We start from the raw sequence: 141,987 nt of genomic DNA, 5'->3' as shown, positions 1-141,987 counted from the left end.
TAACATGGAATGCAGCGGGAGAAGCTATAAGGACACTTCTGACGTGTAAAACGACTAACCAAAATCTAAAACTGACATTTACGCAAACCTAAATTTAACCAATTCTGATTTTTTTCATTAAGAAACTTGATACAGCCCCAAAATGTTTTCCATGTCAGCAGTCAAGTTTTCAAGATATTGGACATTCAAGAAGCAAAGTGTCACAAAATGCATCATGATGGATGTGGCAAGTGACACTTTGCTTCTTGACAGACCACACAATATTTTTCGGAAATATATATATTTTTTTAAATCAAAATGACAAGTAGTGCACTGGGCCTTTACTAGTCCTGATATAGCCATCAGTAGTGCAGGCAAAAAAAATAATACAGCATTGCTGGAGAATACTGAAGGAGAGCAGCTGCCGGTGAGACTGCTGAAGGAGAGCAGCCTGGTGTATGACCTGCTGGAGCTCAGCATGCAACACATACCCCTGCCCACCGGGGGGAAGCCTACACACAAACATCTCACACACATGCACCCTTACCTCACAAAGCTGAGGTGTAGAAAGAACAGGAGACTGCATCCAAAATGTCGGACCGTTGTTTTCAAGGTAATCTAATCACGTTCGCATATGCTGATTCATAGACCGTCTATATCTGGGTTGCATCCGGTTTATACGGACCAACGTTACATGCGCACTAGCACTCAGTGTGCACAGGGTGCAGCGCGAGCAGCGACGACGTCATCGCGCCATCCAAAAACATTGCAGACATTGGATGAATATAAAATGTTGATATGTTAGGCTGTTAATATCTTTGAGTGATGAATAAACATTTGCCTCAGCTTCAATTATTTTAATAATTCAATTGATGTTTTGTGCACAAAGGTGATGACTAAAGTGTCTTATTAGGAATTTTCCAATCTGACTTCTCTATGTGGCCATCTATGGAAATTGTCTTTCTGGGCCGGACGTCAGTTAAACTGCAGTACCGAAGCAAAACTGTAGGATCAGTCGAAACCGTGATTCTAGACCGGAACCCTGGCCCCTTGCAGCCTCACACACGCCAACGACCTGCCCCAGCCACATACACACACAAACCCAAGATAAGGTAAGAGGGTCTAGGCAAGATGCCGGGGTTACACACACAAACAATGACAATAAAACACGTTTTTAAAATCGGTAATAAAGTATATATGAACAATATTGAAACTCTCTGTCAATCCTGATGCATTTGTTTTATTATGGGGCACCTTTATCATATATTTTCATAAGCTTGATGACATGGTGGTGGTATTTGAAACGAGTTACTAATATTGCACTTTAGTAACCAACGGATGTATCGTAAAGATCCAAGATGGCGTAGCAGTGTGGTCATGTATTCTGTTGTGTCCTCGTGTAAAAGCCTGTTTTTTTGTTTTTTGTCTTTTTTTCATATATATTTCTCTATCTCACTTCCCATCCTTTAACCAAATATACTTTCCTGCAACCCGCCTCACCCAATGTGGAACGGATATTACTATTTCTTTATTTTGATCAAAAACCTACGGCTGAAACTAGCCAGCTAGCCAGCTAACTAGCTACTTGCTATTAGCCACCGTTAGCGGTCTTCACCACTATCCGTGGCCTGCACTACCTACCAGCCAGCTCTAGCCTGGACAATTATCGGTCTGCACAGCGTGCTATCGACCTAGAGCATATCGGATTTTCTGCCGGAATCACTGAATCACTGGACCTTAACACTAGATCATCGCAACTAGCTAGCTGCAACCGAATGGCTGTTGTTGGCTATTTCACCACTGTCCCGATGCACCAGTTAGCCTTGAGCTAGCCTCGAGCCAGGCCCATCTCCCGGCTATCTACCTCTCTGTCAACCGGACGGGACCTCCTAGTGTCGACACGGAGCCCCGCCGATCCATCACGACTGGTCTGCCGACGTAATCGTCTGAAGTGGTTTCAACAGGCTTCCCATTGCGACGACCACGAAGATCCATCAGCTAGCCCCGGCCCGCTAGCACACGCAATCAACAGCCGTTCCTCCTGCTCGCCTGTGCTGTAGCAGCCTACAAACTGCTCCCGGACTTAGCTATTGCTGTTCACTGGACCTTATGATCACTCAGCTACACAGCCGATGCCTGCTGGTCTGTTCCTTTACACGGTACCCTATCCTGTTTATCTGTTTAATGGTCACCATAGCAACACCCACCCGTAGTATGCGCTCCAGCAGGTATATCTCACTGGTCATCCCCAAAGCCAACACCTCCTTTGGCCGCCATTCCTTCCAGTTCTCTGCTGCAAATGAATGGAACGAACTGCAAAAATCTCTGAAGCTGGAGACGCTTATCTCCCTCATTATTAAGCATCCGTTGTCAGAGCAGCTTACCGATCACTGCACCTGTACACAGCCCATCTGTAATTAGCCCACCCAACTACCTCATCCCCATATTGTTATTTACATTGTTATTTATTTTGCTCATTTGCACCCCAGTATCTCTATTTGCACATCATCTTCTGCACATCTATCACTCCAGTGTTAATACTAAATTGTAATTATTTTGCACTATGGCCTATTTATTGCCTTACCTCCATAACTTACTACATTTGCACACACTGTATATAGATGTTCTATTGTGTTATTGACTGTACGTTTTGTTTATTCCATATGTAACTCTGTTGTTTTTATCGCACTGCTTTGCTTTATCTTGGCCAGGTCGCAGTTGTAAATGAGAACTTGTTCTCAACTGGCTTACCTGGTTAAATAAAGGTTAAATATTTGTTTAAAAAAAAAGAACAGTTGAGTTTGTTTATCTGTTTAGCCTCAGCCCAATCTTTCGTCGCCATTACCAGTTGTTGTCTTAGCCCTCTCGAATAACACTGGTCATTGCATTATGCCTCTCTCCCATGTCAATATGCCTAGCCTATTGCTGTTTGGGCTAGTTCTTATTGTACTATTTCACTGTAGAACCTCCAGTCCCGCTCAACCAGCCTCAGAGAGCTCCTTTGTCCCACCCCCCATACAAGCAGAGACCGGCTCAATCGGTACCTCCAGTGATGCTACCTCTTTCATCGTTACCCAATGCTTAGGTGTACCTCCATTGTACTCATATCCTTCCATATCCTTGTCTGTACATAATGCCCTGAATCTATTCTACAACGCCCGGAAATCTGCCCCTTTTATTCTCTGTACAGAACGCACTAGAAGACCAGTTCTTAAAGCCCTTAGCCGTATACTTATTCTATTCCTCCTCTGTTCCTCTGGTGATGTAGAGGTTAACCCAGGCCCTGTAGCCCCCTATCATTTGTTGACTTCTGTAACCGTAAAAGCCTTGGATTCTTGCATGTCAACATCAGAAGCCTCCTCCCCAAGTTTGAGTTATTCACTGCGTTAGCACACTCTGCCAACCCTGATGTTCTAGCAGTGTCTGAATCCTGGCTTAGGAAGGCCACCAAAAATTCAGAATTACAACATTTTCCGTCTAGATAGAACTGCCAAAGGGGGCGGAGTTGCAATCTACTGTAGAGATAGCCTGCAGAGCTCTATCATACTATCCAGGTCTGTGCCCAAACAGTTTGAGCTTCTACTTCTAAAAATCCACCTTTCCAGAAATAAGTCTCTCACTGTTGCCGCTTGCTACAGACCGCCCTCAGCCCCCAGTTGTGCCCTGGACACCATATAGAATTGCTTTCTAAAATTAGCCGCCAAAATTGTCGCAACCCCTATTACTAGCCTGTTCAACCTCTCTTTCGTATTGTCTGAGATCCCCAGAGATTGGAAAGCTGCCGCGGTCATCCCCCTCTTCAAAGGGGGTGACACTCTAGATCCAAACTGTTACAGACCTATATCCATCCTGCCCTGCCTTTCGAAAGTATTTGAAAGCCAAGTTAACAAACAGATCACCGACCATTTCGAATCCCACCGTATCTTCTCCGCTATGCAATCTGGTTTCCGAGCTGGTCATGAGTGCACCTCAGCCACGCTCAAGGTCCTAAACGATATAATAACCGCGATCGATAAAAGAGAGTACTGTGCAGCCGTCTTCATGGACCTGGCCAAGGCTTTCGACTCTGTCAATCACCGCATTCTTATTGGCAGACTAAATAGCCTTGGTTTCTCAAATGACTGCCTCGCCTGGTTCACCAACTACTTCTCAGATAGAGTTCAATGTGTCAAATCGGAGGGCCTGTTGTCTGGACCTCTGGCAGTCTCTATGGGGGTGCCACAGGGTTCAATTCTCGGGCCGACTCTATTCTCTGTGTATATCAATGATGTCGCTCTTGCTGCTGGTGACTCTCAGATCCACCTCTACGCAGACGACACCATTTTGTATACATCTGGCCCTTCATTGGACACTGTGTTAACAAACCTCCAAACGAGCTTCAATGCCATACAACACTCCTTCCGTGGCCAACAACTGCTCTTAAACGCTAGTAAAACTAAATGCATGCTCTTCAATCGAACACTGCTTGCACTCGCCCGCCTGACTAGAATCACTACTCTCGGCGGGTCTGACTTAGAATATGTGGACAACTACAAATACCTAGGTGTCTGGTTAGACCGTAAACTCTCCAAACCAGACTCACATTAAGCATCTCCAAACCAAAGTTAAATCTAGAATCGGCTTCCTATTTTGCAACAAAGCCTCCTTCACTCATGCTGCTAAACATGCCCTCGTAAAACTGACTATCCTACCGATCCTTGACTTCAGCGATGTCATTTACACAATAGCTTCCAACACTCTACTCAGCAAACTGGATGTAGTCTATCACAGTGCCATCCGTTCTGTCACCTCTGCCTCCCGAGTGGCGCAGTGGTCTAAGGCACTGCATTGCAGTGCTAGCTGTGCCACTAGAGATCCTGGTTCGAATCCAGGCTCTGTCGTAGCCGGCCGCGACCGGGAGATCCATGGGGCGGCGCACAATTGGCCCAGGGTAGGGGAGGGAATGGCTGGCGGGGATGTAGCTCAGTTGGTAGAGCATGGCGTTTGCAACGCCAGGTTTGTGGGTTCGTTTCCCACGGGGCGTATGAAAAATATATAAAATAATGTATGCACTCACTAACTGTAAGTCGCTCTGGATAAGAGCGTCTGCTAAATGACGTAAATGTAAATATACTACCCACCATTGTGACCTGTACGCTCTTGTTGGCTGGCCCTCACTACATATTTGTCGCCAAACCCACTGGCTCCAGGTCATCTATAAATCTCTTCTAGGCAAATCCCCGCCTTATCTTAGCTCATTGGTCACCATAGCAACACCCACCCGTAGTATGCGCTCCAGCAGGTATATCTCACTGGTCATCCCCAAAGCCAACACCTCCTTTGGCCGCCATTCCTTCCAGTTCTCTGCTGCAAATGAATGGAACGAACTGCAAAAATCTCTGAAGTTGGAGACGCTTATCTCCCTCATTATTAAGCATCCGTTGTCAGAGCAGCTTACCGATCACTGCACCTGTACACAGCCCATCTGTAATTAGCCCACCCAACTACCTCATCCCCATATTGTTATTTACATTGTTATTTATTTTGCTCATTTGCACCCCAGTATCTCTATTTGCACATCATCTTCTGCACATCTATCACTCCAGTGTTAATACTAAATTGTAATTATTTTGCACTATGGCCTATTTATTGCCTTACCTCCATAACTTACTACATTTGCACACACTGTATATAGATGTTCTATTGTGTTATTGACTGTGCGTTTTGTTTATTCCATATGTAACTCTGTTGTTTTTATCACACTGCTTTGCTTTATCTTGGCCAGGTCGCAGTTGTAAATGAGAACTTGTTCTCAACTGGCTTACCTGGTTAAATAAAGGTTAAATATTTGTTTAAAAAAAAAGAACAGTTGAATTTGGGAAACCCAGCCCAGATGTCTGCATTCAGAATCACACAGTAGTTATCTAACAGTCCACAGGACTAAAGTTCAAAGCAGAGCACCAAGTGTCACATCAAATAAAATCACATACAATCCCGCTTCTAAAAAACTATTATTATTTTAATCTCAATTGAGTAGTACATCTTCCTCTCTCCCTCTGTCCAATTTGATATAAAGCTATATTGGCATTATGAAATATGCAAATATCGATATTGCATAAGAGTCCCTGTAGCCAATAGACTAGTGTGGTTTGTATCTGATACACATTAGGAAAAACATGGAGAAATAGGAGAATTGATTATAGAACAAATTACAACTGATTACCTCTCTCCCTCTCTTCCCCTCTCTCCATCTCTCGTTCCTTCACAGACCAAATTACCACACTCCCCTTCAGCCACACTGGGATGGTAGTCATGGCAACAGAGAGGCTAATCTCCAGTGGACACAGAAAGAGAGAGGGAGAGAATGAAAGGGTGAAGAGGCTGGTTTGTGCTTTATCCCTCCCTCATCCCCCTCTTCTTAAATCCTTATATGTGCCCCTCCCCTACCCCCTCACTATCTCTCCCATCGCCCACCCCCTCTTCCTTCCTCTCTCCCTCTCTTTCTCTCTCTCTCGCCATCTCTTCTCCCCTCTCCTTCCTCTGGCAGGGCTCACACACACACACACATATGTTCTGGGTGATTAGGCTGGCTGAGCTGTTGGCCAGAAGTCTGCTGAGGGAGAGAAGAGAGGGGGGTTGGGAGAGTGTGTGTACAGATGTTCAAATGTTGTGTCTAGTCTTGCCGCTAGGAGGCGGAGTGTGTGTGAGTGTGTTCTGACCTGAGCTGAGCAGCGCAGAGGGCTCAAGCAGTGAGGTGGAGCGGACGGCTGTGGTGTGTGTGTGACAGGTTGAGAGACAGGCTGGGGAAGGCTGAAACGCTACCACAGCTCCACATGGATGAGGATTAGTTCACTGGCTTTTCACACACTCATGTCTCAACACACACACACACACGTCTCTTAGCCGGGAGATGCTGCATTACGTCATAACAAGCCACTGTCTCCCTAGATGACTGTGGTGAGCACAGCCATGTAGGAAATGCAGAGGGAGAGAGAGCATGGGGGATGAAGAGAGGCTGGAGGAGGAGAGGAATAGGATTCAACCGCTGCCACTGGTCGCAAGGAGCGCCTGGTAGGAGAGGGGATAGAGTGTTTCCTAGAGAGGAGGAAGGGAGAGGAGGAGGAGGGAGAGGGGCAGCCGCCGTCGTGCGGTGTCCGGCTCTGATGGCTCCTCGCTCCCCGGGAGAGTCAGAGACAGAAACACCGCTGCTGGGGGGGGGACAGGAGGTATTTGGGAAGTGACGTGGGATCAGAGGAGGGTGTGTTTTGGTTCGGGACGAGAGGAGCGGGAGGAACATGGCCGCGCAGTCTGATGGAAAGGGAGGGGGAGAAACGGGGGAGGGTGTGGGGGAGGGGGGGGTTGATGGAGACACAGAGGAAGAATGTCAGCCTCTGGACTCTGCAGCCATCCACATCTGTCTCTGCTGCCACTCTGCTGTCTGCTACTGGGGCTGTCGCTCCAACTGCCTGGGAAACCTGCTGGGGGAGGACACTACTGGGTAAGTGTGTGTGTGTGTGTGTGTGTGTAGTATGATAATTGTCTCTGCTATTCTCATTTTAACCCTTTTACCATTATTATTATGCTCATTATTATAGAAGGATTGGGGGTACCAGAGTTGGCGGTGGTCGGGGTTTGAGGGAGACTCGCTGCCCGCCAGAGGAGGGTCTGTGGCTGGACTGTCTCTGGCTGATCCTGGCTCTCCTCGTCTTCTTCTGGGACGTGGGAACAGACCTACTTCTCGCTGCGGACTACTATGCCAGACAGGACTATCTGTGGTTTGGCCTGACGCTCTTCCTGGTGCTGGTGCCGTCGATAGTAGTTCAGATCCTGAGCTTCCGCTGGTTCGTCCAGGACTACAGCGGAGAGTGTCTGACCACCTGGCTGGGGACGGTGGACTGCAGCAGGGGAGGAGAGAGAGAAAAGCTGACCAGGCGAGGGCCAGCTGGCCACAGAGGGGTTTATCCTGGGACAGACCGGGTCAGAGTGGCCTCAGTATGGCTGTGGCAGATCACCATACACATTCTACAGCTGGGACAGGTCTGGAGGTAAGGACAGCGCATGCCCCCCTGTTCTCTCCTCTCTTTTCAATCAATCAAATTTCAATCAAATGTATTTTATAAAGCACTTTTTACATCAGCAGTTGTCACAAAATGCTTATACAATAGGCGAAATGTGCCACCCAATATGTCCTACCCAATATTCAGAATAGGTTGATTCATTCCCCCCAATAATTTCTTTAAAATACAAATATTTGTTTTTAAATTGGGTCGTGGGCCCCCCAGATAGCATATGAACATGGCAAAAAGCAATGGCAAAATGTGTAGAATTCCTCTATGAGGAAATAGCAAGTATTTTTGAAAAGGTCTGTTTGAGATACAAGTGTGAGATGGTTTTTTCAAAGTTTCTTTCTCCAATTTATGCTTTGGCCACAAATACGAGTATAGGATGAGTCAACAACATTATTTGGGTATGAGTTAACAGAATATTAACTTTTAAAAGTGGACAGTTACTTTAAAACTGCAAAAATATATATCTACCTCATGGCAAAATGTGAAGAATAGCATGAGATGAGCTATAAAACAGCACATTTTTCTCTCTGCCCCATGGAAAAATTTGTAGAATTGCAGGAAATTAACTTTCAAACTGCTACATTTTCTCTCATCCTAATGGCAAAATGTGAAGAATACCATGAAATGAGCTATAAAACAGCACATTTTTATCTCTGCCCCATGGATAAAATTGTAGAATTGCAGGAAATTAGCTTTAAAACTGCTAAATGTTCTCAGACTCATGAGAAAATGTGTAGAATAGCATTATAAAACTGCACATTTTTCTCTCTGCCCCATGGCAAAAGGTGTTGAAATGCAGGAAGTCATTTTTATTTCACCTTTATTTTAACTAGGCAAGTGAGTTAAGAACAAATTCTTATTTACAATGACGGCCTACCCCGGCCAAACCAGGACGACGCTGGGCCAAACCCTTTTACAATTATGTTAGCACAGCTGAAAACTGTTGTGCTGATTAAAGAAGCAATAAAACTGAAGATCTCGTACAACGCTGTGTACTACTCCCTTCACAGAACAGCGCAAACTGACTCTAACCAGAATAGAAAGAGGAGTGGGATGCCCCGGTGCACAACTGAGCAAGAGGACAAATACATTAGAGTGTCTAGTTTGAGAAACAGACGCCTCACAGGTCCTCAACTGGCAGCTTCATTAAATAGTACCCGCAAAACACCAGTCTCAACGTCAACAGTGAAGAGGCGACTCCGGGATGCTGACCTTCTAGGCAGAGTTGCAAAGAAAAACCCATATCTCAGACTGGCCAATAAAAATAAAAGATTAAGATGGGCAAAAGAACACAGACACTGGATAGAGGAAGATTGGAAAAAAGTGTTATGGACAGACAAATCGAAGTTTGAGGTGTTCGGATCACAAAGAAGAACATTTGTGAGACGCAGACCAAATGAAAAGATGCTGGAGGAGTGCTTGATGCAATCTGTCAAGCATGGTGGAGGCAATGTGATGGTCTGGGGGTGCTTTGGTGGTGGTAAAGTGGGAGATTTGTACAGGGTAAAAGGGATCTTGAAGAAGGAAGGCTATCACTCCATTTTGCAACGCCATGCCATACCCTGTGGACGGCGCTTGATTGGAGCCAATTTCCTCCTACAACAGGACAATGACCCAAAGCACAGCTCCAAACTATGCAATAACTATTTAGGGAAGAAGCAATCAGCTGGTATTCTGTCTATAATGGAGTGGCCGGCACAGTCACCGGATCTCAACCCTATTGAGCTGTTGTGGGAGCAGCTTGACCGTATGGTATGTAAGAAGTGCCCATCAAGCCAATCCAACTTGTGGGAGGTGCTTCAGGAAGCATGGGTGAAATCTCTTCAGATTACCTCAACAAATTAACAGCTAGAATGCCAAATGTCTGCAAGGTTGTAATTGCTGCAAATGGAGGATTCTTTGACAAAAGCAAAGTTTGAAGGACACCATTTTTTTTCTATTAAAAATCATTATTTCTAACCTTGTCAATGACTACATTTCCTATTCATTTTGCTATATTTCCTATTCAAACTCATTTAATATATGTTTTCATGGAAAACAATGACATTTCTAAGTGACCCCAAACATTTGAATGGTAGTGTGTATATTTTATGTTTGGGGGGGTTGGGTGGCCTTCCACTTATCCTTCCACTTATGCTGTGTTTTCAAAATACCCCTCCATCCACTGTATGGGGAAATTATTTTACACTTGCTGACAGACAAATCAATTGGGAGACAGTATGGAAAAATATATTTGGATCATCTAGAAACCCCAATCACCAATTAATTAATTAAAACATTTGCCATAGAACATATCTAACACCTCAAAAAAGATATCACATGGGTATTAGTCCATCCCCATTATGTAAGTTCTGCACCACAGGGGACCTTGGTACTTTTCAGCATGTGCTGTGGAAATGCCCGGGAGTGGTTGAATTCTGGGGGAAAGTCAACTGTCATCTCTGTACTTATAGATAAAATACTGCCATTAGATCCAATAGTGATGTTGCTTTGTGATGACGCCATGGAGAGTGTGGTTGGCAGGAACCACAGCTGCTAAGAAAATGATTGTACAAAGGTGGATTCAACCTCATCAGTTACCATTGCAAAAATGGCTGCTCCCATTTAAGGAAATTGTACTTATGGAGCTCTCCACGGCCAGAATCCACAGGGCCAAGGTGTCCACTCTGGACACATGGAATAAAGCAGCAGCGGACATTTTTGAACTCTTAACCAACGGGCCTTTACATCCATGAATGTGTATCAATAATTTGTCACTATTTCTGAGACTATATGATGTATTGTTCAGCAGATTTACTATGTAATATTAATTAATTTGTTTTTATCTTATGATTTATTTTACATGCTATCAGATTGCCGGTGGGGGGGGGTGAAAAAAAGATATCTATAAATGTATTGTATGAATCCTATGAATTGAAATAATAAAAACTTGATGTAAAAAATTAACATACCCCTCCATATTCCCCTCAAAATACCACTCAAGAGAGGCATAATAAGTCATGTCAAACTGTGTAGAATTGCAGGAAATGTGTTTTAAAATGTCAAAAAGAAAATCCGGGGGTGGACCACCAGGGCCACCCGTCTACTGTTCATCCCCCAATATCTACACCACAATTTCGCCCTTGGCTTATACAGATACCCAGCCTAAAACTCCAAAGAGCAAGCAATGCAGAAGCACAGCGGCTAGGAAAAACTCCCTAGAAAGGCAGGAACCTAGGAAGAAACCTAGAGAGGAACCAGGCTGCGAGGGGTGGCCAGTCCTCTTCTGGTTGTGCCTGGTGGAGATTATAGGAGTACATGGCCATTTAGGCCATTCTCCTCACCTCTCCTCTTCTCTCCTCCCTTCACCTCTCCTCTTCTCTCCTCCCTTCACCTCTCCTCTTCTCTCCTCCCTTCACCTCTCCTCTTCTCTCCTCCCTTCACCTCTCCTCTTCTCTCCTCCCTTCACCTCTCCTCTTCTCTCCTCCCTTCACCTCTCCTCTTCTCTCCTCCCTTCACCTCTCCTCTTCTCTCCTCCCTTCACCTCTCCCATTCTCTACTATCTAATGAGGTCCATGTACTAGATCACATGTTAACCTCGCTGTGTGTGTACAGGTGGAGAACAAAAAGAAGAAAGAGCATCTGCCGCTGACACAAACACACACACAAAAACGCATGCACGCACACACTGGAAGTCAGTGAAGGAGGTGATATTTGGGATGTGAAATGTGATTGGCTGGCCTGGAACTAAGAGAGTTGGTGTGACCGACTGGATACTGAACACTGAATGTAGTTACAAAAACAAACATTTGTAGTTTAGCTACAGTAAGTATTAGCTAGGCTACCCAAACCATAGATTCAAACCATACACTAAATGGCTTATGTAATTAGCAACGAAGGGCACATTTGCAGAACATGGGCAGAACCTGCACTGACCTGAATAAAGCTTATTTTTTTTCTCCATTCAGTTAAAACAGTTTGAACCTATTTGGGCTCAATCGATTTCTCTTGTGTTTTCTCTACACTCCCACTGTCTGACACAGCTAGCTAATTAGCTGGATAGCTATCGTGATAGCTAACTAGCTAGCAGAGCTGATAGTCACAAGGCTAGTTAGCCATCAGTCTAGAAAAACACTACATCAAAAAATCCTGACTGAACACCAAAGGTCAAAGGTATGCCACTCCACTCGGATATCCTGTGTGTATCCCCCCTCTCTTTCTCTCTCTCCTTCTCTCCCTCTCTCTGTCAGATTAATCTTTAATGGCCTAGGTGCCTGAGGGAGATGTTGAGTGGGTTTAAGAGCTGGTGTGTGTGTGTGTGTGTGTGATGGGGATTGGGAGGCAGTGATCTGTGAATGAGAGTCTCGAACACTGAACTGAGGAGCGTTTGGACCGTCCAGAAACGTTAGACCAAAAATGCACTGAGCGGTCAAATACAAGTTGGGCTGGGGGCTCTGACTGTAAGACTCCTGTATGACTACTGTATGCCTGTTTCACACACACACACACACCAGTGTGTGGTTTCTTGCATGTTTTTTTATAAAGGCCCACAGTGAAAACAACAACCCTGCCCCTCCCCCATGGTGTGTGTCTGCATGTGTGCGCACGTTTGTAACAATCTCCCTAATAGAGTCTTTCCCAGAGTGGTGTGTGTGTGGAATGGTTCAGTCTGATCACTGTGAGATGGAGGGAGGGAGTAGAATGGACAGAAAAAAGAGCTTGAACACGCATAACAGAAGTGAAGGGGGGAGGGGAAGGAGGGAGTGATGGAGAGTGAAAAGATGGATAGCGACATACAGATTCAACTCAAATAAATAGTTTCTCTCTCTTCTTCCTCTGTTGTGATGCGGCATCTTGCAGGTTTATCTGGTGAAATGTGTGTGTGTGTGCCTGCATGCATGTGTTTCTATGTGGCCAGTGAATTATTGATGTCGTATGAAATTAGCTCATTTGATGCAGCCCAGATGGTTGTATGAGCATGTCAACGCACATGCTCACACACACACAAACACACGAGAGAAACACAGACACACACTCACACGCACAGCCTGGGGCACTCAGTATTTGATCTAATTCATTCTACACAAACAGGCTCTATCGCTCTCTCTCTCTCTCTCTCTCTGGGCCATGATGAGATATTACTCTGGCCATAATTATTGACGTCTAACCTCTGACCCCCAGGTATATCCGTACATTATACCTGGGTATCCAGTCCCACCGTATGAAGGAGCATAAGGAGGCTCAGAGGAGGTTCTACTGGGCCATGATGTTTGAGTACGCAGACGTCAACATGCTGAGGCTACTGGAGACCTTCCTGGAGTCAGCTCCTCAACTAGTACTACAGCTCTGCATTATGATACAACAGAACCGTGCTGAGACTCTACAGTGTACGTATACACACACAGTTCACACACAGCACACACACACTCACTGGTCAACTAGTATTACAGCTATCAAGATGAGTCACTCCCTCTCTCTCTCCCTAGGTATATCTAGTCTAGGCTCACTTCTGTCTCTATCCTGGGTGTTGGCCTCGTACCACAAGCTCCTACGTGACTCCAGGGACGACCAGCGCAGTCTGAGTTATCGCGGTGCCCTCCTCCACCTTCTCTGGCGCCTCCTCACCATCTCCTCCCGCGTTCTCTCTCTCGCCCTCTTTGCATCCCTCTTCCACCTGTACTTTGGCATCTTCGTGGTGCTCCACTGGTGTGGCATGGCGCTGTGGGTGGTGCATGGAGGAACAGACTTCTGTATGTCTCGCTGGGAGGAGGTGCTGTTTAACATGGTGGTGGGCATCGTCTACATCTTCTGTTGGTTCAACGTCAAGGAAGGACACACCAGGGGACGCATGGTGGCTTACTACTCTGTGGTACTGGCTGAGAATACACTGCTCACCGGACTGTGGTATGTATAGGGACAGACAGACAGACAGACACACACCTACAGTATGCGTTTTATCTTCGAATAGGTGTATCTCTCATGATTGTACAGAGACAAATGTGTGTGCGTGTATATCATAACAGTTGTGTGTGTATGTGTGTTACAGGTATGTGTATCGTGACCATGCAGAGACAGACAGCTACGCGGTACCAGCGTTGTGTGGTGTCTATCTGTCCTTTGCAGGTGGAGTACTGGTGATGCTTCTGTACTATGGTCTTCTTCACCCCTCACGCACACACCCCACCCCGGCCTCGACCTGGTGTGATGAGCTGCTGTGGAGTAACCCCCTGCCCCCCTCAGCCCCGCCCACCCCAGGTTACCTGGCTGCCCCGTCCCACAGTGATGATGTCATTGCAGAAGGCTGTCTGCCGGTGTTCCAGGTGCGTTTGGAGCCCCCCACCTCAAGGCGTTTCGAGGGTCCTCTGATAAAGATTGACATGCCCAGAAAACGTTACCCGGCCTGGGACGCTCACTACGTGGACAGACGGCTGCGAAGGACCATCAACCTACTGCAGTACCTGACGCCTGCAGCCGCAGGCATACGATACAGGGACAGACCTCTGCTCTATGAACTACTGCAGTACGAGTCTTCTTTCTGACACACATACACACACATAGACAAACACACATATTTACATGTGCGCACATGTAACCGATGTGAAATGGCTAGCTATTTAGTGGTGCTCGCTAATAGTGTTTAATCGGTGACCTCACCCGCTCTGACCTAGAAGTAGTTGTTTCCCTTGCTATGCAAGGACCACAGCTTTTGTGGAGTGACAGGTAACGATGCTTCGAGGGTGACGGTTGTTCATCTGTTCAGAGGGTCCCTGGTTCGAGCCCAGGTTGGGGCAAGCAGAGGGACGGAAGCGACACTGTTACACACAAATGGGACTCTTCTCTCTGTTTTTATCTCATCTGTGTTTTGTATTCCTTTTTTTTCTTCCTCACTCTGCTGAGAAGACTGGATAGTGACAGAAGACAGCATGTCATGTTATTTTCAGGTCTTCATGAATAATACTAAAAGATAATATGAAACTAGAAAAAGATTGAATGTAATACAAACAGCTGCCTGAAAGCTGTCTCCTAGCTGTGAGTTTATATTTTCTTTAGTTTGGTAACTGTGATTATATATTTCCTTTAGTTTGGCTAACTGTAAGTATATATTTCCTTTCGTTTGGCTAACTGGGTGTGTATTCGCTTTAGTTTTTAACTGGATGTGTATATATTTATATGTACAGAGATGTGTGTGTACTGTGTGTGTTGTGACTGAGCTGTGAGTCTGGTAGTCAATTATGTTTGCTTGTTTGTCTGCTCAGGAAGGCACAACATTACAGAACGTTAAGATAGATATGTATTGTGTAGAACAGATAAGATTTTCTGTCATGTAGAATATGGATATGTCATGCTCTTTCTGATGACCTCATCCCTGAGGTTGTCATGTTGACAGAGACCTTTACCTGACTACATCTGACCATCCCTCCACCAATCAACACTAACCCTCCACCGATCAACTTTATATGGTGCAAATATATATGAATATATATATGTGAACTTTATCTGTTAACTTCATTTGGTGCAAATATATATGAACATAATATGAACTTATTTTTTTGGCAAATATATATGAACATATATGAACTTCATATGGTGCAAATATATATGAACATATATGAACTTCATATGGTGCAAATGTATATGAACATATATGAACTTCATATGGTGCAAATGTATATGAACATATATGAACTTCATATGGTGCAAATATATATGAACATATATGAACTTCATATGGTGCAAATATATATGAACATATATGAACTTCATATGGTGCAAATATGTATGAACATAATATGAACTTATTTTTTGGGCAAATATATATGAACATATATGAACTTCATATGGTGCAAATATATATGAACTTCATATGGTGCAAATATATATGAACATATATGAACTTCATATGATGCAAATATGTATGAACATAATATGAACTTATTTTTTGGGCAAATATATATGAACATATATTAACTTCATATGGTGCAAATATATATGAACATATATGAACTTCATATGGTGCAAATATATATCAACATATATGAACTTCATAAGGTGCAAATATATATGAACTTTATTTATAAAAGCAATAATACACTTGAGCGTATGCATTTGGAGTGGACTCAGCGTTCTACATTTGACCTTAACCTCTCTCTGTTTCTGTTCTGGGTGAAAAGTAACAGCAGGTAAAGGCTCTGAACTTTGTGGCCAAAGTTTGAGATGCAATCAGTTCAGAGATTAGGCTGTATTGATCCAGGTTCATATCAGAATCTAGTTTTATAAAACATTTAAAGTCAGTCAGTGAGTCATTCTGACTGGTGGTCAGGACTTCAGTCTGTCAGGCTGAGCTTGAGCCAGCTCTTATAAGCACAGAGCAGGTTAAAGGTACACTGCAATATGACATCATCATACGGGTCAACTTCCTGCTTACAGAAATCAACAGTAAAATTAATTTCTGCCAAGACTTCCACTATAGGCTCTGTCTAATGGGGACACGTCTCAAGGGAAGGTACCCATTGAGAAGAAACATATTTGGAAATCACACTGCTGTGTAGGGATGAATATACGGGATAATTCATATTTATCCCGAGAGTCCCAGGAAATACCCCAAAAATCTGAAGTGCCCTTTTAAAGTGTTTCAAACCAAGATATGGTCACTATGCCAGGGTTATCCCCAAATAAGAGGGGTGCTGTGCCACCTTGTCGGCTTGGCTGTGCCACTACATAAAGATTACAGAGAAAATGAAACTGATATTTAGTAATGATAGAGTAACTATCTTTGATCACCAATGACATTGTTGTGAATTGCGAAACAGGCCGTTCATAAATTATCAATTCAGAGTATTTCAGCAATAGGCCATCTCGACACAAAGCGTGCTCAGGACGCACAGAGCGCACCCCGAGTATAGCGTTGTCCAATCATACAAACTTTGTAACGGCAATCAAACAAAAGTCAAATGACCAAAGTTGCTAAACTTGCTAGATATCTCCTATATTTAGCAAAATCGAGTTGATGATTATACAGACAGCTCATGAATAACGGGCAGATGACAAGTGGAAATAATTTAATTATCAAGGTATCTTAACATGGGCCTACTCTGCTTTGAAAATATCCATATCTACTCTCATACCGTTTGTTGATCACACACTCTCTACCGAAGCTCTCATATGGGCAGCAAGTACAAGATAGCACAGAGAAGCGGGGGAAATGTTATAGGGGTATTTTGACATGCATAGGCGAGAGATGTGCTTTGATAATGCAACTTATGGTTCAGAATAAAGTTAGGAATTTTCACGTGAGACAGGAGTCAGGATTTTGGGTTTCAGTGGGATTGGGAATGGATAGGAAAACAGCCTAGGCTCTAGGACAGGAGAAGATAGCATTTTCCCTCACGCCTCTCTGACTTCATGTCTGTGACAGAGATTCCCATGTAGTGAATTGTGCATAAGCCTATCAAATGTGACTGTCTGAAGAGTCACAATGACAGCTCAAAGAGGCAGATGTTATTTTATAGCCTATACTGTAGGGCTTTCCTGTAGGGTTTATTAACTGCATTCAGGTCACGTGCAGTCCGGCAGTGTCAGTTATGCGTGTACTTTGAATTTATAGCAACTTTGTGTGAAGTAAATACACAAGGCTTCCATGAAACAACCTGTTTGGATAATGTGCTATCATTTATTTTTGTATAATCTGCTGCCGCGCATGTTGTGCATTTTGTGGAATTGCATTAGTGTGACATTGGGGAAAAATGTTTTAATTTCTCGGGTCTTGTCATTTTATCTTTTCGGCACAGTCCCGGGATCCCGGTTACCCATGTAAATTCCTACCACTGTGTATTATGATGATGTCATATTGTTGAGTCTACCTTTAACCAAACTTAACATGGATGTATTGTACAGGTATGATATAGAAGTTATGACATGATAAGTCATTATTTCCTTTGAACTCACGAGACCCCCTTGAAAACTAATTAGTTGGGTTCATCTCAAGGAGTTTAAAACTTCTTAAGGATCGGACCCTTTTTTTCAATTTTCGCCTAAAATGACATACCCAAATCTAACTGCCTGTAGCTCAGGACCTGAAGCAAGGATATGCATATTCTTGATATAATTTGAAAGGAAACACTTTGAAGTTTGTGGAAATTTGAAATTAACGTAGGAGAATATAACACATTAGATCTGGTAAAAGATAATACAAACAAATAAACATGCAAGAGAAAGGCCAGACAGTGATGAAGGATTCTAGATGTAATTTAGATGTTGTCCACCAGATGGCAGCAGTGTGTGTGCAAAGTTTCAGACTGATCCAGTGAAGAATTTCCTCACTACACAATATTTTGTATCAAGTCTGCCAGGAGTTTTCCCAAATGTTTTCAAGTACATAACTATAGAGAACATACAAAAACGCTATGGTAATACAAAATGTAAGTTTGCACACTTCCAGGAATGTCATAAATGATGGATCATTAGCTTCCCTACAGAAAATACACTAACCTTCACACATTTAATTTAGATGGCTGGGCGGGGTGGGTGTGGAGTCAGAGGTCAAACTGTAGAATCCAGTTCCTACATTTGAATATAAAAATAGATTTTTCAAACAAAACTACACTACATTTTATCTCTGGGACCCTCAGGATGACAAATCAGAGCAAGATTACTGAATGTAAGTACATGATTTACCTTCAGAGGTGAATGTACCAAACCAGTTGCCGTGATAAAAGTGTTTTGTTGTTGTGCACTATCCTCAAACAATAGCATGGTCTTTTTTAGCTGTAATAGCTACTGTAAATTGGACACTGCAGTTAGATTAACAGGAATTTAAGCTTTCTGTCCATATAAGACATGTCTATGTCCCGGAAAGTTGGCTGTTGTTTACAACACCATTCTAGTCACATATCGCATATTGAGCAACAACCGTCCCGTGTAAGGGACACCGATCCTGTAGAGGTTAATAAATAAATACATTTAAGTGTTTTTATTTGGTGAGGGTTTATGTTTTTTCTAATGTTGATGTGTCAATGTCCCTAAGCTTGGACATTTCTTTAGGGTACTCTCGTTGCCCCTACCAATATTGATTCTAGCTACGTACTGCTGATTTATGTTCTTCCATTTAGAATGTCCAAACTGAATGAGAATGATGAAAACAGTGTTTAATAGGACTTTGATATTGTGTTGTTTTCCTGAGTCTGCTGTATCTGGGACTGTTCAGAGGGGTATACTACAACATATAATCATTGAATTAGCCAGCTAAAGCCTTTTTGGTTCATTAAGAAAGCTAAACATAGATATGTCTTTTTGATTGTTCAGTCCATTAGACCATGCCCATTTCAAGCTTAAAAAAAAAAAAAAGTATTTCAAAATATTCAGGCAAGTTAGCTGGCTAACTCCTTGATCCAGCTTTGTAGTATACCCCTCTGGAGGGTTCAACATTTGGCGGGCTAACTTATTGATCTTGCTTGGTGACGTACCCCACTGATGCTAATGTTTGGAGATTGTCGCACTAAACGTGATGTTGTGAGATGGATTATTACTGCTACATTACCTCCTGAAAAGACTATTAACCTGTGACAATTCAGACATACTATGAGATACCACAGAGATACTAGTAGTATCTATAACGATATTGGTATTAAGAGATAACCCATATTTTAAAACATGTAGTTTCATCAGAAAAAATATACAAATATTACATGAGTCAGTATCTATTTTAATTTTATATCTTTGCATTTTAATACATTATAATGTGACTGAAATTAAGAATATATAAACGATTCATTTCCCAACGTGTGTGGTTGTGTTCTTTTTTTGTTGTTTCCTGGTGGTCCCAATGACACATACTCTTGCCCCTTCTTTCTTGCTCTCTCACACACTCTCTCTCTCACACACGCACAAGCACACACACGTCAATTACAGTGGCTTGCGAAAGTATTCACCCCCCTTGGCATTTTTCCTATTTTGTTGCCTTACAACCTGGAATTAAAATGGATTTTTGGGGGGTTTGTATCATTTGATTTACACAACATGCCTACCACTTTGAAGATGCAAAATATTTTTTGTTTTGAAACAAACAAGAAATAAGACAAAAAAACAGAAAACTTGAGCGTGCATAACTATTCACTCCCCAAAGTAAATACTTTGTAGAGCCACCTTTTGCAGCGATTACAGCTGCAAGTCTCTTGGGGTATGTCTCTATAAGCTTGGCACATCTAGCCACTGGGATTTTTGCCCATTCTTCAAGGCAAAACTGCTCCAGCTCCTTCAAGTTGGATGGATTCTGCTGGTGTACAGCAATCTTTAAGTCATACCACAGATTCTCAATTGGATTGAGGTCTGGGCTTCGACTAGGCCCTTCCAATACATTTAAATGTTTCCCCTTAAACCACTCAAGTGTTGCTTTAGCAGTATGCTTAGGGTCATTGTCCTGCTGGAAGGTGAACCTCCATCCCAGTCTCAAATCTCTGGAAGTCTGAAACAGGTTTCCTTCAAGAATTTCCCTGGATTTAGCGCCATCCATCATTCCTTCAATTCTGACCAGTTTCCCAGTCCCTGCCGATGAAAAATATCGGCGTTCTCGGGGTGATGAGAGGTGTTGGGTTTGCGCCAGACATAGCGTTTTCCTTGATGCCCAAAAAGCTCAATTTTAGTCTCATCTGACCAGAGTACCTTCTTCCATATGTTTGGGGAGTTTCCCACCTGCCTTTTGGCGAACACGAAACGTGTTTGCTTATTGTTTTCTTTAAGCAATGGCTTTTTTCTGGCCACTCTTCTGTAAAGCCCAGATCAGTGTACGGCTTAAAGTGGTCCTATGGACAGATACTCCAATCTCCGCTGTGGAGCTTTGCAGCTCCTTCAGGGTTATCTTTGGTCTCTTTGTTGCCTCTCTGATTAATGCCCTCCTTGCCTGGTCCGTGAGTTTTGGTGGGTGGCCCTCTCTTGGAAGGTTTGTTGTGGTGCCATATTCTTTCCATTTTGTAATAATGGATTTAATGGTGCTCCGTGGGATGTTCAAAGTTTCAGATATTTTTTTATAACCCAACCCTGATCTGTACTTCTCCACAACTTTGTCCCTGACCTGTTTGGAGAGCTCCTTGGTCTTCATGGTGCCCCTTGCTTGGTGGTGTTGCAGACTCTGGGGCTTTTCAGAACAGGTGTGTATATATACTGAGATCATGTGACACTTAGATTGCACACAAGTGGACTTTATTTAACTAATTATGTGACTTCTGAAGGTAATTGGTTGCACCAGATCTTATTTAAGGGCTTCATAGCAAAGGGGGTGAATACATATGCACGCACCACTTTTCCGTTATTTTTTTTTTCATAATTCTTTGAAACAAGTACGTTTTTCCATTTCACTTCACCAATTTGGACTATTTTGTGTATGTCCATTACATGAAATCCAAATAAAAATCCATTTAAAATTACACGTTGTAATGCAACAAAATAGGAAAAACACCAAGGGGGATGAATACTTTTGCAAGGCACTGTATATCCAAGTATAATGATTAAGCATAGGTAGGGGGAGGAGAGAGTGGGTGAGGGTGGAGTGCTTTGTAAAATAATGATACAATGTGGACACCTAACATTTAGGTTGACGTTATACTTTCATATGACAGTCAATGACAACATGAGCAGAAACACATAGAGGACCAGTTCAGTAGCCACCTGGAGGCGGGCGGTTGACATAGTAACAATAGAGTTACAGTACAGTAACCATAATAACAGCATAGTTACAGCATATTAATCATAGTACTGAAAATGGTATAGTAACCATAGTAACAGCAGATCTTCCACTTCTCTACACCGACACACACGCAGGCACACGCACACAGATGGTTGACCAGAGAATCAGACAAACTCAAACAGAAGCCATAAGTAACATTTTTCTTCAATAACTTATTTTCAGATAAAGGACCTGAATCTAACAGTATAGTAGGTCTGTCTCCTTTTAACACTACAGGAAACCATACAGTACCAGAGCTAAAGCTTATCTACACACACACACACACACACACACACACACTTCTAACTATAATCAAATTAACTGACTAACAAACGGCAGACACATAGCTTCAGTGCTGTTTCTGACTCCACTCCCTGGCTCAGCAGTCTACAAAGTATCTAATAAAACCCATCACTGCTGTTCAAACAATTACTACTGCTACTACTGCAATATAGCGGTACTCTTTATGAAATAAACTCTTCAAAATACAGATTTACATCCCTTTACCAGAAGCTCTCTTAACAAACAAACATGTATTCTTCTTTTTAGGATTGTCTTACAAAAAGATAAACAGAGCATTTCTTCAAATATATAACACGTGTTATATCATTATAGATGGCTTCTCTTTATACAGACATATTCAAGTAACCCCAACTGACTGTTCTCTTTAGTGTCTTATTTCTTTATTTGTATCTATTTATGGTTCAATATTTGTTTATTTATAGTTTACATATTTATTTGAATACGCCATAAGTATTGTACCTCAGAATGAGGAGTGTGTAAATCTGAATTCTGACTAGCGCTCTGTTTACTCTTGTAAAAGAGTACGGCTGTGCCTGAAATGACACTCTATTCCCTATTTATTCCCATTTGAGTTCTGATTGGTTGTTGGGAGCATGGTGGTGAGCTTTGGTTTGTTGTTATGACATACTGATCTGTGGTTGATCAGTATAGTCGGGCTGGGAGCTGTGATTGATTGCTTTAGTCTAGCAGAGGTTCATCATCATCATCGTCCTGTATCAAGATGCGTTGGAAGGGACGAGAGGAAGACTGACGCCGTGGCCTCCACAACTTGAACAGACCTGAGAGAGAGGAGAGAGGGAGAAAGAGAAAGAGAAAAAGAGACAGAGAGAGAGAAGGGTTGTAGTGCTCCTTTACATTTCCTATGTCTTTCGGCTATTGCAAAAACTACATATTTCAATAAAAACATGATAATAATGTAATGTATGTAATACAAACAATAAGGCAGACTGACCAGTGAGTGTGGTGAGAACCAGCAGTACCCCCACCACCAGTCCCACCACTAGGGGGACGTCGACACAGCCCTCCCCAGCCAGGAAGCAGCGTGCCTGGGACAGAGATCCATTGTTTGGCGCCGGTGGCACCCCCAGCAGCTGACACATTATTGGGTAGACGTCTACACTCTGTAACAGCGGGAGTCTGTAACCAGGAAGGAACCCTGGCCCTGCTGCCGCAAGAAAGGGGTGCATGCTGGATAGAGTGATGTCATAGCCGTGGTCACCTACTGGAGGGTACACACAGGCAGAGGGTTAGGGGGGTGGGGGGAAAGGGGAGTGGGGGGAGGGGGGGGAGGGGAGGTGGGGGGAGCATGTAAAACAGCCTTACGATGTGGTAGCCCTCCCCTCTGTACGATAGTCCATCCCTCATCAGCGACTAATATGATTGGTTGAATCCTGTCGTTGTTCCTGTAGTGCAGCCTATCAGGGATGTCCTTCTTCAGGTACGCAGTCATGTGGGCGTGGCAACCACTCAATAGGGAAAACACAGCCTTGGGATCTGACACACACACACACACACACACACATTAAACAACATCTCCTTTAACTAGTCACAAACTTCTCACTCACAGTAAGTGAGTATATGTGTGTGTGTATACCTCCGTTGGGTATGATAGCAGCGACAGGGGTTAGGTCTACTACCGAGTAGTTGTCAGGGTGCAGACAGTCGTCCAGTCTGATGATGCGATCAGTGGAACACTGGGCCATTCCGTGGTCGCTGGTGACGATGACGTTGACATGCCCCCACAACCCCACACGCTTCAGCTCTGACACCAGCAGACCCACATTGTCATCTACCTGTTAACACACACACACACACACACACAAACCCGTCCAGTTACAAACATTTGCAGAACTGAGCACAATATAATGCAATGTAATATTGTCCGTGTTTGAGTTGATCAATTTTGTCGAGTTGATGACCATCGTTGGTCACCGCCATTCAAAGTGTCGCATTATGTGGATAAAAATTGTCCAACTTGCGCCTACATTACGACTGCATGAACTTTACAATAACCATGTGATCAAACGCCATTACGTCAGTCGACTGCAAATTTCTGCAGTTCCTCTTCCCCAACTTCACCCTGCAGCCATCACCTGCATTGTGAGGGGCTCTATTGTCAACCAATCATTAGTGTTTTTGTTTGACCCAAGCGAACGTGACCAAAGACATCACCAATTGATAATACGATGTACACACATATATGGATGGCCCAAACAGACTTTCTCTCAGGCTGTGTCTCTGTTTGTCTAGTTGTTGCACATCGTTTCCGTTCATTGCTCAAGCCGGCCTTGTGGCATTCTCTTACCTAATACCAAAGTTGCAGGGTCTGGATTCACAAAACATTTCTTAAGGTTTTCAAAATCCAGACTCAATGCATGGCTCACCTAGTCTCAACCTGCTTCCAAACAGCAGTACAGGGGAAGGGGGGGGGGGGATAATGCACCAAATGTAACTATTGAACAGCCATGCATGTCCCCATCTGTAGCCTATTGGCTGTCTTGACTGAGTCTGCTTCTGGCACCAATAACATCCCTTATCCTTCTATAGCAGCTCCTCTATTGGTCACTTAGCAGGATGTTACAGTTTAGCACCAGCTCTATGTCTAACTATCTATACCTTTCAGTGCCAATACGACTGTGATGACAATTTGTAAGTCGCTCTGGATAAGAGCGTCTGCTAAATGACGAAAATGTAAATGTAAATATGGGGGAGTTTATTTCGACATTACAAAGAAAAGCCATGTTGCACTGAGCCTTGCTGTTGGAAAACCACATCAGTATCTGATTTTAGGCTGTCGCAGATGCACCTTTCCCGACTTCACTCCTCGACTTTCGTCTGCAGTCGATTGTTTCAGCCTTACCACTCAAACAAGCACAATGTGTTACACACACACACCTCTTTAAGAGCCTGTCCTATGTGGGTGGTGTTTTCTGGCCCATACATGTGACCTGTCCTGTCTGGCTCCTCCCAGTACAGAGCTGCAAACAACACTGGCTCCTCCCCTTTGCCCTGGCCCTGGAGAGAGAGAAATGGAGACAAAACTTAAAAGCAGTATTCAGTGAAAACAATGGAGTTATGGGCAAGGGGTCAGAGGTTAGAGGTTAAGTACCCCAGTCAGCCAGTGAGTGACGTTGGCCAGGCGTTGACTAAAAGTCACAGAGGGGTTGTAGGGTATGAAGTGAGTCGCCGTTCTGTTCCTGATCGCCACGTCTGACCCCGGCCACATGGCCACGCCCGTCTTGTACCCACAATCCAGTGCGGTGACCCAGAGTGGCGTGGCTTCGTTCCACCAGAAGGGGTCGGTGTTGTTGAAGGTGATGAAGTGCTTCTGGGTCGGGGGGTCATACATATTGCTAGCTACGACACCATGAGACTCTGCATACAGCCCTGTCACCTGGAGGGGTTAGAGGGCAGAGGTTAGGTTAGGTTAGTACACCACCCCAAAAACACGCAAAGGGTTAGAGGTCAGGGGTAAAAGGTTATATATTACCAGGCTGTAATGGTTGGGGAAGGTCTTGGTGATAAAGACATTAGTCATCTGTTCCACCAGGACTCCCTGTGAGTACAGAAGCTTTAGGTTGGGTAGAGGGAACCGTCTGAGATAGTCAGCTCTGAAACCATCAAACGACACCAGCAGTACCGGATTGGGGGCTGCAGCGCCCGCCTTACATCCTGTTCCACCTCTGCCACTTCCTGTCTTCCCCACTGAAGCAGCCAATGAGGTGAAGGTAAAGAGGAAGTACAGCAGGGCTAACATTCTAAGAGTGAGTGAGTGAGAGTGAGAGTGAGAGTGAGAGTGAGAGTGAGAGAGAGAGAGAGAGAGAGAGAGAGAGAGAGAGAGAGAGAGAGAGAGAGACCAAATTAGTGTTGTGGAGTACACACTAAAGCTAGATTCCTTAGTTGAAACAATAAAGCGATCACCCCACCTCTGTTTTGGTATAAAGCTGAGGGATGGGCCCTAGAGAAATGTGACCACTCAAATTCATAGACAGAGCTATGGATGCAAGGACTAACCATCCATGATAACAAAATGATAGTTTTAACAATGTTTTGAGGTCAAAAAGTGTTTGTTTACATTGTTTATAAACATTGGAGTAAAATAAGCTAATATTTTGGGTTCTGATCTGTATAACAGTTTGACTAAGCTTATGAGGCATTTATAAGTTATATTCTTCAATAATCAATTGGTATTTATCATTAATTTAGTAGTCAAAAATGTATGTAACAACTAAGGATTCTAGCTTTAAAGCCAATAAAGCCTTTATATGGCCGTGTTCAAGGTGACATACGAAAGCAGACGAAAGTGGATGATTGCAGTCTGGGGAGGTGCATATGCTTCAACCGAAAGTAAACACAAATTTAGACCAAATTAGGGTTGTGGAGTAGATACCAATAAAGCCTTTAGCTATAAAATATTGTTATAAGATAATATATGTATTCCAAGATTACATTTTCTGAAAAAAGCTCCCTGTCACTCTCTCCCTGAGGGAGACTCTCCCATGTCCAAATGTAATTTTAGAGTTTGTGTTTCATCTTACTGAGGAGAACAGAGAGGACTATGATCTTTTACAAGTCTGTGAAATCTCCTTAATATACTGAATTACCACTGGTGTGATCTGGCAGGGCTCACAAGACACACACACACCGTGACACACACACTGTGAAACACACACAGTGACACACACACTGTGACACACACACACAGTGACTCTCTCTCACACACACACAGTGACTCACAGACACACACACTGTGACACACAGACACACACTGTGACAGATCCACAGTGTGACAGACACACACACACACACACACACACACACACACACACACACACACACACACACACACAATGTGACACACACACGCACACACATGCACAGAGGGCTGCCTTGCATCTAGCATTTAGGAAACTTTGCAGTATTTAGTTTTTTTATGGAGTATTTCTTATGTTATTAGGCCAAGAAATTGTTCCTGTTATTCTTCATTCCATTGCTTTACTTAGATTTGTGTGTATTGGGTATACGTTGTGAAATTGTTATTTATAATGTTACTGCACTGTCGAGCTAGAAACACAAGCCTACACCCACAATAACATCTGCTAAACACGTGTATGTGACCAATAACATTTGATTTGATTTGACACACAGGATACTCTCACATCTGTGGTTATTGTCAAACAAGTCCCAGTGAATCTCACCGCCCATATGCAAAGCCTGCAGGCTAGGGTTTCAAATGGAAATCATATGACAACTGGAGCAAATGGAGCTAGCTAGACAATCAGGAAGTTAGTAGCTAGCCAGCCTCCTGAGTCATGACATTACATTATATTGGCGAGCACTTAATTGACAACCACCACCACCACTACGTCCACAGCACATTATGTAGCTAGCTAGCGATTTTAATGACAGTTATAGCTCCCTACTAGCTACACAGAACTATAGCTACAACTGACGACTTTTTTCCAAGCTAAAAGTTTGGTAGCTAGCTACTACCTCTGCCAGGTAGCTAACATTTGATGTTTACTAGCTAGCCAGCCGGCTCAAGGATTGCGCAAGATCGTCATACGCACCTTGTTTATTTGTCAACAATTCCACAGCTTTCTCATTTGCTTGTCGTTTTGTTGACGTGTTCAGTCTATATTCCTCCAAAAGCAAACGTTTGGGTTTTAAATAGATCCGCTTTCACTTCCTTAGCTATCTACAATAGCTGTTGTCATTTCAATATTATGATGATGTCTTAAAACTCCCTCAAAATAGAGGCGCTACGTTTGACAAGGAGCTTGGTCAACCAATCATAATGTAGGAAACGTTGACAGACGCGTCACACCCACAACAGACGCTTTCTGATTGGCCCAGTGGACCGAAGGCTAATCAACGGGTCTCCTCTCCTCTCCTCTCCTCTCTAATCCTAACCCTAATTGTAACCCTAATCCTAAACCTAACCCCTATGCTTAAAATAGCCTTTATCTTCATGGGATGTGGGAAATGTCCCCACGAAGGATAATATTCCTTGTTTTACTATCCTTGTAGGGACTTTTACTATCCTAGTGGAAACAAACACACACACACATGAATGGGGTCTTAAACTCAAACATCTTTCACAGTACAACATACCCTAATATCATTATCATGTTGTCTTACCCTGACGTAGAGTGAGACCTCTGGCCCATTTGCTACTGGTACTGGTTCCTCAGGAGGGTTCCCCTGCTCTGACGACGCTGAGGAAGAAGATGACAAAGAGGAGCGCCCGAAAGAGGCTTAATCTGTGTTCACCTCCGCCTGCAGAACCCTCCTCTCCACCTCCCTCTTCTCCTCTCCTCTCCTCTCCTCTCCTCTCCTCTCCTCTCCTCTCCTCTCCTCTCCTCTCCTCTCCTCTCCTCTCCTCTCCTCTCCTCTCCTCTCCTCTCCTCTCTTCTCCTCTCCTCTCCTCTCCTCTCCTCTCCTCTCCTCTCCTCTCCTCTCCTTAGGTGAACTCTTCCTCCTGGTTCAAAGTCCCCAGATAATCACAGCAATAACTGTTGGTGGGAACAGACCGTTCATGTGCACACAGGGCCCCTAGGTCATTTACAATCTCATCAACCTCCATCTCTCTCTCTCTCGCTCTCCCTCTTTTTCCCTCCCTCCCTCCCTTCCTCTCCACCTTGTCAGAAGCACCTGTTGCATCGTTGTGAGAACATGAACATGGAGCAGCAGAGTGAGAACATTTACGAGACTCCCCTTGACAGAGACGTAGACAGCCCAACGGAGGATACCTACCAGAACCAGACCCAGACTAGCAATATCTACGAGACACCCAGTGACGTGGTGAATTATTCTGTTTACTGTGATGTGGAGGCACCCCAGGCATCCGGTAACGGAGACGGAACCGGTCTAACTGTGGAGTACGAGAACACCGGGAGCCTGAGAGAGGCACCTGCGGTTCCATCGCCCCAACAGGAGAGCAGCTCCTTCAGGTCCTCCAGCTCATCAGAAGACCAGGGAGAATGGGAGGAGAAGAAAAAGAGGGAGGAGGAGGAGGAGGAGGAGGAGGAGGAGAAGGAGGAGGAGGAGAAGGAGGAGAGTGAGGAGAAGGAGAGGCAGGAGAAGGAGGAGAAGGAGAGGCAGGAGAGTGAGGAGGAGAAGGAGGAGGAGGAGAAGGAGGAGGATGAGAAGGAGGAGAAGGAGAGGCAGGAGAGTGAGGAGGAGAAGGAGGAGGAGGAGAAGAAGGAGGATGAGAAGGAGGAGAAGGAGAGGCAGGAGAGTGAGGAGGAGAAGGAGGAGGAGGAGAAGGAGGAGAAGAGGGAGGTGGAGAGGAGGGTTCTGCAGGCGGAGGTGAACACAGATGAAGCCTCTTCCGGGCGCTCCTCTTTGTCATCTTCTTCCTCAGCGTCGTCAGAGCAGGGGAACCCTCCTGAGGAACCAGTGCCAGTAGCAAATGGGCCAGAGGTCTCACTCTACGTCAGGGTAAGACAACATGATAATGATATTAGGGTACGTTGTACTGTGAAAGATGTTTGAGTTTAAGACCCCATTCATGTGTGTGTGAGTTTGTTTCCACTAGGATAGTAAAAGTCCCTACAAGGATAGTAAAACAAGGAATATTATCCTTCGTGGGGACATTTCCCACATCCCATGAAGATAAAGGCTATTTTAAGCATAGGGGTTAGGATTAGGATTAGGGTTACAATTAGGGTTAGGATTAGAATTAGGGTTAGGGTAAGGGTAAGGGTAAGGGTAAGGGTAAGGGTAAGGGTAAGGGTAAGGGGTTAGTGGTTAGGTTTAGGGTTAGGGTTAGGGTTAGGGTTAGGAGTTAAATTTAGGGTTATGGTTACAGGTTAAGGTTAGGTTAGGAGTTAGGGAAAATAGGATTTTGAATGGAAATACATTTTTGCTCCCCACGAGGATAGAAAGAAGATAACGTGTGTGTGTGTGTGTTTATGTGGTGTGTATGTGTGTGTGTTTCATCATGCTCTGTAGACTGATATCAGAGTGGAGGTTGCCCTCTCAGGGTCATGTCTGAGATAAAATGGGCTATAAAACACGTCTGGACTAAACATACACGCAGACACACATACACACACACACACACACACACACAAACACAAATACACACTCAAATATCAGATACACTCAAACAATCAGATTTTATTTCACACACACACAGGATTGAGGCTGATAGTAGGTCTGAAGGCCACTAGAGAGAGCCTTACACCTCTCTGACCGTTTAGGTGACATGCTCCTCTAATGGCAGTCAGTAACATTACCGCTGTGTGTGTGTGTGTGTGTGTGTGTGTGTGCATGTGTGTGTGTGTGTGTGTGTGTGTGTGTGTGTGTGTGTGTGTGTGTGTGTGTGTGTGTGTGTGGGGGGGGGGGGGGGGGGGGGGGGAGGGGGGGTTGCCAAGATTCTAAATTTAAAATGAACTCACTGGAATTCCATCCCACCCCAGTGACTCAACTGAGGGTTCCAGTAGCATGTGAATCCTCTCTGTGTGTACATTTACTGTCTGTGTATTTATTTGATGTGTGTGTGTAGAGGGATATCACAGGTAAGGTCCTCCTGCTTCCTCTCAAGGTTTCTTCCTTCCAGGAAGTTTGATTGATTTATTGATTGGGGCAGGTGTGAGTACAGGTGAGGCCTTGAGGAAGCGGAGTAGTTGATTATCTGTTTGATATTTTATATCGTTTTATAATCCTCCTACAATCTGATGGAGCTCTAAAGTCCACTTCACACTTGATCTATATTGCATTTAACACGACAACACACCTCATTAAATAACAACAAGGTCAGCAGCAAAACACATCCACACACACCCAAACACACACATATACACACCCACACACACTCACGCACGCACACGCACACACACACACACCTTCCGTTCCTGACTCCTCAGATGTGAGTCCCAATTGGCACCCTATTCCCATTATAGGGCACCACTTTTGACCGGAGCCACATAGGGTTAGACTTGGGGAAAAAGGCTCTGGCCAAAAGCAGTGCACTACGTTCTTAGAAAAAAGGTTATTCGGCTCTCCCCTTTGGAGAACCCTTTGAAGAACCCCTTTTGGTTCCAGGTAGAACCCTTTTGGGTTCCATGTAGAACCCTTTCCACAAAGGGTTCTACATGGAACCCAAAATAGTTGTACCTGGAACCAAAAAGGGTTCTCCTATGGGGGACAGCCGCAGAACCCTTTTGGAACCCTTTTTCTAAGAGTGTACTGTATATAGGGGAAAGGGTGTCATTTCAGATCTAATTATGTTGATAAGGAAGGGAACCTGATCCATCCGTACCTACCTGTCCTCCTTTTCCCTACACTACAATCCCAAAGCACCTCTCCTTTCCCACTCTCTACTGCTTTCCTCCTCTCCCCCTCTTCTTACTGACACCGCATCCCCACGCCCCCTTGACTATTTTTGACCGACACACTCATTCGGACAGCTGGACTCAGAGTACAAATCAAAACAACCAGGGCACACACACAAACACACACACATCCATCGAGAGACACGGTCAGGACAGAAGCTCTGACACACAAGCACGCAGCACAGCAAGGAGTTGCTTGGTACAACAGGACAGACGTGACTGGGCCAGACCCCAGGCTGAGAACACACCGGCAATACACACATACACACACTTCTGCACAGGAAAACACACGCACTCCTGCAGAAGATAACACACAACTGTTAGAGCAGTGGAGATGACTGACACGTCTGCAGCTGAAGAGGAGAAGGACCCTGATATTGAACTTTTTGTCAAGGTGGGGGGTGTGTGTGTATGTGAGGATCATAGGTTATGTCTTTCTACTGTATGATTATCTGCTGCGTAGTGTGTGTGTATTGTTGTTGTTGTTGTTTTCCCGTGGCACAGGGCCAGAGTAACCCAACACGCCTGCTAGTGTTTTCTCTCTCCTCTGTCTCTCCTATACCTTCTCCTCCTATTCTCTGCTGCCCCCTCTCTCTTTCTCTGCACGACAGATCAGATCTACTGAATTATTTCTGGTCCTCTAAGCAGTGAAAGCAGGAGGTTAACTGGTTAAATTAAATGGTTCAGTCATGTTGTGGCTCTAGTGTTGCCAGACTCATTCTTATGAGACTCATTTAGACTTATTCATATCTCCCTGATATGCAGGTCTAATGAGGTAATGGTAGTTGGTATAGTGGGGTAGTTAGTATGAGGTAGATTTGGGCGTATGTTATGCTAAATAAACAAGGGATTTGCATTAGCGTTCATGTTACTTGCCTCCTGTCATTTCGAGGTGTGTAATGGAATGTAATGGGGTTAGTTAGTGTAGTTGAGGGGAAGTTGTAGTAGGGGTAGTTAGTGTAGTTGAGGGGAAGTTGTAGTAGGGGTAGTTAGTGTAGTTGAGGGGAAGTTGTAGTAGGGGTAGTTAGTGTAGTTGAGGGGAAGTTGTAGTGGGGTAGTTAGTGTAGTTGAGGGGAAGTTGTAGTAGGGGTAGTTAGTGTAGTTGAGGGGAAGTTGTAGTGGGGTAGTTAGTGTAGTTGAGGGGAAGTTGTAGTAGGGGTAGTTAGTGTAGTTGAGGGGAAGTTGTAGTAGGGGTAGTTAGTGTAGTTGAGGGGAAGTTGTAGTAGGGGTAGTTAGTGTAGTTGAGGGGAAGTTGTAGTAGGGGTAGTTAGTGTAGTTGAGGGGAAGTTGTAGTAGGGGTAGTTAGTGTAGTTGAGGGGAAGTTGTAGTGGGGTAGTTAGTGTAGTTGAGGGGAAGTTGTAGTAGGGGTAGTTATATTGTGGTGTAGCCTATATGTAGTAGGCCTATTAGTGGTTAGTTACAGGGGCAGTGTGTGTAGTAGTAAGATAGGTATAGGTTGATATTTAGCTGGTATATGAGGTAGTCCTAGGGGTAGTTAGCTGGTATATGAGGTAGTCCTAGGGGTAGTTAGCTGGTACATGAGTTAGTTCTATGGGTAGTTAGCTTAGGGTAGTTATAATGTGATAGTTGTTCTAGGGCAGTGTGTCCAGTGAGGTGTATAATGGAAGGTTGATATATTATTCATGGTGTGTCTGGTGTCCCCTTACAGGATCCTCTTTCATCCATGGCCATTGTGTGTGTGTGATGCCAGTGTGACAAGGCCTGAGTGTATAGAGCAGTGATTTTCAGTGAAGTAGCCTAAAGGTTACAGGTAGCTGTAGTCATATCATATTGTTTTGAGATCCATGCACAAGTTGTGCAACTTGAAAATGGTATGTTACTGGCTCAAGCAATATTTCAATAACTGTATGTGTACTAATGTCTGTAATGTGTGTTTGTGTGTGTGTGTGTGTGTGTGTGTGTGTGTGTGTGTGTGTGTGTGTGTGTGCAGGCAGGGAGTGATGGGGAGAGTATAGGTAACTGTCCATTCTCTCAGCGTCTCTTCATGATCCTCTGGCTAAAAGGAGTCGTCTTCAACGTCACTACAGTCGACCTGAAGAGGTAAAACACACACACACATACACACACACTCTCAGACACACACTAACCCAGCATTGTGTGTTGTCCTTTAGAAAGCCGGCGGACCTCCATAACCTTGCTCCAGGCACTCACCCACCCTTCCTGACCTTCGAAGGAGAGGTGAAGACGGACATCAATAAGATAGAAGAATACCTAGAGGACATGCTGGCTCCACCCAGGTACACACACACACGTGCATGCACACACACAGTAAAGAGTGTAAATAAGATTGTGTGTGTGTTAACACTGGTGTTCCTCAGGTATCCTAAACTTGCAGCTAAGAACCGGGAGTCCAATACGGCAGGAAACGACATCTTCGCCAAGTTTTCAGCCTACATAAAAAACACCAGGCCAGAGAACAACGCAGGTACAGACACACACACACACCTTGCTGATCTAGGTGGGTTGTCTGGGTTTGTGTGTGTGTAGTAATGTGTGTGTGTTCCTGCAGTTCTAGAGAAAAGTCTCAACAAGGCATTAGCCAAGCTGGATGAGTTCCTTTTATCCCCGCTGCCAGAGGAGCTGCAGGATGGCAGAGATGTGGCAGAAGGGGGGTCTGTACGGAAGTATCTAGATGGAGACACACTAACACTGTCCGACTGCAACTTGCTGCCCAAATTACATGTCGTCAAGGTATTATTCCTATTGTTATTATCCAACTACAGACAGAAAGGGATGATCAACCAATTACAGAAGTGGACTGTATCAAGATACAATATCTCTTTACCTTTGGTGTTTTATTCAGATCCATCTGTTCCTGGCTTTAGTGTTGTGCCCTAAACTCTTATGACCTCAAATACCACCTTCTGCCCATACAGGGCACTCCTTCTGTCCAGACTCACCTATAGGTTTATATGGTTACGGTTACTGTATCAGAAGTGATTGTGATTCTCTCCATGGTGTGTGTTCTGTCTCCAGGTGGTCGCTAAGAGATACCGTAATTATGAGATCCCTGCAGAGCTGCGGGGTGTATGGCGTTACATTCGAAACGCCTACAGCCGAGATGAGTTCACCAACACCTGTGCCGCTGACGCAGAAATAGAACTAGCCTATCAGGACGTGGCTAAGAGGCTGTCTAAGTGATAATACCTGGAATCAGCGACCCCCCCCTCCAGCTTGTTGACATTTGATCAGAACTATGTGTAGTTTTTCTAAATGAATAAAATCAGGTCTCATTAAATCTGATCAAATAAACCAGACTCAGTCATATAAAACCTGTTTTAGTATATCCTGCTTTCTTTTATAGTGATGGAGTTTTAGACTTTTACTCTAATAATTGTTTTTTTTATATAGTTCCAGCTGTCCCACAAAAATACATTTTCAGAGCAAGGATGACACAGCAAGATGATCAATATGTTAATATTGCAAGATTAACTTAATTTAAGATGTATGATCTTTGATCTTTATAATATGTTAATATTTGAAAAGTTTTATTACAGTAAATTGGAGCAAAAGGCAGTAATGAAGGGAAAGTGCTATTTTGGCTGACTGAATGGAAGAACACTATTGATAACACACAGTATTGTTAACACACAGTATTGATAACACACAGTATTGTTGGCCACAGTAGATTTAAATTAATGATAACTGATTGTGAAGCTAAACTGTTTTCCCAGACTGCACCGTCCTGTGGTCACAGAGTGTAGTGTGTATTGTAAAACCAGGCATTGACAACAAAGTGGTCATATAATTATACTGATTTGATCATAAGTTAACGAATGTCAATGAATGTTATTGCTCTAATTTAAATAATACATATATTTTCTCAGAAATTAGTTGGCTGGACTCTTTACTGTTACTCTAATAATCAACATTCTCTCCCATCAATGATACCAAAGTAAACAAGAGTGTGTGGGAGGGTGCATGCATACAGAAACCATATGCTCTCACCCTCTGCTGAATAAATAATGATGTTGTTACAATGTGGATGAGATGATAAATATATCTGGACATGAGAGAAACAGGCAGACAGAGTGCCCTAACTTTACATTTATGCAGTACAACATGCATTGAATCAGTGTTTAATTTTGTTTTCCTGTGCCATGATTCTGACATTGAACAAATCCTCCTCATGCTAGGCAGTTTCAGTGGTGCAGTACACTTAATAGATTTCAGTTCAACTTGATATGGAAAGATATGAAACATAGCTGATGATTCATGTTTTCTTTTAAATCCACAACTAGATCCCTCCACAGCCTCATAGAGGATCTAGATACATTTTATAACCTCTCTGGATTACAACCAAATTATGACAAATGTACTATATTACGTATTGGATCACTAAAAAATACAATTTTTACATTACCATGTAGTTTACCAATAAAATGGTCTGATGGTGATGTGGATATACTCGGAATACATATCCCAAAGGAAATAAATGATCTCACTTCAATAAATGTTTAATAGAAAGTTAGCAAAAATAGATAAAATCTTACTACCATGGAAAGGAAAATACCTGTCAATTTGTGGAAAAATCACCCTGATTAACTCTTTAGTATTATCCCAGTTTACCTATTTGCTTATGGTCTTGCCTACGCCTAGCGAACAGTTTTTTAAATTATATGAGAAAAAAATATTCAATTTTATTTGGAACGGCAAGCCAGACAAAATTAAAAGGGCATATTTATATAATGAATATGAATTCGGAGGACAGAAATTATTAAATATTAAAGCATTAGACCTATCACTAAAAGCTTCAGTCATACAAAAGTTATACTTAAATCCGAACTGGTTCTCAAGCAAATTAGTAAGATTGTCTCACACAATGTTCAAGAAAGGCCTTTTGCAGTTATTTGAAAAGGAAATCATCTCCCAAATATCACTATTTCTAAAACAAGCCATAGAAAGTTGGTTGCAATTTCAATTTAATCCTCCAGAAACGACAGAACAAATAATGCAACAAATATTGTGGTTAAATTCAAATATACTAATTGACAAAAAAACTTTATTTTTTGACAGAATGTTTAAAAAAGGTATAATCTTCGTAAATGATATCATCGGTAGGACTGTTGGAGTTATGTCGCACATGCAGCTAACAAAAACATATGGAAATGTCTGCTCTACCCAAAATTACAACCAAATAATTGCAGCCTTACCGCAAAAGTGGAAGAGGAAAGTGGAAGGGGGAGAAAGTAAGGAACTTGTCTGTCGGCCTTGCATTAAAGAACATAATTGGCTAAGGAAAACTGTGATAAATAAATAAGTACATCAGTTTCACTTAAGGAAGGATTGACAGCCGTCCCATATAGATTGCAAAATACTTGGGAAGAGATCTTTGACGTACCGATCCCATGGCATAGTGTTTATGAACTGACACGCAAAACGACACCGGATTCAAAAATTAGAATCTTTCAATTTAAATTATTATATAAAATTCTTGCTACCAATAGAATGTTATTTATATGGGGGATACAATTTTCCCAGCTCTGCAGATTTTGCTGTGAAGAGACAGAATCATTAGATCATTTGTTTTGGTTCTGTCCATTTGTAGCTTGTTTTTGGACACAGGTCCAGGAATGGCTAAAGGATTGCAATATTTACCTGGAGCTAACCTTGCAGATAGCATTACTGGGTGATCTGAAAAGTCATAGTCAATCGATCAATAATATAATAATACTTTTAGCAAAAATGTTTATTTTTAATTCACAATCTGTAGAAGCAATGAGAATAGAAAGGTTCAGAACTTTTGTAAAACATCACAGTACGGTTGAAATATATATGGAAAATAGAAATCCTATATGGATGGTGTTAAGAGATAGATGGGAGGTATTGAATAGAGTTGAAGGATGGGACTAATAACAAATAACAACAAATAATAACAAAGATAGCTAATAATGTAAGCATACTGTGTCCATAATAAGTATATAGGTTGTATGTTGGGAGCTTTTGGGAAAGAGCACAGTTAGAAAGATATGGCATATAGAAGCAAACCGGATGGACATCATGAAAATGATCGGAGAGGTTCAGGAGCAAAAAAAAAAAAAAAAAAATATATATATATATATATATATATACAGTGGGGAGAACAAGTATTTGATACACTGCCGATTTTGCAGGTTTTCCTAATTACAAAGCATGTAGAGGTCTGTCATTTTTATCATAGGTACACTTCAACTGTGAGAGACGGAATCTAAAACAAAAATCCAGAAAATCACATTGTATGATTTTTAGGTAATTAATTCGCATTTTATTGCATGACATAAGTATTTGATCACCTACCAACCAGTAAGAATTCCGGCTCTCACAGACCTGTTAGTTTTTCTTTGAGAAGCCCTCCTGTTCTCCACTCATTACCTGTATTAACTGCACCTGTTTGAACTCGTTACCTGTATAAAAGACACCTGTCCACACACTCAATCAAACTGACTCCAACCTCTCCACAATGGCCAAGACCAGAGAGCTGTGTAAGGACATCAGGGATAAAATTGTAGACCTGCACAAGGCTGGGATGGGCTACAGGACAATAGGCAAGCAGCTTGGTGAGAAGTCAACAACTGTTGGCGCAATTATTAGAAAATGGAAGAAGTTCAAGATGACGGTCAATCACCCTCGGTCTGGGGCTCCATGCAAGATCTCACCTCGTGGGGCATCAATGATCATGAGGAAGGTGAGGGATCAGCCCAGAACTACACGGCAGGACCTTGTCAATGACCTGAAGAGAGCTGGGACCACAGTCTCAAAGAAAACCATTAGTAACACACTACGCTGTCATGGATTAAAATCCTGCAGCGCACGCAAGGTCCCCCTGCTCATGCCAGCGCATGTCCAGGCCCGTCTGAAGTTTGCCAATGACCATCTGGATGATCCAGAGGAGGAATGGGAGAAGGTAATGTGGTCTGATGAGACAAAAATTGAGCTTTTTGGTCTAAACTCCACTCGCCGTGTTTGGAGGAAGAAGAAGGATGAGTACAACCCCAAGAACACCATCCCAACCATGAAGCATGAAGGTGGAAACATCATTCTTTGGGGATGCTTTTCTGCAAAAGGGACAGGACGACTGCACCGTATTGAGGGGAGGATGGATGGGGCCATGTATCGCGAGATCTTGGCCAACAACCTCCTTCCCTCAGTAAGAGCATTGAAGATGGGTCGTGGCTGGGTCTTCCAGCATGACAACGACCCGAAACACACAGCCAGGGCAACTATGGAGTGGCTCCGTAAGAAGCATCTCAAGGTCCTGGAGTGGCCTAGCCAGTCTCCAGACCTGAACCCAATAGAAAATCTTTGGAGAGTGCTGAAAGTCCCTATTTCCCAGCGACAGCCCCGAAACCTGAAGGATCTGGAGAAGGTCTGTATGGAGGAGTGGGCCAAAATCCCTGCTGCAGTGTGTACAAACCTGGTCAAGACCTACAGGAAACGTATGATCTCTGTAATTGCAAACAAAGGTTTCTGTACCAAATATTAAGTTCTGCTTTTCTGATGTATCAAATACTTATGTCATGCAATAAAATGCAAATTAATTACTTAAAAATCATACAATGTGATTTTCTGGATTTTTGTTTTAGATTCCGTCTCTCACAGTTGAAGTGTACCTATGATAAAAATTACAGACCTCTACATGCTTTGTAAGTAGGAAAACCTGCAAAATCAGCAGTGTATCAAAAAATTGTTCTCCCCACTGTATATAATAGAATTATTGTAAAATTAACTGTGTCCATAAGGTGTAGATAGTAAGTATAGACCGGAAGTAGAGGCCTGGGCATTGTTGTTCACTAATTTACTCCAAGTAGGGAAAGGATGGCGGGGTTGAAAAGTAATAAAGGGGAGTATATATATAAAAAACATGGGGGATTGGAAGTGATGCAGACAATTACATTGATAGAAGATACAATCTATCTGCAATATTAAGCTGATCCATCCCCCCCACAATTTAAAAAATATATATAATAATAAAATAAAAGATATGAAACATGTGATGGGGTTTAGAAAGAAAACACTTAATCCTCCCACATGTAGGCCTAACCAGTAAATAGCGGAGTTCTGAGTTTTCAGCACCATGGACAACGGAATGTATTCATTTGATGGCTCTGTTCTAATCAAATCGATACCATTTTATTACATTTGGAACTGAATTTATCAAACCTGTTTTAATGAAACTAATCCTTTATTTGATTCAATTAATTACATATTATTCAACACATTAGCTATTAATAAAAAAAAAATTGTCACTTCATAGATAACGGTTTGGCATCAGACAATAAAATAAAACACAATCGATCAAACATACCCGATAACCAATAATAGGCCTACCCATAACCAACAACAACCATAAAATAACACTCCATAACCATAAAACTCAAAAGTACATTTTGTACGAGTTCATAAAACACATGCATAGAACTACATAGAGCTACATAGAGCTACATAGAGCTACATAGAGCTACATAGAGCTACATAGTGCATCTTGGTATTATTAATGGGAACAAATCTACATTTAAAGCCACAGGCGTAAAACACTAACCATCAGGTATTGATTGTTTGATTGAACTATCCTGTCCAAGTCAATATGGCCTCCACACAGGCTCCTCCCCCCTACCCTCCATTTGATTGGCCAGCCCGGCTGTGGGGGCCTGCGCTCCCCCCGGTACTGAGGTAAAGTGGTTTGTCCTGTCCCCCTCTGGCAGTGAGACGTAGTGGTTGGTCCCGGCAGAGGCTCCATAGTAGAGGATGGGGCTGCTGCTGGGCTGGAAGAGTCCACTGTGGGAGTGGGGGGGGAGAGTGGGGAAAGGGGGGGGAAGGTAGGAGGGAGGAGGGGGGGTGACGGAGTAGGGGAAGGAGGAGAAGTGCATTCTGGGAGTGGAGGAGAATGAGGAGAGGGGGGGGAACGGGCGATCAAACCCAGCGGCCAGCTCACACACACCTGGAAAACAGACACACACAGAGTCAGAGGGCACATCATTGTGTTACTGTGTGTGCGCGTGTGTGCGTGCATGCATGCGTACCTGAGAGGCCAGTGGTTCTTGAGGATGAGAAGGGGTAAGATTGATCATTGGTCCAGGGGGGTGAGGAAAGGGGCCTAGAGTCTGAGAGAGGGAAGGCTGGAGAGAGAGAGAATGAAAGGAGCAGGGAATAGAGAAAGAATGAGGGCGAGAGACAGGGAAGGAAGGGAGAGAGACAGGAAAGGAAGGGAGAGAGACAGGAAAGGAAGGGAGCGAGACAGGGAAAGTGATGGAGGGAAGGAGTAAAAGAGCAATGAGCGTTTCATATAACATCATGGCGTCTCACTAGTAGCTCATGAAAATATCAGAAAACTTTGCCCCATCAGTATACACAGAAAGAGTTGTACTGCTCTGTTCTCACCTCTTGTTGGAGGGTTGGTGAGGTTGTTGAAGGGGCGGAGACTCTGCATCGGCATGGCAACCCTGAAAAGCCCTGTTTTTGGCCCCACCTCCAGCTTCTGCCTGTGACCTATCAGAGAGCAGCATACACAAGTAGCTATAGCCCTCTTCAATCAGAGAAGGACACAGATGTCCCTGTTCAAAAACCTGAGTCTCTGTGTGTGTGTGTGTGTGTGTGTGTGTGTGTGTGTGTGTGTGTGTGTGTGTGTGTGTGTGTGTGTGTGTATGTGTGTGTGTGTGTGTGTGTGTGTGTGTGTGTGTGTGTGTGTGTGTGTGTGTGTACTCACGGCGTGGCTCTCTAGGTCCGTCTACAGTAACTTTGATAGCTCTGTGGTACGTGGCCACCTGGGGAGGACTGGTGAACACTGTTATGGTCAGATTAAAGCTTTTACCTACAGAGAGAGAGAGAGAGAGACACATGTTAGACACACACACACACACACGTACACTATTGAACACAATCACACACACACAGACCCACACATGTATACTATTGTACACAAACACACACAAACACACCTCTCCCACTGCGTCCTACAAAGCGGAGGTCATTGAAGCGTGCTGTGCGGTCATCAGCGTGGTGGCGTTACGTAGCTCAGCTGAACAGTTCTCATCATTCCCCGCCATCACCGTGACTAGAACACCGTCACTTACATCACCCAGGGCAACCACCTGGAGAGGGAGGACGGAGGGGGGATGGAGGACAAATTAAATGGGGAGGGGAGAGATGTTCAATGGTCCCCTCACTAAACCTTTCAGTACCACTCCCATGCGCACACCGTGTACTGTAAACACTGGCAAGCTGAAAGAAGGGGACTTTTATTTTGATATGAGGTCAAGTGATGAAGACTCAAAATCGAGACTGTGTGTGTGTGTGTGTGTGTGTGTGTGTGTGTGGGTGTGTGTGTGTGTGTGTGTGTGTGTGTGTGTGTGTGTGTGTGTGTGTGTGTGTGTGTGTGTGTGTGTGTGCAGTGGTGGAAAAATTATTCAATTGTCATACTTGAGTAAAAGTAAAGATGCCTTAATAGAAAATGACTCAAGTAAAAGTGAAAGTCACCCAGTAAAATACTACTTGAGTAAAAGCCTAAAAGTATTTGGTTTTAAATATACTTAAGTATCAAAAGTAAAAGTAATTGCTAAAATATACTTAAGTATCAAAAGTAAAAGTAAAAGTATAAATCATTTCTTATTCCTTATATCAAGCCAAACAGAAGGCACAATTTTCTTGTTTTTTATTTATTTATGGACAGCCAGGGACACACTCCAACACTCAGACATCATTTACAAATAAAGCATTTGTCTTTAGTGAGTCTGCCAGATCAGAGGCAATGGGGATGACCAGGGATGTTCTCTTGATAAGTGTGTGAATTGGACCATTTCCCTGTGCTGCTAAGCATTCAAAATGTAACCAGTACTTTTGGGTGTCAGGGAAAATGTATGGTGTAAAAAGTACATTATTTTCTTTAGGAATGTATTGAAGTAAAAGTAAAAGTTGTCAAAATATAAATAGTAAAGTAAAGTACAGACACTCAAAAAAACTACTTAAGTAGCACTTTAAAGTATTTTTACTTAAGTACTTTACACCACTGTGTGTGTGTTACCGTGAAGGCACGTGGCAGAGTCTTGTTGCAACGCCAGTGTGCGGGGAGGCTTGACACCAGAAAGTTGGGGCTGTCGGTGGGCCTAAACTCAGCAGGGATGTCCTCTGTACTCCGGGGGCCGCTGTCCTCATGCTGAGCTGTCACTCCCACTGTCCCATCTCTGGTCTTACCAGGGAGCGGGGGACTGAACCTATGGCTGGTGATCTGGGGATCTGGGGGAATAAGCAACATGATGAAACTCAACAAGATCTTTATGAGCCGACAAGTAAAGATCCCTCTGAACAACTCCTGAGTGGCGCAGTGGTCTAAGGCACTGCATCGCAGTGTTAACTGTGCCACTAGAGATCCTGGTTCGAATCCAGGCTCTGTCGCAGCCGGCCGCGACCGGGAGACTCATGGGCGGCGCACAATTGGCCCAGCGTTGTCCAGGGTAGGGGAGGGAATGGCCGGCAGGGATGTAGCTCAGTTCATAGAGCATGGCGTTTGCAACGCCAGGGTTGTGGGTTTGATTCCCACGGGGGGCCAGTATAAAAAAATATGTATTCACTAACTGTAAGTCGCTCTGGATAAGAGTGTCTGCTAAATGACTAAAATGTAAGTAACATCTGTTAAAGAACAGTTCTGACCCAGCTATGGCTACATTCAACAGGCTAGTAAATAGCATTGTTGGGAGCATATAGTGTGCGACTTTTTTTCTTTTTATGTATACAGCATTGTATTGTTTACATATTTAAGTATTGTAAAAAAATAAAAAAAATAAAAAAGGGTTAAACAGCACACACACGAGTCAGGCAGGACTTCGCAAAGCCTCCATAAAACAGGCCAAACTAGTTCGTCAGCTGCTGTCCACCAGGTGGCGCAACGAGCCCGTGACGGGATCAACATTGCTGACGTCTTTCACTGTGCGACAAAACGACAAGCAGTTTATCCAAATGCAGCAGTGGTTTGTAAAGAAACCAATGACGAGGGACAAATAATCTTCTACAAAATCGTTGAATCACGGTAAAATTGGATTATTCTAACACCTTCTAAAGACATTCGACTAGCCTACTTTACTATTTGCCCCCTAACTTCAATCTGACTGGTTCTGGCAGGGTTATGGGAGAAAGTGACAGACCTGTTTACTAGCTGGAGAATGGGAGTGTGTGTGCCTGCATGTGTGCGTGCGCTATACATCCCCTCTCTCTGTCTGTCTACAGCCACAGGTTTGAATACAGGAACGACTGTCCCACAGGATTCGCTCATGCAAACACTGAGAGAGTGAAGGTAGGGAGGGAGAGGAAGGCAGTGGTTAAGAGTTCAGCCAAGCAGCGAACAAAAACACTCAAATCCATATTGTGACAATAGCAACAGCTGATTTGCCTGAGCTCAATTCTGGTTGAGTGACTCCATCCTGTTCTTTTGTTTACAACAGACCACAATGTGTGTGCGTGTTTGTGTGCGTTTAACCACTGTGTGTGTTTGTAGACAGTGTGTGTTTGTGTATAGCTGTTTTTCTGTGCTACCAAAAACATGTTTGTGTAACTGTGGTGTGTGTTTAGGCTACTAGTTCATAGAGAAACAGACTTGAAATATGACTGAGTCAACACACCCAACAACTTCAGTTTTGTTAATAAACCGTATGTATGTGCCGATATACATTTATTTTATAGAGCTGACATGTTTCCCTATGCAATTACTATGTAATAACAATCATATCTGTTCTACACAGTAGCCTATATTTCTAACATAAATCGTTGTAATGTTGTCTTCCTGAACACGACCCTGGTGTGTGTGTAGGTGATGAGCAGCAGTCCCATGGCAGGCTCTTCCAGCGCAGCGAGGGACCGCCCACCCACACGGACCAGCTTCATCCCCGAAATACAGAGCATGATGTAACTACACACACTGAGTCAGATTGCCCCAAAAACACACACACACAGGCAGACAGATAGATCCACTTACCCCAGTAGAGGTTGTGTTGACTCGGGCTGAAAAGGCTGTTGGATGCCATGACAACAGTGTATCACAGAGTAACCAGCTAGCTTCAGCAGTAGGTTGACCGTAGTGACGAAGGGTTGTTGTGTGGTCGGGTCCTGGTCTGCCACACAGAGACGGTCTGCGTTGTGGTTCTGTGGTCCTAGAGCGGTCTGTGTGATGGCGTTCGGACCACAGCGTGGTCACCATACTCCCTTGCTCCACCCTCATTGGACGAACCACATTCATCTGACTATGACATCACTGCCGTCACACTCTCACAGATTCTCAGGTGTTCAACCCAACCTTTGCATAGAGATACACCACATCCCTCAACCTCACCTACTAGAACAGAGCCTGCATCCTGTGTGTGTGTGTGTTTCTAACCCGTCTCGTGTGTGTGTGTGTGCGTGTTCTAGGTTTGCTCTGGGAGATGCTCGCAGACCCCTACATGAGACTGCTGCTCTGGTGGAGGACATTGTACATACCCAACTCATCAACCTGGTAACACACACACACATTTTTAGTCCCTGTTCTCTCTCTGATACTGACAAACCTTTTCAGCTACTAAACACTAACTCCTCTCTTCTCTTTATTTAATTTAACCTTTATTTAACCAGGTAAGCCAGTTGAGAACAAGTTCTCATTTACAACTGCGACCTGGCCAAGATAAAGCAAAGCAGTGCGATAAAAACAACAACACAGAGTTACATATGGGATAAACAAAACGTACAGTCAATAACACAATATAAAATCTATATACAGTGTGTGCAAATGTAGTAAGTTATGGAGGTAAGGCAATAAATAGGCCATAGTGCAAAATAATTACAATTTAGTATTAACACTGGAGAGAGAGATGTGCAAAAGATGATGTGCAAATAGAGATACTGGGGTGCAAATTAGCAAAATAAATAACAATATGGGGATGAGGTAGTTGGGTGGGCTAATTACAGTTGGGCTGTGTACAGGTGCAGTGATCGGTAAGCTGCTCTGACAACTGACGCTTAAAGTTAGTGAGGGAGATAAGAGTCTCCAGCTTCAGAGATTTTTGCAGTTCGTTCCAGTCATTGGCAGCAGAGAACTGGAAGGAATGGCGGCCAAAGGAGGTGTTGGCTTTGGGGATGACCAGTGAGATATACCTGCTGGAGCGCATACTACGGGTGGGTGTTGCTATGGTGACCAATGAGCTAAGATAAGGCGGGGATTTGCCTAGCAGTGATTTATAGATGACCTGGAGGCAGTGGGTTTGGCAACGAATATGTAGTGAGAGCCAGCCAACGAGAGCGTACAGGTCACAATGGTGGGTAGTATATGGGGCTTTGGTGACAAAACGGATGGCACTGTGATAGACTACATCCAATTTGCTGAGTAGAGTGTTGGAGGCTATTTTGTAAATGACATCGCCTAAGTCAAGGAACGGTAGGATAGTCAGTTTTACGAGGGCATGTTTGGCAGCATGAGTGAAGGAGGCTTTGTTGCGAAATAGGAAGCCGACTCTGGATTTTACTTTGGATTGGAGATGCTTAATGTGAGTCTGGAAGGAGAGTTTACGGTCTAACCAGACACCTAGGTATTTGTAGTTGTCCACATATTCTAAGTCAGACCCGCCGAGAGTAGTGATTCTAGTCGGGCGGGCGGGTGCAAGCAGTGTTCGATTGAAGAGCATGCATTTAGTTTTACTAGCGTTTAAGAGCAGTTGGAGGCTATGGAAGGAGTGTTGTATGGCATTGAAGCTTGTTTGGAGGTTTAACACAGTGTCCAATGAAGGGCCAGATGTATACAAAATGGTGTCGTCTGCGTAGAGGTGGATCTGAGAGTCACCAGCAGCAAGAGCGACATCATTGATATACACAGAGAATAGAGTCGGCCCGAGAATTGAACCCTGTGGCACCCCCATAGAGACTGCCAGAGGTCCAGACAACAGGCCCTCCGATTTGACACATTGAACTCTATCTGAGAAGTAGTTGGTGAACCAGGCGAGGCAGTCATTTGAGAAACCAAGGCTATTTAGTCAGCCAATAAGAATGCAGTGATTGACAGTCGAAAGCCTTGGCCAGGTCCATGAAGACGGCTGCACAGTACTATCTTTTATCGATCGCGGATATAATATTGTTTAGGACCTTGAGCGTGGCTGAGGTGCACCCATGACCAGCTCGGAAACCGGATTGCATAGCGGAGAAGGTACGGTGGGATTCGAAATGGTCGGTGATCTGTTTGTTAACTTGGCTTTCAAAAACTTTCGAAAGGCAGGGCAGGATGGATATAGGTCTGTAACAGTTTGAATCTAGAGTGTCACCCCCTTTGAAGAGGGGGATGACCGCGGCAGCTTTCCAATCTCTGGGGATCTCAGACGATATGAAAGAGAGGTAGAACAGGCTAGTAATAGGGGTTGCGACAATTTCGGCGGCTACTTTTAGAAGGAGAAGAGGGGGGGGGGGGCATGGGCAAGTTGCAGCGGAGGGTGCAGAGCTGTTATTCTCCATGGACTTTACAGTGTCCCAAAAACTTTTGGGAGTTAGTGCTACAGGATGCACATTTGTGTTTGAAAAAGCTAGCCTTTGCTTTCCTAACTGATTGTGTATATTGGTTCCTGATTTCCCTGAAAAGTTGCTTATCGCGGGGGCTGTTCGATGCTAATGCAGTACGCCACAGGATGTTTTTGTGCTGGTCAAGTCTGGGGTCAACCAGGGGCTATATCTGTTCTTAGTTCTGCATTTTTTGAATGGGGCATGCTTATTTAAGATGGAGAGGAAAGCAATTTTAAAGAACATATGTGTGTGTGTGTGTGTGTGTAGCTACAGCAGGCGTGTGAGGGGGCGGTGCTTAGGGGGTCAAGGGTCATCTCAGCTGAGGACATCCTGTTCCTCATGAGGAGAGACAAGGTACACCAGCTATATACACACGCACACCATACACAGACACACCATACACTCACACTATTTTCTGCCTGCAATACCTGTAAAGTACTGATTTCAGCTGACTGGCGTTAACTAGAAAACTGGAGGCCTGTAGTATTACTTTAGACTACATCATATTCTCCACTCTCTCTCTCTCCCATCACTTTCTCTTCCCCTTCACTCTCTCTCTCCCCCTACAGAAGAAGGTGAGGAGGTTGTTAAGGTATCTACAGTTCAGAGACTACAAGTCTAAAGTGCTGAAAACCATCGAAGATGAGGAACCACTGGAGTCAGGTACTTGACACAGTACATGTCTGCTTGCCTGAGACCTGAAGAGTCAGGGGTTAAAGCAAAACAAATCCCATGACTGAAACTTAAGTCGATCTCCGATTGTCTGGGGCCAAGTTATCCTCCCCTTTCATGTAAAAAAAGTCATGACCATCATGTTTTTAAGGAAAGAGGATCATTTTGTATATGTATTAAACTGCGCATTTGACCAATTCCAGTCCCCTTGCTTAGAGGGTCCGGGGTCCTCCCTGGGATAATTTTTATGTAGAAGGACTGAGAAGCTTAGTTCTGGTAACTTTTTAAAAGGATAAAATGATGCTGACACCATCTAAAATATGATTTCCACCTCCAGAGATTGGCATAGTTGCTATAAAATATACATAGGATGAAGCATGGGGTTGGTCCATCTGCATTTACCCCATTGGACACAACATCCTGATTGTTGTTATTCATTATTATTATTATTTTATTATAAATATATCAATAATTATTAGTTATTATTTACTCTAAAAAGTAGTTTTTGTTTGTTTCTGTTACAAAGTATGTCATTGCCCTTTTAAGAGCTCTGTTGCGCAACTGCGCGTAAATCATGCTTGAAACTCCGGTTGTAAAACTGCATCTGTAAAACAATGGCACAAGCACAATTGAAGGAGTAGAGAAATAAACCTGGTAGAAATGTAGAACTGGGATCCCCCTATTTTTTATTAAACAAAGGCCAAAACTGCTTTCAAAAGTTTTCCTGCGATTGCATTAAGAATGGTTGTGCATTTACTGCTTGTCGGAATACGTTTCCCTTGAATGCGCCTCGAGATGAATATTTTTCTGTCATAGAACACACAACAATAAGCCGACTAGGTAAATAGGTAAACTATTCTTCTGTGGGGTTGTCTGATTTTGTTTTAATAACAACATTAAATGGCAAAAATAGTAACACTGGAAAGTTCCTTCCTGAGTGATAAAGTATGGGCATTGAATGACTTTGCTACAGTAGGCTGGCTACACAACTCTATAGACTATTTAATTCCCTTCATCTGAACATCGGAGTGTCATCAACAATCATGCATGTCAGTTCAGTGTAACAGAGAAAATAACATATTTGGGAATATATTTCGTAGAACAGACTCCAAACCACCCCATAATCCCCCAGAGATTTTGATCTAAAAAACGACCTCTTCAGAATCCATATGTTGGAAATCCGTCGCAGTGACTGAGAACTTTAACCCTGCCTGAAGACTTGTTAGCTTCCAGTACTCCCAGAGAGTGCCTAGACTTTTGCTTAGAGGGCTAACATGGTCACCTTTCTCTCTCACTCACACACACACACATACACTGCTAGACAGGTGGGTTGTTGCCGGGAGTAACAAGCGCCAGCGGCTGGCAGGGGACTTCTTGTCCTGGGTGGACCAGACAGGAGAGTTCCTGTCCCTATCTGACAACCAGGAAGTAGATGACATCAAACTGGAACGACTGGAGGTCAGAATACACAAACAGACACACATACACAGTGTGTTAAAGTGGTGTCTGGGTAGCAGCTCCCCTCAGTTATTATAAACTCCTCTCTCCACACTCTCTCTCTCTCATTACCCCTCCTCTCTGTAGAGGTTGGAAAGACAGACCAGGGGGATGGATAGTGCTCAGTACAGTGAGTTCTGTGAGAGTCGGCAGCTCAGCTTTGGTGAGTAACACTTCTTCTCCCAACATTTAACCCCTAACCCAGTCTCTAATAGGTGTTATGTGTGTGTGTGTGTAGCTAAGAAGGCGTCTAAGTTCCGTGACTGGCTGGACTGCAGCAGTCTGGAGGTGAAGCCCAACACTGTCGCCATGGAGATCCTGTCCTACCTGGCTTATGAGACCACCGCTCAGGTGTGTGTGGGTGTCTACCAGACTACTGTTAGTTAAAGAACTAAAAGCCTCCCACAATAAAAAAATACTGCAGACTTTACTATAGTATTCACTGTATTGTTTTTGCCGACATGACTGTAGTATGCTATATTATTTACTGTAGTGTTTTTACAGACATGACTGAAGTATATACTATAGTTTTCACTGTAGTGTTTCTTTTGCGGACATGACTGTAGTATACTATAGTATTCACTGTAGTGTTTCTGCAGACTTTACTGAAGTATTCACTATAGTGTTTTTGCAGACAAAAAATCAATTTAATCAATTTTGAATTTGGGCTGTAACACAACAAAATGTGGAATAAGTCAAGGGGTATGAATATTTTCTGAAGGCACTTGTGAAGTGGGTAAAACGGTATGAAACATTATTAAAGTGACCAGTGTTCAATGACTATGTACAGTACATAGAGCAGCAGTCCCTAAGGTGCAGGGTAGAGTACCGGGCGGTAGCCAGCTAGTAACAGTGACTAAGTTCAGGGCAGGGTACTGAGCGGAGGCCGGCTAGTGGTGACTATTTAACAGTCTGATGGCCTGGAGATAGAAGCAGTTTTTCAGTCTCTCGGTCCCAGCTTTGATGCACCTGTACTGTCTCCGGCTTCTAGATGGTAGCAGGGTGAACAGGCCGTGGTTCAGGTGGCTGAGGGTCTTGATAATCTTCTTGGCCTTCCTGTGACACCGGGTGCTGTAGATGTCCTGGAGGGGAGGCAGTGTGCCTCCGGTGATGCTTTGGGCTGACCCCACCACCCTCTGGAGAGCCCTGCGGTTGAGGACAGTGCAATTGCCGTACCAGGCGGTGATACAGCCCGAGAGAATGCTCTCAATGGTGCATCTGTAGAAGTTTGTGAGGGTCTTAGGGGCCAAACCGAATTTCTTCAGCTTCTTGTGATTGAAGAGGCTGTATTGCGCCTTCTTCACCACACTGTCTGTGTGGATGGACCATTTCAGGTTGTCTCACCATCTACACTGCGGCCCCGTCTAAGAGGATGGGGGGGGGGGGTGCTCTCTCTGCCGTCTCCTGAAGTCCACGATCAGCTCCTTCATTTTGTTGAATTTGAGGGAGAGTTATTTTCCTGGCACCACTCAGCCAGGGACCTCACCACCTCCCTGTAGGCTGTCTCGTCGTTGTTGGTAATCAGGCCTACCATTGTTGTATCATCAGAAAACTTGATGATTGAGTTGTATAGGGAGTGAACAGGGAGTACAGGAGGGGGCTGAGCATGCACCGTTGTGGGTCCCCCGTGTTGAGGATCAGCATAGCGGAGGTGTTGTTGCCCCTTCACCACCTGGGGTCGGCCCGCCAGGAAGTCCAGGACCCAGTTGAACAGGGCGGGGTTCAGACCCAAGGCCCCAAGCTTAGAGATTAACTTGAGGGGACTATGGTGTTGAAGGCTGAGCTGTAGTCGATGAACAGCATTTTTACATGGGTATTCCTCTTGTCCAGATAGGATAGGGCAGTGCGATGGCGATTGCGTCATCCGTGGATCTGTTGGGGCGGTATGCAAATTGTAGTGGGTCTAGGGTTTCAGGTAAGGTGGAGGTGACATGATCCTTAACTAGCCTCTCAAAGCACTTCATGATGACAGAAGTGAGTGCTATGGGGCGATAGTCATTTAGTTCAGTTCCCTTCACATTCTTGGGTACAGGAACAATGATGGACATCTTGTAGCAAGTGCGAACAGCAGACTGGGATAGGGAGAGATTGAATATGTCCGTAAACACTCCAGCCAGCTGGTCTGCACATGCCCTAAGGACGTGGTTTGGGATGCCGTCTGGGCTGGCAGCCTTCCGAGGTTTAACGCTTAAATGTCTTACTCACGTCGGCCACGGAGAACGATAGCTCACAGTCCTTGTGAGCGGCGGAGGCCCGCCTCGGCGGCTCTGTGTTTTCCTCGAAGCAGGCGAAGGAAGTGTTTAGCTTGTCCGGAAGCGAGGCGTCGGTGTCCGCGACGTGGCTGGCTTTCCCTTTATAATCTGTGACTGTCTGGAGTCCCACAGTGCCTTCAGAAAGTATTCACACCCCTTGACTTTTTCCACATTTTGTTGTGTCACTGGCCAACACACAATATCTCATAATGTCAAAGTGGAATTATGTTTTTATAAATTTTTACACATTAATTAAAACATGAAAATCTGAAATGTCTTGAATCAATAAGTATTCAACCCCTTTGTTAAGGCAAACCTAAGTAATGGCTATTTGGACTATATGCATTGACCCTCATTTTTACGCTGCTGCTACTCGCTGTTTATTATTTATGCATAGTCACTTTACTCCTACCTACATGTACATATTACCTCAATTACCTCGACTAACCCGTACCCCCGCACATTGACTCGGTACCGGTACCCCCTGTATATTGCCTCATTATTGTTATTTTATTGTGTAACTTTTTTTACTTTAGTTTATTTACCCCCTGAATATAGCCTCGTTATTGTATTGTGTTACTTTTTTGACTTTAGTTTATTTAGCAATAATTGTGTTACTCTGCATTGTTGGTTAAGGGCCTGTAAGTAAGTATTTCACGGTAAGGTATACACCTGTTGTATTCGGCGCATGTGACAAATACAATTGTATTTGATACTACAGTGTGTAGTAAAGTATTCTACAGTATAATGCAAAATATTAAAGTAACCACTGCACACGAGCGAAGGATACTACAATGTGTAATATAGAATTCTCCAGTATACTACACAATTCTATAGTAGGCACTACACAATCAAGGGATACTACAATGTATTGTACAGTATACTAGAACACTCTAAAGTAAGTACTACACATGATCAAGGGATAGTAGTGTGTAGTATAGTTTTCTCCAGTATACTACAAGTCTATAGTAAGCACTACACGATCGACGGATTCTACAGTATACTACAGAATTCTATAGTAGGTACTATAGTGTTCTATAGTAAACTGTAGTATTTTTTTATGTGGGTTGTATTGTTGCTCTGTTTGGATTACAAGATTCACTCCCTTGTTCTCTCTCTCTAGCTGGTAGATCTGTCTCTGTTAGTGAAACAGGATATGACTCCAAAGACAGACCCCTTCAGCCATGCTGTGTCTGCCAGCTTCATACACTACCACAGCAATACAGAGGTAAGTTAACACACACACTCCTCTGTTAGCCATCTAACAGGAGTAGCAGCTAGCTAACTTGCTATTCCTACTGGCCGCTCATTTAAAACATGTTCTCTCCACCCACCCTCCCGCTCCCTTCCCCACCTCTCTGACTCTCTCTCAGGTAAAGAGAGATCCAGAATCTCCAGAGACCACGCCCCCCTCCACTCCTTGCTCATCCCACTCCTCTAAGCCCTCGAATGGAGGCTTGGGATTGGACAGTAAGAACAGGCAAAGGAAACGCAAGAAGGTCTGTTAAGATAGTTTTTTTGTGTTGCACAGCTTGTGTGTGTGTGTATACCATGTGTTAAAGTGTGTGTGTTTCAGAGCTCAGCAGTGAGTGGTGTGGAGCCTCTCAGTGGAGCCATTCAGCCCTGCCACATCAGAGAGGCCATCAGACGCTACAGTTACAGACACACGGTACACTCATCTCACTTCCATTCCTCTCTCCTCCCCCCCCCCTCCTATATGTACTCTAGGACTGTCCTCTCACAAAACAACTGGTTGGAAGAAATCAATATAACACAATAAACACTGTCCCACTTTCCTCTTCCAGAGTGCTAATAGGGGGAATGGGATGGCGTTCCTGGCCTGCTAAAAACAGAAGAATGAGAAGAGTGGTTCGACAGGCTGTTGTTTTTTTATGATTTGAGATTGATTTACCATAAAGACACAGGCAGTTATCTATTTATGTTGAAGCCCAGACAACTTCCTGTCATGACATGGTGTGATGTCACTTAGTCTGTGTTTACACAGGCAGCCCAATTCTGATATTTTTTCCACTAATTTGTCTCTTGACCAATCATATCAGATCCTTTCACATCAGATCTTTTTCAGAGCTGATCTGGTTGGTCAAAAGACCAATTAGTGAGAAAAAAATTCTGAATTGGGCTGCCTTTGTAAACGCAGCCTTAGTGTCTCTGGTTCATTTTTTTTGTTCACATTCACTCACATTGATTATACGTAATTGGTTTCTATCATCATTGATATATAAAAAGTTGGTGTCTTCAATAAAGCTATTTGATTAGACTAACTGACTCAGTTATTCAACACTAACCACGTTTCCATCCACAGTTTATGTGAGTAAAGTCATACTGAATTTAAAAAAATAATCATGACAGCTGTGATGGAAATAGGAAGTTCAGGTACAATTTTATAAATGCCGACATAATTTGTTCGTTCGACATGGTGGGATCTTTTTGTGTAGGTAAAATGATTTATGCGAGATATGGTGGTGGCAAAAATGTATATAAAAACCATATCGGAGTAAACTTGGGAGTCACGTGATGATAGGGTGTGGTCCTCCCACTAAGACTCGGGAAAGCATGCAGTTTATTAGGCTACAGATGAAATAAGTTATGAACTTCACAGGGTGGTGAAAGTGCAGTGATCTTGATGGTCCTTTCCAATAAATATCTAGGGTCTTATTGTGGTGACGATGCCTGACTGCCGCTTCACAAAAAAATATTCTCGCTCTTATCCATAATAATCTCATCATGTAGACTAGCCTACCCGCACAGCCTACCCGCACTGTATCTGCCAGCTGTTGGCTAAAGTCCACGTGCCAAGAACAGAGTAGGCACATTTGCTATTTAACGCAAGTTTGTGACAAAACTATCAGAAGAGTTAAATGCAATGGAAACATTCTTATATAACCTTTATTTAACTAGGCAAGTCAGGTAAGGACAAATGCTTATTTACAATGACGGCCTACCCCGGCCAACGCTGGGCCAAATTGTGCGCCGCCCTATGGGACTCCCAATCACGGATGGATTGTGATACAGCCTGGAGTTGAACCAGGGTCTGTAGTGACGCCTCTAGCACTGAGATGCAGTGTCTTAGAACGCTGCCCCACTCAGGAGCCCAAATTGAACTTTAGCTTTTTATTCCGTACATGAAAACTTAAACGTAAAAGTACATTGTGTGCACTATTTCATCACGCACTGGTTTTTATCCCCAACAAGTCCATTTGGAGGAAACACACCACTGGTGGGGAAATATGCATATTTTAACAGTACACCAAGAGGTTCAGACCATGTTTTCAACACCTTGCTAACAGTCATGGATAAGAGTAAACACAGTCACTCAGGAATTGTAGGGAACATCAATCCGTAAGCATGGGACAGACAAACACCACATACAGCAAACAGGTCTTAGAGAAATCTGATTTGTATTGATCCTTTATTCCAATGAAAAGACACTGATCACCAGAGGACAGACCGACACTAGGCAACTACTGGGCATGCTCTAAGCACTGGGCCATGACATCACTATGACATGAGAACAGAGGCGGAGCTACAATAGATCATTCACTTGTACATCTTTTTACCAAGTCACAGAATTAGAGGGGGAGAGGAGGGTTGCTTTGATCCTGTGTTTGAGCAGACACTTTCTCCAGTATGTGTGCATTTGCTTAACATGTTTTTATAATATGTGTTAGTGATTTATGTGTGTGTATAGAAAGCATGTATGGGGTGTCTAGTAAGCGTGTGTGTGTTAGTATTTAACAGACAGCAGAGCTTCTTTCTCCAGCAGCAAGTCTCCATATCTCTGCTGAAGCTCCTTTTCTCTCTCCTGTTGTCTCTCCACGTCCTCCCTAAGAGCCTAGAAAGAGAAAATGAAGTCCAATAAGCAACTTCACAGGCTGCAGTGTGTGTAGATGTCTGGTGTTTGTGTGATATGGCGGGGTGTGTGAGTGTGTGTACCGCTTGTCTGCGGGGTATCGCTGTGTCTTCTTGTTTCTTCAGCTCAGTGAAGGTGTGGAGCTCCGTAGCTGCCTGCTCAACCTGCTCCCACAGTTCACCATGCTGCTTCAGCAAGCCTACAGCACGGGACTGGTATCCTCCTAGTAACACCTACACACATTATATATACACACACACGTCATATAACTGCTCCCACAGTTCACCATGCTGCTTCAGCAGGCCTACAGCACAGCAATGGTACCGTCTAGAAACACCTTTAGAGAGAGACATACAGAAAGAGTCCTTTTTTTTTTTTTTTTTTTTTTTTTTAGTCATTTAGCAGACGCTCTTATCCAGAGCGACTTACAGTTAGTGAGTGCATACATTTTCATACTCAGTGTATATATATTCACCTTGAGACGGCGCTCCAGACGAGCAGCACGACGGGCCTCACACGTCATGTGGCCTCGGTTGATCTAGGAATACACAGATAAACACACACACACACACTTAACAGCTACATCATGAGTTACCTATGGCTCAGCAGCTTCTAGTGTAAAAAGGACATGATAGCATGTGCATGTAGTCTCACCTCTAGTTTCTTCTCCAGGGAGTCTATGCGGTCCTTCTTGGAGGCCAGGTTGGCCCTGGTGTAGCGGCTCTGGGCAGAAAGGTAGAGCACCTGGCCGTAACATTCCTCCCACACCTGGCTGTAGGCCTCCATGGACAGGTCCCCGTGACCCATACCTGCCCTCACCACCTCCATCTCCTGGCTCAGCAACTCACTGGCCTGATGGGAGAAGTCACACACACTTGATTATTTACGCATTTCACACTAACGTCCACATTGCGTGGACAATAAATTTACTCTACAGGGATGGGCATAAAATAAAATAATATCATTAAATTTTTTCGGATATCTGGATAGTAAAAAAGTCAATGCTATCCGGGATCCTTGGGAGGCCCTACTCTAAACCCATCCTTAAGGATCCCATATAGCACGGACGATAGTGGAAATGCTATTTATTTATTTTTACGCTCTTGACCAATCAAAATGACAAAAAATTAACATGGCAGAGGTAAACTGCAGACAGAGTGCTTTTCTCTGTAGGTTTGGCTAATAGCAATAGTGAAAGAAAAGTATGATTTTCACCATTTTAAAACTGATTCTGATCCAAAAATATTTTCTGGTGAGTATTTTGCATTGATCTCAGGTCTTGTGGAAACTACATTATGTGTACGCGTGTAATTGCCATTTGAAGTGGGGAAAACAGCATAATAATGTCAGGGCAGACTGGAGGACCAAATGGCCAGCTGTAGCTCAATGCACCATTATAAAAAATACACTGAACAAAAATATAAATGCAACATGTAAAGTGTTGGTCCCATGTTTCATGAGCAGAAATAAAAGATCCCAGAAATGTTCCATACGCACAAAAAGCTTATTTCTCTAAAATGTTGTGCACACATTTGTTTACATCCCTGTTAGTGAGCATTTCTCCTTTGCCAAGATAATCCATCCACCTGACAGGGGTGGCATATCAAGAAGCTGATTAAGGATGATCATTACACAGGTGCACCTTGTGCTGGGGACAATAAAGGCCACTAAAATGTGCAGTTTTGCCACAAAACACAATGCCACAGATGTCTCAAGTTTTGAGGGAGTGTGCAATTGGCATTCTGACTGCAGGAATGTCCACCAGAGCTGTTGCCAAATAATTGAATGTTCATTTCTCTACCATAAGCTGCCTCCAACGTTGTTTTAGAGAATTTGGCGGTACTTCCAACCGGCCTCACATGCGCAGACCATGTGTATGGCATCGTGTGGGCGAGCGGTTTGTTGATGTCAACGTTGTGAACAGAGTGCCCCATGGTGGCGATAAGGTTATGGTATGAGCAGGAATAAGCTACGAACACAACTGCATTTTATCGATGGCAATTTGAATGCACAGCGATACCGTGACGAGATCCTGAGGCCCATTGTCGTGCCATTCATCCGCCCCCATCACCTCATGTTTCAGCATGATAATGCATGGCCCCATGTCGCAAGGATCTGTATACAATTCCTGGAAGCTGAAAATGTCCCAGTTCTTCCATGGCCTGCATACTCACCAGACATGTCATCCATTGAGCACGTTTGGGATGCTCTGGATAGACGTGTATGACAGCACGTTCTAGTTCCCGCCAATATCCAGCAACTCCCCACAGCCTTTGAAAGGAGTGGGACAACATTCCACAGGCCACAATCAACAGCCTGATCAACTCTATGCGAAGGAGATGTGTCGCGCTGCATGAGGCAAATGGTGGTTACACCAGATACTGACTGTTTTCTGATACACGCCCATACAGTGGGGGAAAAAAGTATTTAGTCAGCCACCAATTGTGCAAGTTCTCCCACTTAAAAAGACGAGAGAGTCCTGTACTTTTCATCATAGGTACACATCAAATATGACAGACAAAATGAGAAGAAAAAAAATCCAGAAAATCACATTGTAGGATTTTTTATGAATTTATTTGCAAATTATGGTGGAAAATAAGTATTTGGTCAATAACAAAAGTTTCTCAATACTTTGTTATATACCCTTTGTTGGCAATGACACAGGTCAAACGTTTTCTGTAAGTCTTCACAAGGTTTTCACACGCTGTTGCTGGTATTTTGGCCCATTCCTCCATGCAGATCTCCTCTAGAGCAGTGATGTTTTGGGGCTGTCGCTGGGCAACACAGACTTTCAACTCCCTCCAAAGATTTTCTATGGGGTTGAGATCTGGAGACTGGCTAGGCCACTCCAGGACCTTGAAATGCTTCTTACGAAGCCACTCCTTCGTTGCCCAGGCGGTGTGTTTGGGATCATTGTCATGCTGAAAGACCCAGCCACGTTTCATCTTCAATGCCCTTGCTGATGGAAGGAGGTTTTCACTCAAAATCTCACGATACATGGCCCCATTCATTCTTTCCTTTACACGGATCAGTCGTCCTGATCCCTTTGCAGAAAAACAGCCCCAAAGCATGATGTTTCCACCCCCATGCTTCACAGTAGGTATGGTGTTCTTTGGATGCAACTCAGCATTCTTTGTCCTCCAAACACGACGAGTTGAGTTTTTACCAAAAAGTTATATTTTGGTTTCATCTGACCATATGACATTCTCCCAATCCTCTTCTGGATCATCCAAATGCACTCTAGCAAACTTCAGACGGGCCTGGACATGTACTGGCTTAAGCAGGGGGACACGTCTGGCACTGCAGGATTTGAGTCCCTGGCGGCGTAGTGTGTTACTGATGGTAGGCTTTGTTACTTTGGTCCCAGCTCTCTGCAGGTCATTCACTAGGTCCCCCCGTGTGGTTCTGGGATTTTTGCTCACCGTTCTTGTGATCATTTTGACCCCACGGGGTGAGATCTTGCGTGGAGCCCCAGATCGAGGGAGATTATCAGTGGTCTTGTATGTCTTCCATTTCCTAATAATTGCTCCCACAGTTGATTTCTTCAAACCAAGCTGCTTACCTATTGCAGATTCAGTCTTCCCAGCCTGGTGCAGGTCTACAATTTTGTTTCTGGTGTCCTTTGACAGCTCTTTGGTCTTGGCCATAGTGGAGTTTGGAATGTGACTGTTTGAGGTTGTGGACAGGTGTCTTTTTATACTGATAACAAGTTCAAACAGGTGCTATTAATACAGGTAACGAGTGGAGGACAGAGGAGCCTCTTAAAGAAGAAGTTACAGGTCTGTGAGAGCCAGAAATCTTGCTTGTTTGTAGGTGACCAAATACTTATTTTCCACCATAATTTGCAAATAAATTCATAAAAAATCCTACAATGTGATTTTCTGGAATTTCTCTAAATTTGTCTGTCATAGTTGACGTGTACCTATGATGAAAATTACAGGCCTCTCTCATCTTTTTAAGTGGGAGATCTTGCACAATTGGTGGCTGACTAAATACTTTTTTCCCCCCACTGTATATATATATATATATATATATATATATTTTTTTTTTTAAAGGTATCTGTGACCAACAGATGCATATCTGTATTCCCAGTCATGTGAAATCCATAGATTAGGGCCTAATGAATGTATTTCAATTGACTGATTTCCTTATATGAACTGTATCTTTGAAATTGTTGCGTTTATATTTTTGTTCAGTATACATTCAAGTTTGTTTTTTCATTAAATTAAGAATTTCAAATGTCATGGTATATCCTTGTAGGTAACAATGTCACAAGGATAATTTAAAATGTAATTTAGACAAAGCTATTTAGTTGTTTAAAAGACCTAAAAAAAAAATACCTAAATGAACTCAAACGAATACTAACGTCCGTTCGGATATTCGATTAACCGTACCCATCCCTAGTACTCCATCTAGACAGTGTCCATCTTTCCTATTCATTTTAGGATTGCGACATACTAGAATAGACTAAAACACAGCAGATGGAGACCATTGACATTGAAGGGGAAACAGGTTGGGAAACACTGATCTACATTAGATCTTAGGAAACACTGGCTAGTAGGGGTTTGTGTTTGTTTTACCTGTGCCAGCTCCTCATTGCTGATTGGCTTGTAGGGGTGTCTGTCCAGGTGGGCGATGTGTTCTGCGTTATTGGAGGTGGAGGCGGGGCCTCGTTGTTTGCTGCGCTGTGGGGGAATAAACAAAGTACTTCAGTTCCGCTCCAAACGCAGCCCTGTGTGTGTGTGTGTGTGTACACAGTGCATTCGGAAAGTATTCAGACCCCTTGACTTTTTACACATTGTTACGTTACAGCCTTATTCTAAAATGTATTAAATACTATTCCCACCTCATCAATCTACACACAATACCCCATAATAACCAAGCAAAAATAGGTTGACATTTTAGCAAATTTCTTAAAAATAAAAAACTTAAATACCTAAAAACGTAAATAAGTATTCAAACCCTTTGCTATGAGACTCGAAATTGAGCTCAGGTGGATCCTGTTTCCATTGATCATCTGTGAGCCGTTTCTACAACTCGGAGTCCACCTGTGGTAAATGCAATTGATTGGACATGATTTGGAAAGGCACACACCTGTCTGTATAAGGTCCCAGTTGACAGTGTATGTCAGAGCAAAAACCAAGCCATGAGGTCAAAGGAATTGTCCGTAGAGCTCCGAGACAGGATTGTGTCGAGGAACAGATCTAGGGAAGGGTACCAAAAAATGTCTGCATCATTGAAGGTCCCCAAGAACACAGTGGCCTCCATCATTCTTAAATAGAAGAAGTTTGGAACCACCAATACTCTTCCTAGGGCTGGCCGCCCGGCCAAACTGAGCAATTGGGGGAGAAGGTCCTTGGTCAGGGAGGTCACCAAGAACCAAATGGTCACTCTGACAGAGCTCTAGTGTTCCTCTGTGGAGATGGGAGAATCTTCCAGAAGGACAACCATCTCTGCAGAACTCCACCAATCAGGCCTTTATGTTAGAGTGGCCAGACGGAAGCCACTCCTCAGTAAAAGGCACATGACAGCCCGCTTGGAGTTTGCCAAAAGGCACCTAAAGGACTCTCAGACCATGAGAAACAAGATTCTCTGGTCTGATGAAACCAAGATTGAACTCTGGCCTGAATGCCAAGCGTTACGTCTGGAGGAAGCCTGGCACTATCCCTACGGTGAAGCATGGTGGTGACAGCATCATGCTGTGGGGATATTTTCAGCAGCAGGGACTGGGAGACTAGTCAGGATCTAGGGAAAGATGAACGGAGCAAAGTAAAGAGAGAACCTTGATGAAAACCTGCTCCAGAGCGCTCAGGACCTCAGACTGCGGCGAAGGTTCACCTTCCAACAGGACAAAAACCCTAAGCACACAGCCAAGACAAAGCAGGAGTGGCTTCGGGACAAGTCTCTGAATGTCATTGAGTGGCCCAGGCAGAGCACGGACTTGAACCCGATCGAACATCTCTAGAGAGACCTGAAAATAGATGTGCAGTGACACTCCCCATCCAACCTGACAGAGCTTGAGAGGATCTGCAGAGAATAAATGGGAGAAACTCCCCAAAATACAGGTGTGCCAAGCTTGTAGCGTCATACCCAAGAAGACTCGAGGCTGTAATCGCTGCCAAAGGTGCTTCAACAAAGTACTGAGCAAAGGGCCTGAATACTTACGTAAATGCAATATTTCAGTTTATTATTTATTTTTTTGCAAAACTTTCTAAAAACCTGTTTTAGCTTCGTTATTATGGGGCATTGTGTGTAGATTGATGAGGGGAAAAACAACTTAATCCAATTTAGAATAAGGCTGTAACGTAACAAAATGTGGAAAACGTCAAGGGGTCTGAATACTTTCCGAATGCACTGTATACACGTACCTGTTGGTTGGCTGGTGGGTGGTGTAGACAGTCAAAGTGCAGCATGGTGATCATCTCCTTCTTGATCATCTCCTCAGCCTGCTGCAGCTCTGACAGAGGATCTGTTCCCATCGGACGCAGGATAGACTCATTCACCTACACACACAATTATGCATTAGTTTTGTCGCTAATGTTGGGGCCGGGAGAAGGTGATGCAGCACTAGAACGCTGTGTGTGAGAGAGTCACACTGTGTGTGTGCTTACCTCTGATGGTCTGGGTAGAGTCCTCTGTACAGCAGTGTGTCTCAGCTTCAGCTCTTTCTCCTGCTCTGCATCCCGAGCAGCCTGCAACACACAAACAAACACAGTCACAAAAGGGGATAGTCAAGAGCAGAGCTTTATATGAGTTGTATGCATGTGGGTCTGTGTGACTGTATGAGTGTTACCTGTTTGCGTAGCTCTATCTCTGAGGCGTCCTCTATGTATCCGGTCTCTGTCTCCATTTCCTCCAGTTCAGTCTCTGCGTTTTCTGGTAGAACGATCTCAAAGTCGTTCTTGGGGATCGGCAGCGACATCAGACCCAGCTTCAGCTGCTCCCTCGACTCTCGTTGCTACGCGCACACAGAAAATAAAGTTACACACACACAGAAAAACTAACTGAAAACAGTAGCCATTTCAATGGTAGTTTGTGTTACCAGAATTCTAGCGTAGGCAGGGTCTGCTAGTTGTTCCTCAGTATTGATGTTGAGTTTGTCTCGTAGAGGGGTGCGCCCAGGGGTTACTCCAGGGGTCACAGTACCCGGTCCTTTAGGGGTTAACCCTCCCTGGGGGGTCATACTGCCCTCAGATCCCAGACCCGGGGTTCTACAACAGCAACAGTGTTTGTCACTAGTCAGTACAGAATTACTGTGTGTGTGTGTGAATGGCTTGCGTGTTTTTTAATGTATTTTTTATTTTACCAGGTAAATTGACTGAGAACACATTCTCATTAACAGCAACGACCTGGGGAATAGTTACAGGGGAGAGGAGGGGGGGATGAATGAGCCAATTGGAAGCTGGGGATGATTAGGTGGCCATGATGGTATGAGGGCCAGATTGGGAATTTAGCCAGGACACCGGGGTTAACACCCCTACTCTTACGATAAGTGCCATGGGCTCTTTAGTGACCACAGAGTCAGGACACCCGTTTAACGTCCCATCCGAAAGACGGCACCCTACACTAGGCAATGTCCCCAATCACTGCCCTGGGGCATTGAGATATTATTTTTAGGCCAGAAGAAAGAGTGCCTCCTACTGACCCTCCAACATCCAGGGACCGACCAGGACCAAACCTGCTTAGCTTCAGAAGCAAGCCAGCAGTGGGATGCAAGGTGGTATGCTGCTGGCGTGTGTGCGAACGGCTTGCGTGTGTACCTGAAAGGTGTGGTCAGTACAGTATTCGGTGTCTGTACTGCCTGTCTTTGGGGTGTGACTCCTGAGAAGTCACTCTGGTGGAGAGGAGTGTTCAGACCTCCTTTCAGAGGAGTATCTACGTTAGTTAGAGCCATCAGGTTCTGGGCCTCCTGGAGAGAGAGATATGTTGTCAGAGGTATTGTATTAGCATTCAATTGATGTTATGATTCACATTGTATGGTGATATGTACCATAGACAGCTTGCTTGATATCATACCCTGAGAAAGAGAAAAGGGGAGAGTGAATGTGTGTACCTGTAGTATCTTGTCCTGCGCGGCAGGGGTCTTGGGGGTGCGTAGCCCAGTTGCCATGGCGCTGTTGGAAAGGCTGTATTCTGACAGTAGGGCTGAGGAGGCGGAGTTAGTGATCCCAGATTCCTCAGCGGTCTGACGAGCCACTTCACTAGCCTGACCCAGCTTCACCACCTCCTCCAGCTCCGCATCAGAGATCTACACACACACGTCAGCCAGACAACGTCAAGACAAACACACACAGCGTCAGACATACACAGTCAAACTTCACTGGCACTATTTCCTGTAGCTATGCATCAGAGATTTGCGCGCGCACACACACACACAGTCATAGCGATGTTACCTGTGGTGCGGGCAGCACCAGTTTGCTGCGTTTCTTGGTGAACTCCGCTACTCCGCTGGTCTGCAGGATGGCTGACGGAAGATCACTTTCCTTCTTCTTCTTGATCTTCTGTCTATCCCTCTTCCTCTCCCTCTCCTCCTTCTCACTGAGGACACACACATAGTCAGACACACACAGCTCTCTCCTCCACACATTCAAACTGTCAAAATATCTCATCTATACACAGCCCAATCAGATCATACATGTAGCATTCGTCAAGTTGAGTTATAGTGAATGTGTGTGCGACTGACTTGCGTAGCTCTCCGTCCAGGTGTTGTTGTCGCAAGCGTTTGAAGTTTGGTTCCAGACCGTCGTAGAGCTCCATGCTAGTGTCATAGAAACCCTAGAATCATAATAAACATTTAGCCCTAATAATACACACATCACACACACGTTGATGTATGTGTGTGTAATGTGTTACCTGAGAAGGTTTCTTCTCAAAGGGGATCTCAGCATTGTAGTCCACTCCTCTCTTCTTCTTCCTCTTCTTCTGAGCATCGATGCCTGCTGCCCTCAACTCCCTGCGCTTCTGTAGAGCTGCCAGTCGTCTGGGAGTGAGGAGAAAGAGAGGGCGTGCATGTTTGTCAAGGTTGAACGTTTTCTTGATTTGGTGGTAGGCATTGAGGGGATTCGATTAAGATGGACCGGGTTGCACCGGGCTATGGCCCGTCACATGAACGTGCGAAACCGGTGAGGGAGGCACGCCCTGCTCAAATTGAACAGTAATCTGCGTCACTCGGTCATGTTGTCAACAAGGCAGAATGCTGCATCGTTTAGAAACATACATCTGTTTTCCATAAAATATATGTTTGAATTTTCAAGCTAGTTTTCATTGGGAAGGCAAAATATTTTTTATAAAAATAAATCACTTTTGCATGTGAAAACAGAATCCTACTCATTACTCCACGTGCTTAACCTACGTCACTTTTGTTTTGAGACGACGTCGCCGTCGGCCAGAACGGGGCTCACGCCTGGAGGCAGCCCAGTTCCAAAATTAATGCAATCACCTTTCACCTGGTGCAAACCACGCACACTGGGCACCCTGGCCAGCTTAATCGAGTACCCTCACTATGACAGCAAATTCAGAAATGTCTGTCTGAAAGTTATGCAGTTCACAAATGCCAAATCCTGCATTTGTTATATTTATATGACACAGCTCTTATTTGAAACACTGATGTGTGCTGGTGTGTAAAAGGTGTGGGTGTGCGTATACCTGGCCTCCTCCAGTTGTTTCTCTCTGGCTTTCCTCTTGGCTTTCTTCCCCTGAGTGTTGGCCAGACGAGCCCTGGCCTCAGACAGCATCTCCAGCTCATCTATACACACACAAACAGAAACACACCGAGTCAGGAATGGCTGGTGTGGTCTTATTTATTTAATTGTAATAAACCATGCAAGTTGACTGAACAGCAATGAGCCGAGGAAGAGTTGCAATTTGTGTACCTTCGTCCATGTCCACAGGGTCAGGCCTAGCGGGCTTGGTTTCAGGGTTGGGGTCGATCTCTCCAGGCTTCAGTTTCCTGGGATCATCAGCTGTATCCTCCTCATTGTCCCTCTGGGCTGCTTTGTCTCTATACACACACACATCAAGAAAATGCATAAGAACATGCACGCCAAGAGGTCTTCTCTGAACACTGAGAGAAAGTGTTTTTGCGTGGGTCTTACAGTAGAAACTCGTAGTGCTCCAGACACTGGGCAGCGGTGCGTCCTATGATAGGAGCAATGGTCCTCCACTGGGTGGGCATAAGCTTGGCCAGATGGAGTAGCTTCTCCTCTTCTTCTCTGGACCACTCAGTTTTCTTAATGCTGGGATCCAGCCACTCATACCTACACACAAAAACACCACATTGGATACACACAGAACTTTATCCACACAAACACATTAAATACACAAAACTCTATCCACACACACAGAAACCACTCAGTCTTCTTTGGTGTTGGGGCTCAGCTTATCACGCATGCCACACACACCGGTTTTAATGTCTATGACACACACACCACACACACTGACCAGCGGGCCTTGCACTGTTTGGCAGACTTGCGGTGCAGCAGGGAGGCAATACGAGACCACTGGTTCTTCCCATATTTCATCACCGCTGCCTTCAGGATCTCATCCTGGGAGAAAGAGGGAGGAGGTATTATTTTATTGATGAATTCATTGTTCACTGATCCCCGAGTAAAATTCAGTTTCAACTGCAGACAAACAATGTAAAGACAGTGTTAACTAGTAGCTATTACTAGCTAGCTAGTGTCAACTAGCTCACGTTACATTGAAGTTCAGCTAGTTAGCTATTACGGCTAATGTTGTTAGCCAGCAAGCTGACTAGCCAGCTAATGTTAGCTAAAGTGATCCAGTGAATTACAAGCTGTTGAGTAGCTAATTCAGTAAAGACATTTACATGGTAGTTAATTAACCTGGAGTTGATTTAGCTAACTAAAACTGTTTGAATATTAGTTGGAAGCTAGTTAGCAGCAGACGTACTAGCGTTAGCTACGCCAACTTACCTCAGTGTTTCGCCATACACCCCCCTTGATCATGATACGCGGCATCTTGGCTGTTGTGTGTTGCTATTCTTCAGGTAGTAACTATAAAGAAATAACCAGATACCACAATATAAAACAATGATACGAAAAGTTGGACATACAATTGAACAACGATTTAAGAACGTGTGTTTTCAACATTGACAAAAAAAAATCAATATGGCGGCCAGCGGAAGTGCGCAAAGTATTGTCAAATATTTTTTTATAACTAAACCAAGATAGACCATAGCCCGTCGTTTCAAATGCGAACAAATGAAACATAACAAAAATAAATATAAATAAACGTTATTTAACTAGGCAAGTCAGTTAAGAACAAATTCTTATTTACAATGACGGCCTACCAAAATTCCTCCTGGGTTGGGATTAAAAATAGAAAATATAGGACAAAACACACATCACGACATGAGACAACACTACATAAAGAGAGATCTAAGACAACAACATAGCATGGCAGCAACGCATGACAACAGCATGGTACAACCATTATTGGGCACAGACAACAGCACAAAGGCAAGAAGGTAGAGACAACAATACATCACGCGAAGCAGCTACAATGGTCAGTAAGAATGTCCATGATTGAGTCTGTAGTAGTAAATATAATTTGTCGTAGTAGTAAATATAATTTGTCGTAGTAAATATAAAATGTTATAGATTGGTCTGACTAAAATGTTGTGCAAAAACCAATTTGTGTTAGGAGCCTGTTTTTAATAAATGCTGTTTTAGGTCAGAGAACAAAGGACAGAGGAGAACACCATATCTTCTCACCAGATGACCTAGTCTTGCAGGAATGCGATAACAGGACAACACCCCCTCTCCGGCCATAAACCACCAGATACTCCCCACCACTTTCTCTTGACACACACCAATATTTCTCTTTCACGCACACTCATTCTCAACTCCTCACGAGTTCCCTGGACACACACAAACATTTCATTTGCACGCACACTCATTCTCAACTCCCCTGTCTACTGGTCGGGTGCCAAGGGCAGAGGACTCTGCCGTGCACCAATGGGGCTTCTACTCTGGACAGAGCAGACCCGCCTCCTACGCCTCGGGAACCAATCAAGGGACTAGAAGAAGGACCCCTTCCTTTATGTTACATTGTATAAGTAATGCTGTAAACTCTGTTTATGCATCCTTCTCAACTGTCTCCATAAGAGGCAATTGATTGGGTCCATGCATGTTAATTAGCAGGATCCCATGCATGTAGCTTGAACAGTAACAGATATCTCTGTGTTTAATAAACTGCCTTTTTGCTTAAGCAAATTCCTCTCTGTCTAGCGTCGATGGTTTGTACTTCCTCTCCTAATTATGTGTTCACCAACAAGTCTTTGAATTAAGAGATGGAGAGAGAACTGTCCAGTCTGAGTGTTTTTTTGCAGCTCGTTCCAGGCGCTAGCTGCAGCGAACTGAAAAGAGGAGCGACCCAGGGATGTGTGTGCTTTGGCGACCTTTAACAGAATGTGACTGGCAGAACGGGTGTTGTAACAAATGCGGAGTCTGAAATAATTATCACATAATTAATTTTTGCGATCATGTTTATTTTTACATCCGTTATTAGACAGTGGCAAAGCGGAACACTAAAGTAACCCAACACATTTTCTAGTGGGACTCCTTTAGGCGGAACACACCAGTATCGTACCACATGGATCTGCAAGTTTTTTTCTTTTCAGAAGTTGAAAGAAAATCGGTGTGGCAGCAGTATGTAGGAGGGAGGTTCCAAGGTGTGAGAAGTGTGCAGAAAGGCATGAGACAAAGGAATTGTAGCATTGGGGAAAGTAGTGGTATGTGTTAATTGTAGGGGTAGCCATGGGGCTGGGGATCAAAAATGTCCCGTGCGAGAGAAGCAGGTTGAGGTAGGGGGGGGAGGAGTGGTGAGAGTAGTAGATATGTACCAGTACAGAGGGATAGGCCATCAAGGGATATATGTTTCAGTAAGATTGGATTTTTAGCGTTTATAGCAATGGTTATTAATTGTACTGTAGGGATGGAACGTAATTTGAAGAAAATTGAGGTTGTGGTGGCAGCTGCAGAGAGGTATTTGTGTGTGCGAGACTTGACATCAGAAGAGTGAATGCACCAATTTGTAAATCGCTTTGGACAAGAGCGTCTGCTAAATTATGTAAATGTAGAGTTACAGGGAGTGTTAAGTGGTGACATCCCATCATTTCAGGTTGAGGGCATGAGGTAGGAATGAATATTTTTAAATAGTGGAGAAAGGTGGTGTTAATTATTAATAATATTTTTGAATTTGTGAGTGTAATGTTAGATGGTAGGGTTTTACTTTATTTAATTTAATTTTCAAGCAAAATATAAGGGAGTTGTACTCCAGTCTAGTAGGTGGCGGTAATGCAACAAATGCGATGCCAACTGCTGTTAAACCTCATTGAAGAAGAAGAGTGCTGAGCGCTTTTACTTAAACCACACTTAGTAAACGCATTGTAATGTTAAAAGGTTAAACATGAAAGCTAGCTACCTAGCAAGTCAGTTATTTTCAGTAAATGAATTAATAAGCTTAAAGAACAAGCAAAGCATGCCTTTTACATCCACTGCAGTGCACACTGTCTAAACTTAGTTTTAGTGGATACAGTCAAAGCTGTCCCTGAAGTAAGTTCTCCTTACTAGAAAGACTGTATGTCTTCACATCTGGGTCATATGTGCATAAAAAATGGCTTAGCGTATGAAGAGAGATGTACCCAGGTGCACCTAGATAGCTTCAGGGACTAAGTGAAACTCTCTGGGCATGTCGATATATGGCTCTACATACTATTATGGATAGATTGCGTGCCATTAAGCGAGTCCTGCAAGACATAGTCCAAGAACACAACGGTGACAGATCTGTTGAGGCACGAGGTCTGCTTGCACAGATAGATTTACAATTCATTGCGTGCCTTGTTACACTCCATAACGTTTTTGGAGAAGCAACATTTATATCAGATATGCTACAGTCTTCATCACTTGACCTGTCAAAGGCTGTTGATTTAGTTGAAGCCTTAGTTCAAACTTTGAATGACTACAGGGATGAGTCATTTTTTGATGACCTATGGAATGAAGTGTTGAACACTGCTGAGGAATGTGATACTGCAATACAGCCCCCTGCAAAACCACCAAAAAAGCTCTCAATTTAATGGAGACTGTGTACTCAGTACAGTAGGTCAGATTCAGAAATAGACCGTTTTCGTACAACCTTTTTCTACCCTGTCTTAGATCAGATGCTCAATGAGCTTAACAGACGGTTCTCTAGCAAACAATGTGACATAATGAATGGCATCCAAACTCTAAACCCCAAAAGTGATGCATTTCTCAAAGAGAAGTCCCTGTTTCCATTTGCTAGAACGTATGAATCAAATATTGAGGACTTGGGGCATGAACTACAATCAGTTCAGAAGAATTTTACAAAAGAAAATACAAAGTGGCATGCAGAGACCCTCCAGTGTAGTAGAGCTAGCATTATTCATTGAGCCTTATAAATAAGTTTTCTTTGAGCTCTTTAAACTGTGCAAAATAGCTGTTTCAATCCCTGTTAGTACCGCTTCTTGTGAACTGAGTTTTTCTGCACTAAAGCTGGTGAAAACGTATCTTAGGTCCACAATGTCAGATGAGAGATTAAGCAATTTAGGTGCATTAAGTATTGAGTCAAGGATGGCAAAGGCCTTGAATCTAGATGAATTTGCTGATCTTTTTGTAAGAAACCACAAAAACCGTAGAATACAGTTGATGTAACTGATACTGAATATGTAATGCAAATGTAAAAATGTAATGTAAATGCAAATAAATTGTTGAATGATTATAAACATGGGCTTTTCCCTATTAATGCCTGCAATGCAGTGAAGAAAACGATATGACAACAATAATGTCTAATGTAACTGGCCCCTCTAACAGTACAACTGGCCCCAGCCTGGCCCCTCCAGTTGAAATGGTCTAGAACCGCCACTGGACATTTACTGTCAAAATCAAATGAAATGGTTTTTTTTTTGTGTTCATGCAACATCATTTATTAAGATAGTTCCAAGGCAATGGACTCACATATTTGGATATAATTTCCATATAATCCAACATAATGTTATTGCATATGTCATGGAAAGAGCAGGTGTTTATAACTTTTTGTACACTCATTGTATATGATGGAGTGAGAGGACAGAGGTGAGTTGGTGTTACAACTGTTGCTAGTTATATTAAAACATTTATTTATTAAATTAATATTAATATTGTTGCTTTATACAGTAATTGACTAATGTTAAGTAGTTTATACAATTATTTATCTTGTGCTATTGGAAGTTATAATATTAACCCTAATCATTCTCATGCTTTGTTCATCAACATTATATAAAGTAACATGTTCCTTCATCTCTCTCTTTGAACAGAATCACATCCATCCTCTCTGAAAATAAAGTTCCCTACTTTGTGTAACTTATATATTTAACTGTATTTATTCATTTATTTATCAAGACATTATCAATGGTGAGTGTAAAGTTAATTACTCATGACTCTCAAAAGCCGTGACAACCGCAGTTTACTTGTGAAGCTAACGTTAGCGCCGCCCTAAAACCCCAAACACCCCTCTTCAGATTCGACACAAACCTTCAAATAGGTATGTAATAAGACATTATATAAACTCTTTATAGTGTTTTATTGACATTTTAGAGGTGATAAGTTAGACAAATCGTGTGAAAAAAGCAGTTTCCCCACATGACATACTGTATCTTCCCCTTTCACTATCGATCAGTAGGCTTCGCTTCCCCCTTCACTATTTTTAAAAAGACCCGGCGGAGCTCCATTACCTACAGTGGGGAAAAAAAGTATTTAGTCAGCCACCAATTGTGCAAGTTCTCCCACTTAAAAAGATGAGAGAGGCCTGTAATTTTCATCATAGGTACACGTCAACTATGACAGACAAAATGAGGGAAAAAAATCCAGAAAATCACATTGTAGGATTTTTAATGAATTTATTTGCAAATTATGGTGGAAAATAAGTATTTGGTCAATAACAAAAGTTTCCCAATACTTTGTTATATACCCTTTGTTGGCAATGACACAGGTCAAACGTTTTCTGTAAGTCTTCACAAGGTTTTCACACACTGTTGCTGGTATTTTGGCCCATTCCTCCATGCAGATCTCCTCTAGAGCAGTGATGTTTTGGGGCTGTCGCTGGGCAACACAGACTTTCAACTCCCTCCAAAGATTTTCTATGGGGTTGAGATCTGGAGACTGGCTAGGCCACTCCAGGACCTTGAAATGCTTCTTACGAAGCCACTCCTTCGTTGCCCGGGCGGTGTGTTTGGGATCATTGTCATGCTGAAAGACCCAGCCACATTTCATCTTCAATGCCCTTGCTGATGGAAGGAGATTTTCACTCAAAATCTCACGATACATGGCCCCATTCATTCTTTCCTTTACACGGATCAGTCGTCCTGGTCCCTTTGCAGAAAAACAGCCCCAAAGCATGATGTTTCCACCCCCATGCTTCACCGTAGGTATGGTGTTCTTTGGATGCAACTCAGCATTCTTTGTCCTCCAAACACGACGAGTTGAGTTTTTACCAAAAAGTTATATTTTGGTTTCATCTGACCATATGACATTCTCCCAATCCTCTTCTGGATCATCCAAATGCACTCTAGCAAACTTCAGACGGGCCTGGACATGTACTGGCTTAAGCAGGGGGACACGTCTGGCACTGCAGGATTTGAGTCCCTGGCGGCGTAGTGTGTTACTGATGGTAGGCTTTGTTACTTTGGTCCCAGCTCTCTGCAGGTCATTCACTAGGTCCCCCCGTGTGGTTCTGGTATTTTTGCTCACCGTTCTTGTGATCATTTTGACCCCACGGGGTGAGATCTTGCGTGGAGCCCCAGATCGAGGGAGATTATCAGTGGTCTTGTATGTCTTCCATTTCCTAATAATTGCTCCCACAGTTTATTTATTTAAACCAAGCTGCTTACCTATTGCAGATTCAGTCTTCCCAGCCTGGTGCAGGTCTACAATTTTGTTTCTGGTGTCCTTTGACAGCTCTTTGGTCTTGGCCATAGTGGAGTTTGGAGTGTGACTGTTTGAGGTTTTGGACAGGTGTCTTTTATACTGATAACAAGTTCAAACAGGTGCCATTAATACAGGTAACGAGTGGAGGACAGAGGAGCCTCTTAAAGAAGAAGTTACAGGTCTGTGAGAGCCAGAAATCTTGCTTGTTTGTAGGTGACCAAATACTTATTTTCCACCATAATTTGCAAATAAATTCATAAAAACTCCTACAATGTGATTTTCTGGAATAAAATTTCTCATTTTGTCTGTCATAGTTGACGTGTACTTATGATGAAAATTACAGGCCTCTCTCATCTTTTTAAGTGGGAGAACTTGCACAATTGGTGGCTGACTAAATACTTTTTTCCCCCACTGTACTTCAATCATGCAGAGACGGGCAGCATAGAGGTCTCGTCGTTGATTTTGCTGGAAAGGGGATAAATTGTGCTTTAAAATGGTATTAATATTACCATTGACCTGGAAGTATTTAATATTTTTGGCGGTAAAATAAGTGTACAGAACACTGTGGTGCACGGAACTCCGTTAGGTAGCAGTAGCTAGCTAGTTAGCCTGGCACCTGCTAACTTGTTACTATGTGCATGGCCTCCTGTTGGTAACTTTTTAGTAAACGTGTAAGTAACATCAGCAACTGTAAATAGTTATACTTGCTAGCTATGTAACATAATTGACAAGGGTTGACATTGGTTATGATTATGACCATGGATGCATTACAAAATTATAGGCATGACGCAAGATAGGATTCCAAACAGATGTAAATAACAATTATTGGCTATCCAGCAAGCTAGCTAGCTAGGTTTACTAGCTAACAGTGAGGAGAAACAATAATACAACAATTTAACTGTTGTAAATCTCTAAAACTGGTTTTACTATAAAGATATTTGCCTAAGCATGCCTGTTAGACATGACTGTAGCTAGATATTGTCTGCCTACCTACCTAGGTACTTTTGTACGGTCTGGTCACTGTGCAAAGGTTGAGGGTAATGCGATATTTGTTTATATTAGGCTAGATGTTGTTCTAAATGTAATGTGCCTATGAACATGTATGCATGTTCAACTAGTCTACCCTAATGGTGTTATGCTGGCACAGTTCAACTGTCGTGCAAACGAGTATAATGTATTATAATTTTTTGTCTTACAGACAATACTGTGTGGTGCCTGGGCTTCTTTCTGGTGTGGATTCTTGGAGAGAAACATAATTCCTTTGCCTGCGTGTGTCATTGTAGCAGTGTAACTGTATCCCTCTCGATGGATTGGACATTATGCTGGATTTCAAGCAGATGACAACTCAAGAGGAGCTGAATGGCAGTTTGATCATGACAGCACTTCTCCCACTGCTGTATTTTTTAAATATTTTTTAGTCATTTAGCAGACGCTCTTATCCAGAGCGACTTACATGAGCAATTAGGGTTAAGTGCCTTGCTCAAGGGCACATCGATAGATTTTTCACCTAGTCGGCTCTGGGATTAGAACCAGCGACCTTTCGGTTACTGGCACAACGCTCTTAACCACTAAGCTACCTGCCGCCCTGCTGTACAAGTGTTCCTGAACTTAGTGTATGTTTCTTTGGAATGGTAATTTCATTGTGACTCCTCTCCATCATCTGCTGATCACCAGTTATCTTAGCTAGATTGTTACACCAGATAATGTGATTTAACCCAAGATTTTTGGTATCCATTACTGGGAGTTACAGGATAGGTACTGTTTGGTGTAGCACTGTTTACCGTGTACCCCACCATCTTATCTACAGTGCATTCGGAAAGTATTCAGACCCCTTCCCCCTACTTTTTTCCCCTCATCAATCTACACACAATACCCCATAACAACGAAGCAAAAACAGGTTTTAGACATTTTTGCAAATGTGTTAAAAATAAAAAACAGAAATACCTTATTTACATAAGTATTCAGACCCTTTGCAATGAGACTCGAAATTGAGCTCAGGTGCATCCTGTTTCCATTGATCATCCTTGAGATGTTTCTACAACTTGATTGGAGTCCACCTGTGGTAAATTCAATTGAGTGGACATGATTTGGAAAGGCACACACCTGTCTGTATAAGGTCCCACAGTTGACAGTGCATTTCAGAGCAAAAACCAAGCCATGAGGTCGAACGAATTGTCCATAGAGCCCTGAGACAGGATTGTGTCGAGGCACAGATCTGGAGAACAGTACCAAAAAATGTCTGCAGCATTGAAGGTCCCCAAGAACACAGTGGCCTCCATCATTTTTAAATGGAAGAAGTTTGGAACCACCAAGACTCTTCCTAGAGCTTGCCGCCCGGCCAAACTGAGCAATCGGGGGAGAAGAGCCTTGGTCAAGGAGGTGACCAAGAACCCGAAGGTCACTCTGACAGAGCCCCAGAGTTCCTCTGTGAAATTGGGAGAACCTTCCAGAAGGACAACCATCTCTGCAGCACTCCACCAATCAGGCCTTTATGGTAGAGTGGCCAGACAGAAGCCACTCCTCAGTAAAAGGCACATGACAGCCCGCTTGGAGTTTGCCTAAAGGACTCTCAGACCATGAGAAACAACATTCTCTGGTCTGATGAAACCAAGATTGAACTCTCTGGCCTGAATGCCAAGCGTCATGTCTGGAGGAAACCTGCCATCATCCCTATGGTGAAGCATGGTGGTGGCAGCATTATGCTGTGGGGATGTTTTTCAGCCGCAGGGACTGGGAGACTAGTCCGGATCGAGGGAAAGATGAATGGAGCGAAGTACAGAGATCCTTGATGAAAACCTGCTCCAGAGCGCCAGCCTTTTGTGTTGCACTCACAAATGCTTCACAATGTTTTTCTTTGAAGGCTATAACCTTCATATAATTGAAATAATATAGCCTAAATAATTCATTTTCGTTCCTTCTTAGGTTCCCTGTCTGGCACCTGACCTATTTAGAGTGTTTATATGCTGTTTAATATGACAAGTAGCCTATTTAAAATGATGAGCGCTTCTTACATTCACCTTTTCATGTTTATTAAAATACTTCATTCAAATCACATGGTTTGGTTTCAATACTTCAAATCAAAATGGTAGGTCCAGGTAGTCACAAAAATTGATGGGTGTTGGTTAAATTGTGATTTTAATTAATGGAGTGAATTTGGAGCGGCATTTCTTTTTCCTGTCAGTGCGGGGCGGTTTTTCGCAGAGGGGTTGGAAAGGACATGGAGCGTCGGAGTGCACTGCTCCATGAGCAATGAGCGGGATTTCCGACTGCTCAACTCCGCTCACATACTCTGTAACCAACTATAGCCAATTTATACACATTCATCATTACTACCAACACCAAGAGTGAGTTAGCTATATTTACAATTCTGTTTTTAGTAACATAGTGTTTTCCAGACAAGGGTGGCATAGAGGTATACCAGATTGAGTTACTCTTATTTGCTAACGTTAGCTAGTTTACGTTAGCTAACGTTAGTCAATGCTAGAATGACTACTAGCTTATTTACCTAGTCCAGCTAACATTACGTTACCTCTAATCAAGAATCTTCCGTTTTGTTGTGAACGATGGTGTCGCATCACTTCTCATCTGTCGTCTAAAATCCGTTCAGCCTGAAAATCCTTCTGATAATCTTAGGTCACCGTAAGCATCTTTCTTGATAGCCGCAAACCACTGGCAGCATCTGTGTAAAACTCTAGTAGGTAGAATGGTGAAAAATTACTGAATTTCGCGCTTGTTTGTAATTAACACAGCCAGACAGAACACGACACGGGCATGATGACCAACGTTAGTAAAAAAACAAACGTTTAAAAAAAAATGTGCCTTGAGAAGTTCTGAGATTACTATGTGTTGGTCGTTTGAAGTAAACAAATCAAATCACATTTTATTTGTCACATGCGCCGAATACAACAGGTGTAGACCTTACAGTGAAATGCTTACTTACAAGCCCTTAACCAACAATGCAGTTTTAAGAAAGAATACCAAAAAAATAAAAAATATATAATATGAAATAAAAGTAACAAATAATTAAAGAGCAGCAGTAAAAATAACAATAGCGAGGCTATATATGGTACGGTACCGAGTCAATGTGCGGGGCACCGGTTAGTCGAGGTAATTGAGGTAATATGTACTTGTAGGTAGAGTTATTAAAGTGATAATGCATAGATAGAGCGTCTGCTAAATGATGTAAATGTAATAATAAATAGAGAGTAGCAGCAGTGTAAAAGGGGGAGGGGGTGCAATGCAAATAGTCCGGGTAGCCATTTGATTAGATGTTCAGGAGTCTTATGGCTTGGGGTAGAAGCTGTTTAGAAGCCTCATGGACCTAGACTTGGCGCTCTGGTACCGCTTGCCATGCGGTAGCAGAGAGAACAGTATATGACTAGGGTGGATGGAGTCTTTGACAATTTTTAGGGCCTTCCTCTGACACCGCCTGGTATAGAGGTCCTGGATGGCAGGAAGCTTGGCCCCAGTGATGTACTGGGCCGTACGCACTACCCTCTGTAGTGCCTTGCGGTCGGAGGCCGAGCAGTTGCCATACCAGGCAGTGATGCAACCAGTCAGGATGCTCTCGATGGTGCAGCTGTAGAACCTTTTGAGGATCTGAGGACCAATGCCAAATCTTTTCAGTCTCCTTAGGGGGAATAGGTTTTGTCGTGCCCTCTTCACGACTGTCTTGGTGTGCTTGGACCATGTTAGTTTGTTGGTGATGTGGACACCAAGGAACTTGAAGCTGTCAACCTGCTCCACTCCAAACAATGCCATGAACCAAGTTCATGGGCACGCCCCATCTACCTAGTGGGGTGGTTTCTGCATTCACTATGAATGCTGTACTTTGTGGTTCACTATGAGCAGACGAAAACACAGGAAGTTGAAACTGGTCCTATCTGGCCGACTGGTCCTATCCCATTGGAAACGACAGGCTCTGGTCTATCTTGGGTTAGTTATAAAAATATTTTTTACAATCTATGGAGCCACGAGGTGAGAGTGAGAACTACTGACACTGGTAGAAAATGGCGTCCCTTGAGAGAGCAAGAACGAGATGTATGTTAGGAGAATAACAATATTATCATAAGGATACAGATTGGACAGGTAGGCCAGATAGGACCAGTCGGCCAGCCAGATAGGACCAGTCGGCCGGCCAGATTGGACCAGTTTAAACTTCCTGTGTATTCGTCTGCTCTGTCATATTGGTTGTTGATTGTTGCTAGACAACCATTTTCAAGTCTTGCCATATATTTTCAAGCAGATGTAAGTCAAAACTGTAACTCGGCCACTCAGGAGCATTCACTGTCTTCTTGGTAAACAACCTATCTGGCCTGTCGGACCTACCAAGAACAACCTGCCTTCCTGGCCAGCCGGACCTGCCTTCCTGGCCGGCCGGACCTACTTTCCTGGCCGGCTGGACCTACCTACCTGGCCAGCCGGCCAGACCTACCTGACATATAATGGTAATACAATTCAAAGTGCACAGTGACCATACCTGAGTGTAGTAGGAGTGCTTTGTTTTCAAGGAAAATAAAGTCTTGAGATGTCCTCTCTTGTCTTTTGTTCAGTGGTCGGTTGAGTGGTAATTGTCCCCTTTAAAGGGACACTTTGACTCAAGTACATAACACAAAGAGAAACCCATACAAACACTACCCAATTCATGTTAATTCCATGTTTACTGTAAATTGAGCTATTTTAGCCGTCAGCTCTTAAATATTTTTCACCTTGTGCAGAGCTTGGGGTTGGAAACGCATGCTGGACAACGGGCCAACGGTGCCAAGTTTGTCCCGCAGACATGAAGGTAAGAACATAAATGTTACCAACTTAAATGTAAATACTTATTGGAAATATCTGCAATCGTTCTTTAGACGGTCACAACACATGTATATAAAATATAGGGGATGGAAATATGTTAACATAGTGTGTCATTTCTAATACTTCTCTTGCATTTTGTAGGTAGATTTCTGGCTGTAATGGGTGCCAAGGACCTGAAGTCGACAATGTGGCAGATGCTACCTTGCATTCTGTCAAACAGTCTTGCCATCACCACCACCTGGGGTGGGATGAGGCCTGTTTCAGGAACTTGTTTCTGATGACCATTCTTCACAGTAAGTTTTGATATTAAATGTGTTACATTTGTTTTGTGTACTTTTAAGTAAATTCTTAAACTCGTTTAAGACCATGTGGGATTCAAATGTAACTCCATGTTCTTTCTTTGTGAATAGGAGCCATTCGGAAGAACCCTGCAACCCGGGATGCCATGGAACCCTGCAACCCGGGATGCCAGATTCAGATCACCCAGGAATCTTTCCCTTCAGTTGGTCCACTTTCACATTTACCGCTACCCCAGTAATGGCGGCCCTTTCTTGAGAGCAAAACAAGTCACATCGCTTGTCCCAATTGGTTTGGCCCAAAGCGCCCCCCGCTCCCTCTGACCAGCAGAAACACAAACAATTATCACAAGACTACTTCGGGTTACCTTCACCGATTCCACAGCACCCAACTTTTTCACACACCCTGAAACCACAAAAGGTTCAGCCAAAAGGCAGGGGTCCACTTTCTCCAAAAATGTCACTCCTACCGTCACAGACTCATCTTTATCATGACCATTGGTGCAAGCCTCGGGCTCTGAGGACTTCACCGAACCTGCCTCCTCTGATAAATCACCATTATTGACTTCCATTTCTCCTCCAGACCTCGATTCCGGCGTACGGCTCACTCTGCTCCTACTTTCTACCATTTTTCTTCGACAAACCATCTCCCTTTTTCCCACAGTTTTTACCCAACTCAAGCTCACCCTCTTCCTCCTTCTCTCTCTATTCCTCCTCTGTATTCCAAGTATATGTATCCTTATGATAATATTGTTATTCTCCTAACATACATCTCGTTCTTGCCCTCTCAAGGGATGCCATTTTCTACCAGTGTCACTAGTTCTCACTCTCACCTCTTGTGGCTCCATAGATTGTACAAAATATTTGTATAACTAACCAAAGATAGACCAGAGCCTGTCATTTCCAATGGGAGCAAATTAATCATAGAGGGCAGAACAAGCAAGGAGTTTGGCAGAGCCAAGCACAAGCTAGTGAGATCCTATTGGCGCATTCTAGTATTTATTTGCATATTTCTGTTAGGAAACGCCTACTATGTGACGCGCAAGTGTGCAGTAACTCAATTTGCCCTTGCACTACCTCTAAACAATGCAATTTTTTTGAAACTTTGGCAAAGGGTAAAGTCTACAAAATGCAGTCGACTCTGTTTGTTACAGATTCTAAAACTGTATGGTGATCGAATGTTTTATCGATGAGGAAATTTGCAGAATGTCGGCCACTGGGCTTCCTCTCATCACCATATTTGGTAGAGTGGATACGCCAACCCCCGATGCTTCACATTTATACATCTGGTGAAATATCTACTGTCACGCCTACTCCCGCTCCCTCTCTCCAGCGCATGACGTCGCTGGTCTACTAACCACCAGTCCAGGCACCATCATTACGCGCACCTGCTCCCCATCATTACGCACAACTGCTCCCCATCATTACGCACACCTGGACTTCATCATCACCTTGATTACTCTCCCTTTATTTAGCCCTCTGTAGCCTAAGTCATCAGGCAGTATTGGTTTTGTTCACTTTCAGTATGCTTCTCCTGTTTTCTTTTTCTGCCTTGTTCATGTTTATTAAACTCACCTTCTGCACCTGCTTCCTGACTCCAAGTGCATATGTGACACAGTCCCAGGAGCCACTGACTAAGTGCCTTTAACCAGTATATTCCAAACTCTTTGATTCAACTTGGGTGAAAGTTAATCAACAATGTATACAACTATAATAATAGTGTAAATAAAAATAGCATAAAAGAAAATTAAGAACAAAATCCAATACAAATGTGATCCTTTATTGGTGTTGCTTTATATGGAGTGTGTGTGTGCATGCGCATGTCAGGTAGGTATAGTCTGATCTGGTGTATGTGACTGTGTGTGTGCCTGTGTAAGTGTGGACAGCCAGGGATGTCTGAGAAGCTTGGATGCAGAGAGGCGGAGGGTGGGGTTAGAATGCAGGGCTGAGCGTATCAGACAGCGAGCCTGCGAGGTTAGTACGGCCCCCCCACAGGTTTGTACAGCCCCAACAGGGTAGCAGCCCAATAGCAGCGCATGGAGCATTATTCCTAGAGACCAGACAGCTGTAGCCGGAGCACAGACCCACAGAGACCAGAGACATCCCCAGGTCCTGGGCTGCAATAGTGGGATGGGAGGGGTTTCCTTCCTGCATTATGACTGCATCATCCAAGCTCTCCAGCATCAACATGGTTCTGACACACACACACCCACACACACAAGGAAAATACTTTGATTGATGCATGCACACGCCTACACACACACTCACATGCAACTCTCCTTGTTCTTGAAGACAAACTTGTCTAGCTTGAGGTCATGGCAATGTGCCACGGCCAACACCAGCTGTCGGTACAGGCATCGGGCTCCGTCCTCTGGTAACCTCCGGCACCGGGCCCGGAGCAGCGCCTCCAGGTTCCCATAGGAACGTGGGAAGAATAAGTAAGGATGGGCGTCCTCGACAACCACATCACACAGCTTGATGCTGTTGGGTGGGGGGGCAGGCAGTAGTATGAACACAGAACCTACCGGGAGACAGGAAGCACCTAGAACACAGAAACACTGTTGAGAGCTCATACAGATTCTACAATATTAGCCTATATTATAGATGGAATACAGGAATACTGTTGAGGCCCTCTATGAAACCAGTAAGACAAGATCTGCATTATGGTGTTATCACAGCCTACATACAAACACAGGCCTACTGTACATGACCATCAACTGTCCTGTTTCTGATGAGCTTGGTGGAACATGCAGTAAGAAGAGGAGATGAGGGGGAAAGGCTGGAGTTAGGAGACAAGGAGAGGACACATGATGGTGCTCCATTACCTCCTTTCATCTATTTTCCATCTCAATAGTTGGCTCCCTCTTCTAGTTTTCCAAAATAAATAATAAATACCTATATATATACAGTGGGGAGAACAAGTATTTGATACACTGCCGATTTTGCAGGTTTTCCTACTTACAAAGCATGTAGAGGTCTGTAATTTTTATCATGGGTACACTTCAACTGTGAGAGACGGAATCTAAAACAAAAATCCAGAAAATCACATTGTAGGATTTTTAAGTAATTAATTTGCATTTTATTGCATGACATAAGTATTTGATCACCTACCAACCAGTAAGAATTCCGGCTCTCACAGACCTGTTAGTTTTTCTTTAAGAAGCCCTCCTGTTCTCCACTCATTACCTGTATTAACTGCACCTGTTTGAACTCGTTACCTGTATAAAAGACACCTGTCCACACACTCAATCAAACAGACTCCAACCTCTCCATAATGGCCAAGACCAGAGAGCTGTGTAAGGACATCAGGGATACAATTGTAGACCTGCACAAGGCTGGGATGGGCTACAGGACAATAGGCAAGCAGCTTGGTGAGAAGGCAACAACTGCTGGCGCAATTATTAGAAAATGGAAGAAGTTCAAGATGACGGTCAATCACCCTTGGTCTGGGGCTCCATGCAATATCTCACCTTGTGGGGCATCAATGATCATGAGGAAGGTGAGGGATCAGCCCAGAACTACACGGCAGGACCTGGTCAATGACCTGAAGAGAGCTGGGACCACAGTCTCAAAGAAAACCATTAGTAACACACTACGCCGTCATGGATTAAAATCCTGCAGCGCACGCAAGGTCCCCCTGCTCAAGCCAGCGCATGTCCAGGCCCGTCTGAAGTTTGCCAATGACCATCTGGATGATCCAGAGGAGGAATGGGAGAAGGTCATGTGGTCTGATGAGACAAAAATTGAGCTTTTTGGTCTAAACTCCACTCGCCGTGTTTGGAGGAAGAAGAAGGATGAGTACAACCCCAAGAACACCATCCCAACCGTGAAGCATGGAGGTGGAAACATCATTCTTTGGGGATGCTTTTCTACAAAGGGGACAGGACGACTGCACCGTATTGAGGGGAGGATGGATGGGGCCATGTATCGCGAGATCTTGGCCAACAACCTCCTTCCCTCAGTAAGAGCATTGAAGATGGGTCGTGGCTGGGTCTTCCAGCATGACAACGACCCGAAACACACAGCCAGGGCAACTAAGGAGTGGCTCCGTAAGAAGCATCTCAAGGTCCTGGAGTGGCCTAGCCAGTCTCCAGACCTGAACCCAATAGAACATCTTTGGAGGGAGCTGAAAGTCTGTATTGCCCAGCGACAGCCCCGAAACCAGAAGGATCTGGAGAAGGTCTGTATGGAGGAGTGGGCCAAAATCCCTGCTGCAGTGTGTGCAAACCTGGTCAAGACCTACAGGAAACGTATGATCTCTGTAATTGCAAACAAAGGTTTCTGTACCAAATATTAAGTTCTGCTTTTCTGATGTATCAAATACTTATGTCATGCAATAAAATGCAAATTAATTACTTTAAAATCATACAATGTGATTTTCTGGATTTTTGTTTTAGATTCCGTCTCTCACAGTTGAAGTGTACCTATGATAAAAATTACAGACCTCTACATGCTTTGTAAGTAGGAAAACCTGCAAAATCGGCAGTGTATCAAATACTTGTTCTCCCCACTGTATATATATATATTTATTTTTTTATCAACCGACCTTGCACACCAGCTCCTCTCCACTGTGAGCATTCGCAGCTCAGAGCAAGTTCTCCTGCAGCAGATCATACAACGCGGGAGACACCTGCTGGTTGGCTGCGTGATCTCGAAGGAGCTCTCTGTCGAATAGATAGTTTGAGGGCTCTGGTGACGACTGATGCTCTCAGAAGGTGATCCTGAGACTTCCTGAATGTCCATGTGATAAAATAATGTAAAAGTATATGAAATATAACGTGAAATATCTCTGTGAATAACAGACAGGGTAGACCAAATAACAAACAGACAGAAACTAACTGCCAATAGAACGTTGCTGATAAAACAAAATTATGAAGCTGCTGCTGTTTCATTGATGAGATGATACAGAATGAAAATAATGTTTTGTTTGTAGGCCTACCGTCCGACAAACGTGCAAACAATTTGGAAAATCAGTGTTAGATATCAGTATTCGATATTTGATTTCAAGAAAATGACCATAATTTCAACATTGATTTTAAATGTAATTTGAATTGATTTTGATTCTAGGGATGATCCAATATTATACCATGGCATTGTTGAATACTCGTTTATATAGGCTACTCTGCTTGCGCGTTGTGGAACACACCTTCCACGTAGTACATTATTTTCCATAGAATACATAGCCCCTCGTTGATTATCCCTTACATAGATCCATCGCTCTGTCTCTTTTTTTCACACACACACACGGCAGCAAATGCAAGTTTGTTGACGTTTATTTGTTGTACATTATGCAGGTGATAATGAACATAGCGATACATTGTGATAACCTATAGTTTGACAATAACACTGAACACACACATCATTACCGTGGCAACATGCTGAGAGGAATACACACACAGCACAAAAGCACAACACAGCAACAACACAGACACTTCCCCTAACATCTGACTCCTAACACCTGTGTAGATCTGAGAGGATTGAATATGTGTGCTTATACCTATCCAATTTTTTCAGATCATAAGTGTCTAGCGGGCTAGGGGACCTGTCTGTGGGGTAGTGGATAAGGGTCCAGGGGTTAAGGGAAGTGTGTAGGTAGTAGTGATGTGATATGAGGGAGGGGCAAGAGGAGAGGAAAGTAAAGGGTTCAAACATATATACACATTTTCATAGGAGAATAATCAATAGAAACACTTTTATAATGGAGGACTCCGATTTGACAAGAATCATTACCGTCAAATGACCATGATACAGTCCCATTGAACAAGTGTTCATTCCCTTTGGTTTCTCTCTCTCTCTCTCATACGCACACACACACACACACACACACACACACACACACACACACACACAACAATAATAACAACTACAAGCACTGGCACAGATATATTGGCTTCAATGTGATACATTGCGCGCACACACACTAACACGCACACACACACCACCTTTACATACACTATCTGTATAGCCCTACACTTTAAAACATGAACCTGTACAGGGTCCAATCCAGGGAAGATATTCAGTGGAGACGTTAGGAAGGTTAAGTGTGTCATACACTGTAAAAAACATACTGACTCACCTTAAAAACATGAGTGTAAGAGTACCCCACTTACCTAAAATATAAAGTTGTATAAACTTATATACTATTATGTATCTAATAATTTGTCAACTGGTTTTGTCAACTCCTGGGTAACTCATATTTTTAAGTTGAAACAGCTAACGTTTTTGACAGTGTGTGAGTGTGAGGGGAGGTATGGAAAGACATGATGAACTACAGAGCAGTGGTGTAAAGTACTTAAGTAAAAATACTTTAAAGTACTACTTAAGTAGTTTTTTGGGTATCTGTACTTTACTTTACTATTATATTTCACTTTTACTTCACTACATTCCTAAAGAAAATAATGTACTTTTACTCCATACATTTTCCCTGACACCCAAAAGTACTTTTTACATTTTAACAGGAAAATGGTCAAATTCACGTACTTATCAAGAGAACATCCCTGGTCACCTCTACTGCCTCTGATCTGGCGGACTCACTAAAGACAAATGCTTCATTTGTAAATTATGTCTGAGTGTTGGAGTGTGCCCCTGGCTATCTGTAAATTAAACAAAACATGAAAACTGTGCTGTCTGGTTAGCTTAATATAAGTAATTTGAAATGATTTATACTTTTGCTTTTGATACTTAAGTATATTGTAGCATATATATTTACTTTTGATACTTAAGTATATTTAAAACCCAATACTTTTAGACTTTTACTCAAGTAGTATTTTACTGTATGACTCACTTTTACTTGTGTCATTTTCTATTAAGGTATCTTTACTTTGACTCAAGTATGACAATTGGGTACTTTTTACACCACTGCTACAGAGTCATGGAGTTCTTTACACAGAACACATCAAACACATAGACCTGTCTCCCTTCACACAACTGCCCTAACCCTATATCTCTCCTCCATCCCTCTCTCTCCCTCTCATCTCTCCATCCTCTCTCCCTACCCATTCTTTTCTCTATCCCTCCACCCAACCCACCCCTCTATCTCTCTTTATTTGAGGTCTCCAGCATCTCCCTGGATGGTCTTCTTGATACGGAGCAGCATGGTGGTGAGCCATTGGTCCAGACGAGAGATGGAGTCAAACTCTTTAACAGCTTCAGTAAACGCCTCGCAGTTCTGCTCCTCATGGGCATCCAGCAACTTCTACAGAGAGACAGAGAGGGGGAGGGAAATGGTTGTGGGCTGGTGAAGAAGGAAGCTATGCTGTTAAACAAGCAACGTGAAGTCCGTTAACACACACACACACACAAAGGCGCTCATCGTGTCTACCTTCAGCAGCTTGCACTCTCTGGAGTCAGCAAAAGCAGGAAACATATCCTCATACTTCTCTATGGCCAGCTGTAAAAACACACAAACACACACTTGTAATCATTACTAATTGACAGGTACTTCCTCAGTTCAGTTGGAATATCTGAAGAATATTTGTCTACTCTGTGTGTCTTGCTTCAAAACAAGAGAACTACTACCACTAATAATGATAATAATAATAATACCTTTGCGTTGAGTTCGTCCACAATGAAGTGGCAGAGGGAGGCTTTAAAGAAGTACTCTTTGGCATTATACTTCAGCAAGGGGTTGTCCATAGTATTGGTGGCCACCTGACACACACACCATTACATCACTCAGAGAGAGCTGATCACATTTCAGGGCTTTAAAATGCATGCAACACACACACAAACACATATACACACCTGCTCGTAGATCTCAATGGCTTTCGGATACTGCTCCAGCTGAGCGCTGTAGTGGCCCACCTTCAGCAGACACTTGTTAGCAGAACTGAGAGAGAGAGAGAGAGAGAGAGAGAGAGGAGAGAGAGAGAGAGAGAGAGAGAGAGAGAGAGAGAGAGAGAGAGAGAGAGAGAGAGAGAGAGAGAGATAGAGAGAGAGAGAGAGAGAGAGAGAGAGAGATAGAGAGAGAGAGGAGAGAGGAGAGAGAGAGAGAGATAAAGCATTTGAGTACAGTATAGTAGTAGTAGAGTGTAGCATAACTGAATAGTATAGTATTCATTTATACTACAGAACACTGGAGACTCACCTGTTGGACTCCTCCCCTTTATAATAATCGGCTGCCTGCTCATAGTGGGCGATCGCCTGGGCAACAGGAGACACACACGTAAAATATTGTTCATAAGGAGTTAGATGTGAGTGTGTGTGTTCCGTACCTTCTCTATGTCCACCAGCTCAGACTCGTACACCTCTGCGATGGTGATGTGATGTTTGGCTGCGATAGTAAACCTACCCTGTAATACACGTGGATCATTAGTACAGAGATGGAGAATAACCTGTCGATTGCAACAACACTGATACAGAATCATTAGAACATACATACTGTATCAGCCTTCATATCAGGCGGTATCAGCCGTTGATGGCTAGAAGATATAGCCCCCTCACACACAGTACATGCACAATTGCACATAGAAATGGGTGAAGCAGGTTAAGATGAGAGTGGTATGGTTAGCGGTCACAGGTTTGGAATTAGAGGTCAGGGCTCAAGGGTTGGACCAGGCTTACCATGTCAGTGTAAATATCGATGGCTGCATTTATACAGTTGATAGCCTCTACAGGGGAGAGGGGGAGAGGGAGGAGTGAAAGAGGGGGAGAGAAAAAAAGAAAGGTGGATAGAGAAAGAAAGAGCAGGGAGTAAGAGAGGTTAGGTTTTCCTACCAGAGTGAGTGAAAGAGAAAGAACACAGACAGAAACATACAGTACCTACTAGTAGGGACTACTATTAGGGAGGCTTTGCCCTCTAGTCTAGTATGTATTGGAGTGTGTTCCTACCCTGAGGGTCAGCCTTCTTGTAAGCGTTCCCTGCGTCGACGAAGCTGGTGGCTGAGTCCAGTTTGTTCTGCAGCTGCATGTGGAGCCGGGCCCCCTGGCAGAACGCATTACCAGCAGCTACACACACACAAACACAAAAACATAATTATCATATCTATGGAACGTATGTAGTATTTCAGCAGTGTGTGTGTGTGTGTTTGTCTGTGTGTGCATGTGTGTGTGACCCACCGGTCCAGTTCTTGGCCATCTTGAACATGTTGGCTGCTCTGGCATACATCTCACATGCATCTTCTACTTTGTGGTGACTTCCCCTGAAATACACCCATATGCGCGCACACACACACACACATTTAACAACACTGTAAGTTACATGAGTTCTAGACCTGGACACCATCAGAACATGTGTTTGTGTCTACTGGGTCTCATTCAGGAGGACGCAAACTGAACGTTGTCTACCAAAGCAAATATATGCTGAACATAAATATAAACGCAACATGCAACAATTTCAAAGATTTTACTGAGTTATACTTCATAGAAGGACATTTGTCAATTTAAATAAATAAATTAGGTCCTAATCTATGGATTTCACATGACTGGGCAGGGGCGCAGCCATGGGTGGGCCTGGGAGGGCATAGGACCACCCACTTGGGAGCCAGGTCCACCCACTGGGGAGCCAGGCCCAGCCAATCAGAATGAGTTTTTCCCCACAAAAGCGCTTTATTAGAGACAGAAATACTCCTCAGCACCCCTCCTCCCCCTCCTCAGACGATCCCGCAGGTGAAGAAGCCGGATGTAGAGGTCCTGGGCTGGCATGGTAACACGTGGTCTGCGGTTGTGAGGCCGGTTGGATGTACTGCCAAATTCTCTAAAACGACGTTAGAGGCGGCTTATGGTAGAGAAATGAACATTAAATTCTCTGGCAACAGCTCTTACGGACATTCCTGCAGTCAGCATGCCAATTGCACACTCCCTCAAACATGGGACATCTGTGGCATTTTGTAGTGTGACAAAACTGCACATTTTAGAGTGGCCTTTTATTGTCCCAAGCACAAGGTGCACCGGTGTAATGATCATGCTGTTCAATCAGCTTCTTGACATGCCACACTGGTCAGGGGGATGGATTGTCTTGGCAAAGGAGAAATGAAATGCTCACTAACAGGGATGTAAACAAATTTGTGCACAAAATTTGAAAGAAATACACTTTTTGTGTGTATGGAAAATTTCTGTGATCTTTTATTTCAGCTCATGAAAAATGGGACCAACACTTTATATGTTGCGTTTATATTTTTGTTCAGTATATAGAATATCTCATGAATAGTGCTGCCCTACTCTACATGTCAGAGAGCCATGTCTGTTCTGCTGAATATATTATAGGCCACTACCAATAAGCGCCCTACTGTCGTCGGTAATGAGCAACAACCCCGGTGGTTAAACGGTAAATGTTGACAGTTTGCTGTCAGGTGACCGGAGCACTGCACATCTTCTCCCCGAGGCAGAGAGGCCTGACTGCGACAAACAGGACCGCCATCCTCCCCCTCACTACTGCAAAATGATACCTATAATCCCTTTCCATTAATATAGGCCTAACCATCATACAGCTAACCAATGCACTCGCGATTTGTTGTGTCCAATGTCATGAAGCATCGACACATCCCCCTGCCGTGATGCAGTAGTGAATCTGCGCTCGTGTAGTGACTCCGTAGGCTACATGAGAACCAATGCATCTCATCTCACCCGAACATCCCTCCCAAGAACGAGCCGGAGGATTTGACCTTCTTGTCGGCTTCGGCCATCAGCTGCATGGCCTCCTTCTCTTTTCCGGAGGTATCCATCGCTGTTTGGGCTGTGTGTGTGTCGTCGACAAGGTAAAAACAAATATTCCGCAGAATCCGTTCAGCTGTGAATGGATTCCGAGAGATGGTGCTGATGAGAGAGTCCTCCTCGGTCGTATGTCTTTATCTATTGATTCCCTCAAGACAGTCTTGGTGCATTACCGCCACCTAGCGAGCTGGAGAAAATTGCAACAAGTTTGAATCCAGTACGACTTATTTGTAAGAATCATACTGCATTTATATATTTTTGCTATTATAACAAGTGTGCTATATAGCTGTTCATACAAGACCGAAAACAAAACTGTGCATAGTATGTTTTATGCTTTTGAGATTTGAGAGGTTCTTCTGAAAAATCCTGCTGCGAAGCGGTGCGGAAGTTGCGTAAAAATGGCGCCAAAGTTGAAAACATAAACAGAACCATCAAAAGAAACTGTTGTTTTGTTAACTACTATATAGTTAGCTAGCTATTACATTTTCAATTATTAAAGCAGCGTAACCAAAAGTATCTATTCATTTTTAAAGTTTGTCTTCAGAGAAGTGACGTTCGCTTTCCAACCAAGCAACTCGGGTGAGTAGCAACATTTGTCTTCCAATTACAGTAGCTAGCTGTTCTTCTAGTAGCAGGTGAGGTAGCTAATGTTAGCTAAGTGGTAACTTTTCAGCATAAATTGTGAGTTTGATAGCTGGAGAGGAAACTCACGCCCTCCCCCAGTGCTCAAATAGGTAATGGTCAGACACACACACAGAGTTAGTCTGAGGTAAGGGTCAGTTAGAGGTCATTCTATCCCCTAACTAGCCTCTAAAAATCGCTTAACCCCTCAATGATGTCCAAGTGACCCCTTGGTTTCTGGACAGCACTGACAACATGGTGGAGGCTTGTGGAGGTGAAGGTAGGGGTGATTGGGAATTCATCATCACTGGCACTGTCTGAGTCACTGATGAGGTGTGTGTGTAGGCGGCAGCAGGGGGAAGAAGGATAAGTGTATGTTCCTGTTCTACATCGAAGCCAATTCCGTCAGCAACTCTAAAGGTAATTGTAGTTGTTACTCATGTTATTGGGAGGTCGAAGGCCAAACAATGAAGTGTTTCCAAATTGTGTGGACAATAAAGTTTGTTTCTAATGTCCGAAAGTGAAGGAGGCTGGAGGTCAGGGGTCATCTGGAGGTGAAAGGTCATCAGGGATAGAGTTATCTTTGAAGGAGCTGTACGCCATCCAGGAAACACACAGCCAAACTGACCTACTGAAGTTCATCGTACAGTAAGAGACACACACAGTAAGACACAATCAAACATAATTCTGTGATTACTACTGTACTAGAGTGCTTTTGATATCTATTTTGAGTGACTGATGTGACTGTCTTTCAGCTCCTTGTGTCCAGCCATTTATGGCCACCTGGTGAGTAAGCCTGCTTTCCATTGGCAATGTTTCAGCTGAGCTGTGGCTATGTTTTAGCTGGGCTGAATATATTTTTTATAAAAAGTGTGCGTAGCTAGTAAAAGCAGGTCCTTAGCCTCCCGAGTGGCGCAGTGGTGCCACTATAGATCTTGGTTTGAGTCAAGGCTCTGTCGCAGCCGGCCGCGACCCGGAGACCCATGGGGCGACGCACAATTGGCCCAGCGTCGTCCAGGTTAGGGGAGGGTTTGGCCGGCAGGGATGTTCTTGTCCCACAGTGCATGATGACACGGTCGCCAGGTGTACGGTGTTTCCTCCGACACATTGGTGCGGCTGGCTTCCGGGTTAAGCGGCTTGGTTGTGTTTCGGAGGACGCACGGCTCTCGACCTTCGCCTCTCCGGTGTCCGTACGGGAGTTGCAGCGATGGGACAAGACAATCGGATACCACGAAATTGTGGAGAGAAAAAAAACATAACATATAAATAAAAAAGCAGGTATTTAGCGTTGTTTGGAGGCAGTCAGAAGCATGCTGATGATAAGAACAGGATCCCCATCAGAGGAGACCTTCATATACTGGTGGTGGGAGACCCTGGACTGGGGAAGAGCCAGATGATACAGGTAACCCACACCAGGGCTTGACATTACCTTTTTTTTTTTTCACTTGCTAACTATAGCCATTTGATCCTCCCAGTCTGAAACACAATGGGCCTAAAAGGTAAGTGAAAATTGTGTTGTATGACGCAAGGAACCACTTTACAAAATAAGTACAGAGAATCAGACAAAAATGTAGGCTACCCTCTACCTATTGGCTTCTTTGCATATTCAAGCCTGTCTCAAAATACAACACTGGCCCTTTAAGGCTCTCATGGAGGATGGTTGGCCAACCTTCATAGCCTATGAAATATTTCAACATTACAATTACATGCCCAAAACATTTCCTCATTCAATGAATCAGGGATCAAATGGCTAAAGTAAGCAACTTCAAAGCAAGGTAACTAACTAAGACATGTTTATTTATAACTTGTAAGGCTAAAATATTCAGGTTTCAGAGGAGATCTATTACAGCATTGGGAGTTATTTCTAAGAATGTATTTTAATGCTGTCCAAATGACATGGCTGCTAGTTGGCTATGGAGTCATAGTTGGCTAGCTGAACAAAGTGGGTTGAGTCTACTCCTTTAAACATTGAACCGCTGTGGTTCACAACAATTCTGATTTCCAAAGGCGGAAGTTGGGAGAGTTTTTGTTCGGGTGGTTCAGTGAAACAATTTTAGTTTCCGAGCTAGAAGATTTGGTGAGGGAGGCCCTGCTCTCTCCACTCCCAGATGCTTAGCCCATTTCATTCCAATCTCCTCTGCATTTTTGTAGCCATTTGCTACAGCCTGTCAACTATGCCTCTGCCTATCCCTGTTCTCTCCTCTCTGCACAGGCTACACAAACGCACCACACCGCGTGGCTGCTGCCTCTCCAATTTGGTGGTCCCTGCACGCACCACCCACGTGGAGTTCCAGGTCGCAGGCAGCCTCTGGAACTGCCGTTCTGCTGCCAACAAAGCTGACTTCATCCCAGCCTATGCCAACCTCCAGTCCCTCGACTTCCTGGCGCTGACGGAAACATGGATCACCACTGAAAACACCGCTACTCCTACTGCTCTCTCCTCGTCTGACCATGTGTTCTCGCATACCCCGAGAGCATCTGGTCAGAGGGGTGGTGGTACAGGAATCCTCATCTCTCCCAAGTGGACATTCTCAATTTTTCCCCTAACCCATCTGTCTATCTCCTCATTTGAATTCCATGCTGTCACAGTCACTAGCCCATTTAAGCTTAATATCCTTGTCATCTATCGCCCTCCAGGTTCCCTTGGAGAGTTCATCAATGAGCTTGACGCCTTGATAAGTTCCTTCCCTGAGGATGGCTCACCCCTCACAGTTTTGGGGGATTTCAACCTCCCTATGTCCACATTTGACTCATTTCTCTCTGCCTCCTTCTTTCCACTCCTCTCCTCTTTTGACCTCACCCTCTCACCGTCCCCCCCTACTCACCAGGCAGGCAATACGCTTGACCTCATCTTCACTAGATGCTGCTCCTCTACTAATCTCACTGCAACTCCCCTCCAAGTCTCCGACCACTACTTTGTTTCCTTTTCTCTCTCACTCTCCTCCCACACTACTCACTCTGCCCCTACACAGATGGTAATGCGCCGCCGCAACCTTCGCTCTCTCTCTCCCACTACTCTCTCCTCTTCCATCCTATCATCTCTTCCCTCTGCTCAATCCTTCTCCCTCCAATCTCCTGATTCTGCCTCCTCAACCCTCCTCTCCTCCCTTTCTGCATCCTTTGACTCTCTGTGTCCCCTATCCTCACGGCCGGCTCGCTCCTCCCCTCCAGCTCCGTGGCTTGATGACTCATTGCGAGCTCACAGAACAGAGCTCCGGGCAGCGGAGCGGAAATGGAAGAAAACTAAACTCCCTGCCGACCTGGCATCTTTTCACTCCCTCCTCTCTACATTTTCTTCATCTGTTTCTGCTGCTAAGGCCACCTTCTACCACTCTAAATTCCAAGCATCTGCCTCTAACCCTAGGAAGCTCTTTGCCACATTTTCCTCCCTCCTGAATCCTCCCCCCCCCCTCCCCCCCTCCTCTCTCTCTGTGGATGACTTCGTCAACCACTTTGAAAAGAAGGTTGACGACATCCGATCCTTGTTTGTTAAGCCTAATGACACTGCTGGTCCTGCTCACACTGCCCTACCCTATGCTTTGACTTCTTTCTCCCCTCTCTCTCCAGATAAGATCCTGCGACTTGTGACTGCAGGCCGCCCAACAACCTGCCCGCTTGACCCCATCCCCTCCTCCCTTCTCCAGACCATCTCCGGTGACCTTCTCCCCTACCTCACCTCGCTGATCAACTCATCCTTGACCGCTGGCCATGTCCCTTCCGTCTTCAAGAGAGCGAGAGTTGCTCCCCTTCTCAAAAAACCAACACTCGACCCCACTGATGTCAACAACTACAGACCAGTATCCCTTCTTTCTTTTCTTTCCAAAACTATTGAGCGTGCCGTCTTTAGCCAACTCTCTTGCTATCTCTCTCAGAATGACCTTCTTGATCCAAACCAATCAGGTTTCAGGACTGGTCATTCAACTGAGACTGCTCTTCTCTGTGTCACAGAGACTCTCCGCACTGCTAAAGCTAACTCTCTCTCCTCTGCTCTTGTCCTTCTAGATCTGTCTGCTGCCTTTGATACTGTGAACCATCAGATCCTCCTCTCCACCCTCTCCGAAATGGGCATCTCCGGCGCGGCTCACTCCTGGATTGCGTCCTACCTGACCGGTCGCTCCTACCAAGTGGCGTGGCGGGAAGCTGTCTCCGCACCACGTGCTCTCACCACTGGTGTCCCCCAGGGATCGGTTTTGGGCCCTCTCCTTTTCTCCCTATACACCAAGTCACTTGGCTCTGTCATATCCTCACATGGCCTTTCCTATCATTGCTACGCTGACGATACACAACTAATCTTCTCCTTTCCCCCTTCTGATCACCAGGTGGCGAATCGCATCTCTGCATGTCTGGCAGACATATCAGTATGGATGACGGATCACCACCTCAAGCTGAACCCTGGCAAGACGGAGCTGCTCTTCCTCCCCGGGAAGGACTGCCCGTTCCATGATCTCGCCATCACGGTAGACAATTCCGCTGTGTCCTCCTCCCAGAGTGCGAAGAGCCTAGGCGTGACCCTGGACAACACCCTGTCGTTCTCCGCCAACATCAAGGCGGTGACCCGCTCCTGCAGGTTCATGCTCTACAACATTCGGAGAGTGCGACCCTGCCTTACACAGGAAGCGGCGCAGGTCCTGGTCCAGGCACTTGTCATCTCCCGTCTGGACTACTGCAACTCGCTGTTGGCTGGGCTCCCTGCCTGTGCCATTAAACCCCTACAACTCATCCAGAATGCCGCAGCCCGTCTGGTGTTCAACCTTCCCAAGTTCTCTCACGTCACCCCCCTCCTCCGCACACTCCACTGGCTTCCAATTGAAGCTCGCATCCGCTACAAGACCATGGTGCTTGCCTTTGGAGCAGTGAGGGGAACGGCACCCCTGTACCTTCAGGCTCTGATCAGTCCCTACACCCAAACGAGGACATTGCGTTCATCCACCTCTGGCCTGCTGGCTCCCCTTCCTCTGCGGAAGCACAGCTCCCCCTCAGCCCAGTCAAAACTGTTCGCTGCTCTGGCACCCCAATGGTGGAACAAGCTCCCTCACGACGCCAGGACAGCGGAGTCACTCACCACCTTCCGGAGACATTTGAAACCCCACCTCTTTAAGGAATACCTGGGATAGGCTAAAGTATTCCTTCTAACCCCCCCCCCCCCCAAATTGTAAAGTGGTTATCCCACTGGCTATAGGGTGAACGCACCAATTTGTGAGTCGCTCTGGCTAAGAGCGTCTGCTAAATGACGTTAATGTGCCCTTGAGCAAGGCACTTAACCCTAATTGCTCCTGTAAGTCGCTCTGGTTAAGAGCGTCTGCTAAATGACTAAAATGTAAATGTAAATGTATAACTTGTAAGGCTAAAATATTCAGGTTTCAGAGGAGATCTATTACAGCATTGGGAGTTATTTCTAAGAATGTATTTTAATGCTGTCCAAATGACATGGCCAGTGTTGAATAGAGGGGAAACACAGCTTTCAAAGGTGTCCAATTTATTTCTCAGCTCCCAATATTGAGTGCTGGAGAGGCGGTTTTACAATGGGAATATTTAGCATTGGTTTATTAACGCACCCGAGTGCCGGTGGAAAGTTATTAGGACATCGGACATGACAATGACATTAATACATGCTAATAACTAAATAGTTAACCCCCCCAATTTTTTAAACAAGTAAAATAATTATTATAGTTAACTACCGAGATATACAGTGCATTCGGAAAGTATTCAGACCCCTTCACTTTTTCCACATTTTGTTACGTTACAGCCTTATTCTAAAATTGATTCGTTTTTTCGACTCAATCTACACACAATACCCCATAATAAAAGCAAAAACAGGTTTTTAGATTTTTTTTGCAAAAAAAAACTGATATCACATTTACATAAGTATTCAGACCCTTTACTCAGTACTTTGTTGAAGCACCTTTGGCAGCGATTACAGCCTCGAGTCTTCTTGGGTATGACGCTACAAGCTTGGCACACCTGTACGTGGCCCCGTGTAGCTCAGTTGGTAGAGCATGGCACTTGCAACGCCAGGGTTGTGGGTTCGTTTCCCACGGGGGGCCAGTATGAAAAAATTTATGCACTCACTAACTGTAAGTCGCTCTGGATAAGAGCGTCTGATAAATGACTAAAATGTAAATGTATTTGGGGAGTTTCTCCCATTCTTCTCTGCAGATCCTCTTAAGCTCTGTCAGGTTGGATGGGGAGCGTTGCTGCACAGCTATTTTCAGGTCTCTCCAGAGATATTCGATCGGGTTCAAGTCCGGGCTCTGGCTGGGCCACTCAAGGACATTGAGACTTGTCCCGAAGCCTCTCCTGCGTTGTCTTGGCTGTGTGCTTAGGGTTGTTGTCTTGTTAGAAGGTGAACCGTCGCCCCAGTCTGAGGTCCTGAGCGCTCTGGAGCAGGTTTTCATCAAGGTTCTCTCTGTACTTTTCTCCGTTCGTCTTTCCCTCGATCCTGACTAGTCTCTCAGTCCCTGCTGCTGAAAAACATCCCCACAGCATGATGCTGCCACCACGCTTCACCGTAGGGATGGTATTGGCCAGATGATGAGCTGTGCCTGGTTTCCTCCAGACGTGACGCTTGGCATTCAGTGGAGTGCTGCAGAGATGGTTGTCTTTCTGGAAGGTTCTCCCATCTCCACAGAGGAACTCTGGAGCTCTGTCAGAGTGACCATCGGGTTTTGGTCACCTCCCTGACCAAGGCCCTTCTCCCCTGATTGGTCAGTTTGGCTGCTCTAGGAAGAGTCTTGGTGGTTCCAAACGCCTTCCATTTATGGAGGCCACTGTGTTCTTGGGGACATTCAATGCTGCAGAAATGTTTTGGTACCCTTCCCCAAATGTGTGCCTCGACACAATCCTGTCTCGGAGCTCTACGGACAATTCCTTCGACCTCATGGCTTGGTTTTTGCTCTGACATGCACTGTCAACTGTGGGACCTTATATAGACAGGTGTGTGCCTTTCCAAATCATGTCCAATCAATTGAATTTAGCACAGGTGGACTCCAATCAAGTTGTAGAAACATCTCAAGGATGATAAATGGAAACAGGATGCACCTGAGCTGAATTACGAGTCTCATAGCAAAGGGTCTGAATACTTGTGTAAATAAGGTATGTTTTTTAATTTGTAATACATTTGCAAAAATGTCAAATGTTTTTATGGGGTATTGTGTGTAGATTGAGGAAAGAAAATGTATTTAATCAATTTTAGAATAAGGCTGTAACTTAAAAATGTAGAAAAAGTGAAGGGGCCATCATTGCTTGCACAAAAAGGGCTTCACAGGCAAGGATATTGCTGCTAGTAACATTTTCTAACCTCTCTGGATTACAACCAAATTATGACAAATGTACTATATTACGTATTGGATCACTAAAAAATACAATTTTTACATTACCATGTAGTTTACCAATAAAATGGTCTGATGGTGATGTGGATATATATCGGAATACATATCCCAAAGGAAATAAATGATCTCACTTCAATACATTTTAATAGAAAGTTAGCAAAAATAGATAAGATCTTACTACCATGGAAAGGAAAATACCTGTCAATTTGTGGAAAAATCACCCTGATTAACTCTTTAGTATTATCCCAGTTTACCTATTTCCTTATGGTCTTGCCTACGCCTAGCGAACAGTTTTTTAAATTATATGAGAAAAAAATATTCAATTTTATTTGGAACGGCAAGCCAGACAAAATTAAAAGGGCATATTTATATAATGAATATGAATTCGGAGGACAGAAATGATTAAATATTAAAGCATTAGACCTATCACTAAAAGCTTCAGTCATACAAAAGTTATACTTAAATCCGAACTGGTTCTCAAGCAAATTAGTAAGATTGTCTCACACAATGTTCAAGAAAGGCCTTTTGCAGTTATTTGAAAAGGAAATCATCTCCCAAATATCACTATTTCTAAAACAAGCCATAGAAAGTTGGTTGCAATTTCAATTTAATCCTCCAGAAACTACAGAACAAATAATGCAACAAATATTGTGGTTAAATTCAAATATACTAATTGACAAAAAACCTTTATTTTTTGACAGAATGTTTAAAAAAGGTATAATCTTCGTAAATGATATCATCGGTAGGACTGGTGGAGTTATGTCGCACATGCAGCTAACAAAAACATATGGAAATGTCTGCTCCCAAAATTACAACCAAATAATTGCAGCCTTACCGCAAAAGAGGAAAGTGGAAGGGGGAGAAAGTAAGGAACTTGTCTGTCGGCCTTGCATTAAATAATATAATTGGTTAAGGAAAACTGTGATAAATAAAAAAAGTATATCAGTTTCACTTAAGGACCAAAGGATTGACAGCCGTCCCATATAGATTGCAAAATAGTTGGGAAGAGATCTTTGACGTACCGATCCCATGGCATAGTGTTTATGAACTAACACGCAAAATGACACCGGATTCAAAAATTAGAATCTTTCCATTTAAATTATTATACAAAATTCTTGCTACCAATAGAATGTTATTTATATGGGGGATACAATCTTCCCACCTCTGCAGATTTTGCTGTGAAGAGACAGAATCATTAGATCATTTGTTTTGGTTCTGTCCATTTGTAGCTTGTTTTTGGACACAGGTCCAGGAATGGCTAAAGGATTGCAATATTTACCTGGAGCTAACCTTGCAGATAGCATTACTGGGTGATCTGAAAAGTCATAGTCAATCAATCAATAATATAATAATACTTTTAACAAAAATGTTTATTTTTAATTCACAATCTGTAGAAGCAATGAGAATAGAAAGGTTCAGAACTTTTGTAAAACATCACAGTACGGTTGAAATATATATGTCAAATAGAAATTCTATATGGATGGTGTTAAGAGATAGATGGGAGGTATTGAATAGAGTTGAAGGATGGGACTAATAACAAATAACAACAAATAATAACAAAGATAGCTAATAATGTAAGCATACTGTGTCCATAATAAGTATATAGGTTGTATGTTGGGAGCTTTTGGGAAAGAGCACAGTTAGAAAGATATGGCATATAGAAGCAAACCGGATGGACATCATGAAAATGATCGGAGAGGTTGAGAGTAGAAGAAGTTCAGGAGCAAAAATTAATATATATATATATATATAATAGAATTATTGTAAAATTAACTCTGTCCATAAGGTGTAGATAGTAAGTATAGACCGGAAGTAGAGGCCTGGGCATTGTTGTTCACTAATTTACTCCAAGTAGGGAAAGGATGGCGGGGTTGAAAAGTAATAAAGGGGAGTATATATATATAAAAAACATGGGGGATTGGAAGTGATGCAGACAATTACATTGATAGAAGATACAATATATCTGCAATATTAAGCTGATCCACCCCCCCCCACCCCCCCCAAAAAAGAAAAAAAAAAGTCAAATATTTTTATGGGGTATTGTGTGTAGATTGAGGAAAGAAAATGTATTTAATCCATTTTAGAATAAGGCTGTAACTTAAAAATGTAGAAAAAGTGAAGGGGTCATCATTGCTTGCACAAAAAGGGCTTCACGGGCAAGGATATTGCTGCTAGTAAGATTGGACCTAAATCAACCATTTATCGGATCATCAAGTACTTCTAGGAGAGAGGTTCAATTGTTGTGAAAGTTGAATCAGCTGCGGGATCGGGCACCACCAGTGCAGAGCTTGCTCAGGAATGGCAGCAGGCAGGTGTGAGTGCATCTGCACGCACATTGAGGCAAAGACTTTTGGAGGATGGCCTGGTGTCAAGAAGGGCAGCGAGGAAGCCACTTCTCTCCAGGAAAAACATCAGGGACAGACTGATATTCTGCAAAAGGTACAGGGATTGGACAGCTGAGGACTGGGCTAAAGTCATTTTCTCTGATGAATCCCCTTTCCGATTGTTTGGGGCATCTGGAAAAAAGCTTGTCCGGAGAAGACAAGGTGAGCGCTACCATCAGTCCTGTGTCATGCCAACAGTAAAGCATCCTGAGACCATTCATGTGTGGGGTTGCTTCTCAGCCAAGGGAGTGGGCTCACTCACAATTTTGCCTAAGAACACAGCCATGAATAAAGAATGGTACCAACACATCCTCCGAGAGCAACTTCTCCCAACCATCCAAGAACAGTTTGGTGACGAACAATGCCTTTTCCAGCATGATGGAGCACCTTGCCGTAAGGCAAAAGTGATAACTAAGTGGCTCAGGGAACAAAACATTGACATTTTGGGTCCATGGCCAGGAAACTCCCCAGACTTTAATCCCATTGAGAACTTGTGGTCAATCCTCAAGAGGCGGGTAGACAAACCAAAACCCACAAATTCTGACAAACTCCAAGCATTGATTATGCAAGAATGGGCTGCCATCAGTCATGATGTGGCCCAGAAGTTAATTGACAGCATGCCAGGGCGGATTGCAGAAGTCTTGAAAAAGAAGGGTCAACACTGCAAATATTGACTCTTTGCATAAACTTAATGTAATTTTCAAAAAAAGCCTTTGACACTTATGGAATGCTTGTAATTATACTTCAGTATATCATAGTAACATCTGACAAATATCTAAAAACACTGAAGCAGCAAACTTTGTGAAGACCAATACTTGTGTCATTCTCAACTTTTGACCACGACTGTACAGCATGAATTGGCGGAATTCAGTGGCTTTCCATCTTTCGATTTCATCTAGACTCCTAGGCTTACGAGCAAAGATGTTGGGCACTGCCGGTTTCAGCTCCAACATGCAGGTACTGATATTTGCAATAGGACCCCTAGACATTCTTGTTTCCCTCTTTCCATGCATCCAAGTCAGAATCAACTTCTTTGTGACACCCAGACAAGCCTGATGCATATAGTTTACTGGGAAGGCCTTCACCATGCTCTATCCATTATATCCTGAAATGAATGTATTGGTCGTGTCATTGATATATATACACAGTGGCTATGGGTGCTTAGTTGAGTAATTGGGTGGGTTAATTAATTTCACTAATTTAGTTAATCAATCGCCTTACGTTAGCTGGCTGGAGGAGGAGGAAGACTTACGAAGAGTAAGTTACCAAGGGCTACAGCTGGTTCGTTGACTGGCTGGTTGGCAAGCTGTAACTGTAGACAGAAAACATAGATTGCCATGTTTCAACGCAAGGTAACTTGATCTAAGTTACATTGGAACATTTGTGTCAGTGTCAGCGAACACACCCGGGGCTTGGTTTGAGGAATCCGAAGCAGTAGTAACTTACTTGGCAAAAGGAGAATGATGATCCGAAGAACACAAGGCAAGGGGGTAACGTAAGGTTACGGCTGGTCAGCTGGCTGGTTAACTAGCAGAACGGTAAAGCTTGTGTTAATAAGCCTAGTTTACTCTAACGTTAGTCAACTTAGCTAACGTTACAGTAAGGGAGTTATAGTGTCTGAGGGTCTATGATTTTGCTGACATTTGCAAATGGTGTAATGGATGAACTCTACTCTGCTTTGCTGAAACATCTGGAAAGCATTACTACATAGGCTTCTTGGAATAGAGGACATTTGGAGATATGTGGAACCCGGGGATTGGTCTGTCAAAAACCACCCATCTTATTTTACATAGGATATAAATACCATGTTTTGAACAAAGGACGGGGAGGAATAACATAGCAGAGATTTGGGTCCGGTTATTCTCCAGATATCTGCAGATGTCTGTAAATTGACGCTGGAATTCTTTGATACAATAAACCTTTATAATCAAAGTACAGCGTCAGCGGAATTCTTATCATCACAGCATAAATCAGCATCGTTGTCTCGGACACCACAGAGTCAACTGAGTTAGGTAAGCTAGCGTTACCTTGTACTAAAACGTTAACTTACTTAACTTAATGTTAGCTAGCTAACTCCAGGCATTCAGTTGTTTAATAATCTAACATCAACACTGATTACATAATTAAAAGCTAATGTTACATGTTATTACATATAAAAATTACCAAGTGACCCGACGACGTTACTGCAGTGAATTCACTTAAGTGAGTTAGAAAAGAGCGTCTTATCTGCGCGCATGTCGGCATTCCGCAAACAAGTTGATGGAACTGTGCGTTTCTATGCCAATGGGAGTGCAAGCAAAAGTTCATTTTTAAACCTACTGACAACGTTTATAAACGTTGGCCAATAGTTCCTTCTCGTACGTGTCAAACAGTACCAAATCCCAACCTATTAGCTACGTTGGAATAGGTTTCAAATACATTTATTTTGAAACGTTCATTTTGAACCTCCTGACAACATTTAGAAACGTTGACCAAGAGTTCCCTTTCATACCTGTCAAATAGTACCAAATCTCAACCTATTGGCGGCGCACAATTGGTCCAGGGTAGGGGAGGGAATGGCCGGCAGGGATGTAGCTCAGTTGGTAGAGCATGGCGTTTGCAACGCCAGGGTTGTGTGTTCGATTCCCACGGGGGGCCAGTATGAAAAATAAAAAATAATGTATGCCCTCGCTAACTGTAAGTCGCTCTGGATAACAGCGTCTTCTAAATGACTAAAATGTATTGGCAACGTTGGAATATGTTTCAAATATAAGAATAAATGTACGTTTATTTAGGAATGTTGAGAGAACGTTGTTACAACGTTTGTTTTTGCAACACCAATATACAACCTTTCCCAACCGAAGTCCAACGTTGGTTTAGGTTCCAGGAACGTTTTGTGCTACGTGGGTCATATTTGACACGCTTGTACACTTATGACATTAATGTACCTGTATACTCGAGACTGTGTGTGGTAAAATAAATCAGCTACAAATATTACGAACATTTTAGTAAAATAAAGTAGATGTTGAAAATATTAGGAACAGGACTCTTTGCAGCTGCGCAGAGAGGCCACTGTGTGGCGCTGTTTGTTCAGCTGTGGCACAAGTGTCTTTGGTTCAAGGATTTCGCTGAGTGCGCAGGCGTGAAATAGTTAACCTTTGCACAGAAAAGGAGGCAGGGTAGCATATGATGCATTCTGAACCATCAAGCTCTTTTACCTCTAGCTAGCTGGTTACACGTCCTGCATACTCGGATTTTAGTAACCCAAACTATCACAGCTAGTTAACTGTTTTTTGAAGCGACATCCACCAACACGACGTCGTCGTAAAACTCGCGGAATACGGCAGAAAACATGGACCACGTCGGATTGATCGGCTAGAGTTGCTGGTTGGATAATAAGGAAACGGGAAAAATATGAACCGGTAAGAGGGTGTTATAAACAGCAGGATATGTGTGAAGAGGTAGATTAGGTTAGTTTGTAAGTCGCGTCTTGTTCGCGGTTTGCGATGCTTTTCTTGTCGGTTTGTAAAAATAACTTCGCGGTGTGTGCGCGAGGGCACCTAGTTAATGTAACGCGCTGTGCGATGAGAAGTGTGTTTCGGTCAACTGCGTCATGGCGGCAGCAGACAGGTGTGTGTGTGAGGGCAGAGCTGAAGTGGCTGCAAAGACTCAAAAACAGAATATTCTCTGTCGCCCAGTGGTCCAGCTACACACAATCTGACACACACACCCCACAGGACACGAATATCCCAATCCTATCGACCCCAGAGGTTACCGGCCACGCGCTGAAGGGTCCCACCGAAAGCGTCACCCGATACTGTCGCCGGAGAGTTCACGAGAGGATGCAGGGTAACGAAACCAGCATTAGTTTTTATCCGAAGCACCCCTCCTTCTCGCCCTCTCATGTCCTCCTGGGGCTGAGGTTGTGCCCGGTGAGGTTTGGTGCACCTCTAGGCTGGAGAGGTCAATGTAGTGGAAAACCCCGGGACAGCACACCTGGAGCCGACAGCACACCTGGAGAGGATCTGAAGGAAACCACCCAGCCAGCTGACAGACCACCCGATCCTGGCCAAGGGCTGTTCAAGTTTAAAGAATTGGTAAGTGTTGTGGGTGTGTGGTAAGACAAGTAGTAGTCTTGGCAGATTCATTGTTGTTGATGTCTGTCTGTGAGGAAGAAGTTGCCCCGCTGTAGGCTAAATGATGCCATATTGCTGAGTCTACTTCTAGGGCTGGTTTCCCATGCTCTCACTTTTGTCCTGTCATGACATGAATAAAGGCAGACCGAACCACACATTCTCTAGTCAGATCAACAATGCACAGTCCTGCACTGAATATTTCTAAACATGTTCTCTAACTTTAGCTCTTTAGGCCTCATGTAGCTCAGTTAGTAGAGCATGGCGCTTGCAACGCCAGGGTTGTGGGTTCGATTCCCACGGGGGGCCAGTATGAAAAATGTATGCACTCACTAACTGTAAGTCGCTCTGCGTCTGCTAAATGGAAAAAAAAAATAAAAAATACGTCTGTTTGTCTTCCAGTATGAGAATCCGTGGACCATCCCCAACCTGCTGTGTGTGTGTCGCATCGCACTGGCTCCAGTCCTGGGAGTTCTGATCACTGAGCAACATTTTCACCTCTCTCTGGGACTGTTCGCTTTGGCTGGATTTACTGACGTGGTATGCACGCCTGCCTGCACACACACCTTGTAAATACTTTGATTTTAAGTAAAAACAATAACCACACACCACCACCACTATACTACACTACACTACACCCTCTGGTAACCCTGAGTGTTGTCTCTGTAGCTGGATGGTTATATAGCCCGCAACTGGGCCAGTCAGAAGTCTGCGTTGGGCAGTGCTCTCGACCCATTGGCTGATAAGATCCTCATCAGCGTTCTCTACATCAGTCTCACCTACGCTCAGCTCATCCCAGGTCTGTAAGTGTTGCGGGTGTGTGTTGAAATATAAGTCGTTCCTTGCTGCAATATTCAAATAAATCTTATGGTGCTAATAATCCCAATCAATGTCCACACAATCGTCAGAGGGAGAAGGACCATGAGAAAACCAATGAATTAGTAGTTCATTTTGTGCTCTTCCAGCTCTTCTGACCGTGTGTGTGTTCTCAGCTCCCCTAACAGCGTTGGTGATTGCCAGAGACGTTGGTCTGATTGCTGCAGTTTTCTACGTCAGATACAAGACTGTCCCACCTCCTGTAAGTCACGGACACTATGGTCCATCGGTCAGGATACAGGAACAAGGAGATGGATGGGAGTGTATCCAGTACTGTGTTACATTTAGATCTGTGGTGTTGCTCTGTTTATACTACATAATAATTATCTTCCTCGTCCTCTCTCCTTCATCTTTCCTTCTCAATTTCTTTCCTTCTCGCTCTCCAGGTGACTATCAGTAAGTTTTTTAACCCCTGCTACACCACAGCGCAGCTCAAACCCACCACCCTCAGCAAGGTAAGTCTCTGTACCTCACACACACCAGTGTTTCCCCTATATGCATTTAGCAGTGGCGCACCAGCCGCTGCTAAATCGTGGCCATCACTGAAAATGTAGGAAGGAAAAATAGGGGAAACACACCCATGCACAACGTCATACACAAGTAAACAACAGTCCTCGTTCATTTGTCTAGTTGGTTAATCGTGTGTTGTGTGCGTACGTGCATGCATGCAGGTGAACACAGCGATTCAGCTCTTCCTGGTAGCAGCATCGTTGGCCTCACCCGTCTTTCACTTCACAGACAGTCCGCTCCTTCAGACCCTATGGTAAGACACAAACCATAGCCAGTCTGTTTCTGCAGACTACACACCGGAAATCTAAATGGTACATTTGTTTCTGTTCTGCATGTTGGTAATACTGTCTGTTTGTGCAGGTATATCACAGCAATAACGACGACTGTGTCAGGCTACAGCTACTATCACTACGGCATGAAGACTCTCGCAGTACTCAACAGCACCAAGTAACCATGGCAACTGAACTCCGCAACACCAAGTAACCGTTGCAACATAAAACACTTGATGCACCCACCGGTCCGCCTGAGGACTCAAGTTGAACACACCCATTCTTGTGTAAAAACTCAAAAATGAACTCTTGTGAGCGTGTGTTTATTAACCCAGTATTGCCATGGGAACCATTCTGTCAGATTGACAGTTTTGTATCTGGTGAATAATGTGATTGAACCATGAACCTGCTCTGATAGCCTCTCGGTGTGTGTAAGTCAACTCCTTGTTTAGATTTCTAGTATGGTCTGTAAAGAGGATCAGGATTCTGCAAGAGTGTGTGAGGTGGGAAATGTAAGCGCGTGTGTAATGTGGAAACAAAGCTTTCCAAGGTTTTCAACATTACAACCAATTGTACCAAAAATGTTTGTGTCAAAGCTGTGTTGGTGACACCTGCTGGTCTACTGAAGTCACTGCAGCTGTTTTATCAGATTGACTATTGGTAATTTGCTATTAGTTCTGTCTCCTAGCTTGGTGACTTTGTCAATACAGCAGAGTTAGTCAAACCCTAGTCTCATAAGCCGAGACTTCAGGGAGATGAGATTTGGAAGCGCAAGGCTAGTAAAACCCCAACACCAGTAAAATTGGAAATAAACTATTTAATGAGGCTTCAAATTTATATCAGGTGGCGATTGTCATTTCGGACAGTCATGAGTACTTTATATCCGATTCGTGGTGCTTTGGAAACGATCGAAAAGCAGTGAGAATCACTACGCTTGACTAATTGATTAAATTCATTCATCCAGGTGTTACATGGCTGGTGACTTCAAACTCAATTTGTGTGTGTATCAGATTCTTCATATTCTGGAGGTGAATTCAGGTCTTCTGACGAGGGATCTGTTAACCTCCACCAGCGAACAACATCCTGCAGACAGAAAACACACGGTTCAACCTTTACCTCTGAACTGAGGGCGAGAATTAGTAGACAAGGAGGAAAGGCAATGAGAGGAGGTTAATTAGCCATGGATAGTGGTCACCATGGTTACCTGCCAGGGCCATCGCCAGGTGTAGCTCATCTCTCATGAGCTCCAGAACATCGCTGACACCCTGCTCCCCCTGCAAACACATGTTTTGACATTTTAGTTATTTAGCAGTAGGTAAAACAACCCCACAGTCATTGCAATGGGCATTATTTGCACACACACACAGTCGTACCTGGCAGGCGAGCCCCCAGAGTACAGGTCGTCCGAGGAAGACAGCGGTAGCCCCCAGAGCTAAGGCCTTCAGGACGTCTGTCCCCCTCCGCACCCCTCCGTCCAGGTACACCTCACACCTCCCTGCTACTGCTGACACCACCTCAGACAGCACATCCAGCTACACACAGACACATAACACACGTCACAGGCCAAGAAATGAAACATTACTGAAGAGTGTGTGTGTGTTGGGCTCCCTCACTGTAGCTGGGACCCCGTCTAGCTGCCTTGCTCCATGGTTAGACACCAGGATCCCATCTACACCGTGGTTAAGTGCTTCTGACGCATCCTCAGCTGAAGGGGAGATATAGAGTGATAGATGTATAGACATGTTACGACTTCTCTGCCATGAAACTTAAACCCGCCTTATCATTATGTGGTGTGTACTGTGTGTTGTGTGTCACCTCTCAGGACACCTTTGACGACCACAGGGAGGTGTGTGTTTTTCTTCAGCCAAGCAATGTGTTCCCAGCAGAGAGTAGGGTCGATAGCCTGAGCGACATACACAGCCAGTCCACTGTCCTCACCATAACCCTCAGCACTGGAGAACGCCAGCTCTGCCGAACCAAAGTTAGTCATCCTACACACGCACACAACACAAACACCAAAATAAGAGGTACGTTTAAACAATAGATTATTTGATGAAGCATTTGTGTGTGTCTGTAAATATGGTGAGGTGATGAGTGTGTTTTTGGTTCCTACTTCAGGTGAGGGGGAAGTTTAAAGCGGTTGCGCACGTCATCTCGTCTCTTTCCGAGGTAGGGCGTATCCACGGTAACAAAGATGGCCTTATACCCCGCCTCTTCAGCCCGGCGCACCAATGACAGGGTGAGGTCGCGGTCCTTATAGATGTACAGCTGTACAGATTACATATACGTCATAGATGTTCACCAGACCAGTGATGTTAACTGTGATGTAATCAAAACCTATATCTAGCGGTACTCCACCTGCATCCAGAGCAGGCCGTTGCCAGCTGATGACCTCACTTCCTCTATGGTGGAGGTGGCCCAGGAACTCAGCATCATCCCCGTCCCCGCCGCTCGGGTTGCTGGGAGATGGAGCTTTATTACACACATACAGTATACACAAGAGGCTAGAAGCAGCCGTGTGTGTGTGTACCTCTGGCGGTGGCGGTCTCTCCGTCAGGGTGGGCCATCCTCTGCATGGCGGTTGCCCCGACACACACAGGCATGCTGATTCGCTGACCTAACACACGAACACTCAGATCCACACTGGACACATCCCTCAGTACCCTAGGGAGCAAATGCCACCTATACACGCACACACAGAGAAGTAATCTGGTGTAAGCCAGTGCTGTGTCAGACGTTGAACAGGACTTTGAGTTGAAGTGAGGTGGTGAGTCAATTATTAAACTACTGTGGTGGTTTCTAGGAAATTGTCTGTCTAAAACAGCTGGAAAAAAAACAGTGAACAGCACTGAAACACCCAAAAAATACTTACAGTGAGGGAAAATAGTATTTGATCCCCTGCTGATTTTGTATGTTTGCCCACTGACAAAGACAGGATCAGTCTATAATTTTAATGGTAGGTTTATTTGAACAGTGAGAGACAGAATAACAACAACAAAATCCAGAAAAACGCATGTCAAAAATGTTATAAATTGATTTGCATTTTAATGAGGGAAATAAGTATTTGACCCCCTCTCAATCAGAAAGATTTCTGGCTCCCAGGAGTATTTTATACAGGTAACGAGCTGAGATTAGGAGCACACTCTTAAAGGGAGTGCTCCTAATCTCAGCTTGTTACCTGTATAAAAGACACCTGTCCACAGAAGCAATCAATCAGATTCCAAACTCTCCACCATGGCCAAGACCAAAGAGCTCTCCAAGGATGTCAGGGACAAGATTGTAGACCTACATAAGGCTGGAATGGGCTACAAGACCATCGCCAAGCAGTTTGGTGAGAAGGTGACAACAGTTGGTGCGATTATTCTCAAATGGAAGAAACACAAAAGAACTGTCAATCTCCCTCGGCCTAGGGCTCCATGCAAGATCTCACCTTGTGGAGTTGCAATGATCATGAGAATGGTGAGGAATCAGCCCAGAACTACACAGGAGGATCTTGTCAATGATCTCAAGGCAGCTGGGACCATAGTCACCAAGAAAACAATTGGTAACACACTACGCCATGAAGGACTGAAATCCTGCAGCGCCCGCAAGGTCCCCCTGCTCAAGAAAGCACATATACAGGCCCGTCTGAAGTTTGCCAATGAACATCTGAATGATTCAGAGGAGAACTGGGTGGAAGTGTTGTGGTCAGATGAGACCAAAATCGAGCTCTTTGGCATCAACTCAACTCGCCGTGTTTGGAGGAGGAGGAATGCTGCCTATGACCCCAAGAACACCATCCCCACCGTCAAACATGGAGGTGGAAACATTATGCTTTGGGGGTGTTTTTCTGCTAAGGGGACAGGACAACTTCACCACATCAAAGGGACGATGGACGGCGCCATGTACTGTCAAATCTTGGGTGAGAACCTCCTTCCCTCAGCCAGGGCATTGAAAATGGGTCGTGGATGGGTATTCCAGCATGACAATGACCCAAAACACACGGCCAAGGCAACAAAGGAGTGGCTCAAGAAGAAGCACATTAAGGTCCTGGAGTGGCCTAGCCAGTCTCCAGACCTTAATCCCATAGAAAATCTGTGAAGGGAGCTGAAGGTTTGAGTTGCCAAACGTCAGGTTCGAAACCTTAATGACTTGGAGAAGATCTGCAAAGAGGAGTGGAACAAAATCCCTCCTGAGATGTGTGCAAACCTGGTGGCCAACTACAAGAAACGTCTTGACCTCTGTGATTGCCAACAAGGGTTTTGCCACCAAGTACTAAGTCATGTTTTGCAGAGGGGTCAAATACTTATTTCCCTCATTAAAATGCAAATCAATTTATAACATTTTTGACATGCGTTTTTCTGGATTTTGTTGTTGTTATTCTCTCTCTCACTGTTCAAATAAACCTACCATTAAAATTATAGACTGATCCTGTCTTTGTCAGTGGGCAAACGTACAAAATCAGCAGGGGATCAAATAGTTATTTCCCTCACTGTAACTCACCTCACTGACATATTCCATGAGATGGTGAGGGAGAACATAATGTACGCAGATCTTAAGTAAACGGTGTGTGAGCTGCAGTATTCTACAGTAGTGTTGTATGAAACCTTGTTGTCTGGTTGCAATGTTACAACTTGGTTTGATTCTTCCCATTGCAAGAGTTGTTACAGGAGAGAATGTGCGCGTTCATGTTACCTGGAGAAAACAGCAGTGTGTGTATGTGTAACTTAACGTTGCAGGCGTAAAAAGTTCCCACTTCCGTTTTTCAGGGGAAACGGAAGTTAGGTCGAAAATACTGTATCCCTGAAGACCGGATGTTAGCGTTTTCTGGCGTCTCTGCATAGGCTAGTGTATGTGCTAGTTACCTGGAGAAAGCAGCAGTGTTATCTGCCAAGGTCTCTTGCTGGTCGGCTCCAGAGCAGTAGTAGTCAAACACAGCTTTTGGTAGAACTCTCTTGGCCATAGACTCATAGTCAGCCACACACACTAACTTCTCAGACATGACTACACACACACACACAGACAAATGCACACTTTGATCCACACACACAATAACACATACAGGCCGACTAACTCTAAACCGACCTGATCCACACACACATAGACCACTCTGACTGCTGTCACACACACACACACTACCGAGTCTCTCCTCTCTCCTCTCTGATCATCTGACCACCAGCAATCATTAACCACAAGTTTACACAGCCCTGCCTCCCACACACTCACACACACACATTCTAATTTAAGCAACCCTGACCCTTCACCCCACAACCCTTATATATGATAACACTGTCCACATAGCAGAGATAGGAGATGGGAACCATGACTAGACAGTAAAGAGGCCTTTGTATAAAAATGTTTATTTTGGTGATTAAATGATCCATTATCAAGGTTGGAAGGCCCTCCTCACATGGCAACAACACTCACCACAACTTCATTATCATAGTCATCAATCAATAATCGCATCATACCACCTAGCTCAAACGGTATGTATGCATATGGCAGTTTTAACAATAGAAAACTATTTAAAATCGAATAAAATAACGTTTATATTGTGATAATCATAGAATATTGGACAATATTAGATAAGTGGACGAAATTAGATAAGTGGACGAAACCTTCCAGAAGAGATTTTTAATTAGAGAAGAATGGATTAACTTTTTCAATGCTAGTTAGGGATACTATAGTTATCACATTTCACATTGGATTTATTAACTACAAAAAGGTAAGATGTGTTTTTAATTCTGGTGCCGCTCTGCACACACAAGCTTGTTAGCTAGCTATAGCTAGTTCTGGTTCCGTGTTAAGCCATCTCTGAAGTTCAAAGACATTCAAGTTCCTCCACAGAAGCCGATCCTCCGTAGCTATAATTCTGTGAGCCTAATTCAGATAATGCATGTCATCACAAGATGCCCAGCGCATTAAGCCAAGCTTCCTCCTCCACCCTCTCTCGCTCTCTCCCAACCAGCAAAATTTCAGCTGCATCTCACGCCCTACACTTGTCTTCCCATTATGCATGTAAACAACTCACTGAGCTATAGCTTGCCCGCTCCATAGCAAGCTGCTCTATCTGCACTGCATGATTGGTTAAGTCATCTATTGTCGAGCTAAATGTAAAGAATTTACAATTTCAGAGGTTTAAAAAGGAACAGAAAGGAACGATATAAACCGGTTCAGAACTTTATTTTGCTGGTCGGAAAACAGTGGAATGGAACATAAAAAATAATGGTTCTGTACAGAACAAAACTAATGGAAAATAATGTAGGTTCCAACCCCTGGTTAGGAGGTGCATGTTGCCTGTCCTCTCCTCTGTCTCAGTGTCTCTGGCTCCTCCTCGTTAGACCCCTCAACCTCATCTGCGTCTGACGCTTGCCTCTCCTCCGCCATACTCACACACACTCCTGCTCGAAACAAACAAACACAAACACACACACACACACACACACACTGTAGAGCACTGACAACACTGTGTTTGTGTGTGCGTGCATGCATGCTTTGTTCTGTGGAATCATCCTCTCACCTGCTCTCTCCTCTTTCCGCTTCTGTCGGGAAGGACAGAGGCAATCTGCAACCAGGACCAGTACCTACACACACACACACACACACAGAGAATGAGGTATAGAGACAGGAGTTGAAAGCAGCTCTGTTGAGTGGAGGGGAGAGTTGAGACAGGATCAGAGCAGTTAGACAGGGTTAACGGTCAAACTAAAATAAAGCCAACTAAATGTAGTTAATAATCTAGTTTAGAATGAAGCCAGTTTAGACTAGTTAAGAGGTTAATGTCAGTGTAGGCAGGAGTTGAGTTGAGTTCCAAACTTTAAGTAGAATGCAGCTGGTTACACAAGAGTAGCTGAGTGCAGCCCACACACACACACATCTGTCCTCCTGCTGCCTCTCCAGTCTCCTCTGTCAAGTCCTGAAATAGCAGCCACCCTCCCACTCTTACATAAGATCACATTTCACTGCAGAGAAACTCATCGAAGTGTGTGTGTGTGTTTGTTTGTCTACGTACTCTAGTAGGCTGTAAGAGAGAGACGATTTGGCATCTTTCTCAGAACAATGACATACTCAACATGTTCAGTACCATTCAAAAGCATTTGTGTGACATAAAAATTGAATTTTGGGCTGTTGGGTGTTTTGTGTTTAGTAATAGTTTAGTAGTAATACAATAATATGGTGAAAGTATTATTAGTGTGTAACTCACCAGTCCCATCAGCAGCCCAGTGACAAGTGTTGCCATGGCAAATGAGAGGTAGGAGCCCCACACCGGCATGCCCAAATCCCCCGTCAGATACCCATGAGTCCGCTACATGCACACACACACGATTTTGAGTGAGTGTGGATCCTTTACACCATTCTCTGTGTGTGTGAGAGAGAGAGATTTGGTCTCACCCTGATCCACAGTGAAAGCCTGAAGAGTCCGGCCATGCAGCTCATCCTGGAGGGAGGAGATCCACAAAGTCAGAGGTAAGGTCAGTATATATTTACAGAAGAGAAGATGAATAATTCCATGTTTATGTATAATATATATGGTGTGTATATTTACAGAGGAGAAGTAGGAGACTTCCATGAAGGCAGTGGTTCCACCTCCTCCCACCTCCTGTTAGATATATACGCATGGAACTCCTCCGCCTCACGGACAGACACATACCTCCTCACGCTACCCTCCTTTACACTGTAGAATACACACACACACAGATAAATACTGTATACAGAGTTAGAAAGGTTAGAGGTCATGGATCAAATGATAGGGTCAGAGGTTAACTGAGATACTAACTGGAAAATGGTTGGCAGTGTAGTAACCAAAAACCGTCCACTGAGACCTGAGAGAAAAAACACACACACACAAGAGAAAGGAGAGATGGGTGGTTAGAAGGACACTCTGTATGGCATCACATCTCACACAGCGGGGAGAAGACAATATTGAGGACAGTAAGAGCCAACAGGATCAACTTCATAATATTTCCATACCAGGCTGTTCTGTGACGTCCACTTCTCCTACAGAAACCCCCATGGCTGCTGCCAGGCTGGAAAATCTCTCCCAATGCTCCTTCAGCTGGGCACACGCCGGGCACCAGGGGGCAACACTATACACACACACAAATGTATCTATGGACATTATGAAGATTCTACAGGTGGGTGGTGTTCAGGGCACAAGTCAGGTGTTCTAAAAATAACCACAGCATATTCTGAACATTATATGTTGTAGCTGCAAACCACTAAGTATGGACCAGCAGTAATGTCTTTTGGACGTCTTTTTTTGGTCTTGTCCGGATCGGCCGTTTTTTTTTTTGTCTTGTTGTAGCTGCAACCCACTAAGCATTGACTGACACCGAGGTCTATATTTGGTTTAGATTTGAGCCAGATGGGCCTTGATTCCAGCCAAACGTAGACGTCTATAATTGGTTCAGATTTGGTCTGGTCTGGACCGGCCTTGATTTCAACGTCCAAAGACGTCCGGACCGGACCAAATCTGAATCAATCATAGACATCTATGATTCACTATTTGGACAGTAAAGTATAGTTCAGTACCCACCCCTGCGCGCACACGTGCCACGTCTATTTCTATGGGCGCAAGCACTGTTCATGACACAAACTGTTCACACCCCTCTTGTTGGCGGAGAGAACATTTTGCAGGTTTAAAGCCCGTGCCCGGCGCGCCCCACAGTTTGGGAACCACTGCAGTAGAGTACAGTACAGCACAGTAGAGTATAGTATCAGGTACTGTATTGTACTCTACTGAGTTAAACTACTGTACTGTCCTGTACTGTACTCTACAGTCATGGTCAAAAGTTTTGAGAATGACACATACTAATTTTCACGTAGTGTACACCTGTTACTTACAGTGAGGGAAAAAAGTATTTGATCCCCTGCTGATTTTGTATGTTTGCCCACTGACAAAGACATGATCAGTCTATCATTTTAATGGTAGGTTTATTTGAACAGTGAGAGACTGAATTACAACAAAACAATCCAGAAAAACACATGTCAAACATTTTATAAATTGAGGGAAATAAGTATTTGACCCCTCTGCAAAACATGACTTAGTACTTGGTGGCAAAACCCTTGTTGACAATCACAGAGGTCAGACGTTTCTTGTAGTTGGCCACCAGGTTTGCACACATCTCAGGAGGGATTTTGTCCCACTCTTTGCAGATCTTCTCCAAGTCATTAAGATTTTGAGGGTGATGTTTGGCAACTTGAACCTTCAGCTCCCTGCACAGATTTTCTATGGGATTAAGGTCTGGAGACTGGCTAGGCCACTCTAGCACCTTAATGTGCTTCTTCTTGAGCCACTCCTTTGTTGCCTTGGCCGTGTGTTTTGGGTCATTGTCATGCTGGAATACCCATCCACGACCCATTTTCAATGCCCTGGCTGAGGGAAGGAGGTTCTCACCCAAGATTTGACGGTACATGGCCCCGTCCATCGTCCCTTTAATGCAGTGAAGTTGTCCTGTCCCCTTAGCAGAAAAACACCCCCAAAGCATAATGTTTCCACCTCCATGTTTGATGGTGGGGATGGTGTTCTTGGGGTCATAGACAGCATTCCTACTCCTCCAAACACGGCGAGTTAAGTTGATGCCAAAGAGCTCGATTTTGGTCTCATCTGACCACAACACTTTCACCCAGTTCTCCTCTGAATCATTCAGATGTTCATTGGCAAACTTCAGACGGGCCTGTATATGTGCTTTCTTGAGCAGGGGGACCTTGCGGGCACTGCAGGATTTCAGTCCTTTTTCTTGGTGACTATGGTCCCAGCTGCCTTGAGATCATTGACAAGATCCTCCCGTGTAGTTCTGGGCTGATTCCTCACCGTTCTCATGATCATTGCAACTCCACGAGGTGAGATCTTGCATGGAGCCCCAGGCCGAGGGAGATTGACAGTTCTTTTGTGTTTCTTCCATTTGCGAATAAGCGCACCAACTGTTGTCACCTCACCAAGCTGCTTGGCGATGGTCTTGTAGCCCATTCCAGCCTTGTGTAGGTCTACAATCTTGTCCCTGACATCATTGGAGAGCTCTTTGGTCTTGGCCATGGTGGAGAGTTTGGAATCTGATTGATTGATTGCTTCTGTGGACAGGTGTCTTTTATACAGGTAACAAGCTGAGATTAGGAGCACTCCCTTTAAAAGTGTGCTCCTAATCGCAGCTCGTTACCTGTATAAAAGAAACCTGGGAGCCAGAAATCTTTCTGATTGAGAGGGGGTCAAATACTTATTTCCCTAATTAAAATGCAAATCAATTTATAACATTTTTGACATGCGTTCTTTTGTTGTTATTCTGTCTCTCACTGTTCAAATAAACCTACCATTAAAATTATAGACTGATCATTTCTTTGTCAGTGGGCAAACGTACAAAATCAGCAGGGGATCAAATACTTTTTTTCCCCTCACTGTACACATCACGTGTCAGTTTAGGTGTAATGCAGTGTTCAAAACAACTGGGAACTGGGAAGTCAGAAGTCGGAGATTTCCGAGTTCCCAGTTGTTTTGAATGCGGCATAAATGTTGTTTATTATTAAAGATCTCACCATGAACAGCTTACTAAGGTCTACATGACATCTACTTGTACATCATTCTTTCACGTCAAGTACACGTGACACTTACACGTCACGTGTCAGTTTGTGTCAGTTTAGTTTATTATTAAAGAACTCACCGTGAACGCCTTACAAACGTCTACATGAAGTCTACATGTAGGCTATATTATGCTTTTTTTGTTTTTTATTGGCAGAGTAATCTAATCAATTTAATTTGTTGATTTAGCTAAAATAGGCATATCACTTCCATAAAAAAATATATTAGGCTAGTTGATTTGCAGCCAGCCACCATCATTACTGTGTAGATATGCCTATTTCTCAAATCAATATGGACAGGAGGGCTTTGTTGGAGCCCTATTCAGAAATAAAAGGTAGCCTATGTCTCAAGTGCTGCGTTCAAAACAACTGGGAACTCGGAACTTGGAAATCTCTGACTTCCGACTTCAGTGTTTTCTACAGTCGTGGTCAAAAGTTTTGAGAATGACACAAATACTAATTTTCACCAAGTCTGCTGCCTCAGTTTTGATGATGGCAATTTGCATATACTCCAGAATGTCATGAAGAGTGATCAGATGAATTGCAATTAATTGCAAAGTCCCTCTTTGCCATGAAAATGAACTTAATCCCCCAAAAACATTTCAACTGCATTTCAGCCCTGCACAGAAGAACCAGCTGCCATCATGTCAGTGATTCTCTCGTTAACACAGGTGAGAGTGTTGACGAGGACAAGGCTGGAGATCACTCTGTCATGCTGATTGAGTTAGAATAACAGACTGGAAGCTTTAAAAGGAGGGTGGTGCTTGAAATCATTGTTCTTCCTCTGTTAACCATGGTTACCTGCAAGGAAACACATGCTGTCATCATTGCTTTGCACAACAAGGGCTTCACAGGCAAGGATATTGCTGCTAGTAAGATTGCACCTAAATCAACCATTTATCGGATCATCAAGAACTTCAAGGAGAGAGGTTCAATTGTTGTGAAGAAGGCATGAGGGCGCCCAAGAAAGTCCAGGAAGCGACAAGACCGTCTCCATAAGTTGATTCAGCTGCGGGATCGGGGCACCACCAGTGCAGAGCTTGCTCAGGAATGGCAGCAGGCAGGTGTGAGTGCATCTGCATGCACAGTGAGGCGAAGACTTTTGGAGGATGGCCTGGTGTCAAGAAGGGCAGCAAAGAAGCCACTTCTCTCCAGGAAAAACATTAGGGACAGACTGATATTCTGCAAAAGGTACAGGGATTGGACTGCTGAGGACTGGGGTAAAGTCATTTTCTCTGATGAATCCCCTTTCCGATTGTTTGGGGCATCCGGAAAACACCTTGTCCGGAGAAGACAAGGTGAGCACTACCATCAGTTCTGTGTCATGCCAACAGTAAAGCATCCTGAGACCATTCATGTGTGGGGTTGCTTCTCAGCCAAGGGAGTGGGCTCACTCACAATTTTGCCTAAGAACACAGCCATGAATAAAGAATGGTACCAACACATCCTCCGAGAGCAACTTCTCCCAACCATCCAAGAACAGTTTGGTGACGACCAATGCCTTTTCCAGCATGATGGAGCATCTTGCCATAAGGCAAAAGTGATAACTAAGTGGCTCGGGGAACAAAACATCGACATTTTGGGTCCATGGCCAGGAAACTCCCCAGACCTTAATCCCATTGAGAACTTGTGGTCGATCATCAAGAGGCGGGTGGACAAACAAAAACCCACAAATTCTGACAAATTCCAAGCATTGATTATGCAAGAATGGGCTGCCATCAGTCATGATGTGGCCCCGAAGTTAATTGACACCATGCCAGGGCGGATTGCAGAGGTCTTGAAAAAGAAGGGTCAACACTGCAAATATTGACTCTTTGCATAAACTAAATGTTATTGTCAATAAAAGCCTTTGACACTTATGGAATGCTTGTAATTATACTTCAGTATACCATAGTAACATCTGACAAAAATATCTCGTAACACTGAAGCAGCGAACTTTGTGAAGACCAATACTTGTCATTCTCAAAACTTTTGACCACGACTGTACTGTACCATACTGTACTCTACTGTCCTGTACTGTACTCTACAGTGTTACCGTTACTGAGAATGTAGTTGTAGTTGAAGTGGTCTGTTGGTTTATTCTGAAGTACGGACTACTTTGAAAATCATCGCTGCCAGTTTTTTAAAGCTTTTGAAAAAGCTAACATAATTGCATGTGACAGATGGGAGCAATAATAAATATTTGATGTTGCAATCTTCAGTTGGCTCCTCTTTCCTATATTAAATATAGAACAAATATTATTGTAACACTTACTTAATTGAGTATGAACGTGCAGTTTACATTTTCCCATAGAATCAATGACCAAAAAATACATATTTTCAATGTCTGTTCCTGGCGTCTTTTCAACTTTCATTCAGAACTGAAAATGAACCTGGTTTCAACGTCCAGAAAATACGTATTTTCACCTTTCATTCAGAACCTAAAATGAACCTAACTTCAACGTCTGGAAAATACCTCTAAAACACGTATTTTAAACGTAATTTTGCTTACTGGGAACGCTGTTCGCATGGTCTATATAGCCTAGTTTCACATGCAAGGTTCCATCAGCTTCAACATGAAACGTCTGTCTGATTGGAATAGAATATGCTTACTCTGGACCTAAACCAACATTTTCATTTTACATTTTGCAGACGCTCTTATCCAGAGCGACTTACAGTTAGTGAGTGCATACATTTTTCATACTGGCCTCCCGTGGAAAACGAACCCACAACCCTGGCGTTGCAAGCGCCATGCTCTACCAACTGAGCTACAATCTTATTCGGCACTTAATAGCTTCAATTGTATATCTCATCCTTCCCCCCTCCTTTTTTCTTCTCCCCCCCAACATTCATACATCAGATCATCACTCTTTCTTTGTACTGTACTCACAACTTTATCATCCACTCTCCATCCATAGTGACCATCCAGTTAGCATCTGTTATTGTCAGGACGCCTGTCTCTGTTTCTGCTACAGCAGAACCTGCGATGGAGCTGACTAATATTATTGACAGGAGTGGTTGGACAAGTTGACTACATGATAATTTACATGAAGGTGAATTAGTTTGATGTAACAGTTTACAGGAACGTTTTGTTTTCAGCCGAACCATGTTGCTGTTCCGAAACGAAAACTGTCTAGAACGCTAAACACGGAAGTAAACAGGGATATTTTTAAGGTCGACCGTCGCATCCGACAGCCTGAAGTGTGTGTGTGTGCGCGCGTGTGTGTTTTTTAAGGTGGTCTGATATATCATAGACAGATGGATCTAAACGTAGTGAAAAATGATTGACCAACCTTTATTGGTGTCTATATTCTAAAAGGGAAAAAGCAATGGCCACACACATGGGAAATTGTGAAATTAAACTGAGGTGTCTCCATGTCGGTTAATGGGAATCGGAATGAGAAGGCCTTAATACAAATTAGTGGCCCTATAACCTTGTCCCTATTGGTTTGTAACGTTATAATTACTATGAGCAAACAATCCCACTCGAGGCTGTCGATAAAATCCAACTCGAACGTGTACATCGTTTCGGAAAAAGAGGACAGAAATATGAGCGCCCAATCGTTGCCAAATTGGCTTTTTTTAAAGATAAAGCTATGGTGAAAAGCCTAGGAAAAAGACTTGCTGGCACGAAAATATGCATGAATGATCAGTTCTGTATCCAATCTTCAAGGAAAATAGATTAAAAGGGAAACGTGTTGCACTTGTTGTCGATAAACTGTATATTGACAACCAAATGTTCAGAGACACAAAGACTACTCCATGGCTATTCTAAAAGTTGTAATAGAGGAGTCAAATATTGGAGCACCTGATACTAGCAATGATAGGGATTGTAATATTAAATAACATTTATAGTAAGTATAGTATTTTATAAAAGGATAAAACGATATAACAAGCAGAATAATACATCTTTAAATACAAATAATTAGAACATGGCTTTTTTGGCGGGAGGTTGTTGTTTTGGCGGATGGTTGTTGTGGTTGGTCCTGTGTTCTCTCTGGCGTCCTTTCCCCCTTGCGGCAGATGTGGATGCGGGTGCGTTTGCACGCTCGGCCCATTTCTTCCGCGGTCAACCATGTGGTGTGCATTTTTGTGTTTGAAAAGGTGCGGCGTTAAGTGAGTGAGAGGGGAAATGGTTGCATATCCCAAAGCCGACCGGGGGTCTATGAGCAGGGGTAGTGAGAGAGAGCTTTCAATTTTGTGTAGATGAGGGATATACATTTTTAAATATAGTATACATCTAATCTAATTTTTCATTGTCCTATCATGATGGAAAGATCCCTAACCCTATAACCTGGACACCCACCTGAGCGACCCATACACCAAAGAGAAGTTCCCATCCCTTTTATGGACCTGCTGTGAATATGCAGCCTAAACAGAGAAATAAATGCGGTCAGAGACCTACTTGAGCAGCACCGCCCCCTCAAGATTCTCGAGTTGGGCTCTGGGATATAACAGCCGTTGAGTATCTGATTTTATGCTGGATTGTGGAGGAGGGGGGTTTAGTGTGTTGGAGTATGTGAGTATGTGCGTGTGTGCTTGTCTGGCATCTGTTGTGGGGGGGTGGGGATGTTGGGGGGGGGGGGGGGGGGGGGGGGGGGTGGGTATGGGATGGACCATTGGAATTATTTGCTAGGATAATAATTGCTTGTCAATGAATTAAATGTAATACAATGGCAATCCGGGTTATATGTTAGAATCCTACGTGTGAACTGCCGACATTATTACGCATATTAATTGATAATGATGGAAAATAGGATATGCATAATTTTAAAAAAATAGTTATATAGATATATATATAGAGGTGAAAGCATTGGAAATGCTTTTGGCGGTAAATCTGCTTCTATTTTGTGGGTGGCACTGTGTGCTGTTTTCGATGGATGGGTCCTGGCCTCTCGGGGCCTTAGGGATCCGGAGGGACGTGGGTGGGATGCTGATCACTGGGATGACGGCTCAACTTGGGATGGGGAGGGGCTTTAGCGGGGGAATTAGTGGAGAACAATTGAAGGGTTACTCCGTAGCAATGCAAATATCACGGTACAGCTATATGGACACTCAATCATTACGCTATTTTTTATTGGTAAATTTACAAACATATATAATGATAAATAGACTTGAAACTTGTTTCTCATTATGGTGTATGGTGAAATAAGTATAGCCAGTTATAATTGTAATGGCTTAGCTGATAATAACAAAAGAAGAACAATATTTACATGGCTCAAAGAGAAGGAATATAATATCTATTGTATACAGGAAACTCATTCAACAATTCGAGATGAAGTAGCGTGGAAAAAAGAATGGGGGGGGGGGGAAATATACTTCTCCCATGGGAAAATAAATTCAAAAGGGTTGATGATATTAATTAATAGTAATTTCGATCCGAATATGCAAATTGTCCAAATAGATACGCAAGGTAGATGGATTATTTTAAATATGTTATTGGACCATAAACAGATATGGCTCATTAACCTTTACGGACCAAATAATGATGATCCACAATTCTTTGACAATATATATAATAAATTATCAAGCCTGCAAGCAACTCAAGACAATATTATTATGGTGGGGGATTATAATACTGTTTTAAATAGCTCAATGGACCGTAAAGGAAATCACACCACAAAAAATCACCCACATGCTCTTAAGGAAATTGTGAATGTCATGGATACATTAGAACTAGTAGATATATGGAGGCTTAAATATACTGACCTAGTGAGATATACATGGCGGAGACTGAATCAAGCTAGTCGTCTTGACTTCTTTCTTATCTCATTCTCGTTGGCACCAAAAGTAAAAAAAGTGTTGATAGGGGACAGAATGCGGTCAGACCATCATATAATAGGCATATACATTACTCTTACTGAATTTCCACGTGGGCGAGGATATTGGAAATTTAATCAAAGCCTATTGGATGATAATTTATTTATAATTAGAACAAAGGAATTTATAACTGACTTTTTCCAACATAGCATAGGTACAGCGAATCCCCTTATTGTATGGGACACCTTTAAATGTGCCTTTAGAGGCCATTCAGTACTCATCTCGAAAACAAAAGCAATTTAGGTCAAAAGAGTTTATACTAAGAAAGGAAATAGAAAGTCTAACAGAACAGATAGATGGCAATAAAAACTGTAACATAGAGGCTCAGAATAAATTAGAGGAAAAACAAAAAGAAATGGAGAAACTTATTCAAGAAAGATCAAGTGTAATATATTATAAAAATAAAGCAAACTGGATGGAATATGGGGAAAAATGCACAAAATTCTTTTTTAATCTTCAACATAGGAATGCTACCAAAAAGAACTTAATGAAACTGGTTACAATTGACGGAGTCACCCATAATTCACCAAATTATATTTTGAAGGAAGAAACAAAGTACTTTAAGCATATGTTTTCTTTTCAGTCGCCTCCATCTCCTCTAACTGAAGCTAATTGTAGAGATTTTTTTTCTATTGATAATGTCAAATTAACAGCCACACAGAAAGACTCATGTGAAGGTGAAATTACAGAGTAGGAACTTCTGGATGCAATTAAAGACTTTAAGTCCGGGAAAACTCCAGGGTTGGATGGCATACCAGTCGAGGTATACCAAACCTTTTTTGATATACTAAGAGGACCGTTATTAGCATGTTTTAACCACTCCTATGTAAATGGTAGATTATCTGACACTCAAGAAGAAGGTCTGATCTCATTATTACTGAAACAGGATACAAGTGGAAAATATAAAGATCCAGTCCATTCACAAAATTGGAGGCCCCTAACACTTCAGTGTTGTGATGCAAAAATCCTAGCAAAATGTTGTCACGGTTTCGGCCGAGGCTGCTCCTTCTCCTTGTTCGGGCAGGCTTCGGCGGTCGTCGTCTCCGGAGTACTAGCTGCCACCGTTCTATGTTTCGATGTTTGATTGGTTTTGTCTGTTTTGTTACACCTGTTCCTTGTTAGTGTTTATTATGCGTCCTATAAGTTCTCTTGAGTTTTGTCATGTGTTGTGTGTAATTGTTCTTTGTCACTGTGGGATGCTAGTTCGTTTTGTCTCTCTGTTCGGTGTAGTAGAGAGCTCCGCACTTTTGTGCCTTTGTATGTACTTTACCGGTGTGCGTAAAGTTCGCTTGCCTGCCAGGTTGTATGTAGCCGTGTTTGGCTTGTTCTTTTTGTCTTCACTAAAGACGTCAGTACGAAGCCTCTGTGTGTCCTGCGCTTGATTCCACACCACTTCTACACTCAACTGTGACAAATGTATAGCGCATAGAATTAAAAAGGTATTGTCGGATATTATTCATTCTAATCAGACAGGTTTTTTACATGGAAGATACATTGGAGATAATATAAGGCAAGTATTGGAAACAATAGAACACTATGGAAAATATGGGAAACCAGGCCTGCTATTCATAGCAGACTTCGAAAAGGCATTTGATAAAGTTCGACTGGGGTTTATATATAAATGCCTGGAGCATTTCAATTTTGGAGAATCTCTTAGAAAATGGATCAAAATCATGTATAGTAACCCTAGGTGTAAAATAGTAAATAATGACTATTTCTCAGAAAGTTTTAAACTGTCAAGAGGAGTGAAACAAGGTTGTCCACTATCGGCATATCTATTTATTGTGGCCATCGAGATGTTAGCTATTAAAATCAGATCCAATAATAATATCAGAGGATTAGAAATACAGGGCTTAAAAACAAAGGTGTCATTGTACGCTGATGATTCATGTTTTCTTTTAAATCCACAACTAGAATCCCTCCACAGCCTCGTAGAGGATCTAGATACATTTTCTAACCTCTCTCGATTACAACCAAATTATGACAAATTTACTATATTACGTATTGGATCACTAAAAAATACAATTTTTACATTACCATGTAGTTTACCAATAAAATGGTCTGATGGTGATGTGGATGTACTCGGAATACATATCCCAAAGGAAATAAATGATCTCACTTCAATAAATTTTAATAGAAAGTTAGCAAAAATAGATAAGATCTTACTACCATGGAAAGGAAAATACCTGTCAATTTGTGGAAAAATCACCCTGATTAACTATTTAGTATTATCCCAGTTTACCTATTTGCTTATGGTCTTGCCTACGCCTAGCGAACAGTTTTATAAATTATATGAGAAAAAAATATTCAATTTTATTTGGAACGGCAAGCCAGACAAAATTAAAAGGGCATATTTATATAATGAATATGAATTCGGAGGACAGAAATTATTAAATATTAAAGCATTAGGCCTATCACTAAAAGCTTCAGTCATACAAAAGTTATACTTAAATCCGAACTGGTTCTCAAGCAAATTAGTAAGATTGTCTCACCCAATGTTCAAGAAAGGCCTTTTTCCCTTTATTCAGATTACAACCTCTCACTTTCAGTTATTTGAAAAGGAAATAATCTCCCAAATATCACTATTTCTAAAACAAGCCATAGAAAGTTGGTTGCAATTTCAATTTAATCCTCCAGAAACGACAGAACAAATAATGCAACACATATTGTGGTTAAATTCAAATATACTAATTGACAAAAAACCTTTATTTTTTGACAGAATGTTTAAAAAAGGTATAATCTTCATAAATGATATCATCGGTAGGACTGGTGGAGTTATGTCGCACATGCAGCTAACAAAAACATATGTAAATGTCTGCTCTACCCAAAATTACAACCAAATAATTGCAGCCTTACCGCAAAAGTGGAAGAGGAAAGTGGAAGGGGGAGAAAGTAAGGAACTTGTCTGTCGGCCTTGGTTAAGGAAAACTGTGATAAATAAAAAAGTATATCAGTTTCACTTAAGGACCAAAGGATTGACAGCCGTCCCATATAGATTGCAAAATAGTTGGGAAGAGATCTTTGACGTACCGATCCCATGGCATAGTGTTTATGAACTGACACGCAAAACGACACCGGATTCAAAAATTAGAATCTTTCAATTTAAATTATTATATAAAATTCTTGCTACCAATAGAATGTTATTTATATGGGGGATACAATCTTCCCAGCTCTGCAGATTTTGCTGTGAAGAGACAGAATCATTAGATCATTTGTTTTGGTTCTGTCCATTTGTAGCTTGTTTTTGGACACAGGTCCAGGAATGGCTAAAGGATTGCAATATTTACCTGGAGCTAACCTTGCAGATAGCATTACTGGGTGATCTGAAAAGTCATAGTCAATCAATCAATAATATAATAATACTTTTAGCAAAAATGTTTATTTTTAATTCACATTCTGTAGAAGCAATGAGAATAGAAAGGTTCAGAACTTTTGTAAAACATCACAGTACGGTTGAAATATATATGGCAAATAGAAATCCTATATGGATGGTGTTAAGAGATAGATGGGAGGTATTGAATAGAGTTGAAGGATGGGACTAATAACAAATAACAACAAATAATAACAAAGATAACTAATAATTTAAGCATACTGTGTCCATAATAAGTATATAGGTTGTATGTTGGGAGCTTTTGGGAAAGAGCACAGTTAGAAAGATATGGCATATAGAAGCAAACCGGATGGACATCATGAAAATGATCGGAGAGGTTGAGAGTAGAAGAAGTTCAGGAGCAAAGAATAAAATAAAATATATATATATATATATATATATATATATATAATAGAATTATTGTAAAATTAACTCTGTCCATAAGGTGTAGATAGTAAGTATAGACCGGAAGTAGAGGCCTGGGCATTGTTTTTCACTAATTTACTCCAAGTAAGGAAAGGATGGTGGGGTTGAAAAGTAATAAAGGGGAGTATATATATATAAAAAAAACATGGGGAATTGGAAGTGATGCAGACAATTACATTGATAGAAGATACAATCTATCTGCAATATTAAGCTGATCCATTCCCCCCCCCCCCCCCCCCCCCCCCAATTTTTTTTTAAATAAAAATAAATAAATAAATAAAATAAACACAGTTACAGTGTCTGTCTGTCCCCATACGGAAAATTATGTTTACATTTGGGAAGTGCAAATTGTTTTTAAATATTTTTGAAAGAGATGTATAAAATACACTCATCTGTATGGTATGTGATGTATAGCAATGCACACGCAATGGGCATGTAAATTATGATAGAACACATATCAAAGCAATGTGAACATGACAGAGAGAGGGATATGCTTGAGTTTCTTATTCGGCTGTCACCAAATTCTTTTTTTAAACGCTGAAATGTTCTTCTTTTTTTGTCTTTTAAAATGCTGAGAAATCCATTTATGGATATGGGAAAATCCACTCTGGACAAATGGCCTGTGGGACAAAAAAATAATAGTTTATATCACTGCTACTTTAGCCATGTGTTATACTAAGTAAAAGAACAGCTAATAAAATGTATATATTTTGGAAGGATTGTACAGAATCATACCTCAGTAGGGTAGAGTGCCAACACAATCAAATGGCACAGCCATTGGTGCCATGAGGTCTGAGTGTGTGGGAGGGAGCTGGCCAGGGAGTGGCCTAGGCATTTGAGTTGGAGCCGTTGTGATGGTCGAATCAGGGTGCATTTTGTAGAGTGTCTGCCCAACATACCTGCTGTTATTGGAAGACATTTTTTTTTGCGGGAGATGGCCAGAGAGAGCAATGATTGGTGGGCACTGTATTGTCATATAGTCGAAAACAATATTTGCCTGCTTTCCTGGAGTAAGTGTTCACTTCTTTGGGGTCCCTGTTCCCCAGATACCCATTCATTCCCATGGGGGGAGGTGGTGGTACGAGAATGTTCCCCACATACCCAGGATACCAGTGGAGGCTGCTGTGGTGAGGACGGCTCATAATAATAGCTGAAATGGAGCGAATGGAATTTGATACCATTCCACTGACTCCGCTCCAGCCATTACCACGAGCCCGTCCTCCCCAATTAAGGTGCCACCAACCTCCTGTGCAGGATACATCCCCATCAGGGGAGGAGGTGGCATAGGCTTCTTCTGTAAACACATCAATACATTTTCAAAAAATATAATAATAATAATATATTACATTTGTAAAGTACTTTTCTTAAAGTGCATAAAAAATAAAATCGCCATATACACTGAGTATACAAAACATTAAGAACACCTGCTCTTTCCATGACAGACTAACCAGGTGAATCCAGGTGAAAGCTATGATCCCTTATTGATGTCACTTGTTAAATCCACTTCAATCAGTGATCAGATAATTGAGACATGGATTGTGTATGTGTTTCATTCAGAGGGTGAATGTGCAAGACAAAATATTTAAGTGCCTTTGATCGGGGTATGGTAGTAGGTGCCAGGCGCACCGGTTTGTGTAAAGAACTACAACGCTGCTGGATTTTTCACGCTCAACAGTTTATCAAGAATGGTCCACCGCCCAAAGGACATCCAGCCAACTTGACACAACTGTGGGAAGGATTGGAGTCAACATGTGCCAGCATCCCTGTGGAATGCTTTCGACACCTTGTAGAGTCCATGCCCTGACAAATTGAGGCTGTTCTGAGGGCAAAAGGGGGGTGGATACAACTCAATATTAGGAAGGTCTTCCTAATGTTTGGTATACTCAGTGTATAACCATATCATAAAAGTAACAATTAAAGTCTAGGAGGAAGGGTAGTTCAGGGGAGTTTTAAGGCCTGCTTTAAAAGCCCCAACAGTCTGAACAGCCCTGAGATTGTCAGGATGGGAGTTCCAAAGGCGTGGTGCGTGGGAGGAAAAGGCACGGTCCTACATTGTTCGGCACCGGGTCCTGGGTGCATGAAACAGTTTGGCATGGCTTGACCGTATGCGTGGAGGTTCATAGGGGGAGAGTAGATCCCACGGGGGACCAGTCTGAAAAAAAAGTATGCACTCACTAACTGTAAGTAGCTCTGGATAAGAGCATCTGCTAAATAAAAATAAATAAATAAATGTCGATCTGAGGAGGAGAATTTTAAAGTCAATTATTTGAGGGACAGGTAGCCAATGGAGGTCAGCAAGGATGGGGGTGATGTGGGCAGACGTTTGTGTTTGTGTCAGAATCCTTGCAGCACTGTAATTTATTAATTGAGTTTGCAGGCCGGCCCCTAAGTACTGCATTCCCATAACTATATTTATATCATACATACTGTATATTAGTAACATTCTCACAGTTAAAATACAAATTGTTTTCCACCAAAGACCCAGCTGAGCAAGCCACCTCTTTTTGGTGTCTTATGGACAGCAGGGGTCTCAGGCCCAGCCACCGGGCCGGCTGCCAGTTGGGCTCTGAGGGGCACTCTTTCTGCCTGTTTGTGTGTCCTCTCCTCTCCAGTCTATCATCGCATCCACATTGTAACAAAAAAAAAGAGGGTTCGCATAGACCTATGGTTTCTGCATACATACACAAACACACACACAAACACACAGACACTTTCCCTCGCTCTTTTGGACACTCATAGCCGTATCCTCATTCACTACATGTGGACACGCCTTCAAATTAGTGGATTTGGCTATTTCAGCCACACCCGTTGCTGACAGGTGTATAAAATCGAGCACACAGCCATGCAGTCTCCATAGACAAACATTGGCAGTAGAATGGCTCGTACTGAAGAGCTCAGTAACTTTCATAGGATTTCCAAGTCAGTTCGTCAAATGTTTGCCCTGCTAGAGCTGCCCCAGTCAACTGGTTAGTGCTGTTATTGTGAAGTGGAAACATCTAGGAGCAACAACGGCTCAGCCGCGAAGTGGTAGGCCACACAAGCTTTACAGAATGGGACCGCCGAGTGCTGAAGCATGTAACATGTAAAAATTGTCTGTCCTCGGTTGCAACACTCACTACCGAGTTTCAAACTGCCCCTGGAAGCAACGTCAGCACAATAACTGTTTTTTCGGGAGCTTCATGAAATGGGATTCCATGGCCAAGCAGCCGTACACAAGCCTAAGATCACCATGCGCAATGCCAAGCGTCGGCTGGAGTGGTGTAAAGCTAACCACCATTGGACTCTGGAGCAGTGGAAACGCATTCTCTGAAGTGATGAATCACGCTTCACCATCTAGCAATCCGATGGATGAATCTGGATTTGGCGAATGCCAGGAGAACGCTACCTGCCCGAATGCATAGTGCCAACTGTAAAGTTTGGTGGAGGAGGAATAATGGTCTTGGGCTGTTTTTCATGGTTCGGGCTAGGCCTCTTAGTTCCAGTGAAGGGAAATCTTAACTCTACATCATATAATGACATTCTAGACAAGTCTGTGCTTCCAACTTTGTGGCAACAGTTTGGGGAAGGCCCTTTCCTGTTTCAGCATGACAATGCCCCCGTGCATAAAGCGAGGTCCATGCAGAAATGTTTTGTAGAGATCGGTGTGGAAGAACTTGAATGGCCTGCACAGAGCCCTGACCTCAACCCCATCGAACACCTTTGGGATGAATTGGAATGCCGACTGCGAGCCAGGCCTAATCGCCCAACATCAGTGCCCGACCTCACTAATGCTCGTGGTTGAATAGAAGCAGGTCCCTGCAGCAATGTTCCAACATCTAGTGGAAAGCCTTCCCAGAAGAGTGGAGGCTGTTACAGCAACAAAGGGGGGACCAACTCCATATTAATGCCCATGATTTTGGAATGAGATGTTCGACGAGCAGGTGTCCACATACCTTTGGCCATGTAGTGTATCACCTGCTTCTTGCTCCCCCATCCCCCAACGCATACACACCATATCAACCACACACACACACATACCAAATCAACTACATAAATGCTGTAGCTCGCCCACACCCTCAGGGATCTTCACCACGTGAGGATGGAGTGGGAGAGTTAGAGCTGAAATAGCTCCTGCGCCACCAACCACAGGTCAAGTTGTTTAGGATTCCAACCCTTTCAACCAACCATGCTGGAATACCTGTACAGGTATGTATGGTCTTATGGTGTGGTCCTGTACGTGTGAGCCCAACCCTCTCTATTGTCTTTGATGATTATTTGATCAGAAAATAGATACATAAAAATAGACTTATTACGGATCCAAAAATTGTCTATGTTGGTTTTATATTCTCTCTCTCTCTCTCTCTCTCTCTCTCTCTCTCTCTCTCTCTCTCTCTCTCTGTGTGTGTGTCTCTCTCTGTGTGTGTGTGTGTGTGTGTGTCTCTGTGTGTGTGTGTGGGCGCGCAGGCTCAATAAGCATGTCAGAGTGAGTCAGTGTGTGGAGGTAACAGCAGTTCTGTCTCACAAAGAGAACAAGGCATTATACAGCTAGTACTATATTATCCGGTTATACACCTGGACACGGATACTAGAAGAGTAACCCTAAGGCATTATTCAGCTAGTACAGTAGGACACATTATACTAAAGAGAGGAATACGCTGCTGATTCTACAGAAGAACTGTCAAGACAGGACAAAGGAGCCTGTTGATTGTAGACAGCTATGCAGCTTGTTTCAGTGATGTAACTACCAGATCACTATCATCCAACCCTCTCAGTCTACTGACTAAAGAGGAGAGAAGAGGAGAGCAAGATAGGAGAGGAGAAAGACTAGAAGGAAGGTTAAAGAGGACTTCCCGTGCAGCTGGTTGGAGGTGTGTTTGTCATGGCAGGGGCTCAGCCAGGGACACATGCTCTGAAGCTCAAATCACCGACCGTCCCCGATACTCTGAAGAATGGCAGCCGCTTCATGAAATGGGACGATGTGAGTATCAGTGTGTGTGTGTGTGTGTGTCTCTGTGTGTGTGTCTGTGTATAGTTTGAGCTGATTTTAGGAGTGAGAAGTGTCAGACATTTAAGATACAAATGTGCACACACTTGACGTTTGTGGTTGTGATTGCGCATGTAATGTTGGTTGCAAATATGTTTCAATGTAGTTGCTGTGTGTGTGTGTGTGTGTGTGTGTGTGTGTGTGTCTGTGTGTCTGTTTGCAATATAGTGTGTGTTTGCAAGCGTGTGTGTGTTTGCAAGTGTGTGTGTGTGTGTGTGTGTGTGTGTGTGTGTGTGTGTTGGTATGTTGAAGGTTTTAAGCACAGAGTATGGATACAGAGAAATGTGCTGGCATGTTGCTATGGTAACTGCCATGGTTTAAATCCCTCCTCAGTTAGCCAAGATGTTCCACCACCTAAAAGAGAGAGAGAGAGTGTGTACGTGTGTGTTTGTGTATGTGTATGTGTCGCTATATATTTCTTAGTAGAGAGGTCATTCGGGACCAGAGTGATTCACGCTTATGCAATGCCTTATTCAAACCCAACTCAGCTTCAAACACACACACACACACACAGCACACTGAAATCACAATACAATATATTCAAATGCACATTACATACGTTATTAAAACCACCAACGTCAAGTGTATGTGTGTGCGTTTGTGTGTGCTGATATCTGTCTCCACGTGGTCAGGATCTCTCGACAGTGACTCCCATTACCCTGACTGTGGATCCACACGGATACTTCCTTCACTGGACCGATCAGAACAAGGTACACACATGCACATGCGCACACTTACACACACACATACAGACATAGACACACAGAGGAGATGAACGTCACACCATGCTATTTCTCACGTTGGGACTCCTACTGTGTATCCTGCTTCCTGCTGGGGCTTAGTCCACCTGTGTGTGTCCCCCTGTGTGAGTGTGTGTATGTGTTGATTAGAGTGAATGATGAATATTATAACATCCCTCTCACTCCTTCTCATGTCTTTACTCTCCCTCTCCCTCTCACTCTCTCCCTCTCTATCTCTCCTGTAGGAGACAGAGTTTTTAGACATCACCCATATAAAGGATGCCAGAACAGGGAAGAGCACCAAAACACCAAAGGTACTTAACTCCCAGGACATCCCAACCCTGACCTCTGACTCTTGACTAAGGTGCGTCAAATCAGGCTCCTGTTGGTTTACATAATGACCTTTGATTCAGAGTCTGATTCAGACCTCAGAAAAAATGGTGTGTTGTTTCACTAGCCAATTAACAATACAAATCAGTAACACTGATCAATTAAGTACCAGGTGGAAATGAAAACACATTTTGCCCTTGAGGACTGGAGACGACACCCCTGGTCTAACCTTTGAACCTGACCTTGACCTCTAACCCCTAACCTGCTGTCCTCCCTAGGAGGCGAAGCTGCGTGAGCTGCTTGATGTGGGGAACCTGGTTGGTCGTATAGAGAACCGTCTGTTGACCGTAGTCACAGGACCGGACATGGTCAACATCACGTACCTCAACTTCATGGCCCTGCAAGAGGAGGAGGCCACGGTACACACACATACATATTCGCACACACACACACACACACACACACACACACACACACACACACACACACACACACACACACACACACTGTTCTTCTCTCTCTCTTTGTGTTGAATAGGAGTGGGCTGTGGAGCTGTTCTCTCTGGCCTCCAACCTGCTGAGTCACAACATGAACAGAGAAACCAGTCTGGAGAAAGCGTGAGTCTATCAGGAAAACTCATTTTGGGGCTGAATCTCCATTAGGTGAAACAGCGCCACTGGAAGCCCCAGGCACATTTGTTATTGTTTTGGTTTTGTTCATGAAAGGAGGAAAGGAGCATCCAGCGTCATGGTAAAAAAAAATCATAGTACATACAGTACCTTTCTGTTCATGCAGTGAGGTGCAATGTTGTCCGAGGGAGAAACAACAGTGTTCGTTGTTTTAAGTAACGTATTTGTTGTTGTAATATCACAAACGGAAGTAGCAGTTTCACCACGACAGATTCCAGCTTTAAAGGGAATTGTTGGTGTCAGCCAGATCCGTGATAGCGATGGAGATCACTGGAAATGTAGGTGTGACAGAGGTGTGTTTATTCTTCAGTTTCTCGCTCCCTTTTTCCCAATCTTTCTCTAACAGGTACGTCAGACTGACCTTGCAGCCAAACTCAGAGGGGCGGATCCCAGTGAAGAAGTGAGTGAATCCCATTGGTTCCTCAATAATTTTAGGGGGTCGTCCTGAGCAAGGCATTGTGCAGTATCACTGATCTATATAAATCACCTGGTATCCTAAATAACCACTAATTATGGGATCAAGATTAGTGAATCTGTGCAGCGCTCATAGAGATAGATAGAGGACTCATCTTTATATCTGTGCCATTATAGCGTCTGTGACAGCATGAGCAGCGCCATTGAAGCTATAACCCATAGGAATCCCCACCCAGTTGACTAATTTGACTACTTTAAAATGGTGGAAGCATGGTAGAAGCCCTCAATGGCACTTCCCATGCTAAAACTGCCTTTTGGCCACTAGAGGCCTCTATCATTCTCTATGGCAGTGCTTTGCTCAGGACCCATCCCTTCGAACACTGATCGTCACTCCCGTGTCTGCTGATTAACTTCCTGTGAATCCTGTAGGATGTGATTGATTGATATTGTGCATGTCCCACCCCTTTTACCCAGCATCGTCCGCATGTTCTCAGCAGACAAAAAGAGAGTGGAGACGGCCTTGGAACACTGCAACCTACCCTTTGGACGGGTATACATTATTACTATGGAATACTATATAATATAACAAACTATACAATATTAAAACTGGTAGCACTGGTGGTATTTTAAGTGGTAGTTCTTTCCTCCCACATTAAAGCCAACTGTTAAAATCATCACTTCTTGATACCTGACTCATCTCAGTGATATGTGTTCCTCTGCAGAGCAACTCTATTCCCCTTGAGGACTTCACCCCTGACATTTACAGATCATTCCTCTCCCACCTCTGTCCTCGGCCAGAACTCAGCTCAATCTTCTCTCAGCAGTAAGTACTATCAGTACCTCCTGGCCTCAACTTTAAACCCTGACCCTTTCTGACCCTTCCTCTCCAACCTCTGTCCTTCGACCAGAACTCAGCTCAGTCTTCTCTCAACAGTATGTACAGTCACTAATTCCTGACTCTCTCTCTCTCTCTCTTTCTGCAGGGGTGCTAAGGGTGCTTACCTGTCTGTGGATCAGATGACAGAGTTTATTAATGAGAGGCAGAGAGATCCTCGTCTGAATGAGATTCTATATCCTCCTCTCAGACCCTCTCAGACACAGACCCTGATGGAGAAATATGAACTCAACCAGAGCCTGCTCAAACAAGGTGTGTGTGTTTTGTGTGCATGCATTTGTGCCTGGGTGTAATCTTGAGTGTGTGCATGAATGCATACTTGTTTGTGTGAGTGTATGAGTGTGTATAACCCTCCGTTGTGTGTGTGTATGTGTCCTGTAGGCCTGATCACGTTGGAGGGGCTCAGCAGATACCTGGTGTCTGATGAGAATGGAGTGATTCCTCCTGAGAAACTGGACCAGTCTGAAGACATGACCTTCCCTCTGTCTCACTACTTCATCAACTCCTCACACAACACCTACCTCACAGGTACACACACAAACGTGCGCACATGAGCACACGCACGCACACACCTATTATTTGTTGACTCGCACACTATCGCACTTGGAAGCTGATGACAAATCTACTTTATCTGTGTGTATGTATATTTATAAATGTGGTGTGTGTGTGTGTGCGTGTGTGTAGCTGGGCAGCTGGCAGGAAGTTCATCAGTGGAGATGTACCGTCAGGTGATGTTGGCAGGCTGTCGCTGTGTGGAGTTGGACTGTTGGAAAGGACGGACCGCAGAGGAGGAACCAGTCATCACACACGGCTTCACCATGACCTCAGAGATCTGCTTTAAGGTACACACACACAAACATACGCATGCTCTGAAAACTCCTGCGTCAAAGCTAACTCCATTCCTCTGTGTCAAGGCCAGATTAGTCTTTGCAACAAAGAAACAATGTTTCCTGCTTGCCTTGTCCATGTGCTTCTAAAACTTAGCATTTTATACGGATATAGTCTATATCTGATAATAACTTATATACATGTACATAAAATATAACTTCTCCTTTTGCTCTACAGGAGGTGATTGAAGCCATCGCTGAGTGTGCTTTTAAAACCTCTCCTTTTCCTGTCATCCTGTCCTTTGAAAACCATGTGGACTCGTGAGTAAACATAGAGATGAATAGGTGAATATACTACAACATCTTTGGTGAACTGCTCTTTAATCCTGACCCCTGACCTCTAATCCTAACAGGCCAAAGCAACAAGCCAAGATGGCAGAATATTGTAGGTCGATTTTTGGAGATGCACTACTGATAGACCCACTGGAGAAATATCCTGTACGTTTTTAGCACACACATGCACGTACCCACCCACTTCCCCCCCCCCCACACATATGCATATACGCATGCACACACGCTCTGATATGTGTGTTTGTGTGGGGGGTGGGTTGGTGTGTGTGCATTTGTTTGTGTGTGTGTTAGCTGGAGTCTGGGGTACCCCTGCCAAGTCCTCAGGAGCTGATGGGTAAGATCCTCATCAAGAACAAGAAATCCCACAAGCCCTCGGCTGCCCATGGCAACAACCGACTAGCAGGGCAGCCAGCCAACCAGAGCGCAGCAGAAGAACAGGCGACAGATGAACCCTCGTCTCCTAGCAACATCACAGTTGGTGAGCCTGTCTGCAAGTGTGCTCTAATGTATAAAAATTATGATAATAATACAAATCATGTTCATCATTTTCACCACTATCATCAGAGCTGGTGAGGGTCTCTAGAAGCCTTTTATAAGAGTTGGCAAACATTTTTCACTTTTTAAGTATATGAAAATGTAAACCGATTTTTCTCTTCTTTCAGGAGAAATAGAGGCTGAAGACGATGACGATGACGATGATGATGACGATGACTGTAAGAAGACGTCAGATGAAGTGAGTTCAGTAGCTTGTACTCTGCTACCATGGTTACTTGGTTACCCTTTAACACTGGTGATGTACTGTAGGTTAGAGGTGAAGGGTCAGGGTTGGGGTAACATGGCTGCCTGTTATGTGATGGCTTTGTCTCCAGGGGACAGCAGAGGAACGGGAGGCCGTAGCCACAGAGGAGATGTCCACTCTGGTCAACTACGTCCAGCCCACCAAGTTCAACTCTTTCGAGGCTTCCAAAAGTATTCTGGCTCAGTGCAAATACACACAGACACACGCACACATGCACACACCCACGCACGCACAAACGAACACACACAAACACATAATAAACCATTATGTTCTTTCCCCAGAGGTTAATCGTAGCTATCAAATGTCATCATTTGTGGAGACTAAAGCTCTGGAGCACCTCACCAAGTCGCCCGTGGAGTTTGTGGAGTATCCTTAAGATTCAGCTGACCTCTAAATAACCCCAACTGTAACCCTGAACCCTAACTCAACTCCAGTATTAGTTTGTAGTGTTGTTGATTACTTTCATCTCAAGGGTCGCTTTGCTCTATCTTGGCTTATTCCATTGAAGAATAGCTGCACATGAGTCTCATCAAAGCAGGTGACTATACAAAGGCCCTACTCTACTCGCTGTAATGTCATGTAAACGTCTTTAACCTGTCCTCTCAGATATAACAAGCAGCAGTTGAGTCGTATCTACCCTAAAGGCACGAGGGTGGACTCCTCCAACTACATGCCACAACTCTTCTGGAATGCTGGCTGCCAGCTGGTGGCACTCAACTTCCAAACTATAGGTGAGGCATTTTGATTGTGTTGCCTTGGATGTGATCTAATAAAACCAATTGTTCACAAACTATAGGTGAGGCTGCACTGCTTACTTGACCTATAACCACTGACCTCTCTTAAACTCTGACCTCTCTCTCGCAGACCTGTCTATGCAGTTGAACCTGGGCATGTATGAGTACAATGGGAAGAGCGGCTACAGACTGAAACCAGAGTTCATGAGAAGACCAGACAAACACTTTGACCCGTTCGCTGAGAGCACCGTGGACGGCATAGTGGCCAACACTGTCAAGGTCAAGGTAAGAGTTACAGAATACCATAACACAACACACTGTCTGCCATGGTTAACTAATTAACCAGTTAGTTTAGACTAAACTGTGGTTATGAAATGAGCGTCTCTCTCCTACAGATAATCTCAGGCCAGTTTCTGAGCGACAAGAAGGTAGGTGTGTACGTAGAGCTGGACATGTTTGGTCTTCCTGTGGACACCAGGAGAAAAGCCCTGAAGACCAAGACGTCCCAGAGCAACGCTATCAATCCAGTCTGGGACGAAGAGCCAATTATCTTCAAGAAGGTGAGAAACAGTCTGACCGCCATAAGACGGGACTGTGTTAGCCTTCTGAGCTAAAGCCTAGGCAAATCTTCAGGTCTCAGCAAGCTGTATAACCATAGAACACGAGTGTATAATATTGAAGTGTAACAGTATAACTTTGTAAAACGGTAGTATTTTAACTGTAGAACTGTGTATAATATTAAAGTATATCCATGTGTGACTGTGTATAATTGTGTTGTTGCAGGTGGTTCTCCCCACGTTGGCCTCTCTGAGAATTGCTGCGTTTGAAGAAGGAGGAAAGTTCATAGGTCACCGTATTATCCCTGTGCCAGCCATACGGCCAGGTAAACATGATATTTAACTGTAAACAGTAAACTCTGCCTCTGCAATGAGTTTGTCATCTCTTTCTCTGTAGTCCCTATTGTCCTCAGGTTATTAACTGTGTTTTGTCCATCTCAGGTTATCGCTACATTGGCCTGAGGAATGAGAAGAACCAGTCTCTGATTCTGCCTGCTGTGTTTGTCTACATTGAAGTGAAAGACTATGTCCCAGACACCTTTGCAGGTAGGTCTGGTATACGACAATGCCTGGAGGTCTCTATGTAAACTTAGTACCTTCTTAGAGTTCAGTTTGTCCACATGGTATCAAGGCTAATCCCTAGTGTGTGTGTGTCTGTGTGTGCGTGCGTGCGTGTAGATGTAATCGAGGCGCTGTCTAACCCCATCCGATATGTGAATCTCTTGGAGCAGCGGTCCCAGCAGCTGGCTGCTCTCACTCTGGAAGAAGGGGAGGAGGAGACAAGCAAAGAGGTTTGTGGTTGAAAATTATGGAGAGTAAAAACAATGTACGTATTTAGAAGTACTGTTACATTGCTGTTGTTGATGGTGGAGATAGTAATGTTAAATGTTGTTGATGTTGTTGTGTTATTGTATTAAAGGTTGAGGCTAATGCTGATCAGCCCGGGCTTGCTGAGCCAAAAGCCAACCTACGATCTGCTCCTTTGGAGAACGGTCTCAGGCCCAGCCCTACTGTCACACCCAGGACTCCGACTAATACACCCCAGCCTGCAGCTACAGGTAACCCCTGACCTCTGACTCCTCCTGACCCTGACCCACTAACTTCTAATCTGCTATCGCCACATCAAGACTGCTAAAATGTCACTGCAGATGTGTTGATGGAGCACGCCAACCAATCATAGTCTTTTCTAGTTGTTTCAGAACCAACCAAACCAGCAGCGAAGACTGAAGACATGGTGCAGAGCGTTCTGATAGGTCAGAGGAGAAAGGGGGGAGGGGTTGTGTGTGGTGGTGTGTTGTCAGTATAAGATAGTATGGCTATGGTGTGTAGTCTATGTGTTCGACTGTGTGGTCTCTGCCTGTTCAGATATGGAGGCGGCCACACTAGAGGAGCTCAGGCAACAGAAGCTGATAGTGCGGGAGCAGAAGAGACACTACAGGGAGATGAAGGATGTGGTGAAGAGACACCAGAAGAAGACTTTGGAGATGGTGAAGGAACAGACCACCAAGTACAACCAGGCTCAGAACCAACACACACGCAGACACAACGCTCTACTGAAGACTAAACAACATGGTAAGACAAGGTAGGTAGGGTGGAGGGTAGGGAGATCTGGTAGAGTGTAGGGTTGTGTGTGTCTGTGTGTGTTGTCCCTAAACCCTTGACTCATGTCCTGTGTGTGTGTGTGTGTGTGTGTGTGTGTGTGTGTGTGTGTGTGTGTGTGTGTGTGTGTGTGTGTGTGTGTGTGTGTGTGGTAGAAGTTTGTCACCCGGAGGGAAGGCTGAACTGAAGCAGTTTGATGAGGAGGGAGAGGGGCAACTGGGGGAGCTGAGAGAACAACAACAGCAACAGCTACTGGAGCTGAGACAGGAACAATACTACAGTGAGAAATACCTCAAACGAGAACACATCAAACAGGTAACACACACACACACACACACACACACACAGATTATATATTATATAATTGTACATTCCAATACTGTATATCACCACTATTGCAGCTGAGTGAGAAACTGACTACGGTGACTGAGGAAAGCCAGAACAACCAGATGAAGAAATTAAAAGACATCTGTGACAAGTGAGTTTGATATGACTGTGAGACAGCAGTTTAACAGAGATGTGAAGTTAGTGTACTATAGAGATAACTGCATATAAAATATATAATTTGTGACGCTCCACCTTTGCAGAGAACAGAAAGACCTGAAAAAGAAAATGGACAAGAGGAGAACAAAGAAAATTAAAGAAGCTATGACAAAAGAGAAGCACTTGGCGGAAGAGTAAGTGTACAAAACCCTATAACTTTAATCATTAAACCCTCTCCCTGGCTCTGGGACTGAAGAGACAAACTTTGTAGCCTTTTACTGCTAAGGTAGACTACTATCCCCCGCCTCAGCCTGACCCCATTATCCAGTGGCAGAGATCACTTCACACACCTCTGTGTTAGGGTCCGACCAGGTTTCCAGGGAACTCAGTCAGCTGACCTGGTCAGCCAATCACAGACCCTATCTGATAGGATAACAGCCCCCCCCTACCATCAGTACCTCAGTCTCTCACTGCAGCTAACCTCCTTGCTACACCAACAGCCAAGGACTCACCTATGGTCCTCACTCCTTGGCCGCTTACTCTCTGGACATTCCACCACTGGTGTTAGTGCATTCATGACCATAAAACCACTATTCACTACCACTAGTTCCCTCCACTGTAAAGTCATGTGTGCCTGTCTTGGGTGTGAAATAAAGTGTGAATTGTATCCCTGTCTTCTGCTGGTCATTATCAGTCCTCTTACCGGGACTCTGGGACAGCTGTATCTATACTAAACCGACACCTCTTTTGGAGACCACGATCAACAGGTGGTGCTCTTTTTCATGGTTAGGTACAATTGTGCTAGACTATGACCAGTAGCGACGGGATGCAGTTCCCACCGCATGCCATGCCCCTGACCAGGCACGCACACCGGCGAGAAGAGGAGGACCGGAGACACCAGCGCATATGGAAGGAGCTCCAGCAAAGAGAACTCTATGTTTGTGTGTGTGACACAAAGAGAGGCCGGATTTCTGTATGTATGACTTTATATATTCTTCTGTTGTTAGGGAGAAGTTGGAGATCAACAAATCATATGTGAATGAAGTGGTACAGAACATCAAGAGGGTAAGGATGGAAGGATTATGGGTCAGATAGTCTCTCGTGGCCAGACATCACTCCATACTCTCGTTGGAGAATCAGCGGCGTGACGTCTGGTACTGTTATTTTCCTGTGAAGTGATAGAGCTTCCAGGATGGAGCGGGCCAGTCACTGAAGGTAACCTCTCTCTTCCCTGCTCTAGCTGGAGGATGCCCAGGCAAAACGCCAAGAGAGACTGGTGGAGCAGCACAAAGACATCCAGCAGCAGATTCTTGATGAGAAACCAAAGGTGACATACCAACTAACCCATGACCTCTTACCTTTAACTCCGTAGCCCTAACCCTAAACCTCTAGCACCTAACTCTAACCCCTGACCTCTACCCCTTACTCCTAACTCTGACTCCAGCTGCAGGGTGCAGTGGAGGCGGAGTACCAGGAGAAGTTCCATCTGTTGCCGGGGGAGATCCAGGACTTCCTGCAGAATAGGAAAGGAGGGGTCAAAGGTCTAGTCGGGCCCCGCCCCTCCACCCCCCATGACATGCTCTCTGAGGAGGAACTAGAGGATGACCGGAGGGAGTGAGAAAGAGAGAAGGCGAGAGGAGATAGAAAGAGAGCTTTTCTTCTTAATGAATGCTGGTTTAGTACTGCACTCTACAGGTAGTCCTGGAGAATTTGTATTGTTATCTTATCTGTAGCATATTGTAAACTTTTTGAGAGATGAGATTTGATATATACTCCTACTGCTACATTGTACTCTTGCCTGCCTTTAATGGTGCTTTCAAGACAACTGGGAACTCGAGAAAAAAAACGATCCTGACGTCAGTGATTTTCCGGTCGGAGAGTCAGAGCTCTAGAAAGATGCTTGAGTTTCCGAGTTGGAATTCCGAGTTGGATGACCGTTCAAAACTATTTTTCCCAGTCGGAGCTCGTTTTTTTGCGAGTTCCCATTTGTCTTGAACGCATTGAAGTCGGATATTTCCGAGTTCTGAGTTGTTTTGAAAGCGCCATTATTGCCGCGTTCACATGCTAGTCTCAACTCTGACATTTCAGATTTGCTGATTCGTTGAACGCGGCATGTGTATAACTACAACCAGTTAGCAAGTCAGCCATTTCAGAGTTTCCTTGTTCCGACTAGCACGTGAACGCGGCATATACCCCATGCAAGCGATGCATTCCTACGTTATACTTCCGTGTTCATGTCCTTGTATTTTTTATGGACATGGCGATTATATTATCAAATTTATGAAAACGCTGTTATATAAAATATCAAATTATATTTGTGAATGAATTTACTTCTGCCAAATGCCTTTCATTTCGTTTTTGTGCTGAAGACCATTCATTACGTTTTTGCCCATTGAAAACCATTCAAAAAGCCAACAAAATTAAAATCCTACAAGGCTACTTGCCACGTCACTTGGTCTAGTTGCAGGGTTTCCAAAACTCGGTTTCCCCAAGGGGTGCAAGCTTTGGTTTTTGCCCTAGCACTACACAGCTGATTCAAATAATCAGCTAATCAAGCTTTGATCATTTTAAACAGCTGTGTAGTGTTAGGGCAAAACCCAAAACGTTCCCGCTTGGGGTCCCGAGGACCGGGTTTGGGAAATGCTGGTCTAGTGGCTGAACAGTGTGTTGCATGAGGCCAAGCAAAGAACATGTTATTATTCTACTGACCACATCTTGACCTCAGACACGGTCCTGTTGTTCTGACCACATGTGGTTCTTATCTAGTCATAGGGTTGGGGTAGTCAGTCTACTGCAGTTATACTGCACTCTGACCACAATCTTTTTTTGTAAGGGTGGGCTAAGCTTTAGCCCTGGGCTGAGGATTCACACTTGTATTCCAAAGCCCTGGGCTTACAGAAAAACACACATGCAACCAACATTCTATCTCTGCCACGCAATCAATGTTAAGCAATAAGGCATTTTATTTATTAACAAATTATTTCCTCTTGCTTCTAGTCTAGGATTTTATTTCCAACAGTGATGGTTTGTATACAACTTGTTGTCTGCCTGTCAGACCTGGGAAACAATGTTTCACTTGTGACATGCTATATCGCCCCTGTACAGTGAATGCTGTGCACGGACGAGACATCAACTTTTCTGATCCAAGCGAAATCATGCAACAATATGATTATCAAGGATAGCTATATCCAATTCAATGTTAATAGAAAATCTATGAAAACAGATGAAAATGGAATGTAAGCTGCCCTTCCTGCTGTAGAGTTATTGGCTTCTTCAGTTGGCTAGCTAGCTAGGTGAGAAGACGTTAGCCAGCCTGCATAGCAACCGTTTTTGTTAGCCATAGCAACCAATGTTTTTGCATGGATGAAATTGAAGTATTTCGTGTTTTTGTTCGATTTCTTAGCTGACGGGAGGATGAAATAGTATACATTTACTTAAAATACCATGCAGAA

The 141,987-nt window shown here is 43.6% G+C and overlaps 11 protein-coding genes across 15 annotated transcripts; 5 read left to right on the top strand and 6 right to left on the bottom strand.

Moving 5' to 3' along the window:
- Positions 1 to 7,253: 7,253 nt before the first annotated feature.
- LOC311102665 (XK-related protein 6-like) lies at positions 7,254 to 14,545 on the top strand (the record flags this gene model as incomplete). The annotated part of the gene is made up of 5 exons (XM_084144029.1): positions 7,254 to 7,456; positions 7,554 to 8,003; positions 13,188 to 13,393; positions 13,493 to 13,910; positions 14,053 to 14,545. 5 exons carry the CDS (start codon positions 7,254 to 7,256, stop codon positions 14,543 to 14,545), a joined length of 1,770 nt encoding a protein of 589 aa, XP_084000155.1.
- A 6,633-nt stretch (positions 14,546 to 21,178) lies between these two features.
- LOC311102922 (bis(5'-adenosyl)-triphosphatase enpp4-like) lies at positions 21,179 to 27,789 on the bottom strand. Its single transcript, XM_084144410.1, has 8 exons — positions 27,597 to 27,789; positions 25,517 to 25,784; positions 25,136 to 25,420; positions 24,922 to 25,041; positions 23,621 to 23,819; positions 23,350 to 23,520; positions 22,979 to 23,248; positions 21,179 to 22,805 (listed from the first exon to the last, which is right to left on the bottom strand). The coding sequence occupies exons 2-8, from the start codon at positions 25,781 to 25,783 to the stop codon at positions 22,705 to 22,707; spliced, it is 1,413 nt and encodes a 470-aa protein (XP_084000536.1). The 5' UTR covers position 25,784; positions 27,597 to 27,789; the 3' UTR covers positions 21,179 to 22,704.
- Positions 27,790 to 28,701: 912 nt separating this feature from the next.
- On the top strand, positions 28,702 to 34,529 carry LOC311102355 (chloride intracellular channel protein 5-like; the record flags this gene model as incomplete). 2 transcript variants are annotated; one of them, XM_084143671.1, is made up of 7 exons in its annotated part: positions 28,702 to 29,049; positions 29,263 to 29,469; positions 33,319 to 33,428; positions 33,500 to 33,625; positions 33,707 to 33,813; positions 33,898 to 34,079; positions 34,365 to 34,529. In XM_084143671.1, the coding sequence occupies 7 exons, from the start codon at positions 28,702 to 28,704 to the stop codon at positions 34,527 to 34,529; spliced, it is 1,245 nt and encodes a 414-aa protein (XP_083999797.1). The 2 variants fall into 2 exon arrangements, with proteins under 2 accessions (XP_083999797.1, XP_083999798.1); XM_084143672.1 differs by lacking the exons at positions 28,702 to 29,049; positions 29,263 to 29,469 and adding an exon at positions 31,702 to 31,761.
- Positions 34,530 to 39,946: 5,417 nt separating this feature from the next.
- LOC311102647 (runt-related transcription factor 2-like) lies at positions 39,947 to 42,615 on the bottom strand (the record flags this gene model as incomplete). The annotated part of the gene is made up of 6 exons (XM_084144010.1): positions 39,947 to 40,305; positions 40,388 to 40,483; positions 40,746 to 40,853; positions 41,071 to 41,175; positions 41,374 to 41,455; positions 42,385 to 42,615. The coding sequence occupies 6 exons, from the start codon at positions 42,613 to 42,615 to the stop codon at positions 39,947 to 39,949; spliced, it is 981 nt and encodes a 326-aa protein (XP_084000136.1).
- Positions 42,616 to 43,273: 658 nt separating this feature from the next.
- supt3h (SPT3 homolog, SAGA and STAGA complex component) lies at positions 43,274 to 53,567 on the top strand. Of its 2 annotated transcripts, XM_084144685.1 has the most exons (13): positions 43,304 to 43,386; positions 43,584 to 43,650; positions 44,164 to 44,258; positions 44,760 to 44,844; positions 47,136 to 47,222; positions 47,438 to 47,531; positions 48,862 to 48,998; positions 49,125 to 49,200; positions 49,276 to 49,388; positions 52,413 to 52,517; positions 52,663 to 52,788; positions 52,866 to 52,958; positions 53,095 to 53,567. In XM_084144685.1, exons 3-13 carry the CDS (start codon positions 44,167 to 44,169, stop codon positions 53,134 to 53,136), a joined length of 1,050 nt encoding a protein of 349 aa, XP_084000811.1. In that variant the 5' UTR covers positions 43,304 to 43,386; positions 43,584 to 43,650; positions 44,164 to 44,166; the 3' UTR covers positions 53,137 to 53,567. The 2 variants fall into 2 exon arrangements, with proteins under 2 accessions (XP_084000810.1, XP_084000811.1); XM_084144684.1 differs by lacking the exon at positions 43,584 to 43,650 and having other exon boundaries at positions 43,274 to 43,386.
- Positions 53,568 to 54,702: 1,135 nt separating this feature from the next.
- Positions 54,703 to 66,714, bottom strand: LOC311102296 (cell division cycle 5-like protein). 2 transcript variants are annotated; one of them, XM_084143596.1, is made up of 20 exons: positions 66,665 to 66,714; positions 66,095 to 66,175; positions 65,601 to 65,704; positions 65,255 to 65,416; positions 65,033 to 65,160; positions 64,806 to 64,905; positions 64,014 to 64,140; positions 63,844 to 63,935; positions 63,554 to 63,698; positions 63,214 to 63,408; positions 62,921 to 63,069; positions 62,203 to 62,371; positions 61,954 to 62,118; positions 61,772 to 61,852; positions 61,529 to 61,663; positions 59,741 to 59,845; positions 55,815 to 56,012; positions 55,636 to 55,698; positions 55,244 to 55,393; positions 54,703 to 55,142 (listed from the first exon to the last, which is right to left on the bottom strand). In XM_084143596.1, exons 2-20 carry the CDS (start codon positions 66,137 to 66,139, stop codon positions 55,035 to 55,037), a joined length of 2,421 nt encoding a protein of 806 aa, XP_083999722.1. In that variant the 5' UTR covers positions 66,140 to 66,175; positions 66,665 to 66,714; the 3' UTR covers positions 54,703 to 55,034. The 2 variants fall into 2 exon arrangements, with proteins under 2 accessions (XP_083999722.1, XP_083999721.1); XM_084143595.1 differs by lacking the exon at positions 66,665 to 66,714 and having other exon boundaries at positions 66,095 to 66,309.
- A 16,741-nt stretch (positions 66,715 to 83,455) lies between these two features.
- LOC311102799 (beta-soluble NSF attachment protein-like) lies at positions 83,456 to 88,990 on the bottom strand (the record flags this gene model as incomplete). Of its 2 annotated transcripts, XM_084144214.1 has the most annotated exons (10): positions 83,456 to 85,393; positions 85,520 to 85,588; positions 85,744 to 85,848; positions 85,942 to 86,026; positions 86,285 to 86,340; positions 86,412 to 86,489; positions 86,761 to 86,807; positions 87,028 to 87,144; positions 87,256 to 87,338; positions 88,762 to 88,990. In XM_084144214.1, 10 exons carry the CDS (start codon positions 88,857 to 88,859, stop codon positions 85,241 to 85,243), a joined length of 891 nt encoding a protein of 296 aa, XP_084000340.1. In that variant the 3' UTR covers positions 83,456 to 85,240. The 2 variants fall into 2 exon arrangements, with proteins under 2 accessions (XP_084000340.1, XP_084000341.1); XM_084144215.1 differs by lacking the exons at positions 86,761 to 86,807; positions 87,256 to 87,338; positions 88,762 to 88,990 and having other exon boundaries at positions 87,028 to 87,135.
- Positions 88,991 to 102,309: 13,319 nt separating this feature from the next.
- Positions 102,310 to 105,254, top strand: crls1 (cardiolipin synthase 1). The gene is made up of 7 exons (XM_084143799.1): positions 102,310 to 103,257; positions 103,696 to 103,833; positions 103,963 to 104,092; positions 104,286 to 104,371; positions 104,556 to 104,624; positions 104,841 to 104,932; positions 105,040 to 105,254. The coding sequence occupies exons 1-7, from the start codon at positions 102,667 to 102,669 to the stop codon at positions 105,128 to 105,130; spliced, it is 1,197 nt and encodes a 398-aa protein (XP_083999925.1). The 5' UTR covers positions 102,310 to 102,666; the 3' UTR covers positions 105,131 to 105,254.
- A 491-nt stretch (positions 105,255 to 105,745) lies between these two features.
- Positions 105,746 to 110,071, bottom strand: hao1 (hydroxyacid oxidase (glycolate oxidase) 1). The gene is made up of 9 exons (XM_084143801.1): positions 109,793 to 110,071; positions 107,479 to 107,630; positions 107,307 to 107,407; positions 107,062 to 107,216; positions 106,764 to 106,939; positions 106,562 to 106,653; positions 106,322 to 106,480; positions 106,153 to 106,222; positions 105,746 to 106,031 (listed from the first exon to the last, which is right to left on the bottom strand). Exons 1-9 carry the CDS (start codon positions 109,927 to 109,929, stop codon positions 105,964 to 105,966), a joined length of 1,110 nt encoding a protein of 369 aa, XP_083999927.1. The 5' UTR covers positions 109,930 to 110,071; the 3' UTR covers positions 105,746 to 105,963.
- Positions 110,072 to 111,091: 1,020 nt separating this feature from the next.
- LOC311102444 (thioredoxin-related transmembrane protein 1-like) lies at positions 111,092 to 118,695 on the bottom strand. Its single transcript, XM_084143800.1, has 8 exons — positions 118,369 to 118,695; positions 112,899 to 113,014; positions 112,705 to 112,750; positions 112,474 to 112,602; positions 112,320 to 112,365; positions 112,132 to 112,233; positions 111,448 to 111,511; positions 111,092 to 111,328 (listed from the first exon to the last, which is right to left on the bottom strand). Exons 1-8 carry the CDS (start codon positions 118,584 to 118,586, stop codon positions 111,207 to 111,209), a joined length of 843 nt encoding a protein of 280 aa, XP_083999926.1. The 5' UTR covers positions 118,587 to 118,695; the 3' UTR covers positions 111,092 to 111,206.
- Positions 118,696 to 129,952: 11,257 nt separating this feature from the next.
- On the top strand, positions 129,953 to 140,155 carry LOC311102849 (1-phosphatidylinositol 4,5-bisphosphate phosphodiesterase beta-1-like; the record flags this gene model as incomplete). The annotated part of the gene is made up of 32 exons (XM_084144291.1): positions 129,953 to 130,051; positions 130,750 to 130,827; positions 131,103 to 131,171; positions 131,466 to 131,606; positions 131,725 to 131,804; positions 132,223 to 132,276; positions 132,765 to 132,840; positions 133,013 to 133,113; positions 133,274 to 133,437; positions 133,567 to 133,713; positions 133,870 to 134,027; positions 134,251 to 134,333; positions 134,426 to 134,510; positions 134,655 to 134,841; positions 135,026 to 135,096; positions 135,233 to 135,332; positions 135,444 to 135,528; positions 135,769 to 135,893; positions 136,027 to 136,181; positions 136,292 to 136,456; positions 136,680 to 136,779; positions 136,895 to 136,999; positions 137,132 to 137,244; positions 137,373 to 137,511; positions 137,653 to 137,706; positions 137,819 to 138,035; positions 138,208 to 138,367; positions 138,454 to 138,530; positions 138,640 to 138,729; positions 139,543 to 139,600; positions 139,776 to 139,862; positions 139,980 to 140,155. The coding sequence occupies 32 exons, from the start codon at positions 129,953 to 129,955 to the stop codon at positions 140,151 to 140,153; spliced, it is 3,597 nt and encodes a 1,198-aa protein (XP_084000417.1). The 3' UTR covers positions 140,154 to 140,155.
- Positions 140,156 to 141,987: the final 1,832 nt, after the last annotated feature.

Source organism: Coregonus lavaretus, assembly GCF_964263955.1.
Source record: "Coregonus lavaretus genome assembly, chromosome: 27".
NCBI lineage: Eukaryota > Metazoa > Chordata > Actinopteri > Salmoniformes > Salmonidae > Coregonus > Coregonus lavaretus.
This window is presented reverse-complemented; position numbering and strand designations above follow the sequence as displayed.

Excerpts from the sequence above, each read along its gene's own strand:
- LOC311102922 (XM_084144410.1), bottom strand. The coding sequence starts at position 25,783 with ATGTTAGCCCTGCTGTACTTCCTCTTTACCTTCACCTCATTGGCTGCT. Across the intron at positions 25,421-25,516 it reads TCCCCAACCATTACAGCCTG|GTGACAGGGCTGTATGCAGA; the intron begins GTAATATATAAC and ends TAACCCCTCCAG. Across the intron at positions 23,249-23,349 it reads GAGGGGAGGGCTACCACATC|TAGGTGACCACGGCTATGAC; the intron begins GTAAGGCTGTTT and ends TGTACCCTCCAG.
- supt3h (XM_084144684.1), top strand. The coding sequence starts at position 44,167 with ATGAGCAGCAGTCCCATGGCAGGCTCTTCCAGCGCAGCGAGGGACCGC. Across the intron at positions 49,389-52,412 it reads CTTATGAGACCACCGCTCAG|CTGGTAGATCTGTCTCTGTT; the intron begins GTGTGTGTGGGT and ends CTCTCTCTCTAG. Across the intron at positions 52,959-53,094 it reads GCTACAGTTACAGACACACG|AGTGCTAATAGGGGGAATGG; the intron begins GTACACTCATCT and ends TTCCTCTTCCAG.
- LOC311102296 (XM_084143596.1), bottom strand. The coding sequence starts at position 66,139 with ATGCCGCGTATCATGATCAAGGGGGGTGTATGGCGAAACACTGAG. Across the intron at positions 65,705-66,094 it reads GTGTATGGCGAAACACTGAG|GATGAGATCCTGAAGGCAGC; the intron begins GTAAGTTGGCGT and ends TCTTTCTCCCAG. Across the intron at positions 64,906-65,032 it reads CCCTGTGGACATGGACGAAG|ATGAGCTGGAGATGCTGTCT; the intron begins GTACACAAATTG and ends GTGTGTGTATAG.
- crls1 (XM_084143799.1), top strand. The coding sequence starts at position 102,667 with ATGCTTTTCTTGTCGGTTTGTAAAAATAACTTCGCGGTGTGTGCGCGA. Across the intron at positions 104,625-104,840 it reads AACCCACCACCCTCAGCAAG|GTGAACACAGCGATTCAGCT; the intron begins GTAAGTCTCTGT and ends GCATGCATGCAG. Across the intron at positions 104,933-105,039 it reads CCGCTCCTTCAGACCCTATG|GTATATCACAGCAATAACGA; the intron begins GTAAGACACAAA and ends CTGTTTGTGCAG.
- hao1 (XM_084143801.1), bottom strand. The coding sequence starts at position 109,929 with ATGTCTGAGAAGTTAGTGTGTGTGGCTGACTATGAGTCTATGGCCAAG. Across the intron at positions 106,940-107,061 it reads AAACTTCCCCCTCACCTGAA|GATGACTAACTTTGGTTCGG; the intron begins GTAGGAACCAAA and ends GTGCGTGTGTAG. Across the intron at positions 106,654-106,763 it reads CGTCAAAGGTGTCCTGAGAG|CTGAGGATGCGTCAGAAGCA; the intron begins GTGACACACAAC and ends TCTCCCCTTCAG.
- LOC311102444 (XM_084143800.1), bottom strand. The coding sequence starts at position 118,586 with ATGGTTCGGCTGAAAACAAAACGTTCCTGTAAACTGTTACATCAAACT. Across the intron at positions 112,603-112,704 it reads ACACTGCCAACCATTTTCCA|TGTAAAGGAGGGTAGCGTGA; the intron begins GTTAGTATCTCA and ends TGTATTCTACAG. Across the intron at positions 112,366-112,473 it reads AAGTCTCCTACTTCTCCTCT|GATGAGCTGCATGGCCGGAC; the intron begins GTAAATATACAC and ends TCCTCCCTCCAG.